Source organism: Grus americana, chromosome 20 (genome assembly GCF_028858705.1).
Source record: "Grus americana isolate bGruAme1 chromosome 20, bGruAme1.mat, whole genome shotgun sequence".
In the NCBI taxonomy this organism is placed as follows: Eukaryota; Metazoa; Chordata; class Aves; order Gruiformes; family Gruidae; genus Grus; species Grus americana.
This window is the reverse complement of record NC_072871.1, coordinates 5,603,460-5,733,463: the sequence shown is the minus strand read 5'-3', so window position 1 is coordinate 5,733,463 and position 130,004 is coordinate 5,603,460. Positions and strand designations below refer to the sequence as shown.

The following is a 130,004-nucleotide window of genomic DNA, read 5'->3' as shown; positions in this document are numbered from 1 at the left end:
GCTTCCTCAGCCATTACAACATCTGGAAGGAGGTATGGGGCCGCGGGGGCCATGGGATCCCTAAGGGCCACCAGAACAGGGCAGGGACCCCAGAGCATCACCAGGTCTCTGGAGGACCTGGGGAGAGGGTTGTCCTGCAGGGTGAGCGGACCCAGTGTGGTCCAGTATGGACCAGCGTGGTGCTGGGATGGGTTTGCACCTCTGCCCCCTCCCAACAGATCGTGTCTCGGGGGCTGGAGCGGTCGGTGGTCTTCGAGGACGATGTGCGCTTTGAGGCTGCCTTCCCAGCACGGCTGCAGCGGCTGATGGAGGAGCTGGAGGGGGTGCAGCAGGACTGGGACCTCATGTAGGTGCTGGGGCTGGGGGGGATGTGGGGTGGGGGTCCCTGGGGCCGGCTCTCATGGCTTGCCAGCTGCCCCACAGCTACCTGGGGAGGAAGCAGGTGAATGCGGAGGATGAGGCACCTGTGGAGGGTGTCCGAAACCTGGTGGTGGCTGGGTACTCGTACTGGACGCTGGCCTACGCCATCTCCCGCCGTGGGGCACAGAAGCTGCTAGCTGCCGAACCCCTCTCCAAAATGCTGCCGGTGGATGAGTTCCTGCCCATCATGTACGACAAGCACCCCAAGTAAGGAGCAGGGGGTGCAGGAGGGGTGTTGATGGAGCAGCATGGCCATGCCGGCAAGACAGCATGTGTTTCTTCTCCACCGTCACCGTCCCACCCCGTTCCCCCCCTCCCTGGGTTACTCATGCTGGAGGAAAACATCTGTAGCATGAGCTCATTCCCCACCAGCCGCTGCCTGGCCGCCGGCCGCTGGAAAATGGCCCTTTGCCAGCGCAGGGAGGGGGGACACGGTGGTGGGGATGGAGCTGGGGCTCGATGCTGGTCCCACACGGGGGTCTTGGCCCCATGGCGAGGGGGGAGCAGCCCCCTGTACCCTGGGGCTGTTTGGACCCCTGCCCCTGGTTGTGGGTCTCAGCCCAATCCTGGGGCACCTCCCTGCCCCTCTCCCCAGGCGGGGTCAGCAGCAAGGCTGTGTCTGGGGAGGGGGAGGCAAGTTAGGGGGTGGGCAAGCACCGGTGGCCAGGTGTCCCCGGGGAGAGTGGGTGGGAAAACCAGCGAGCAGGATGGCGCAAGAGGGATTAGGAGGTAAAAGGGAGGCTGGAGGTGGATGGAGGGGCAGATTAGTGCTCTGGATGTGAACCAGGAGCAGCTGGGTGTCCTGTGCTTGCCAGGACAACAGCACCAGACAGCCCTGGCCTCAGACCAGCCGGGGCCCGGCCAGCAGGATGCTGTACCAGAGACCTCGGCACTAGGACCTGCCCCATGCCACTGAGGCTGGTGGGGAGAGATGGGTCCCGTTCCCTTTGCAGTCCCTCTGCAGTCCCTCCCCAGCTGGGCTCTGCAGGCAGCAGTGGTGTGGGACAGTCCCCCAGCTCGGCTGCCTTCCCCAGACCCCCATCCCTGGTTCCCTGTGTCCCTCCTCATCACCTGCCCCACACGGTGCCTTCCCCGAGTGGTCGGTTACGGCTTTCCCAGCCCTTTTTTCTCCACTGGGCTGTGCTCTGTAAGCCAATTTTTCTTCCTGGGTCTGCTCCGCTTTCCCCAGCGAGGATTACAAGCGGCACTTCACTCCCCGGGACTTGCTGGTGTTTTCGGCTCACCCCCTCCTGGTTTATCCCACCCACTACGCTGGGGACAGCAACTGGCTGAGCGACACTGAGACCTCCACCATCTGGGATGACGATACCAAGAAGACTGACTGGGCTGGCTCACAGAAGACCCTGAGGGACTCACGAGGCGGTGCCAGCCATCTCCGCTCCACTGCCCGTGATGAGCTCTGAGGGTGAGCGAAGCCATGGGACCCACACATGTGGGGACGGGGATAGGGGACGGAGCGGCTGGGAGGCATCTCCCTGCGACCACTGTTTTGGGATGTGTCGGCTGCCCAGTTTCTTTTTGCTGTGCTGCAGCAGCTCTCCCCATCAGAGTCAAAGCATCAGGGAATGGAGATGAGACCTTCTCTTCCAGGGAGGAAAAGGGATGGGGACACAGATGTCCCATGTGGGGCTGCGTGGGGCTGGAAGGGACTGGGTCTTGCTGCTCCCCAGCCCCTCAAACGAGGAAGGGACAATGCTCCTTCACCTCCTGCAGAAGTCACTCTAGCTTGGAGAGAGCTGGGAGCATCTCACAGGAACATTTTACTCTGGGGCTGTCTGCTGACCCCCAAAGCGGGTCTCCCTAGGACTGTGTCTCTGCAGGGCGGCCATGCAGGCAGGCGAGCTCCCGCACTCGCTTGGCCCCAAGGCAGCACCGCCATGGTTAATGCCGGGTCACACTTTCCCTGTCTGAGGTTGCTTGTGCTGGCAGCAGAGCCTCCCCGGGAGCAGCCAGACCGGGGGAGGCTGGAAAACAACCCTGTACTGCAGGCGTGAACGTGTCGGGGCTGCTCCTGCCTTGACTGCTAATGTTTGCATCCTTGCCTCCTAGGGACGAGGGATTGTGACCCAGCTGGGAGCACCGTGGGCCAGTGGCCTGATCCTGCCCGCTCCTGTTTGAGACACAGCCGCCCTGGCTGGATCCCCCCAGGGTCCTTTGAATCTGCACGTTGTGAATCCACCCAAGGCAGGATTTGTCCCCAGGGCTCCTGGAGAGCCCTTTCCCTGCCAGGCAGAGGGACTGGGGAAGCACTGTGCTCCGTCTCTGCTGGGGACGTGTGTCCAGGACTGCCCTTAGCAATGCCAACTCTACCATCTCCCACTGGTTTGGACTTTGGGGAGTGTTTCAGGCCAGGGGCTGGCTCCCGCGGTGGCACACATGGCCTCCTGCCACCAACTGAGTTTGTCCTTTGCCTGTGCCGTGTCTGGACTGGAGCCCAGGGAGGATTAAAGCGGACTGTGTTTGAGCTGACGTGCTGGGTGCTGGCTCTGCCGGGTGGCATTGCCCCATGTAACGTCCCCAGGGCATACCCTGCTGGGATCACCAGCCTTGGAGCTGTGGTGGTGAGGGTCTGGTGGTTCCTCTGGCTTTGGGAATGAAATCTGTAATGGGGGAAGGTGGGGTGGGAGACAGAGCTCTCCCTTGGGGCCCGGGGGTGAAAAGGTGGGTGGCATTTCCATGGAGTTTGGCTCTCCCTGGGAATGCTGATGGAAATTATTTCCTTCACTGGTGCTGGTGTTCTCAGTGGAGGGTTTGGCCTTGGGACTGAAAACCCGACAGCAGCTTGAGCACCGAGATGCACAGCCGAGTCCTGCTGGGCTCCGGCATCTGTCACCTTTGTGGCCAGCTCTGGAGGACACTTTGCTTTCTGAGAGCCTGGGCTTGTTTGGTGCTAAACCTCTGCTCCTCAGCAGGGTGACGTTCAGTTGAAAACTGTTTTCTTTTTTCCTGGGGTGGAGGAACAATTTCCTTAAAAACGCTGCAACTAGCTCTAGTCTGGGTGAGCTAGGGAGATGTGAGCTCCTGCCGGGACCCCAGAGCTGCCGCCTTTCTCCACCCTGCCTGGCAGCTGGCTGCCCCTTTTGGCCCTGGAGCAGCTGCTGGGGTTAGTCCCGGGACAGTGGGTTGCTGCCTTTACCCAGGGCTTGGGGGGCTGTGCCCCCCCTTCTCCCCACAGCTTGATGAAGGTGATGTAGCAGTGGGTGGAAGCCTCAGTAGCCAAGATCCACAGCAGGATGTCTGAGACCATCACAAGCTCCAGGGGCAGGATGAACAGCTACAGCAAGGACCTCCTGAAGGAGAACAACCAGCTCCAGGAGATCACGTGGGACCTGAAGATACAAGTGGATCTACTGGAGAACAGTGGAAAGGAGATGGCCAAGTGCATGGCCTGCAACTACAGGGTCCCAGCCAGTACAGGCATGAGTGACACAGCAGGGTGGAGAGGTGATGGCAGGGTGGGGACACCTTTGCTCCCCTGGCTGCAGGTAGCCTCGATGCTATGGGGGGATCTCAGGAGCTGGGGACGGAGCGGAAGGTCTGGTGCCAGCTGAAGCTGAGGAAGGGAGCAGCAGCAGTGGCACGTGTGACCCAGCAAGGGTCCCAGCACTTGTTCCAGTGCCCGCTGGGATGCAGGCAAGGAGCGGCACGTGTGACCCAGCAAGGGTCCCAGCACTTGTTCCAGTGCCCGCTGGGATGCAGGCAAGGAGCTGCCCGTGCGGGTGCTCTCGGTGCAGCCACGCTTGCAGGGTATGCAGCTGACAGGACATGCTGGCAGAGCTCAGGGCCTTTGGGAAGCTGCGGTGGTGGGGAGACCCCGCTTCTTGGGCTGCCCTGTCTGCTGTGAGACCTAAAATGGGTCTGCAAGGAAGAGCCAGAACTCCTCCAGCTGTTGGAAACTCCAAGGTTCTGGCTTAAAACCACCTAACTCAAAAATATGAGGCCAACCCTGAAACTTGCTGCAGCTCAGTAGGAGCTCAGCCTTGTGTGCTGCTGAGCTACGAGATTCCAAGTGACTCGTGCTTTTTCTCAACAAAATCGGAGTGGTTTTGGAACCTGTGGAAGTTGCTCCCATCACTTCTCACTGGAAGTTTCCTTCCAGCCTGGGCTGGTGGAACAGGGATGGGAACACCGATTTGAGCTGCAGAGAACCAGAGACTGCCCAAATTCAGCCAGTGGCGCAAGGGACAGAGGCAGGAGCAGGGGAGAGCCAGGGGCAAGGGTTTGTTTAATTTCTGTGGCAGCCATACAAAGCCACTGCAGGGCTTTGAGTGGGACACGAGCTGCCCTGATCTGTGTGGGGATGGTCGGGGGCTGCCCCAGCACCCGGCCAGGCTGCCCAGCAGGGCCAGCTCTGCACCACGGTCACCCCGGAGAGTCTGCAGGACCCTGTCCATCGTCCACGGAGGTCCCCCGGCGTTAGCGTCAGCCCCTGTCCCCTGGCTCCCCGGCACGTGCTCTCCTCTGCAGGATGTGCTCCAGCAGACAGGTCGCTGCCTGGGCCAGGACCTGCTCCAGCCTCTCCCGCTCCCCAGCGCTGAATGGAGCCAGGACATAGCTGGACACTGTCACTTTGCCCTCTGGCCGCCCAATGCCGATCCTGAGCCGGGTCATCTCCTGGGGAGGAAGAAGAGCTGGAGGAGCTTTACCTCAAGGACCCAGCTGAGAGAGAGCTGGGGCAAGGGGACAGTGCTGCAAGTGGGGCTGGGGGGGTGAAGGAGCAGCCCTTCATGTTTTCCAGGTGGTTTTCAGTGCTTGCTCCAAGAAACATGATTTTGGAAGAGACTTTTGCTGGGCTGTGCTGAGATCTTGGGCTCCTGCCAGGCCTGGCAGAGCCAGTCAAGCTAATTGTTTCCATGTCCTCCACAGCGGCCAAACTGACATCAGCCCTCGGGGAAGCAGAGGGAAGGAGAAAAGGGAGGAAAGGAAAGAGAGCAGGGGCTTGTCTGAGGGGAGTCAGGAGAAGGGGAGCAGGGGGACAACAAGCCATGCATTGAGGTGGGGGCAGGATTTATCCCCTTCCACGGAGGCCCACTCACGTTGGAGTGCAAAGCACTGATGCAGGATCGGACTCCGTTGTGTCCCCTTGGGAGAGAAGGAGAAAACCCACTGTTAGTCTGTAAGAGACACCCCCCACCATGGTATGGTCTTGGGGTCTCTTGCTGCAGGGACTTGGGGATGTGGTCCCAGCCAGGGGCTGCAGTCCCCATGCCCTGGCTCTGCAGGAACACCCAGCCCCTGGGGCTGAGAGCAGCTGGCTGGGGAGGACAAGGGAAGCAGGGCTGGGACAGCACGTTCTCTGTGTCTCAGCTCTCGCTGCAGCTGGTGCATGTGTGGCCAAGCGCCATGGCCCAGTACCATCCCTGCCCCATCCTGCAGTGGAAGATTTCCTAGGTTAAATGTCTCGAGGCTGACCCAGGAGCTGGCGCTGGGGCAGGCAGAGTGGAGGCAGAGTGCTATAAAAAGTTCCTGTGGTGAAACCAATGGGCTGGATCCAGCCCGCAGCCGCTTCCAGGAGGCTCCCTGCCCTTCCTGCCAGGGCAGGGACTGGGAGGCTGCCCAAACAGCCGGCCATCATCTCTGCAACTGGGATCGGGCCCAGGGCTGGCGTTGGGGCTGAAAACACTGCCAGGCTGGTGGGATGGGGCCACGAACGGCCTGTGTGCCTGTGAGGGAATGGCAAGGCCTCAGCCCAGCTCGCTCAACCAGAGAGCTGGGGTTAAGACGTACCTTGCGCTGCCACCCAGCTTGATCGCCACCTTGCCCAGGGCCTTGTCCAGGTCATCATGAACCAGGTAAATGTCTTCTGGGTGGAGGTTGTAGATCTCAGCTTTGGAAACAGAAACACAACCCAAGTAATGAGGAGGCAGACTCACCCAGCCCTGACCCTGCAGAGCGGGGCTGCAGGGACCCATGCTGCGCAGGGGGACAGCAGGGCTGTCACAGGGCCTGGTGGCACAGCAGGCTTCAGGGGTGACCGAGCTGCTTACCCGCACTGGCGATGCTGAGCCCGTTGATGTTCATGAGCCTCCGCGGCTTGAGCAGCACCAGGTCCAGGCCACGGGCTGTGGCCAGGGCCACATCAGCGCAGCACCGCCTGTCCGTTCTCCAGCCCTCAGCCACTGCCAGCTGCCGGGCCAGCCGGTCCAGCACCGCCATGCCCACGCTGTGCCGTGTCCCCTGCAGCCCGTAGTTGCCCAGGCCGGCCACCTGCCCGCCGGGTGTGAACAGGGCTCTGCCGGGCCGCCATGAGGGCCCTATCCGCCCCCGCCACGGGCCTCATTCCCCCCGCCAGCACCCCTCAGCCCCGCTCCTCACAGCCCCGCGACCCCTCAGCCCCGATCCCCCCGCGGCCCCCCCAGCTGTCTGGGTCCCCCCAGCCCCGGTCTCCCTGGTGCTCCCCCTCACAGCCCCGGTCCCCTCAGCCCCGGTGCCCCCCGCTCCCCCTCACAGCCCCGGTCTTCCCCGCTCCCCCTCAGCCCCGCTCCCCACCTCACACCCGGCCCCGCCTCCCCGGCCCCACCATGACGCACGGCCCCGCCCGGCTGACGAACGGTCGCGCGCGCCCCGCCAGCTCCGCAGCCAGCATCGCTCCGCCTGCTCCTTTCCCCCGTGACGTCACGCCTGCGCGCCGCCAATGACCCGATGCCGTCTCACCCCCGTCGCCATCTTGCTTACGGGCAGCGCTGCCATCTTGCTTACGGGCGGCTGGGCGGGCCCGGGGCGGTGGCGTAGGGCGGGCCGTGCTCCGCCCACGTAGGGGCTGTGCCCGCCGCAGCGTAAAGCGTCGCAGTATGGCTCTGTGTGTGTGTATATGATCCCTCATCTTCCTTCAGCCCCTCTCCAGCTCTGGGTGGTTCTTGGCCCTGTCCGTGGAGCAGAGCTTTCTTCCAAGGCTGTGTGACAGCTCCCCGTCCATCAGCACGTCACTGGGCTTTGCTCACGGCTTTTTTCCTGCCCATAGCTGGCTCAAAGGGCTGGGCTTCTGTGGCCAGTGGGAGGAAGCTATCGCCTGCTATTTGAAAGCCGTCAGCCTGGATCTGCAGAGGGTAAAGGGTCCCTAAAGAGCTAGGGGTGCATCAGTCTGGGAGCTGGAGAAGGCTGGCGGCATCATTAAGGCCTGCGGCATCATTAAGGCTGGCTCTCATGCTGGCATCTGGCTTCAGGATGCTGCTAACCTCTTGCCAGGCTGATCCTGGGCAATTTGAGTAGGGCTGGGCTGTGCTGGCGTAGGCTGAGGGTTGGCTGTGGTGCAGGCAGAGCTGTATGAGCAGCAGGCAGAGGCCTTCCTGCCAGTGATGCTGAACTCCAGGAAGGTGCTCATGGTGGTGTCTGCGTGGGAGCAGCCCTGCCTGGCTCGCATGGCCCTAGCCTGTGGCCTGCAGGTCAGCCACCGCTCCCCTCCCGCTGTCTGCAGCCCCGGCCTGTGGCCACGCTGACAGGGCTTCTCTGCAGGGCTTGTGTCTGCTTGACCAGGAGCTCTACTGCCCTGGAAGCCTTCACACAGGCAGCTGAGCTGCAGCCTCACCGCAGGGTGTTTTGCCAGGGCAGCACGAGGCTGTCTGGCTGGGGTGGCCCTGCCATGGGCTGCCTCCAGCCCTGCCCGCCTCCTCTTGCAGCACTGTGTCTGGCAGCTCTCAACAAGTTCCCAGAGAGCCTCTGGATGCTCAACAGAGATCCGGAGGAGGATGTGAGGAACCCTGAGCTGTACGTGCTCCGTGCCTCCTTCTACAAACGCTTTGGGCAGGTATGGCCACTCCAGTCCCCGAGGGGCCCTGCTGTCCCTCCTGGAGGCGTGGGATGCGCTGGGAAGTGCCAGGCTCTGAGGGTGCCCAGCCTCCCCAGGCAGCTGGCCCTGTGTCACCGGGACATCCAATGGGCCCTGGAGCTGGAGCCGCAGCATGGAGCCACCGAGGCTCAGAGGTGGAGGCTGCTGAGAGGAAGCCAGGTGGCGGTGGCCAAGACCCTGTGTGGGGACCTATGTGGGGCCCCGCTCAAGCTCAGCTTCGCCATCGAGAGTGACCTCTCGGCCACTGAATTCTTCACCCTCAAACAGTGAGAGTGTCACTGCAGCTGGTCAGTCCCATCGGCCTCCGACCTCTCCCATCTCTGTCCTTGTGTCATAGGGGGACCCTCATCCAACACCTCAAGGACTTTAATGCAGCCCACGAGTTCTTAGCCAGGGTGAGGGAGCTGGGTGTCCCGGGGGGCCCAGAGGCCCAGGAGGCTTGGAAGCAGCTGGCATTCCCCTACAACAACTGTGCTGTGCACTGCTACACCCTGGGCTGATTCAGTGAGGCTGTGATGCTCCTTGGCAAGGCTCTGCAGGACGAAAGGAGGGAGAAGGGGCTCTATATCAACAGAGGAGGCAGGCAGGCAGGCTGGGGATCTCAGCTGGGGTGTCAGCAGCATCTGCACTGGGGCGTTGAGTGTGTGCAGGGGAAGGCGGTGACTGAAATGGGCAGTAGGGCCCCTGGGTTCTCCCTTGGTCCTGATCCTGGTTCAGAGTTGTGCCTGCCTGGACCTGTTCAGCAGCAGGGACAGGTACCATGAGCCGGAATTTACCACTGGTGGTTCAGCTCCCTCCCCGCATGGCCTGTCCTGGAGGCACGGCTGGGAATGGCTGCTCTCTTCCATACTGGGCTGCATCTCCTGCCTGGCGGAGCTCAGAGCTTTTGGCTAATGATGCTGAAATCTTTGTGGCTGGGTTGGGCTGGACACATGCCGTGTGTGTTTCCCACTGGCACGGAGTGCTCCAGACAAAGCCTGGGGGTGGCAGCCAGTCCCCAGCCACTCTCATTTAACTGAGACGCCGACACTGCCTTGCTGCAGACTGCTTCCTTCGCCTGGGGGAGCTGGCTTATGTGCTAGCGGATTACCAGCAGGCGCCAGAGCTGAGCACAAGGGGACCATGTTGTGCCGAGACAGGTTGCAGCAGCACTGCATGAGCATGGACGGCAGGATTTGGTGGCAAGGTGAGCAGGTGGGTTGGTGCGGTCTGCCCCAGGGCTGGTGGTGAGCCAGGCTGCTGAGTGTGCTCGCTCTTGTCCCTCACAGGCAGTACTGGCAGGCAGGAGCTCGCTTTTCCATGGCCATTGAGCACGACTCCCAGACCCCACTGTACTACCTGTGCCTGAGGAGGGTGGAGAGCACAAGGGAGGATGCTGCCCTAAGTCTGTGGCTCAACCCCACGGACAGGGTCCCCAGAGCCCTGCACTGCTTCCCAATGCCCCCCTCAGGCCATGGGCAATGTTCTCAGCATGTTGCCTCAACTGCAGTCTCTGTGCTTATCCCTCACGTGTATTTCTGTTCTGCATCAGGGGCCAGCAGCTGATCAAGGATCAGGGGCTGGCGTCAGGGGTCCCTGCCAGGGTGTGGGCCCAAGCCAAGCAGTGAGGGTTATAGCTTCGCTCTTACAAGTGCCAGAGCCGCTGGACAGGTCTCTTTCCTGCTTATTTTAATTTTCCTGTTTTCTTCAACCTTAATTCAGGGCAGAAGCCCTCCTGTATCTGGCTGCAATAAGGGGAACATGTCCACATGGCCATTGCCCAGCCTAGCACCACTTGGGGCAGTGGCATGCCTCAATCAATCTGGGTTTTGTTTGAGGTGAAACCCAGGCTCCTGGGTGGGGCAGGTCCTGGTGGGGCTCATGGAGCCTTTGCTGGTGGCACGAGGCGCGTGCTTGGCTGTGGCAGTGGAAACCCTGTGACTCAGAGCTCACTGTGGGGAAGAGTTTTTCTGTGGAGGAGACCCAGGTCTCACCTTGTCGCCACTGCAGGTCCTTTCCCTTGTGTGCTCTTGCCAAGAAAAACTGTCTGTGCTGTCCTGAAGAGTGAGACTGGATGCCTTGCCCAAGAAACCTTGGAGAAAATGCTTCAGAGCCTCCCAGAACTCACCGGTTTGGCTGATGTCGCCTGGTGTGACAGTAGAAACAGGTACGTGCCGGGGGGTGTGGTGTGTGTGTAGTTTGTCTTGAGTGTTAGCCAGTGGTCTCAAATCCCAAGCGCAAGGGTTTCATTCGCTCTGGAGGGCAGTGGCATGTTTCAGCGCTCACTGCCGAAGTACTCGTGCTGGCAAAGGCGGGTTTTGCCCCTTTTCTGCTCCAAAAAGTTGGCGGTGGCTTACTGGATGTCTACACTTGACCTGGGAACCTTGTTCCAAGCAGGAGTCTCACTCCGCCTCAGCCCTCCCAGATAAAGGATTGCTTTCGGAGGTTGCTGCAGGCCTGTAGCATTGCCTTTGCACTGGCACCTCTCCCCATGCTGTGGATGGCACTAGAGGATGATGGAAGGAAGCGGCACCTGAGGGTGCAGGGCTGCACATGGAGTAGGAGCTGTCTGAGGGACAGCAACTCGGGCGAGCAAGTCCGGGGTGCAGCAGCAGGGGCTGCAGGCTTGGATCTTGCACTCAGCCAGCATGCAAAGCGGCTGCGATAGCTGCTGCAGAAATGGCTGGTCTGCCACTGCACCCGCCTGGCACCTCGCCTCAGCCCTCAGCTCCCACGCAAGGGTCACCAGGCAGGCTTCAGAATGGGACTCACACGGGGAAGGAGACGACGCGGCTCCCACACCCTGCTGTGCTGGCACTAGTCCTGTGAACTTGGCCTTGGGACCCAGAGATGTGCTCTGCAGTGGGGGAAGAGTGCTGCTGGGGCAGAGTCTGTGGCCTTCCTGGACCTACACCAGCTTCTCTGCGGAGGATGTCTGGCCCAGCTACGGCCCAGCTACTGCTGTTTCACCTCCTCCCCAGGGAAAGGCTGCTGTCTTGTTTCCAGTTACCTAACTGGAGAGCATCAGCTCCATGCTGCTAAATCCCCAAAGTCCCATCAGATCAGGCAGCTGTTCCCATGCAATTGCAAATCTTCCAAGTCCTTCTGTGCTAGCTGCAGTCAGGAATCCAAGTAAAAGACTGTTCCCCAACCATTTTTTTTCCATAAATGATTTATTTTAAAATTAGAAATACATAACACTTTTGAAAGAGGCAGAATTTTTGCATCTGTCTGTGGGCCAGCTCCTGGGCAGCATTTGGGTTGTGTAAAACTGCTGTCCCCAAAGCTCCAGCCCTGGAGCTGGAATGGTCCCAAGTGCTGGCAGCTCATTTCAGCATAGGGCCTGAGTGGATCGTCAGGAGCTCTAGGAAGCATCTCCGCACCCATCCCTCAGGCAGTTTGTTCCTAGAAAGTGAAATGATTCTGGTTCCTCTAACCTGTTCTGCCGTAACTGATTGCACAGAGGAGATTAAAACCTGGGCAAAGGCCAGCGGTGCTGTGCACCCCATACATGGCAGTGTGGAGCACTTATCTTCTCCAAGTTGTCCCCAGGTCCCCTGTTGTGACACTTCCCAGAACCTGAACGCACACTGGCCCAGCCAAAGCCTGCCAGGTCTAATCAGCAGAAGAATGTACAAGAGGCTCAACACCTCATAGCACCAACTCTCAGCCTGCTGTAGAAATCATCACTGAATAAAAGGAATTTTCAAAACCATTAGTGGCACCATGGGCTCCCCTGGAGGTAGGACTGAAATTTTTCATAGCTTGTAAAACAAGTGAGAAGCCTTTTTTTGTTATTGTTTTTGTTGTTTTCCTGGTTTGCTGCAGGGAAATCCTTTGGACCTTCAGAGAAAGATGGAAAGGGGGTGGCAGGAAGAACCTGGCTCTTGGCAGATCGGATGTTGCCATCTCCCACATTACTCCCCCCATGCTTGTTGATGGTGAAGCTGGTCCCTACCAGCACCTGTTCACTATGAAAGGAGGCTGGAAAGATGTTGGCTCTAAAACTTCCTTGAAAAGAAAACTTTGCTGCAATGTTAAAGGTGTTCGCAGGCCAGTGCTGTGGGAGTCAGCACCAGCACTGTCACATTGTACCAAGGAGCTGAGGCACAGCCACGCTTAAAAAGGTTTTAAAAAGCAAAAAGTTAAAATGCTGTAGGAAAGAAATATTCTTCTGTGGGCTCAGAATCTTGATGTGTTGGATATCAATAGCTGCCAGGAGAGGGGAGAGCTGCCAGTGGGTGCTGCTGACAGGGTAAGAAACCTCCCTGATGCTGCAGACCCTCTTGGCGTCTTCCCCTTGTTGTCACAGATGCCTTGGGTGGTGTGCTGGGCTGGGCGTATCCACCCTCACCTGGCCGAAGGGTAAATCAGTAAAGTGCTTTAAATCATGTTGCTTGCACTTGGTCCCGCAGCTGCATCCTGCAGTGGCCTCCTTGGGGCTGCAGAGGCAAGTTCAGCAGGAAAGCGCTTGTGCTGCCAAGAGGGAACACGCAGCTCCTACTGCTCATCCTGCCAGCCCTGGGCTCTGCTGCTTTATAGCTCCATATACATCCCCTATGGATCTGAGCAAGGCCCTTGCCAGCGGCTAGAAGAAAAAACTGATCCGAGAGGCCACTGTTTTGCAGCCTGTTGATGAGAATATTTTCTCCTCTTCTGGGAAGTAGGGGATGCTGTCAGCTACCTCCTGGATAACATCCGGACGTACTTCAAGGCATTGCTGGACAAGTTCGCTGATGACGCACTGCTTTACGTGGTGGCGCTTCAATGGGAGGAAGGGCACAACAAAATCAATGAGATGTTCATTAATGATCCCAGATTTCCAGAATCCACCTGCAAAAGCAAAGGAAGAGACAGATTTTACCCTCAAAGAGTCTCTGCAGTCCCTGAAATTCAAAGAGCTGCTTTGTGCAAAGCCAAAATACTCAGCTGAAGACAGATCTGCTCCAGTTTTGTACAAGGAGAGAGATGAACCTATCAGTTGTCACCCTCCTTCCCCCCCAAGAGACTTGTTCTCCAGGAATGGAGGGATTTAGCTTGACTAGTCAGAATTTAAGCTCTGCTCCCTGTGACAAGGGCAAAGCGAGGAGAACCAGGCAGGCAGTGGGGATTGGTACGTCTCGGTGCCTTTCCAGTAAGCACATTGTCCTGCCTCCCATCCCCCAACTGTGAATACTCCTTGTCTCCAAAGAACTTTGCCAAACGTGGCAACAGGTCTGCTGGCTTGGAAGGCCGGGCTATTCCTTCCCTTTGCCAGGAGACCTCGAGGGGATTGTGATTCCCTTCCCTTAAAACCCCCTCATCCTTTGCTGGCCGCCTGGGAGGTGGCAGGCAGTGTGGGTGGCTGCCTGGAATGGGCCTGGCTCCCTCTGCCGGGCTCTGACCCTGCAGGAAGGGCTCTGCTCCACGGACTCACTCTGAGGGTTTTCAAACACGGCTTTGGAGATGGCCGGCTCCAGGTCCTGCAGGCTGATCTCCTCCCGGTCCCTGCGTGCACGCCAGAGATCCAGCGTCATTTCAATGATCTGCTCCCCTCCTGCGTTGCTGCACAAGAATGAGATGTTTATTTGGTGTGTATCTGGGAAAATGGTGTTGCAGAACAGAGGTGGCACCTGACACCCTCCAGTCTGCACAAGTGCATGCCAGGATCTTCCAGCTGCCTGGCCTAAAATGACTCCTGTAAAGACAGCCAAGTAACAGAGACATGAGAGCTTTTTCAGACTCTCCAGGTCTGTCTATTCGCAATGAAATAGTGCCTCTTGGTATCTGTAGAAGCTCAAGGCTCGAAGAAGGAAAAGCAAAAGAAGTGTGTGCTCTGCAGTAGGTATGACCTCTGCCCAGATGAGAAGCGGTGTGCTGGAAGGCCCCGTGATGCTACAGAGGGGCCTCTTACCTTATGAAAATGAAGATTGCTTTGCGGTAGTTGGTCCCGTATACAACCCACGAGGATCCCAGGAATGGTATGATCACGTCAATCAGGCCCGGGTGCATCTTGTCCATCTCGTCAAAGAGAAAGGCTGACCGTCCACAGTTTGTCAAGTTCCCTTGGATCCAGCGCTTCAGGTTTTCCTAGGAAAATACCCACCAAGCTGTAAGGCAGTGAGATACCAAGGTTGGTGAGGGAGGCCTGAGCTGCCCTAGAGCAAAGGCTGAGACCAGAGCTCAGGTGGAGCTGAAGGTGCTGAAAGCAGCATGTCCCTGCACAGCACCACCTACTCAGAGCAGAACAGCCAGAATAACTCCTTTATTCTGGGTTTTGCACAGTGGCTGTTACCGGCTTTATTAGCCCACTGTAGATCTCCTACTACAGATTTAAAGGAGGAGGCAGCAAATTAAAGCTGGGGATTCAGACTCCTACAGTTCCCCACATTCTTCTCTTTCACTGTATATCTACACAGTTCCTAGCTACTGAGTGCTTTTTGCCAGCTCCTGTGCTGGCACAAAAACATGCGCCTGTGCTGACCCACACAGCTCTGGCTCTTCACCATGACTGGAGTTACTTCAGTGTAGATGCCAACCCACGCAAAACCACTCATGTCACCCAGGGGCATGTATAACTCTTAATTGAAGTACTTCACCCAGTATGGGTTTTACCTTCGTAAGAGTATTTCTTCTAAGGACACAATACAACAAATCACTTCTCCAAACACCCAGAAAGCAAACATCCAGATGTGCCGATTCCCTACTCTGCTGAGAGTTTGGCAGCTAACCTTCAATTTTGATTTCTTCCCTTTCTCAGCTTTAAGAGACAGAGTGGCATGGTTAAGAGGCTAGAGCTGCTGTTCAGGAGCTGCTTGCTGTGTGAGGAAGGGATTATAAGTCTAGCGATATGCAGGTTTTCACAGCCTTCAAGCTGTTTGGAAAGCAATGGGAGAATTTTAGTGCCTTTCATCTAAGCAAAACACTCTTGTTTGTGTGATCATGGCAAGGACTGCTGGGGGGAAGACGAAAGTGATAACTGAGTGCCAGAGTATATCACAGTCACTAGTGGATCCTTCAGCCAGTATGTGGAGCCACTCAGCCATGTCTGTCTGACAGGGTAAAACAAAGAGCTTTTATTCCTGCATTACTTCAGGAAACAGCCTGAATGCATATGTACTGAAGATTGAGATAGACATAACCAAAGAAAAACCCAGTCAAGTTTTTGTGGAGAAGCGTCCCTCACCTTGTACTGCTCTATCCGCTCGGCATGGGGGAAGTGCACTATTGGAGAGAACTGGTGAACGTAGGGGCTCTGGAGCCCACCCTGGAAGAGGTAGCGGACAAGCATGGAGCTCACATAGGTTTTGCCTGTTCCCGTTGAGCCGTGGAAGGACATCACGAGGGGTTTCACAGGATTCTGGTTCTCCAGGAACTCCCTCACTCCCTTCATCACCTGCTGTCTCACCAGGGGCTGCCCCACCAGATTCATGGCCAAGTCACACTCCAGACCTGAAGCAAAGTCAAACCGATATTTACCAAATGCAGGCTGAAATAGGTCTTGGTTCACACCGTGGCCACAACAGTGCGCCTGTCCAGTCTCTGAGGGCTGCTTCCTCAGGCCCTGTCAGCCAGCCCAGGCTGGAGAACGGCCCTGCCGCCCGGTCCTACCCCTCCGCGGCGGGGCGGGGGGGAGGCCGAGAGCCGTCTCTGCGCCCCGCTCCGGGTACAGCCCCCCGGGGGGGGTCTCCTGCAGACACCCTGGATGCCGGAACCGCCTTGCCTGCCGCCTCCCCGGCCTCGGGGCTCCCCGGGCCGCCGCACCTCAGGGCCCGCCGCCCCTTGGCACCCCGCGCCTCACGGCCCCTCACCTCAGGGGCGCCCCCTTCCCCCCCCCCCCCCCCAACCCCGCCGCACCTCGCCCCCACCCCGAGCTGCCGCCCCAGCTGACCGCGCAGGTCGGGCTCGAAGCCGCACTCGCAGTCCGCCAAGAAGCCGCAGCGCAGCGCCCACAGGTCCCAGGCGGCGGCGGGGCGGGCGGCGGCCGCCAGCAGCAGCGCCACGGCCAGCGGTGCCGCCGCCGCTCCGGGCCCCATGGCAGCCGCCCGCTCCGGCACCGCCCGCACTACAGCTCCCGGCGTGCCCCGTGGGGGCGGGGCTAGAGAAAAGGGGCGCGGTCAGAACGCGGGGGCGGGTTCAAATGGCTCCGTGCCCGCTGGGGGCCGGTCCCACCGTGGGGCTGGGGCGCGGGTCGTGCTTCGGGGACTCCGGTTCCCCCTCGGGCAACTACCCTGCCCCTCCAGCGAGGGGCTGTCATGGGCCACCGCAGAACTCTGGGCTGGGTTCAGCACGGTGGTCGCCCTCACCAGCCCTTCCCCGGCTCTGCTCACCCCGGGGGAGCCAGGGCCTCGTTTAAATGACACCCACGGGAGAGGGGAATCCCCTTGAGGAACAGCATAAAAGTTTATTGTAGGTAAGAACAAAACCCATGAGATATGTACATGTATTTACAAGACGAAATGAATGAGTGTAATTATGTACAACAAGAACTGTCCTTCACAAGTCTGTACATCGAGAAGTGATTGTGAAAATGTATTTACAAGCAGGATCCAGCGGCTGTGGGCAAGATGGAGATGGAAAAGAAACAAAACCAAAGGGCGAGGTGAGGGGCACCGTGTAGTCACAGACCTTGGTGGGGCAGATGGTGGATGCTGGCGCGAGCCTGCCCAGACACTGTCCCTGTCCCTCGGGGCAGTGGTGCGGATCCCCTGATGCCTCGTGTCCCAGGGAGGTGGGTTGTAGATGGGAGGTGGTTGTTTTTCCTCCTCTTTGTCCCAAAATTGCTGATCTGTGCCCCAGCACCCTTCTGGGCTATCTCTCCTCCTCCTGGTGCCAGGTGCCTGGCCCCATCCCTTGCCCCACAGTCGCTGGGGGGAACAGGCTGGGAGCTGGGAGAGGGCTCCCAGCGCCCAGGGGGGTTACAGCTCACTGAAGCGCATTGCTGGTTCCAGCTTGTGGGACAGGGCAGTGAGGACCTTGTCAAACTTCTCGTAGCGCTCCGCCTGGCTGCTCTCGGCCCCGCGGCTGCCCCAGAGCAGCCGCAGCTGGAACTCAGTGCTGAAGACCTCCAGCAGCTCCGCTCTGCCCTGGAAACCTGCAGGGAGAGAGAGAGTCAGTCCCACGGGGAGGAGACAGGGACCCTGCTCCCATGGGATGCTCTGTCCAGTGCTGGGCTGGAGCTGACCCAGCTGCACACTGGGAATGTGGTGGAGGGAAAGGGGATCTGCCATCCCCACTGCTTACCCTGCAGCTTCACCTCAGCGTTGGTGTGGTAAAGCCCACCGTGGTGGGCCACCATCCGTGCCGCCTCCAGGTGGGCCATGACCACCTCCACGCCATTGTCAGTGGTCTCCCAGGGCTCCAGGCTGTCCGTGAGAGCCTCATCCCGCTCCAGGAGAGTCACAAGGGGCATGACGTGGGGAAAGGTGGTGTTGGTCAGCGGCGGCCCTTCTGCGGAGAGAGGCACTCTGAGGACCCTGCGCAGCCCTCTGTGCCCAAGTCCCCCTCCCCATCTGTCCCGGCCCTGGGGAGCACTCGTGTGGCCACACAGCCCTGCAAAGCTGGGCTGCCATCGTGCTCCTGGGAGAGGCTTTAAGGCTCAGCTGTAGTACAGCAGCTGCTGTGGCTTTGCGATTGCTGTGCCCGGGGCTATCGCCTTGTTCAACACCAGCTCCTCCCAGCCAGGCTTTCTGGTTGTGCTGGGAGGGGAACGCTGCTGTCCCTGCTCAGGCTGCATCCACGTTTCCCGGGGCTGCGATGGGGAGCAGGTTTGCAGACCCCAGAGCGCTGGGTGTTGGAAAGACATAGCTTTTCATCTTTCCCAACTGGCCACCCTGTCCCCTCAGCCTGGCACACACCGCCATGCGAGTGCAAGGGTTTGGCTCAGCTGAGTTGTTTTTGTGCCCAGCCACTGGTTTTATTTAGTTATGAAATGCTTCCTTGGGAAGGAAGGGGCAGCCGAGGCCAAATGGGCCCTGCCGGGTGCTGGGGTGGTTCAGCAGCCAGAGGGGAAGCGTCTGGCACTGGCTGGGAGATGGTCAGAGCTCTCAAATGCGTCCCCCTCCAGCAAGGCTGTGCCCAGACAAAGTGGGAAGGAGCAGGCAGGTGAGAGAAGGGGAGTTGCTCCTGTTACCTTTCCCTTCATTCAGGCTCTTCAGGAACGGCTTGAGCTTCTTCTCATAGAGGATTGCACCCTCTGTGTGCCGCTGCCGCAACACCATCCAGGTCTGCTCCAGCCGGGCGATCTGAAAGTGGATGGGGCGGATGGAGGGTGCTGGGGGCAGCACAGCCTCTGGGCACTGAGCCCCAGTCTCCCGGTGCTCCCAGGGGGGCACAGCCTGGCCCCGGAGCCATGGCCCCCAGCCTTGCACACAGCAGTGCCTGCTGCTCCCCAAAACAGCCGTCTCCACAAGCGCTCATGGCCAGACATAGCCCATCCCTGGCACCGAGGCTGTGTTCAGGATTTCTCCCCCCTCCCTGTGCCCCAGGACAGCAGCTTCCCCACGTTGCAGCGGCCTTGAAGATGAGACGCAGGGAGGGGGCAGCCGTTCCACCTCCTTTGTGCAGGCAGGAAGCAAGACTTCCCAGCTGGGCTTGATTTAAAATTGAATTTTAATCTCCTTTCATCTTCCAAAGGGAGCAGTGTGGCCCGGAGACACTGCTGCCACGGCCTTGAGACTGATTCGTATTGTACCGGAGGGCAGATTCATTTCCTACCAGGAACACAGCCCAGCACAAAACAAAAAGCCCAACCGCCAAAAAACAATGAGATCCCGGCAGGCCTGGGCTGTCTGCTCTGCAGAGGGGATGGCTCTTCCCCTTCTCTGCTTACACCCCGGCGGATATGGCCCCACGCTTCTCCCCAGGCATTTTCCCCCTTCTCCCACCCCAACGGGTGTCGGAGCCTGCAGGACACCAGGAGGGATGTGTTTTGGGTAGGGGGACTGAGCCCAGGTCATGAGGACAAAGGGAGCATCCCCATACCTGTGTCATTTCCAGGGCGTTCATCACAGCCGCAAAACTGAACATGTTCCCCATGGTGCTCTTCAGCTCAGCGGCCAGCTGGATGGTTTTGTGGAGCAGGGCCGCCCGCTCCTCTGTGCTGCCCGTGCAGCCCAGGATGTCCACGGCGATCATGATGGACATGGTGTGAAACCTGCCGTGGGGCAAGATGCAGAGCGGGGTCAGTGTGGGGGGGCTGGGGATGCACCTGGGGCTGGCTGGGGGCTTCTCCACCCCAGGAGGTACAGCGGGAGCCCCTGTGCCAAGCTGGGGACACCCCAGGGGAGCCAGGCTGTGCCGTGCAGGGGAGCCCGGTGGGCTTGCCTCTGCCGTGCCGTACCGTACCGTTCCAGCAGGTCAAGGCGGAGCTGGTGGCCGTGGGGCAGGGTGAGCAGCTCCATGCCAGAGCTCACCCCCATGAGCCGCTGCATCTCCACCGTCACACCCAATATCCGGGCAACCTGGCAAGAAAGGTGAGAGCTGATTAGACCTTTATTACTTGAGGAGAGGCTGAAGTGGCCTTGGGCAGCCTCTCGCCCCAGCCCAGCCTCTGCCTGCCCCGGCTGATACAGCATGACAGAGCCCAGCAGGGACGCCCCAATGCTCGGGGGTGTCCCGATGCTCAGGGATACTCCAATTCCCTGCCAACCTGGATCAATCAGAGGGTGGCAGTGCCCGTCCCTCCCGCCCAGCCCCGGCCGTACCAGGCAGTCCACTTTGGTGATGTGTTTGGCCAGTGTCTTCACATCCACCTCTGCCAGCAGCTCTTTGACCTTCTTGAGCACAGCCATCTCCAGGGGTTTGTTCTCCAGGGGGATAAGCAGGGACTGGAAGGCCGCGGGGTTGAAGGAGGAGGTCGTCTCCATGGTGGGGGGCACAAAGCCCAGGAAGTCCAGCTCCCCTTTCAGCCTCTGCCCTGCCTCTGCTTCCCCAGAGCCGTTCTCCACAGTCCCTCTCTGTCCTTCCTCCACCTTTAGCCTCTCCACATAGCTCTTTGTTGGCAGCTGCTTGGTGTCATGAGCTGGCCGGTCTCTGCTGATGGGTGAGGTGGGGTGGAGCTGGCAGTAATGCCCCGTGTCCGGGTCGCTGTAGCTGTTCACGGAGGGAGAGGGGGAGGCGCGGGCGTACCCATGGCAGGGAGTCGAGTGGGTGCTGTGAGCAGGGTCTGGCAGGGGTTTGCTGTTGTTCCCCGGGCACAGCTGGGGCTCGCTGGACCTTCTTATGACCGGAGAGGCGGGGGCAATCCCAGCCACTTGGCAGGCATGTGGCTTTAGCCGTGTAACTGCAGGGAGCAGGAAAGACCTTGTTATTAGAGCCTGGAGATACGCATATGCAGAGGGACCATGGATGCAGCAGCTTGGGGACGCAGAGCTTGGAGAAAGCTGCCCGAATGGGTTCAGCCAGTCTCAGGACAGCTGCATCATCATGCAGGACTGGCTAGGTCCCATCCTCAGCTCAAGCCCTCCGTCAGGACAGTTTTCTTTGCTGTGCAAAGAGCCGGATAGGGTTTCACTCATAGCGAGTGATGCAGGGGCTGTTAGCCAGCTCCATCCCCCTCCCTGGGTCCCTGCATCACACCCATGCCAAACCCAGCCTGACCCACGTCCCCACTGGGATGGGGGGGTGATGCCTACCCGTGCTGTAGGCGGGTGACGCTGGGTTCTCGGAGATAGGGGACATCGGGGAGTGCAGGTCTTGGATCTGGTCCACGCTGACGGCACAGTTGCGAATGATGTCTCTGTGGTGGGGCAGGGACACGCTGGGGAGGGGGCAGATGGGGCAGGTTAGTCCCTGCAAACAGGGCCCAGGCAAGGGCAGAGGGGCTGGGATGAGAGTTGGCTGCCCCATCCCTTTCCCTCAGGTCATCACCTCCTTCCACAACTACCCATAACGAGCTGAACCCATAATGAGCTCAGCTGGAGCACTGAGCGAGCAGTCCCTGCAGGCAGCTGGGGTCAGTACCTATATAAAGCAGAGATAGCCCTACCTTTGGGGAGCTTGGTCATCTGGAGCAGGGGAGAGGGATGCTCTGATGCCAAGGTAGGGCTGGCTTGGCTCCAGAGTGCTGTGGGGAAGTGGCTCTGGCAAAGAAGTTGGGGGTGGGGTGGGGTACTGTTCTAGGGTTGTACTGCAGGGTGGTATCTGATGCTGGGTGTATTACTCTATTTTCACCTGAGAGCTGTGTCAGGATGGTTAGGTGAGCTGTTGCTCTGACTTGAAGTTTAGGAAAGTGCCTGGAAGTCAGACTTGGAGCCCAGCAGGTGCCTGATGGAGGCAGTGAGGTGTCTGGGTTGGAGAGCTGCAGCGTGTGTGCTCAAAGAGCTGCACAGCAAGCAGGGAGGTCTTGTGCTGGTGGGGCAGCAGTTGTGGCCTGATGCAAATACTGTGTGTCAATGGTGCTGCAAAGGATGCTGCGTGTGGGAGGTGCTGAGTGCAGGGAAGCATGGCAGGTAACTCACTGCTCTCCTTGCCATGGGTGAGGGCTGGGCTGCTGTGATGTGTTCAGTCTTGAGCACTGCACTGGGAGGAGGATGGGAGAGCAGTGGTGATGATAAGGGGTTTGGGGAAAATGTGAGTGGTGAGGAAAGACTGATGGATCTGGACTCTTCTGGAAACACATATGCTCTCCTGGAAGTCTGAGTGTTTTCCTTTTCTCTGCCATAACAGTTGGTTGCCTGTTTTCTACTGGCACGTTCTCGCCCTGCCCTTGGGCTGAGAAGGTTGGGGCAGTGAGAAAACATCTTGGTTCAGTGACAGGCTGTGGGACAGGCTATGTCCTGCTGGGGAGGCAGGACTAGATGGGTCCCCCCTTGGCTGCTGCATGTGAGGATGTATGTGTGACTCTGCCTTCCCTGCCAGGCTCTGGGCAACCTGGGGCTGCTGAAAGCAAGCCATGTGAAGGAGATCTCCTTCTCCACCTCCAGAGAAGCCCAACTGCTCCAAGGTTAACATGAGCAGATCAGCTGTGCAGAGGCTGAGATCTGGGGGCTGTGCAGACCCCTGCCAGCACAGCTCTGTCAGTGTCCTCCTGCCCATCAGGCTTTCAGCTTTGCTTGGTAACTCCTTGCAAATGCTCCAGTTGAACAGAAAGGGCTCTAAAACTAAAAGGGCCCTTCAAAAACAAATCAACAAATGCCCTCTTTGTGGCTGGAACTGGCTCTCCCCTTGCATCTGCCTGGGAAAGCTCAGCTCCCTGGCTCTGACAAGCCCTGACACGCTGGTAATCCTGGACTGAGTGATTGTAAAACACTCTCTGGCTTCTGGCCTGTGATGTAAAGTCATGTCTGCTTGCTGGGTGTCTGTTGCGGTAGCTCAACATGGTTGGCAGCTGGCCTGGCAGAAAACCCCAGTTCCAGCTGGGTACCAGTTCCTCCCCCTGTACCTTTGCTGGTCTTTCTCTGCACCTGAGTGGGGAAAGTTTCCGTCCCCAAGCCCAAACCCCTTCCCTGCACCCGGGGAGCAGGGACCAAGCGTGGCCATACCTCTTTCCCAGGGACTGGTCCTCTGCCCAGCTGAATTGGGATGAGACTGTGTGCTCACCTGGTCGGGCACCCCTCAGCCCTGGTGATCTTGTCTGCTGTCAGGCCGTCCGTCATGGTGATGCTCCTCCTCTTGATGTGCCCCCCTTTTTGGGTGGTGGGGCTGTGGGGTCCCCCATGCTTGCCGTTGGCCAGCCCATAGCTGGCTTCCAAGTAGCGCAGGGGAAAGGTGCGGTTGATGGGGCAGTAGATGATGGCTCCGCTCTGCTCAGAGATGGCCTTGCGGTTGCCCACGTAGAAGCGGACGAGGGCGGGCACGTTGTCAAAACTCTCCTGCTCGAAGAGGTACTGGACGCGGGTATGGCCCTCGCTTGACTTGACCGTCACCTTGTTGATCTTAAAATGGAGGGGCTCGTTGCGCCAGCGGCACGTCAGCACGTAGTCGCCCAGGCTGGTGAGCGAATCGCGGATAAGGAAGTCGCCGTTCCTCTGCACGAGGCTCTCTGACACCTGGCAGGGGACAGGGCAGTGGTTCAGGCATGGTCATGCTGGATGGACTGGGGGAATGGGTGGGTGCCCCACTGGGGCATCGGCTCGTTCCTCTTGCCCCTGGCTCTGAGCCGCAGGAGGGTATTTCCTGTGGCAAAACCAGGCAGCTCAGGGCTAACAAAGCCCTTGCCCGGAGGCTTCCTGGATGGTCAGGCTGGTGGTTCTGTGTGGCCTCGGGTCACTTGCCCTGAGCAGCCCAAGCAAAGGGTACCCAGAGCCACCCACCTTCCCCTCCTCACCTCCCGGGGGATGCGGCCGTGGTACCAAGCATGGCTGCGCAGGTCGGTGCTGCTCAGCTTCAGCTCCTCTTCCAGCTCCTTGTGAAGCTTCTCTGGTGACGAGTCAAGGATATATTTCTCCTTGGAGAACTGTACAGGAGAGGAGAGAGCGTCAGCTGGTGCAGCAGTGCAGAGCCTGGGGAGGGAAGGGCTGACCTTGGGGTGGGCTGGCTGGGTCCCCGTGTGAGGACTGCACTGGTGATGCCACCTGCCAGGAGCAGAGCTGTCTCTAGGGGACAGGTAACTCAGAGCTGCATGTGAGGATCACCGCTTGTGGCAAAGGATGCGGGTGGGGTAATGTGCCTGTTGATGGTCAGGTCCTGCCACCACCTCATCTCCTGGTGGCACATCCCTATCATGCCTGACCACCCTGTCCCCAGCGTGCTGTCCCTCTGCCCCAGCTCAGAGCCGAATGTGGCTGGGCAGGAGAAAACCTGCCTCAGCTCTTTCAAACATCTCCAGGGCTGAACTGCTGTGGGAAGCACTCTTCCAGGAGGAAACCTGCATTATTCCTCCTCAAACCATCTACTGTGGTCCCTCCTCCAAAGGGTTAACTCACTGTGTTTAGCCTGATGATGGCATGAATAGTAATGACAAATGTAAAGGGAACCTTCTGCATTGAAATTAGCTTTTACCGGCACTGGTGCACCTGAGCCTGGAGGATGCAATTTGCCCTCTCCCTTCCTCCGGAGAGATAAGGGATGGCGTCATGTCTCCCATCAGCTGGAGCTGGCCATGCTCCCTGCCCAACACTTCACCAGTGTTCCCAGAGGGCAGCTGAGGATGCTGAGCTGCCAGCACGGTGGAGCCAGCACTTGTTTGGGGAGGCAAGTGCAGGCTTGGGGTTCCTGCACGTTCCTCACGTGAGGGCAGTTCCCCTGGTCAATGGGGCAGCTTTGAGACGAGCCCTGCCATGGTGCCAGCACTAAAGACTTGGCCTCCCCTGCATCCCAGGCACGCATGCTGTCCTGCAAGGGGGATGTGTGTGCCACTGCTGTGGACGGGGGAGCTTGGATGGGGCTGCCTGGGTGTCCCATTCCACCGCTCCTGTGAGCAAAGGTGGCTCGGTGGCCTGGCCTCCAGTGGCAGTGCCCACGTGAGGAGGCACAGCGGGCTGGCCCAGCTCCTTGGTGCCATGGCGCTTGTTAGGGCTGGATGCTGTTGGCATCTCAGAGGACAGGCACAGGCTTGAAACCCTGCTGACACCGCTCTGGCACTGCTGGAGGAGCAGGCTGGTGCTCGTGGCTGGCCTTGTGCGGCAGCTGGTTCCCCAGAGAACTGGGGGCTGCAGCCTCATGCCAAGGCACCGGGGACTTGCCTCAGAGCTGACCCCTTTGCCCAGCACCTCATCCTCTGTGTCCCGTACCGATTCCCTCTGCTTCTCTAGCAGTTGTAAGCAGGGGAAAGTGTAGAGCACTGCACTGCTCTCCTGCCTTGTACCCACCACTCTTGGGGTGTTCCTGGGACCCCACTGAGTCCCTCAGCAAGAGCCTGACCCCAGCATCCCCCCTTTCCCCAGGGAGATGCTCCATCCCCTGTGGTAACTGCATTCATCAGCCACACCAGGCAGCGATTCTGTCCCGGGGACCTTGCTCCAGCCTGGGGAGGTCGAAGAAAGCTGCGAAGAGCCTGTGTGATGGACCATGCTCTCCAGGGCTTGCCCTCACCAGCCTGGACTTGCCCCTGTTCCTCCCTTCCCAACTCCTGTCGAGTCAAAAGGTGCTGGGAAAACAGTACAGAATGAACTCAGATGTGCTCATCCAACCACGTTCACCCTCCCCATGAGAGGGTCCTGCTTGCTGGAGCTGCGGGGACCTGAACCAGGAGATGTGTGGGTTGTCCCCTCCTGACCCGAGGGTCATGGGGAGCTGAGTGCTTGCTGCTGCTCTGGGGCCCTCGTGGAGACAAAGCCACTCAGTGCTGCTGAACCCTATTAAAAATAAATGGTAGCCGGCGGATGCTGCCGAGGTCCGGTTGCCTCCCGGGGGGCCGAGGCCGAGCAGATGCTGTTTCCATGACAACCCATCCGCTGCCACCGAGCAGACCTGGTTTGGCTGAGCAGCAGCGGGGGACCCTTGGCTGTGGCACCCTCCCTGCAGCACTGCTCATCCCAAACCTCGGGGCAGGGAGGGGACCCCCCCGGGAGCCTCTCCTGGCTGTGTGGGAGCAGGGGCTCCTGCCAACCCAGCTCAGTGCCTGGGGCGGCAGGAACTGCTCCCCAGAGAGCTGCAGCCTGCCCTCTGCCATGCAGGTAACCAGCTGGCTAAAGCTATCGGAGCTGAGCCGGGAGTGGTTTGGAGCCGGTGCTCCCCCCGCCACCCCCGGAGCAGGGATTAGCTTCTGTTCTACTCAGTGTTGTACATCTGGGTTTTCCCCCAAATCCTCCCCAGGCAAATGCACAGGATAACAAACACCAACCCAGCTGAGCGGTGCCTGGCATCTCCAAGCCTGGATTTGGGCAGCAGCCGGCTGGCATCCGTGCCAGGAGCCAGGTGCTAAGCTAGCAGGAGAGAACAGGAGGTTTGGGAAAGGCAAGGGAGGTTTTGCATCTTGCAGATGAGGGGAGGAAGGCCAGTTGTGAGTGGAGGGTGCTGTGAGTCACCTTCTCCAGCCATGCGGAGGGCACTGTCCCTTTGGCTCCTTGGCTGGGCAAGGAGATCCCATCTGATTTGCATGGCCACCAAAAAGCCACTGCTTGGAGTGACTGTGTGGCTACGACAGCCAGGGAGGCAGCAGGAGACTGATGATAGGGAGCCCTTTTCCTTGGTGTGATGTGACTGGGCACTGGTCCTCATTGCAAGTCTCTCATGCTCTTCCAACACGCGCTATTTGCTGCTGAAATCACCTGGCTGCTTGCCTCTCTGTGCAGGAGCTGAGCTCACTGCAAACCCTTGGTGCAAAGACCCACGTGCCGTGGAGGGACGTGCTTCTTCCAGTCCCTGAGCCCTTCAGCAGTGATCGACTTTCCTCTGCTCCGCTTGGTAGTGTGTCTCGGAGGAGGCCGGCTCGCAGGCTGCCAGCTGGCCGGGTGCCGAGGTGCGGGCGCTGGCAAGGCACGGCATGGCAAGGCAGTGCAGGCCAGCAGAGCGCTGTCAGGAGCGTGTAAGCGGATGTCTGAGCGCCACACTGAAAAGGGCACCGCTTGGCACTCTTGGCTGCGCCAAGAGGACATCAAAAGATGTACAGCCTGACATGCGGTCTTGCATACTAGTGGGTTGGGTGTGGGGGTAAAAGCTTTGACTTCCATTAGCACCTAGCTCAACTGTGTGGTGCTGGCCTCCTGCATGGAGAGCCCCAAGGCCTCTTCCAGATGAGCAGGAAGAAACGGGGATTAGAGCGGTTCTCCAAACCAGCCGCACCAGACAAACCAGCTCAGGAGCTGCCAGAGACGATGCCAAGCTCTGCTTGAGGAATCCCAACCAGCAGCCAAGCTGGCTTGGCTGGAGAAAGGAGAGCTCCTCCATCACGTTCAGCACCCTGATGGGCTGTTTTGCAGTCCTGGGGAGTCCTCCGGTGCCACTGTGCAATGGGGCAGCCCCCATGAGGAGGCAATTCCCAGGGCTCTCCATCCCTGCCCGCTTCCCCCATTCTCCCTGCTGCTTTCTTGGGGGAAGTAATACCTCTGGTCCCAGCCAAGGGGCAAGGACTGGAACTGACAGCAAAAGGGTGGGAACTGGGGGGGACAGAGGGTGCCAACAGCTGTGGTCCATGTAAAACAGTGGCTGTTGCTCTGCCTGGTGTAAGGAGACTTTCAAAGGCTGGCATTTGGCTTTCCTTGCAAAGGTAATCTTATGAAACAGGAGTGATTTGCAGTCTGCTTTCCTGCTCTCCCCTCCCAGATCTGGAGGAGTCACAGCTGAGGATGAAGTCAGCTTGGAGAGCAAGGTGTACTCACCCTGCTCCTCTGCTGATAACATCTGAGTAACCTCGGGGCACCGAGCGCATCTGCTTTCCCTCCTGCTCTCCTGCTGCCCACCCTGTGCTGGGACCCTCGCTAGGGAAATCCCAGCCTCTTCTGGAGTTTTCCACCCCTGCACTGGCTGCCAGAGCAGATGTGGGGCCTGGGAAGCAGAACTGGGAGGAAATGGAGTAACAAGCTGTTTGGAGCAGGTGTATGGGGAAATCCCCAGAATCGCGTGACGGGTCTTCTCTGCTTCCTCCATACGTGGCAACGGGCTACTTCACTGAAGTAGTTCAGAGCAAGCGTCCTTCCTGAGAGACAGCCAGCATCATGGCAAACTCAAGAACCAGTCCGTGTGTCTGCCCAGTGCAGGACTGCTGCGCTCACCAGTCCAGCTGCCAGGTACCACCCAAGAATGGTTAGTCCACCCTGCATGACCACAATGAGAAAATCCTACCACAAACAACCCTCAAGTTGTTATGGGCTTGCTCTTAGTCTGCATGGCCTGCTGTGAGCCAGCCTGTGCTACTGATCTTGATGTCCATATGGAAAAGAAATCACTTGTTCCTGTCCTGTCTTGCAATGACTCCGGGAATCTACATGGCCTCGGAGAAGGCACCAGCCCATCCATCCACCCCATGGGTGACTGAAAGCATCTCTTGGGTACCCCACATCTCCATTAGTCTCCACTGAAGGCAGACCTTGACTCAAGATCTTTGTCCTGGCTCTCAAAGCCCTTCCTAGAACTGGTCCTGGCTACCCACAGGGTCTCCTCTCCCCTTGTCTGTGCTTCTTTGTGGCAGCTCTGGAGCAATTATGTCTGGCTGGCAGGGGTGGGGTGCAGCTGGGGTTGATGGCTAGGAACATCTGGGCACTCTAAGGTGGGACAAGTGCCCCAGGTTGTGCGGTGGTGGAGTGCACTGCTACCGCTTGCCCTGGGGGAGTGGGTCTCCAGTGCAGTGATGGGGTGTGTGTATATACACATTTCCATCCATCTATATATTACTTATCTCACTCCAAGACGGCAGCAGCGGCTGCTGCTGCATCCCTTTTCGGAGCTGCTATTGGCCAGAAATGATGTCAGTGCTTCCCAGGCTGGGTGCACTGCCATTGGCGGTGAGCAGGGATGCGGCTGTCAGCTGGAAGCGCTCCAGTCATTCATGGGGACTTCAGTGTGTGTTTGCTGGGCACGCTTGGACACAAATAGATGGTGAAAGATCTGGCGGAGCCAGGTGAGTGCTTAAGGCTTCACTTTTAACTCTTTCCGGGGTTGGGATGGAGTGCCCTCCATCCCCTCTCGCATCCCTGTGTGAGAGCCAGACGCCCACCTGTCTTTCCCTTGTTCTGGCAGCAGCTTGCTGAAAGCACCCCATCACCCGCTGCAACGTGCAGCCAAGGGCTGCTGCGCTAGGGCACATCCCCCTGTGTTGCTCAGTGGCCTTTGGACAAACGGGAGAAGCTTTTCTGCTTTTCCCTCTTCGCCCCCACTAGCAATCAAAATCCCTGGCTTTGCACCGAGATCAGCCGCAATCATGACAAGACTTGAAATGCTGCTTCTGGGCTCTGTCTTACCCAGCATAATCTCTAAAGCTCAGCACCTACCTCGCTCAGCAGGAGTATTGAATACGACTCTCTTGGCTGCCGGCTCCCTTCGAACTTGCAGCATGCTACAGCTATTGCTTCAGACCGTGCTTGGCTCTTGCAATCCTAAACACCTTTGCTCTCTAACTTGGTAAATGAGGGAACCAATTCCTAGCACCCTGCCCCTCCTGTGCAAATGCCTGAGTCCAAAAATAGGACACCTAGACTCGTGCCCAGACAGTGGTGGTGCTGGAAGTGCCACAGGACAGGTGACAGATGGATCCTGGCTTTCTCCCACCAGTCAGACCTGAGCAGTGCAGCACACACACACAGAGACCCAGGCCAAGGAGCTGTGTGTTCATCCAGGCTTGGTCTCTTCTCTGTGCTCAGTGATGCTCCCAGCACATGACATCTTTTGGGGGGATGCTAACTGCTTCCCCTTCATGAGGTCTGCTGCAGGTGAGGGCTCCCTTCAGAGACTTGTGCTGCCTGTCAAAGTGCTGGTCTGGGGGAGGGGGAATCTGGGCAGCTTTGGCTCTATGGCCCTGGCTGCGGAGGGGGCTGAGCTGTACCCCGCGACCTGGCGCTCGGCTCATCTCATGCTCGCTGCCTCCTTGACAAACACAGGCAGGTACGCTGCCCGTACCCAGCCCTGCCAGCTCCGTGCCGAGCGGGGCAGTGCAGGGGGGCTGCGGGGCCCCCCGGTGGGACCCCGGGGAGGCCGCCCCCTCGCACCCGCTCTCCAGCGCCGCAGCCCGGGGGCCAGAGCTGCCTCACGGCGGGTGCGGGGCCGGGGGTCGGTCCGTGTCCCCGGCGCTTCCTTCCCTCCCGCTGTCGTCCCCCCCCGCCCCGGCTACCTTCCCCACGCGTATGGAACCGCTGCGCGGCGGCACCCGCGGGGTCTCTGCGCCGAGCGCGGGGTAGCCGCGCCGGCCCCGGATTCCCCCGCCGCCCCCGCTCACCTGGACCTGCATGAAGGAGCCGCGGTAGAAGCAGCAGGCGGCCGCCGACAGGGCGCTCCACAGGCTGCACCGCTCCGTCATGGCGCGGCGCGCCCGGCCGGGGCTGCCCCGGCCCGGGCTGCACCGCCGCTACCGCCGCCGCCGCCGGGCTTCAATTTCAGCCGCTTCCCCGATTACCTCATCCCTTGTCGGCAGCGGGGGGCGGCACCAGCACGGCAGCTCCGCCTCGGCCCGCCCCTCGGGGCCGCCCGCACCGCCACCGCGGAACCCGGAGGAACCGGCACCCCCGGCGCTCCCGTGTCGCGAAGGGAACCGGCTCCTCTGCGGGGATCAGGCACCCCTGAGGGGAACTGGCACCCCGGCTGTCTGCACCCTGAGGGGACCCGACATCCCTGAGGGGACCCAGCACCCCAGTTGCCTGTACCCTGAGAGAAACCGGTTCCTCTGAGGGCACCCAGCTCCTCAAGGGGAACCAGCACCCCTGAGGGGAACCAGCAACCCCGGCTGCCTGTGTCCTGAGAGAAACTGGCTCCTCTGAGGGGAACAGGCACCCCTGAGGGACGCAGCACCCCTTACCTCCCCATCCCAAATCTACCTGCCCTCCCCAGTGTCGCACACAGGTCAGGGACAGCCTCGTCCCCTCTCGCCCACCCCATATTCCTTCACCCCCACCCCGCTGACGCCTTCCTGGGGGAGACACCGGTGCCCGCCTCACGCAGCGCGGAGCCAGCTGCCTGCTTCCCGCGTAGGCCGTCTCTGAGTTGCGTTTAATTAAGGCTCTGCTTCAGTTTAATTAAGGCCATGGTTTCACGTATGGGATGTGTGAGGCAGTGCTGATGACTCAGAGCATTGCTCCAGCCCTGACTCTTGAAAAAACCCTCAGAATTCCTGCCTGAACCCACTGCTGACACCCTGCCCTGCGCACGGGGACGGGCAGGGGCTCCCCCAGCACCCGGCACTGAGCTCTGCACCTGCTTGCTGCACCCAGCTGGTTTCCCTCCAGGTTTGTCCTGCACCAGCACGGCCTGGATTTGGCCATGCTTTGGCAACGGGGGGCTTGACGCTCCCATCCACAAAGCATGTCCTGGCCCAAAGACCCCCATGCCTCCCGGTGCACCCCTGCCCAGGTGGATGCCACGAGCTCAGAGAGGTATTCCTGCTGCCACTGACAACAGAACCCTGCAGCCTCCCTGCTAATTAATTCAAACGAGCCCCTCGCATCCCCAGGCAGGGAGGCAGCAGAGAGGGCTGATGAGATACAGGTCCCCCGAGCCGCGCTCCTCCGCGCAGAACAAAGAGAGCTCGGAGGCGCTTGCTGGGCCCGTGCTCTGCCCTGGGTTTTGCAGGGGAGAATGGAGCTGGGAGAGAAGCGCGGGTTTGTAGCAGGACAGGGCTGAGGCGTGGGAGGAAGGAGGGCGGCACGCAGCCTGCGGGTGGGGAACGCAGGGCGGTAGGTGCCCATGGGTCCCATGGGTGCCTGCAGCCCTGCTGGGATGGGCGGGGAGCACGGGCTCTCCTCCTTTCCTCTTGCATGGGGCTGAGGGACAGACCAGATGGCAGCACACAGGGAGATGCCGCTCTGAAAGAATCCAACGGTGAATCATCCTCCTGCCAAGGCTTCTCCTCCGCGATGACTCCGTGGTTTCCCTCCAAGGCTCTCACTGAGGCAGTGAGCGGAAGCCTTGTTGGGTGCTGCGGGGCAATGCCCCCCAGCTGTGCCTGTGCTGCCCCTCTGCAGGGGGAAGCTGAAAACCTCCAACCAAGCTCTTGTGGGGATGCACGACAGCTTTATCGGCTGCTGCTCTCCCAAAGGTTAATGCTGTTCTGCAGCTCCTTCACCTGCACAACAACCAAACTAGGTTGGCTGGGATGTAAGCAAACAGAGCCCGGCAGCTTGGAAACACCAACCCTTAGGCTATTATTAAAGCATGTTAATTACCAAGTGCTTATTGATCCTGGCTTTCCAACCCTTCCTAGCTCCTGGTTGTACTTCTAATCACAGCAGGCTTGGTGATGGGAGAGTTGGCCCTGGCCAGTTCGTTGCTGAAGCTCAAGGGCTGATGTTTGGTGGTTCTTTGGTGCACATCTGGACACAGACCTGCCCGTGAGCCTTTGCTCACGAGGGCTTTGCAGGGCATCCTCTCCCTCTCCTGACTCTGTCCTTCACCACCTCTTTTCTTCATGCCTTTCCTCCGCTCTCCCCTGCAGCGGTGTTTCCTTCTGCTCAACTCCCTGCCAACCACAAAGCAATGACCGATTCCTGTGGCGGGTCCCAGCCCTGTCCTCTCTTGCTCCCAAGGGATCCCAGGCACAACAGCCAGCAGCCACCTTCCCACCCTGATCCTCGCAGGCCCTGGGGCCGAATGCTGCTGGGTGCTGAGCACCTCTGGTCACATGGGGATGTGGGCTCCCAGCCAGGCACGGTGGCTGCAATCAGCCCGAGTGCCCCCATCATCCTGGTCGCTCACACTCCAGATAATTACTCATTTGACTAAAATAGCTGCTGTCACTGCAGCCGTCATTTGCTTCCGTGACCGAAGGAAAGTGGCGTATAAATCACAGCCCACGGGCTGTGTCTGGACACCATGGGGACGAGTGAGAAATAAAGGCCAGCTAGCTCAGGTCTGGGCTCTGCCTGGAGAGTAGGGAGTTCTCCTGGCTCACCAAAAAGAACTCAATCCCAAAGGCAAAGCCATACCCATTGCTCCACACCTAGGTTGTTTCAGTCTGTTAACTCACGAGCCATAAAATGTGCCTTGTCTCTGGGTGTACCCACTGCTGGAGCAAGGGAAAACACTCCAAAACCGTCCAGCTCGGCCCCTTGGCCTGGGACTTGCCTGCATGAGCAGGAGCTTTCCTTCACATCCCAAGGCTCCCTACACCAGGGCTCTACCCACAAAGCCCAGTCAGAGCCTCATTGCTCCCATCGGAGCCTCATCACTCCAGCACGTTTCCCACCTCCAGCCCCGCGAGCTCCTGCTCTGCCAGCCCCAGGGCTCTGTACCAATTACACCACCCAAGCCAGACTTGAGTGACCTCAAATCACTTCTCAACAACCACATCTGCCCAGCGGCATTACATCCCCATCGGGCAACCGGACTCAGGAGGCTCCAGCCCCTCTCAAACTCCCCAAAGGCCATCGCATGGCAGTGACCACCCGGGCAGATTTTCAGTGCTCCATCCCCAAACCACACAGCATCCCTGCCACTGTTCCTCTGTGCCTGCCCGGCTCCCATCGTGCTAGCAGCCTCCTGCAAAAGGGCCCGCTCTCCTCCGGAGCCAGGCGCCTCACTAATGAATTTCTGGCCAGACATGAAGAGTCCTCAGGAATGTTAATAGTTTGCTGGAGGATAAGCAAGAGATTTGGAGAGATTTACACCGACTTTCATGTGACAGCCACGAAAGTGGCTCAAACCTTTCCGTTTCTTTATGTGGGGGCAGAAGGAGGAGGCTGCCCCTGTGTCTGCAGCATTCGCAAGTGATGAGGAGCACGTAACATAGGCAGCTCCTGTGGGAGCAGCATCGGGGGGACCACGTAGGGTTTGTGTCTCATCTGCCTCCCCCAGCCTCGCCATTTTTGGCCAGGAATTTTTTTACAGGGCCAAAGAGAGAGCCCAGAGGAGGTGGTGGGATGGGGGTTGCAGAGCTGAGCACCCCACTGGTGTAGGACCCAGCCAACCCTGGGGCCACCATCCCCCCTCTACTGCTGGCACACGGCTGGGACACGCGCTCAGCATCTTACCTTCACGTATTCACTGCCGGACTCCAGGCCATCGTGATGGCTAGAAAGAAGGGCAAAAATAAAAATATGTAAGTAAGGGGCAGTAAGTTGTGACAGTCAGGTCAAAGGTGGTGGTGGCACAGCTGGGGCAAGTGGGGATCTGTGCCCCTTGCCTTGTCACGGGGTTAAGAGCATGGGCGTGGTTTTGGGAGAGGCTCCCAGGGTCCCAGCGCTGTTCCTGCCCGTTCTGTGCCCACTCTTGGTGCAGGGCTTAGCCTCCCTAATGCGATCAGGGAAGAATGAGGCCTTTTTAGAGGATCTCTCCCCAAATCGGCTTGGGACCGTGTGAGCTGAGCCAGGGGGACACAGTGGCCAGGCTGGGGTCCCTGCGGGTCACAGTGCCGGGGGGTGCATACCGAGGTGGGGAGCCCTGTGCCCTGTTCCCTGGCAGAGCTGCGTTCCAAGCTGGCAGCTGTTGGGACATGCCACCCAGACAAGTGTTTCTGACTGTTTCTTGACCTCATGCAACCCTGTGGAAATCAAACTGCCACTGAAGCCGGGGTGAACTGCGATGCCCTGGCTGAGACTGCAAGATTTTCCCTCCCAGCATACAGGCAATAGAAACTCCTGTTCTCCTCGGTGATGTTCACTCTCAGCCCTACTGACAACCAACGCAATAACCCTGAGACGCAGCTGATCCAGCAGCTTCTTTGCCATCATTTCATGGGGGATGCAGATGGCTCATGCTCTTTCCTTAGCATGTAGCAATGCTGCTACTGCTTTTTGTGCTCTTGAGGGTCAAGGTAAGTGTCTGTATGGATGAGTCCAAGGGGAGCAACAGAGTTCAAAGGGAGAGAGGCTGTAACAGCCTGAGCTGGGATGTGCTACCCTGAGGTCTTGCCTTTCAGAATAATATACACAAATCCAGACTTCTTTAACCAGAACCCAGTACCTGTCACCTCCCCAGCGCCAAGTTTCATCATGGACATCCCACTGCTTGCTGAGGTCGCCTGCCTGAGCACGGGGCAGCAGTAAGGGCCCTGGGATGGCAGGCAGCCAGGGCAGCTGCAACTAAGAAATAACCAAATCCGAGGGTGTCACAGACCCGGGACATCCCTTCCTTGCCAGGAGCCTGCCTCACTCCACCTAGTGCCTACAGCCACGGCTGGACCCCCACCTCATACTGGGAGCTGCTGGGGGTCCTGCACACAAATCCCTACTGGGAGCCACACCAGTGGCATCCCTGGGGAGCCAAATTCCTCCTCTGTGGGCTCCCTCCAGGTTGGGGATGGTGCCTGGTGGCTCAGAAATCAGTCGCCCAAAAGGAAGCGGGGATGGCAGAGGCAACCGCTGCCAGACATTGTCCCACTGGACATGCCCTGTGGCATTACAGCGGGTCCTGCTGAGGTCAGCATGAGCCCCTCGAGGCATCCATCCCTGCAGTGGGCAACCCCCCCCAACTCCTCTTCTCCAAGTCCACTCTGCTGAAACTGCATCCCCTGCTGTCCAGTTCAGAATGGGAAAAGGGGCTGGAAATCAAGCCCAAACTTTTTTGGGGTGAAAAAAATAGAGGAGGATTTGGGAGGGGGGATAGACACAGACTCCCCGGGGCAGCTGCGGGCTGCCTGCCCTCCCCGGCGCTGCCTCTCCAGCCTGTTTGCCTTTCACACGGCCGCAGAGAGCTGCCTGGTGCTGCGAGAGCCGTGAGAAAAACCGGCAGGAGGACGGGGGGCCTCCGGGCAGGAAATCGGGAGCATGGGAGCAGCTGGGAGACACTGCGAGGGCCTGGGCAGGGGAGGCCCCCGTGCAGGGGATGGGCAGCAGCTGGAGCTGGGGGGGGTGCCGGGGGCCGCAGCCCCCCTGGTTCTGTGCATTCCTGGAGGAAACGGCATTTTTGGGGGCAGCCGAACGCCTGGGAAAAATTCCAGGGCTGCCTTTGGAACACGGCCGTGGCTGAGCTGCTGGGACTCAGTGCTACTGCGGTGGCACTGGGGAGGGGGGGTTTCGGCAGAGCGGCTGCTGCTTTTGGGCTTGGGAAGGTATCGCAGTGATTTGCAAATGTGCCAAGCTCTGGGCTGGCTGCTGGGGATGGTCTGGGGTGAACGTGTGGGTCCAGCCCCTGTCTGGAGCCCAGCTCATCTTCGGACACTGGTACAGGCTGTGCCCTAGGGGAACCATGTTTGAGCACCTCGTGCCTCAGTTTCCCCCTCTGCAGAGCTGCCTCCTTCGAGATTTTGGCTGGCAATGCTGTCAGAGGGGTCTGTCAGCAGCTGCGGGCAGCACCCTGCCAGTGCCCTGCGGGAAACGGTGTTTCCCGTGCCTCACACACGGCCTCATGCGGAGGGAAGTCGAGTCACGTCCGCTCTGTGACCTGCTTGTGGGTCATCTCCCGTTAGTCACCGTGTCCCTGCTGGAGTCACGGCCACCACCTCGCTCCGAGCACCATCATGGGCTGAGTGCTTCTCCCTGTCCCATGGCAGTGCAATTCTGCCCCAGAGGGCCTGATCCTGCAGGGAGCATCCCTGGGAAGGCCCTCCTGTGTGTGGGCATCCTCAGCCTGTCCTGCCTTGGGTCTGTCCTCACCAGGGATGCTCCAGGGAGGGGGGCAAGCAAAAATGTGCCCCAGGGCCATGCTCATTCCCCTCTGTGCCGCTTTTGGTCCCTCTGCATGGGCGTGCCCCATGCTGGGCAGCCAGCCCTGGCTCCTGCCATGGCCTGGCGGGAACGGACTGTCCCCGTCCCCAGAGATGTTCCTGCACAGGAGGAAGGGCTGGGGCGCGGCGCTATCCCGGTCCCGCTTCCGCCCGCCCCACAGCAGGGCCCGGCCATGGGGATGGCTCCGGCAGACGGCTCTTCCCTGAACCAGGGACCATGGCAGGGGCTCCGAGCAGGGCTTGGAGGGGCAGAAATGCCCCAACGCGAAGTTCTGCTCCAGTCACCCTCGTGCCTCAGTTTCCCTGGCAAACAGCCTGGTTACACCTATCGTCAGAGCAGCCCCAAATGATGCAAAAGAACATTTGGCCCTCGATTTTTAGGGACCTGAGTCCCCACTTCCCAGAACCAAGACACCCAGGTGACCTACACACATCCCCCTGCCACTTGGCTCCTGGCCATGCTGGCCTGGGACCTAAGCAGTTTCTGGGGGACAGAGGGTTTGGGCGAGTCCCGCACACCCTCCGTGGAGATCCTCCACCACTGCCAGGGCTCTCTGCTTGCCGGAGGACGTGGCAGTGCCACCGGCCCCCAAGACCTCAGCCCCTCAAGCCCCCTCAGCCGCAGCCCCCGAGCCGCTCTCCCCTGGTGCCAGGTTGCAGCTGACTGTGGTTTCGGCAGCTGCGGCCGATGCGCTTGCTCTTTCCATGAGCAAATGCCGTCACGGGCCAGGGGCCTCGGCAGCCGAGCAGTGGCTCCGGCATCGTCCGCGTTGAGGCTTTGTGCCCGCCCCAAGCAAAGCCCCTTCCCAGCCTCTCCTTCCCCGTCCCTTCCGCCATGCCGGGGTATGAGGGGTGGCCAGGGGGCCAGGACCCCTTACCTGCCCTGTCCCAGTGTGGGAAATCTCCTGCCCACCGCTGTCATCGGTCCCGTGCGATTCAGTGAGCGCCTCTGCTGCGGGACAGGGAGAAGCTCTCCCAGGCGTTCTCCCGCCTTGCTCTGCTCTGAGTGCTGGGACTTCGGGGCGCGTAAGGCGGTGGCAGACCCTCCTCCTTCCCGTCCCAGCCCTCCTCCGGCCCTCCCTTTGCAGCCGGCAGGAATGTGTGGCCGGCATGGATTCCTCCTCCTCACCCTGTTCCCGGGGCTACCCGGACCTCCCAAACACTCAGCGCTGGGGCCAGGAGCCACTGGCCCCAGGGTGGTGCAGGGGGAACAGCGGGGTTGGGGGCTGCCTGGGTGTGGAGAGAGGAGAGTCGGGCCAGCGAAGGGGTGGTATGGTGGGACCTCATTTTGGGGAGAAATTTAGGGTTGGTGCCTCTGCCTGTGCCCCCAGTCCCATGCACGCTGCTGGGCTGGGGATGCATTTGGACACTCATGCCCAGATGCCCAGGTGATGGGCAGAGGGGGTTAAAAATCTCTCTTGTTGATTCTGAGGTCAAAACCCTCCAAAAAATCTGACCTTCACCTGAGAGGGCTGAGCCCCCAAATTTCCCCAGAGGGTGGGTTTTGTGCCTGGAGGGGGGAGTTTGTGCCCGGGGGGGGGGGGGGGAGGGCAGCGTGTGTTTACTGGCTGGTGATGGAAATGGGGCGGGGGTGGCTGGTTTTGGGCATTGCCCCGTGCTTTGAGCAAGGCAGAGCTGCTTAAAGAGGGGGAGAGGGATGGAGGGGGTGGAAAAGAGGAGAGTGAGAAGCAGAGGGGGCCCGGACGGTGCAGGTCTCAGGTCTCCGCAGCACGTCCTGGCACTGGAACAGAGCTGCCAGCAGGACAAAGAGACACCGGGGCTGAGCAGGGCTGCGAGATGTTTCCACCCCATCCGGAAACAGGAGGGAGCAGATATCCCACAGGAAACCTCGCTCCCATGGAGCCACTGACCTGGCCGCAGTGCGGAGCGCTTGGGCCGTACTGTCCTGCTGGCCAGGTGCATCCCGCCAGCACCACGGGTGAGAGGGGAGCACCGCAGGGACCCCGCTGTGTCCCAGCCCCCTCCCCTTGCCCTGGAGGGGCAGAAAGGAGGTGCTGGTGGAGGGCTGAGCAAACCCAATGTGGCCATACCTGTCTGGGGAGCTCTTGCCGGGATGCTCTTGCCCCTTTTCTAGCAGATCCCCGTTGGTGGTCTCCACTCCCACTGCTGCATCAGGGCTTGGGGTTTGGCTGGAGCTCAGGGCTGGGCTGGAGCTTGGTGCCTCCATCAAAGGAGAAGAGACAGTCCCCATCGGCTCCTGGTCTGTCCTGGCTGTTGCTGCCCCCAGGGTGTCCTGGGGAGCCTCTTCCTCCTCCTGCTCTGCTTCCCCAGCAGCTGAGGATGAGTCCGTGCCTGGGTCAGGGGTGCTGGAGTTCTCGGGAGACTTGGGGTTGGGGAGCGGGGCTGTCTGGAGGGTTTTGTTGCTGGGGGTCCCTTTCTCCTGGCTACTCTTGGCTTTGCCCAGGCTCCTCCTTGCCTTGCCCAGGTTCAGCCTAGGCATGGTGCCCATGTGGCTGTACATGTCCGACGACCGGGCGTAGGGGCTGGGGCTCTTGGGCATAGTGATGAGATCATCCTGGGTGCTGTCGAAGGGATCCTCCAGGAAGCCATGGGGAGTATGGAGACCCGGCCCCAGGCTCTCAGGAGAGCTGGGGGCCATGGACGCGCGCCGGAGGGTGAAGGAGCGGGGGATGCTGCTCAGACTCCCAAAGCCTTTGAACTTGAAAAACTCTGGTAAGGAGAGAGGAGGGATGAGTGTGGGGTTACTGCCGGCACGGTGTGATGGTGGGGGGGTCCCGGGGCCCCTGGTCTCGTGTTGGGGTGGGCACGGGGCACTGTGCCGCAGTGCAGTCTGGTGTCAGCCCCGTTACACCCCGCATCTCCAGTCCCAGCCTGGCTTGATGTTTATGTGACTGGGGTATGTGATGCTGCTCGGGGCGTCTCTGCCAGGACCCCAGGAGGTCTGTCCTGGTACCTCAGGGAGAAAATGTCCCCTGTGCCCTGGCAAATCTAGCAGCTGCATTTCCCCACTGCAGTTGTAGGGGCGGAAGATGAAACATCCAGCTCTGGTGAGCAGGCAATGACAGAAATTATTTCAAATCTCTTCCTCCCACCATCCGCCTCCCTGCTTCCCCCAAGGGAATCCAGGCAGGGCTGGTGGCTGTGCCCATCCCCGTAGCCTTGGGGCAGCCCCGTGGGCCGTACCCCCTGCCCTCTCCAGGATGAAAGCATGGGACACACTGCATCTCCCCAGGGGATGGGGGGCCTGGCCATGTGCCCATGTGTGCACATCCGTTGCCAGCACAGCGGAGCAGGAACCGAACATCGGTGTGGGGCTCGGTGGCACTCGCGTGGCAGCACCGGCTGTGGGCAGGAGATGACTTCCCCACTTCCTTAGCTGAGCGCTCAGCCCCTTGTAGCATCCCTGCAGCTCCCAGCTGCCACCTGCAAACACTGAGTGCAAAGCGTTTGCCGGAGAAGTATTTATAACCCCAGCAGGCGGCTTTGCATTTCACACCTCGGTCCCAGCTCAGCTCTGCACACTGCTGCAGTGCAACCCCAGGCAGGCGCTGGTGCCGGCATGAGGACAGTGGCACGTGGGGTGAAGCAGGCTGTGGCCGCAGCTCTGCAGGGCAGCGTTTCCCCACCGGAGCTCTGGTGCTCTAGGTGCCTCCAAGGGTTTTGCAATGTTTATGCTACCGCAGGGCTCTGCAAAACCTCTTCCCCTCTGGGCACAGCGAGTCTGCCAAGGCAGGAAGTGGCACGCTGCGGCGGTGCTGTGCGAGGAACTGGGTAGCCAGGGGCTGCTCGGCTGTTGGACCCCCACCTCCTGCCACCATCCATGGGTTCTACAGGGCATCCGCACAGCCGGATGGGGCAAAGGGCTCTGCAAGGGGCTGCAGCTGCCCAAAAACCCTTCTGCATGGCAGAAACCTCGTGGCCTGGGTGCAGTTAAAGGCAAAACTGCTTTGGGTAAAACATCCCCTCAGAGTCCAAGCATCCTCTGTTGCTGGCTGCTCCCAGGGCTGCTGCAGGGTGGGAAAGGCAACGCTGGGGACTTTCCCCATCTCTCTGCTCCCTGCCGCAAAGGAAAATCCCAGCTGGGACAGGGCCGTGGGCTTTGCCAGTGGAAGGGCCCCAGGGGAGTGGAGGGACAGGCCCCCCTCCGGCGCCAGCATCGCGGCAGGAATGCAGAGAGCAGCAGCAAAGGCCGGCTCCTGCACTGGGAAGCGGGGTGAAGGCCGCTGCAGCCGCCTCCTGGGGCTCTGGGGAAACCCGAGGTCTGTGAGAAAGAGCAGAGCTCGGTCCTGGTGGGTATCGAGCGCTTCCTCTGAGAGCAGCCGGTGGGAATCCACTCCCAGGCTTTCATCCCGGTTCCCCCATGTCACCCCTGTCCCTGTGCTGTGGGATCACCCTGGGGTGGGGGGCCTGGCCACCCCCCCGCCCCCCAGCACCGGCTCGTACCCCCAGCTGTGCACCCCGAAGCATGTGATTTGGGGAGTGAAGACCCCCAAGCCCCCCTGTGCATCCTCCTGGGTGCATCCTAGCACCCAGTGCAGGGCGGGGCTGCAGCAGACTGGTCCCAGTCCCAGCGCCCAGCTCCTGAGCCAACAGCACCCGGGCTCACCCCGAGCCGTGGGGATGGAAACCCTCAAAGCCCCTCACCCCAAGGAGCTTCCTAACGAGACCAGAGCCCATCTTGGCTCCAAGTTTCCCTGGGCAGTAGTGACCCAGGGAGCGTGTGCTCACACGCTCATACTCACACACTCATGTTCACATTCACACTCCCTCTCATGCATCCCCCCTCCCGGCCAGGCTGTCCAGGTGAGCACCCCCTCACCCACCCGCCCCGTCCCACGGACACTTACTGAACTTCTTGAAGCTCCCTCGTTTCTGGCCCTCGGCCATGGCTGTGCCGGTTGGAGGCCACGGGAACCGGGAGGGACAAGTTTATAACTGTGAAGCCCGCTCCTCCCTTCCTGCCCGCACGCCCGCCCTGCTGTCACTCATCACTTGCTCGTGTTTCCTCCCCAGTGCTGTCATCTGCTCCCAGCCCTGCTCCTGCCCCTGCCCGCCCACCCGCTACCCCCACAGTCCTCGCGGTCCCCATGTCTCCTCGTACCCGCCTGGCTGCTCAGGGGCCACTTCTGGGGCCCTGTTTTGGGGATGCCTGGCAGATATGGACACCCAAAAACCCCTGGGTGCCAGTCCTGGAGGAGGGTCCCATCCCTGGGACGAGGGTGCCAGCTCTATGGAGGAGGGTGCCAGCCCTGCAGATGAGGGTCTGCCATGCACATCTGGGGCTCATCCCCTGCCCTTATCGGCCCCCGCAGGGTGACAGCCGGATGGCATCACTGCCAGCGGGAGCCGCCTGCCACCAGCTGTTCTCTCTTGCTGGGGAACCTCGGGGTGCCCTGTGGGAGTGTCTCCATGCAGGACAAGGTGGCCTGGGACCAGCAAGGATCTGGTGTCCATGTCGTCCCTCATTCCCAGGCAGCACCTGGCAGTTCCTGTGGCCAGGATGCCAGCAGCCATCTCTGCCACTGCTCTGGCCTTGGCTCCCTGTGCTCCCTGCCTCGGGGACCATTTTCAAACAACCCCAAACAAAGCTGTTCGGTCTGCACCCAAACGTGGGCAGTGCCAGGGGGATGGTGTCCCCAGCTGGGCACACCTCTGCCAGCAGAGCAGGGACGTGGGGTCCCGCTGGGACCAGGACCTGGTGTCCTCCTGCCCTGGCCATGGGGTCCCCTCGCCACAGCCCCCGGGTGCAGGTGCAGCGCAGAGCCAGGGAGCAGAAATGCTTTTAAATCCCTCATGGGTTTAGGCATGCAGGGGACATGGTGACATGCTTTAGGGCCACCAGCACCAGTGCCCTGGGCTCTGTGGAGGGATGCGGGTGACAGCAGGGGGCACGGGGCTGCTTCCTTGAGGGTGCTTGGGCATGGGCACGGACACGGGCACACTCTGGGGTGGCACACGGCGGGGCGAGGGGCCAGCCACGGCAGCAGAGGGGTGCTGGCGGCAGCGGCAGGCACAGCCCAGCCGAGCATCCCGGAGAGTGACAGGCGGTGACAACATGGCCGCCGCCGGCGGACTACAAGTCCCAGGAGGCCTCGCGGGGCGGTGCGCGAGAGCGGAAAGGGTGGGGCACGTAGCGGAAGGGACGTGAGCGTCCCTGTAGCAACGGCTGCGGGCGGCATGGCGAAGCAGTACGACATGGTGGAGTGTCCCTTCTGTGACGAGGTCTCCAAGTACGAGAAGCTCGCCAAGATCGGGCAGGGCACCTTCGGGTAAGTGTCTCGCCGGCCCCGGCTCACCCCGCGCCCGGCCCCGGCCCTCCCCGGCCCTCCCCGGCCTACCTCGCCCTCGGGCCTGCAGCCCGGGCCTGTCCCACTCAGCCCCGCGGCCCGCCCGCCCCAGGCCCGGGTGCCCCTTGCTTGGGTGGCCGTTCCCCAGTCACCCCTCTGGCCGCTGGGAACCAGCCTGGCTCCCGAGTCCTGTTTTTCTCACCCCGAGGCCCTGCTCTGGCTCAGACTCTGGCCGAGGCAAGTTACCCTGGAGACAGTCAGGGTGGGGACCTGCAACTTTGCCCAAAACGTGCAACTGGCTGTGGGAGCTGTGGGCTCTGGGCTGGCTCAGCCAGTCCTGAGGGTCTTTGGCCCAAAGAGGATGTAGCTGGGCTGGTTAGTGGCTCAGCACAGAGCTGGCTGTGTGGCACACTAGTGTGTCTAGTTTGGTTGTGTCCCTGGTCAGCAGTATCTGGCTCCTTCCCTTCTTCCTTGTGCTGCTCATGGATTTCTTTCTGTTTTTACAGGGAAGTTTTCAAAGCCAAACATCGTCAGACAGGCAAGAAAGTAGCACTGAAGAAAGTGTTGATGGAAAATGAGAAAGAGGGGGTAAGTGTAGGAGCATGGCTAGGCTGTGTTTGGGAAGGCCTGGATTGCGGTTTTCATAGGTGAAAGCTAATCTTTGGGATGGCAGAGATGCGTTTTCACTCAGTCCTTTAACAGTATTTACTGCTATAATGTGCCTGAACCTGTAAGAGTGCGGCTTTTTTCCTCTCTGCTGATACTGTGATAATGTTGGGTCTTGTGGTTGCCCAGCTGAGGTGTACGGCCTGTTATCACCTTCTCAGCTGCAAAGGCACATGGCAGCTGTGTGGTGCTGTAGCTGTGTGGTGACTTGGCTGTGCAGGACGGCTGCTGGGAGGTGATGCTGCCCTCACGTTCCTCCTCCTGTGTAAAACCTCATCACCCCCAGTGCAGGGCTCCATGCTGGCTGTTGTTCATGGAGGATCTGGGTAATGTGTGAAAGGCACGTGCTCAGGGGTGTGCAGAGACGCGCTGAGGAGAGAGTAACAGTGTAAGCAGTGCAGGCAGCAGCCGGGGAGGCTACTCTGCAGCTCAAGCCGGGCTGTACCATGTTCTGTTACAAACATGCAAGGTGAGGATAGGAGGGAGGGGTGTATGTGTGCCCATCTTGGCACCACCCAAATACCTCTGTCTCATGACAGAATCTCTCTCAGCAATGGTGGCCTGATGGTGAATACATTTTGGCAATCCCAGTGTTGGTGTTCTCTTTAAAGCTCTGATTGTCCTTCAGTGACTTGTCATGGTGCTGCTCAAGCAGGTCCCCTGCCAAGCTGCTCTGGCAGCCGACCAGGTGGCCTGGTCTCCTGTGCTCCTAAACCCCATTCTCTCTTTCTCCTTTCCAGTTCCCCATCACAGCCTTGCGAGAGATTAAAATCCTCCAGCTCCTCAAACATGAGAATGTGGTGAACCTCATTGAAATCTGCAGGACCAAAGGTAGCTTGCGGGGGTCTCTCTTGCATTGCCTGTCACTTTTCTTTCTGCCTTCCTTTGCTACTGAGCTGGCTGGTGTTTTGTGCTGGGAGTGGGGTCCTCTAGCTGAGCACGGGCCTTTGTTCCTGCCAGTGATGTGGGATGATGGTACACTTATCTTGGGAAGCAGTTTCTAAATGAGTTAGGACGTTACTGCAGCCTGGCTAGAAAAAGCTGTTGTCGGTCCTGCTAGGATATGCCTGTGCCAAGTTGGTGAATCCTGCCTGTGTTGGAAAACTCCTGTCTGAGAGGCTTTGAATAAACCACTGCCAGAGAGACTTTGAAGCAGAGGGTTCTCAGCCTGGAGCTGATCTCATGGCTGTGTACAGCCGGTTCCCTGTCAGGAGCCGTCCCTCTCAGTTGGCTTATGACAATTCACAGCAGCTCCAAGCTGATGACACAGCTACAGCTGGAGACTCGCTCGACGTCCCTTTCTGAGGGTGACAGTAACCGCTCGTGCTGTGAGGGCTGGGACTTCACACGGGGCAGTTCTGAGCCGCGCTTCCACCTCATGCAGCGTGCCTCTGCTGTGTGATTCGCATGCTCTGTGCACCTGGCCTGGCTCCATTTCCACTGAAACTGCTTAAAAACATTCGCTAGTTTTTATATATAATTCTCTTATATACATTTGTACTGGAAGAACAGTTCTGAAAATGACAGCTGATGTTAAAGCCTGCCATCCTCTAGTCAGTCATTTCAGTTAAATAAAAACAAAAGTAGCATGTATCTGGTGACGGTGTTTTTAAAAAAGTCCGGTCACTGAACTAATAGAAATCCCTGGCCTAGGATTGGGAACTTGAAGTTACTCCAGTACTCCACTGTGTGTAAATCGTTGTCTGAACAGGTATGAGTAGAAACACTGACAAGAAGTTAATTTTTAATTCATCATGTGATTAAACAAGTTGTGATGATTGCGTGTCTGGCATATCTAAGGTAAATATTTTTGTAGACATGTCAATTGTTTGGGGTTTGTTTGAATTCCGGTTTTCATCTGAATCCACCTTGATCTCAGTTTCCAGTAAAGCAAAAATGTTCCATTTACTGTTGTCAAATTTGAAACTTTTCTTCTTTTATGTTGGAAAGGTGCAGTCAGGGCCATATCGGTGTAAGGAACTGCAAACCTAGTCTAGCAGGCATCCTCCTGGCTGGCAGAGTGGTGTGTTTCCGTGGAGGCTGAGCTTAGCTGTCATTTTCCAGTTGGAGCTGTTGATCAGCAGGTTTTGCTGATTACAGCTGATAAAAATCTGCCTTTCTTTTTAATAATGTTTTGCATGTGTGCTCTAGGAACAAGATTGAAATCAATTGCTTCATTTGAGGTTTACTGTTGTTGATTTTAAATTGCAATTTAGAGTTGGAGTTTTAAACAATTTTGATCCAGATCAGTCCGTTTTCGTAGATACTGTTTGAGGTTGCAGTAAACCTCACTTTCTAGTGTTATATTAGAGAGATTTTCTCTGTTTCTGCATTTTTCCTGCGGCTGTCTTTGCGGGTGCCTCCTCTGTTACTGATGCAATCAGTGATAGCGCTCAGCTGGCAGCTAGCGGTATGTGTGCCTACTGGCAACAGCTTGCGGGGAGGAAACCCCACAGCCGTTAGGTGCACAGAATAACACAAAACGAATCTTTCAAAGATTTTCATGCCCTTTTCTCATCTGTCTGATGACATTCGCTACTCTGATCCTCATCCCTTGTTCTTCTGTTGCTAGTTGAGCTGTCTTAGTACCTGTTTATGAAGGATCTTGAGGCCTTGCAGGGTGTCTCTGGTTCTTTGTGTTCCTGTGCCGTAAGGTTTTGTCTAGCAAGCACTGTGTGAGCAGCAGGGTGGCTGGAGGTCAGGAGGAGCTGTGACAGGGTTAGGAGTCCCTCGCTGACAGTCCCTCCTTGCCTCTCCTGTAGCATCTCCATACAACCGCTGCAAGGGCAGTATCTACCTTGTGTTTGACTTCTGCGAGCATGACCTGGCTGGCCTTCTCAGCAATGCCCATGTCAAGTTCACACTCTCGGAGATCAAGAAAGTTATGCAGATGCTATTGAATGGACTTTACTACATCCACAGGAACAAGGTAATGGGCGGGATCCATGCTGTGCTCTGAGGTCACCCTGCTCTCCGTGGCCTTGCAAGGAGCGGGTGTCTTAGCACAGGCTGGAGGGAAATCCCTCTTTGTCCTCCACCTCCAGAGTCTGAGTGCCCTGCTGGCACCAGGCGCCCAAGGAGGGTCACCTTAATGGCTTAACCTTTCGATGTCTGTCCTTGTACAGATCTTGCATCGAGACATGAAGGCTGCGAATGTCTTGATAACGCGGGATGGAGTCCTGAAGCTTGCGGACTTTGGGCTGGCTCGAGCTTTCAGCCTGGCTAAGAACAGCCAGCCGAACCGCTACACCAACCGGGTGGTGACTCTGTGGTATCGGCCTCCAGAGCTGCTCCTAGGTAGGAGGGGATGGGCTCTCCCAGCTTCTCTGCCCTTCTCATTCCCCCAGGTGACTAACACGGCATCTCCCTTTAGGGGAGCGGGACTACGGTCCCCCCATTGACCTCTGGGGTGGAGGCTGCATCATGGCAGAGATGTGGACCCGCAGCCCCATCATGCAGGGGAACACAGAGCAGCACCAGCTCACCCTCATCAGCCAGCTCTGCGGATCCATCACGCCAGAGGTGAGGGCGAGAGCACGGGCAAGCTGTGGAGGGCTGTGAAGTGGTGGCGTGGGAAGGTGCTCCTGGGCCTCTTCCCTGCCCTGTGTGCTGGCTGCTGCATGCTCCTGTCACTGGAGTGTGCTTCCTGCAGTAGGGAGGCTGAGGAAGCTCCTGCAAATGCTATTTGTATCCTGGGAGCTGAGTGCACAGCAGGATGCTGTGCTTTCCTTGCTGCTCTGTGTATACTACAGCTGTCATGTTACTTGTGTTCAACCTCCTAAATATAAGAGGGAGGTCTAGCCTCCTAGACCTCCCTTTCGGAGGGGTGAGTCGTGTCTTTGTTTTTGAGCATGGAGAGGATGCTAGCTGCTCTGAGTGTGAAAGAACAGAACATTATGTGTAGGAATCTGTTCTAGGCTGTGTTTGGGGGTTGTCTCTCAGAGAAACACCCTCTGAATTTCTGCTTAACAAAGGGATTTTTGTTTTGTCTTGAGGGGTTTGTCTCAGGTGCTGTGCACTGATCATCTTGAAAAGCCTCTTTAATTCTGGCTGGTGATTTGTGGCATTAGCTTGGCCCTTTCTCAGCATCTTATCTAATGGCAGCTTGTCCTGCCCTCTTGTGGGGGATCGAGCTGAGGGATCTCTTGGCCTGGGCTGTAATCTAGTGGGGTGTGTTGTGCAGGCAGCTGCAGAGGCCTGATGCCTGTTACATACATTATCTGCCTACGCTGAAGGCGCTTTGTCTCTCCCAGATCAGGGTTGAGGTAAGCGCTGGTGATTGCAGTAGGCTTTGCTTTCTAAGGATAAAAGGTACCACATAACATCCAGGATGTTATTTAGCAATAAGTTTTATCATTTTACCTTTCTGGATGTTGTAGCTGGCCTGAGCCATGCTCTCTAGTATCTCTTTTGTGGGAGAACCAGAAATCTTGGACCATTCTGCGTGCCATTCCACACCAGGAGGGCTCTGTCCTGACTTGTCTGTGTGTCTCCCAGACTTTAGTGCACTCTTTAGTGCCTCCTTCATGCTGTGGGAACAAGGTCTGCCGGCTTGGAGCTTATAAAATAGTATTGTTCTCTCAGCAGACCTCGCCCTGGTTTGCCTGAGGGTGTTAGCATCAAAAATGGCTTGTCCTCTCCTGTCCATAACTATTTCTTCCCAACCCTCCCTTCCTGCCCCTTCCCAGGTTTGGCCGAACGTGGATAAATACGAGCTATACCAAAAGCTGGATCTCCCCAAGGGCCAGAAGCGCAAGGTGAAGGATCGCCTGAAAGCCTACGTTAAGGACCCCTACGCGCTAGACCTCATCGACAAGCTGCTGGTGCTGGATCCCGCTCAGCGGATCGACAGCGATGATGCACTGAACCACGACTTCTTCTGGTCAGACCCCATGCCCTCGGACCTCAAAAACATGCTGTCCACCCACAACCAGTCCATGTTCGAGTACCTGGCCCCACCACGCAGGAGGGGTGGGCACATGCCCCAGCAGCCGGCTAACCAGGGCAGGAACCCAGCCGCCACCAACCAGACTGAATTTGACAGGGTGTTTTGAGCGAGGGCTTCCCCAGCGGGGTCCTGGCTGGGCTACTCCACAGGTCGCATTGAGTGGGGCTGTCCCGGTGAGGTCTTTCTGTCTGGGAAAGGACTTTCTTCAAGGCGAAGTGCCTGCTGGCTTTAACCAAGCTCTGCTGCCTCCTCTCCTCGTGCAGCAGCTCGGCCACTGTGGAGCTGCGTGACTGGGGAGGTGATGCCTGCGAGCCCAGGGATGTTTCGCTGCAGCTTTGGCACAGAGCCTGTGTCCCCCCTGCAACACTCTGTATTGGTTACATTAATCTTGTGGATCGATCGTTATGGACCTGGTGATGGAGGAAGTGGCTCTGTCCGTGCTGGGGCTCTTGGCAAATGGTGCTGTGACTGGCAGGATTGGGAGTAGCTGCCCTGGACCAAACTGGGCCCTGCTGGGAGGTGTGTCGGTTCTCTCAATTGGTTGTAGCTCCTGCATGATGTATCCTTTGAACACTGAAGCGTTGATGTAGGACGAGGCAGGCGCTTCTGAGTAATGCGGAGGTGTCCTGGGGAAGGCAGAGTCACTCTAGGCAGCATGACTAACTCTCACTGGAGTTTGGGCTCTAGCCTGGAAAGGAGCTTACTGGGCAGACCAGAGGGGTGGCTGGCAGAGTTGCCTGCTTCATACAGCCGGGATTTACAGTGGGAATCACTGGTCTCTAACAGCACACAGCACCCATGCTTTCTTCATTGCAAACTGCAATTAGGAGTCCTGTTGGACGCACCCAGCCTGCTGCGTGCTTCCCCGTAGCGCCAGCTGTGGCAGGGGTTTGGATGGGGAAGGGAGTTGTGAGTGCTGGCCCCAGCCTGGGGTGAGACCTACTGCCCCGCTGCTGGCAGGGCTTTCATGTTGGGAATGCTGCGCTGGGACCAGGGTGACTAAACACTCACGTGTCCACTCCTCTGTCCTGGAGCTTTTTGCATGAGTCTAGAGCAAGACCGCTGCTTTCCCCAGATACAGCGACCAGCCCGATGCACTGTGATGGTGCGTGCACACCTTCTGCCAGAGTTTGGGACCGACTCGTACAGAGCAAGTGTTCCCTCACAGCCGGCTGCAGCGGAGCTGCTTGCTGAACACTTTGTCTTCCATGGCTGTCAGCTGCAGCTGGCCATCTTCTCAGTGAGCCCCGTGGATCCCAAGACTTTCAAACAAATAATGTGTACAACACGCACAGCTGATAACCTTTGGCATTTGATAGGTTGTCCGTTAACTAGACTAATGGCAAAAGCCACGTCGGTAGCATAAGGTCTCAGGGCAGGAAGCGGTGCTGAGCAGGGCCGTTCTCAGGACATAAAGTGAGGATGATAAAGGACGTGTACAAGGTAAATCTCTCTTGGTGCAGGGCTCTGAAATAGTGTCTGGTTGGGGGGGGGCTTGGTTTCTTTGGAAAAAATGAAGTTGGTTGTAAGCAATAAGCCAGTTGACTTCTGCCGGTGGTGAATAAACATGATCCTGTCCCAAAGGGCTGGTTTTAATCTTGTGTTGCTTTTTTTCCTGAACAGAGACAGCCCCTGTAGTGCTGTAAAACAGCCCCCCTGCCATCCCTCAGGACAGGTGCCCAGTTGTGGGTTCGGACATGGCACCTGCCCAGCCGGTGCTGCCCTCCTGGGGGGCTCTGCCCCTCCTGGGGGGCTCTGACCCCCCTGCGCTGTTAATGGGAGGGAGGGTCGCTGCAATTAGCGCTGCAGTGGATTAGTGCAGCAGCACCGGTAGCGTGAGCAGAGGAGGCTATTGGGGGCAGCCCGGCTGCTCTGCTGGCACCGGGTGAAAGGGGGGTTCCGAGGGGGGGCAGGGGGTCCTCGTGCCCCGATGTCGGGCTGCGGGGGCCGGGCCCACAGAGCTGGCGTGCTCAGGAGCCTCCAGCTGGGGTGGGCTCGGTGCTATGCCCGACCCCTCCTCCCCCTGGGTGGCGGCCGGGGGCTCCCCCTGCGCCTCGCCCGGAGGTGGTGGCTCCGCGGGGGGAGGAGGGTCCATGCCCGGCCGCCCCCCTCCCTCGCTGCCTCTCGCAAAGATGGCGCCCCCCTGCGACGTGGAGGAGCACTGTCCGTTTCAAAGATGGCGGCGCGGGGGGGGGGCGGGTCGGGGCAGCTCCGCCCCAGGCGGCGGCGCGGGCTTGCGGCGGCAGGCGCGTGGCGCGGCGGGATGGTGGCGCGGGGGCTGCGCGCTCTGCGCGGGGCGCTACGGGCTCCCGCCGCCGGGCGCCGGTTCAGCACGCGGCCAGCGCGCGCCCCCGCCATGGACTACCAGGTACCGGCGGGGGCGGCGCCGCGGGGAGCGGGACCTTGCACCGAGCGCTGCGGCGGGGGCCTGGGCCGTGCGGCGGGGCACCGGGAGGCTGCACGCAGCCGGGCTGCGTGCTGGGGCCCGGAGCACCCCACCGAGCCGGGCGCTGGAGGGCAGCGGCGGCCGGCGGTCCCTTGCCAAGCCGTAGGCCTGCGAGCCCCGGGGTGGGCGGGGGTCACATGGCCGGGACGGCCAGGCGGCTCCGGTACCGTGCACCTCCCCCCGCCTGCGGGGCTGCCCCTCTCCCGCAGCCCCGGGCCGCGCCAGCCGCTGCTCGCCGTCTCGCCTTTCTTCCCGCTGGGGACAGCCGGTGCCCGACCGTCACCCCGCAAACCTCCGTCCCTCGTGGCAGCACCGAGGTGACCACGGCCTGCAGCGGGAGCCGGTCCAGCAGCCACGGCGCATCACGGCCGGAGGCTGGGGCGTCCCGGGCCCGTGCGGCTGCGTGGCGTCATGGGGACGATGGCAGTCCCCGGGCTGAGGGACCCCTCCCCGGGGGACGGGCGCAGTCCTGCCCCTGCCCCACACTCACCGGAGCCAGAAGCACCACCGGTGCCCACGCCGCTGTCTGCTGGGACAGGGTCTGGCTGCTCAGGTGGGGTGTCCCCGCGGTGGGGACGTGGGCTTGTCCCGGGCCAGGTCCCCGTTGCAGCACACAGCAGTGCCAGGGCCAGGCCTGCATCCCCCCCGGCACGGGTTGGGGGGCTCGGCAGCACCGGTGATTTCTGGCAGCAGCCGTGGCCACGCAGCCAGGTTGTCCCCCGTGCGCTATGCAGGTGCAGCTCTTGCTTCGTTTGCACCTCTAATTAAACAGCAGCGGGGCGGGCATGCTGGTACTGGAGCGTGCGTGCTCGTGCCTGCGGCGGCCTTGTCCCGCTGGGGCAGGGGTGGGTGCCGGGTGCTGGGCTGCTCTGTGCCCGCCCCCCCCGTGAGGCCAAGGGGCACCCGGGGAGGGGCGGGCTCCCCCCGCTGATAAGTAGCCCATCCCTGCGACGGGCTCTGGCGCTGCCGGCACAACCCTGCAGTGCCATGGCAGAGATGCTGCCGGCGTGGGCGGCCGTGGGCACCGCTGAGGGAACCAAGTCCGATGGGGTGGATTGGGGTGCAGTGGGCACAGGGCAGGCTGGCCCCTGGGGCCGTGGCAGTGTGGGCAGCCCTGAGGCGACAGTGATGGGCACCATCCTGACCACCCCCTGGGGGTCTTTCCAGGATGCCATCCGGACCCTCAACACCCTGCAGACCAACGCCAGCTACCTGGAGCAGGTGAAGCGTGAGCGCGGCGACCCCCGGGCCCAGCTGGAAGCCATGCACGGCTTTTTGGAGAGGAGCGGACTGAAGGTGAGGGGGGGGTTCCCCATCCCCGCCTCCCCATCCCGGCAGCGGTGCCGCCATGCTCGGCACTGGCTGCCGCGGGGGTCTCACGGGGTGGTTGACCTCCGTCAGGTCGAGGACCTGGATCGACTGAACATCATCCACGTCACGGGGACGAAGGGCAAGGTGAGGCAGGCGGGCAGCGCCGCGGGGGCTTGGGGTGGCAAGGGGGGGCTGCTGGCGTCTCTGGCTCCGTTCGCCCCTGCCCTGGCATGGGGGGGTTTAATGCTGCTGTCTCCCCAGGGCTCGGCGTGCGCCTTCACCGAGTGCATACTCCGCAGCTATGGGCTGAAGACGGGCTTTTACAGGTGGGCAGGGGGCTGGCAGGGCTTAGGGGGGCCAGTGGCGCCATGCCTGACTGTGTCCCCCCTGCTCTGCCCCCCCAGCTCCCCTCACCTGGTGCAGGTGCGTGAGCGGATCCGCATCAATGGACAGCCCATCAGCAAGGAGCTCTTCAGCAAGTACTTCTGGCTGGTCTACAACCGCCTGGAGGAGACCAAGGTAGGGGCGGTGGGGCTTGTGGGGGGTGCTCCCTCCCTCGGGGACCCCCCCGGGGCTGTGTGCCCCCTTGCTGTCCCCTTACGCCCACTCTGCCCAGCAGGACCCAGCACGCACCAGCATGCCAGCATACTTCCGCTTCCTCACCATCATGGCCTTCCATGTCTTCCTGCAGGAGAAGGTAGGTGGTGGTGGCCTCCAGCTCGTGATGGGGATGTCAGGTTGGTGGGGACCTTGGGAGTGGACAGATGTGGAGTCCTGCCCCCACTTGGGGCAGAACTTACATCAGTCAGGCTGTCATGGCTGTAACCAGGGGATGCTGTGCCAGATGGATGGTCCCCCCACGGGTGGAGCATGTGCTCAGGCACAGGTTTGTTGGGGTGGTGGCATGGACCCAAGCCTGCCCTATCCATGGGAACACATGCTGCTGGTGGCCCAGTGATGGCTCCAATGTCCCCCTGTCCCCAGGTGGACCTTGCAGTGGTGGAGGTTGGCATCGGTGGCGCCTACGACTGCACTAACATCATCAGGTAGGAGCTGACAGGACTGAGCCTGTCCCCTCAGGACTGCTGGGACCAGGTGTCCCTGTGGCAGGGTGACAGCAGGGACACTGCCACGCTGCGTCCCCAGGGCGCCGGTGGTGTGTGGGGTCTCCTCCTTGGGCATTGACCACACCAGCATCCTGGGGGACACCATGGAGAAGATTGCCTGGCAGAAGGGGGGCATTTTTAAGGTAGGGAGACCTGCTTTTCCCACTGCTTGCAGTTTTGGGGTGTGCTCCTGAGCACCCCCGTGGCCCTGAGCACCCTTGTCCTTCGCAGCCTGGCGTGCCAGCTTTCACCGTGGTGCAGCCGGAGCGGCCACTGGAGGTGCTGAGGGACCGAGCCCAGGAGCGGGAGGTGAGTTGGGTCGTGGTGGGGGTGGATGGGGGGTACCTCATGGCGGGGGGCTCAGCCTCCTCTTCCCACAGTGTCCCCTGTACCTCTGCCCGGAGCTGGACGCCTTCGAGGGGGGCCACCGGGTGCTGGAGCTGGGGCTGGCAGGTGCCCACCAGCGCTCCAACGCCGCCCTGGCCTTGCAGCTGGCACGGACCTGGCTGCAGCGCCGTGGCTGCCGGGGTAAGGCGGGGGGATGGGGATGGGGGGGGTCAGACCCCGCCATGGCCCCCGTGTCTCAGCAGGGTGCCTGTCCCCCCAGGTCTCGGGGAGCTGAAGGACATGTCACCGGGCACTGAGCTGGTGGGGAGGTCGGTGCCACTGGCGCCCACCTTTCGACCCACCGATGCCATGATCCAAGGTGCAGTATGGTCGTTCCGGGACCCCCCCGCCATGTCTCAGGGCTCAGGGGTCTTGTGCTGGGACCCCCGCTGGAGGGCCCAGCTGCCCACCCCGTGTTTGATCCCCGCGGGGATCCCTGTGCCGGGGATGTGGGGGTCCCAGCCATGCCCTGTGCCCTCCCCCCCAGGCCTGCGAGACACAGAGTGGCTGGGCCGGACCCAGGTGCTGCCTCACGGCCCCGTGACGTGGTACCTGGACGGGGCCCACACCACCAGCAGCGTCCAGGCCTGTGTCCGCTGGTTCCGCCAGGCCGCCCTCAACCAGGACAAGCCCCACGAGTAAGGAGGGGACATGACGGGGGGGGGGAACACCCCCGGGGGTCGCGGTGGTGGTGCTGGGAGTCCCCACAGGGCATGGGCCACCCGCCCTTTCTCCCCACAGTGGCTCCGAGGTGCGTGTGCTGCTCTTCAATGCCACGGGGGACCGGGACACGGCGGCGCTGCTCAAGCTGCTGCTGGTGAGGTTTTGGGGGGAGCGTGGGGGGGGTTGCTGTGCCTGGACGCCTGGGTTCTCTGCTTGTGCTGGGACCTGCTTTGCTGTGGGTGCAGGGAGCCGCGAGGTGGAGCTGATGCCCTGTGCTGTCTGTCTGTCCACCCTGCTGTCCCTGCTTGTATCCCACCTCGGTGCACTTCCCCAAGTGTCTCGCAGCCCTGGGTGGAAGGGGGGACTCAGATCACCCCCTCCCTGGACCAAACCCCTGTAACCCCCCTGGTGTGGGACTGGTCGCTGTGGAAATCCCATGGGTGGGTCCCGAGGGCTCTCACAGTGCTGACAACCCCCCCCATCTCCCCACAGCCCTGCCACTTTGACTACGCTGTCTTCTGCCCCAACTTCACCGAGGTGTCGGTGGCCAACAATGCGGGTGAGTGCCGGGGAGCCGGGGTCTCCCCCGGCCCCCCTATTCCCAACCCCTCCCTGGCCCCCCCCCAATCCCTGACCCCCATTCCCATGCCTCCCAGACCAGCAAAACTTTAACGTGACGCTGGAGAATGCCCTGACCCGCTGCCTGGAGAACCAGCAGACGTGGACCCGGTTGCTGGAGGAGAAAGGGGGGCAGGACCCCTGGCTCCCGGCCCCCCTGCGGGCGGGGGGACTGCTGCAGCCGGCCCCCGCCCGAGGGACCCTGCTTCTGGTTCCCCCAGCCCCGCGACCCCTCAATTCCCCCGCCCTCGTCTTCCCCTGCCTGGCCCAGGCGCTGCGGTGGGTGGCACAGGGCCGGGACCCCCAGCTGGCAGCGCCCGCCGCCACGGGGGCTCATTTGCACCCCGCTGCCAGCAGCGGGGCTGTGCTGCTGCGGGAGGCCACTGCCATCCGCGTCCTCGTCACCGGCAGCCTGCACTTGGTTGGGGGTGTCCTCCGACTGCTCGACCCTGCGCTCTCCCAGTAACGGGGGGGGGATGACACAAGATGGGGCTTTGCACCTCATTTTACTTGAAGCGCCGGTTCTGCCCCCGATAATGCTCAGCGGTGGCCAAGGGTGGGACGCGGGACCCCAACCCCATCCCGGCTCGGCCCTTTTCACCCCAGTGCCTTTCGCCTGTGCCCCCCGGGACACTGGCCATGGGGGGATGCTCCCAGCCCCCAGCCTGCCTTGGTGAGACCGACTAGGGGGGCCCGTGAGCTCTGGGGGGGCTGCCCCAGGCTGTGTCGGGCTCCCAGCGCCCAGGGAGGGTGGGCGGTTTTGGGGGTGCAGTAGATGGGAGCCTCAAGCCGCGGTGAGGCTCGGCATCAGGGTGTGACTAATTTAACATAGAGAAGATTTTTATTATTATTAATAAGAGTTTGTAACTTGGACAGGGAGCTGGGGGGGGGCTGCCCATCGCCCTGTGGGAGGGCAGTAGCGCCTCGCACCCCCCCTTTTCCCCCCTCAATAAACCTCTTGCTGCTCCTAGTGGTGCCTGCTGTCTTCTTGGGGGGATGCGGGAAGGTGTGGGGGTCACCCCAAGTGCTGGGGCACAACCTGGGGGCACCCACTTTTGCCCCCCCCCCCCATTTGATGGGGAGCCTTGGGGGAGGGCTTTGGCAATAGCTGTTCTGTCCACCTCCCGGTGCACCCAGCAGCAGTGGACCCCAGGGGGGGTTGCAGGGTGCCCCCCCCCCCCGGCATGGGCTGCCCTCCGAGGGCCAAAGCATTCACTGAATGAGTAACGGAGGCCCCCTCCGGGCTCAGCCTAAGATTTGGGGCAAAAAAAACAGCTTAATGGAGCCAGGGTGGGTCCCCAAGTCTGGCAGCCGGGGGCTGGGTGTGCTGGGGGGGGGGTCAGGCCATGCTGCTGGTGGAGCAGGGGGTGCTCTGGGTGCTGCCAATACTGTGGTTGGTGCTGCTGCTCTCCGAGGCTGGTGCTGTGCTGGAAACCGGCTGCAGTTTGGAGATGGGACCTGGCTCACGCCACCCGCCGCGGGGCCGGGGGGAGAAACACCAAGGGGAAACCAGACTCAGGATGGCTGGCAGTGGCCATGGCGCGTCCCCACGGGACACCCCACCCCCCACCCCCATGCACAAACCCTCTGGGATTGCTCCCCGGCCGGCCCCTGAGCCCCCGGGATGGAGATGGGCACGGACCATGGTGGCACCAGGAGCAGGAGGGAGGGCAGGTGGCAGGGGGGACCCCAGGGCAGTAGGGGGGGATGGGACCATGGGGATCTGTGGCCCCCCTGAGCGAGGTAATTCCCCTGTAGCATTGCCAGGAGGGCCGTATGGAGGACAGTGACGCAGCAGCCTGGTCCCAGGCTCACCAGGGGACCTCAGCCCAGGGGGCTTTGGGCCAGGGGGGCACTTGGGCAACCCAGCAAGGGACATGTGTGTGGCCTCCCCCATCCCACTGTGGGGGTCCCCAGGGGCGGGGGATACTCACGGGTGTGCGAGTAGATGTACCAGAGCCCAGCGGTGAGGAGCGCCCCGATGAGGAAGGCGCCGAAGGTGATGCCCAGGACGGCAGCCAGCCCCAGCCCACGGTCTGTGGGAGGATGAGGCCATCAGCACTGCCATGCTGGGGGGCGTCCCTGTCCCACCCCAGCCCCCTCCCCTGCCCCACACTCACTGTTGGGCAGCCGCCAGCTGTCCTTCACCGTCACCTCCAGGACCTTCTCAAAGATGGTGTTGTTCTGCAGAGGCGGAGGTTGGAGTGAGAGGCGGGGGGAGACCCTGCACCCCGTCAGGGGGACAGGCTGGGAGCCCACAGGCTCTCTGGGGACTGGGGATGCTGCTCCCAGCCAGGCTCCGCCAGCCAGTGGTGTGGGACAACCCCCCAGGCTGCCACCACTGAAGGTGGGGACCAGCATGGTGGCATCACGGGGTGCGGGGGGGTTACTCACGCTGACCTGCAAGCCGGCCTTGCACTTGAGGGTGGCGGAGAGGGGGACGTGCCTGCCCTCGGGAACGGTGTAGGTGAAGCGGAAGCGCCAGACCTTCCTCCCGTGGCTGCTGGGGGGGCCCTCCAGCACAGCCACCCCCGCGCCGTGTGCCTCCCCGCCCTGCACCAGCAGCATCGGCTCCCGCCCCGGTACCGCCAGCCAGCACTCCTTCAGCTGCAGGTCGGACGGGTGGTCCTCCCACCGCATGGACGCCTGCCACGGGGGAAGAAGGGGACACCGTCAGGGCTGGTGGCCTAGGGCTGGCTGGACACACACCCCCACTCCCCCCCACTCCCCCCCCGCCAGCCCGGGCACCGAGCCGGTGGCGGTACCTGCACAAAGGCCTCCTTGTTGACCTCCAGCTCTGTCTGTGGCGCCTCAAAGGCAGCAGTGGGGAAGAGGCGCAGGAAGAGCTCCCGTGGGATCATGCACTGGAAGGCCACCTGCAAGCAGGGACGGTGCTGAGGCCACCTTTCCCCCTCACCGTGCCCAGCACCCAGCTGGCAGTGGCACCAGCACCCTTCTCCCATGCTCCCACCCCCGGGCCTGCTGGGAAACCTGGCTCTTACCCGCACACTCCGGAGTGCTGTGCCCTTGGCCAGGCTGAGGATGAGCTGCAAGAAGGTGGGGGAAAGGTTGGGTCTGTCAAGTGGTCCCCACTGCTGGGGTCTATTGTCCCCAGTGGGATGTTGGGGGGGGGGGGGGGTGATGGGATGGGATGGGGATGGGGATTGGGGGGGGGGGGGGGGGTGGTGTCACCATGGAATGGGATAACATGGGATGGGAGGGGATGGGGGTCCCATCCACACCACACACACCCCCCCCACACACACACACACACCCCCCCCCCATCTCCACCAGCACCCAGGTGCAGCAGCAGGGCTCAGCCCTGGGCTGCAGTGGGATGTTTCCCACCATGCAAAAGCAAGGAAGTCCCAGTGGAGAAGTCCCACCAGGCATCATTGAAGACCCCACGGGGCACCAGCAGGGCTGGGGACAGCACCCCGGCCACCCCTCCCTCACCTCATTGTTGGCGTGGCCCCTGCCCTCCAGTGAGGTGCCACAGTGGCTGAGGGGGGTTTTCAGCATGAAGTGCGTGGCATTTTTCTCTGCCTGGCAGCTGATGTCCCGCAGGGTGATGTTCACCACCTCCTTGATGGGCTGGGAGAAAAACACCCGGCGGTCACCCACCAACTGGGGACAGCCCCATGTCACCCACCCCGAGTGCCTGGAGCAGGATGTGACCCCTCTGGGTGATGCTGGTGGGCATTGGGACCCCCAGCCACCCCCACCTCCCTCACCTCCAGGTGGGACCTGGCAATGACGATCTCCATGGTTTCATCCGTGCACTTCCAGGGCTGAAGCATCAACAGCAGCGCACGGGACAGTAAGTCGGTGGTGGGGGCGGAGGGAGCGGGTGTCACAGGTGCTCTCCTGACCACTTCTGCGGGACAGGGAGATGGGGAGCTGAGCAGGGTTGGCGGGACCCCTCATCCCACCCAGCCCCAAGGTGCCGGGGCCTCACCATGCTCCTGGATCTCCAGGCTGATATGGGTGCTGGCTGGGATGACCGAGTAGGAGGCAATGACACTGCAGTTCTTCTCAAAGGCTTTGGCAATGAGGCCCTGCTCTGTGTCAGGCAGGAGCTCCCCGGGGATCAGCTGGGAGAACAGGGTCGTGATCTTGTAGTTCCCGGAGACCTATTGGGTGGAGGAGCGCGAGGGGGGCTGAGTGGGAACGGGGACAGCTGGGGGTGTTCAAGGCAGGGATGGCTTCTGGGTTCATCCCTGCGAGGAGGGCTCGCAGCAATGGAGCTGCCACCTCTCCGTGCCCGATGTTCCCAGGTGCCCTCCTGCCACCCCCACGCCACCAGCATCTCTTGGGCGTCTTGGCAGGGGACGGTGGGAGGACACACATCCTACTCAGCCCTACCAGGAACTGGATGTGGCAGTTGTCGACGGAGAGGGACCAGGTGAGATTGGCCCGGCTCTGCAGGATGAGGATCTGGTTGCTCCCGGCTCTCTTGGGACAGCTCAGGGACAGGTTCACCTCCGTGATGGGGGAGCTGTGAAACCATGGGATGCCACTTCAGCATCAGCCTCCTGCGTCAGTGGATCCCATAGCCCCCACTTTGGGATGGGGAGGACTCTGCCTATGAGACACCCCAACCCCTTTCCAAGCTTCTCCAAGTGTGACCCACCACCTGTCCCACCCCCTGTGTCACTGCCTGTCCCACCCCTCTGCCCCCCCCCCCCCGGGGTCCCACGGGCGGCACTGCCTGGTACCTGGGCTCAGGCTCCATGCGGATGATGTGGGCGGCCCTGGTGCTCTGGGTGTCCTCGCGTGAGCAGCCCTTCACCCCGTGGAAGATGACTCTGGTCTCAAGGTGCAGTGTGGCATTGAAGTGCTCCTGGGGGATGCAGTCCTGGGGGCTGCCGGTGTCTGTGGAGGAGGGGTGTGTGTGTGTGTGTGTGTGGGTGTCACCAAAGCCAAACCAGGCTCAGCAGGTGGGGAGATGTTCGAGGCCAGGGGCATTGCTCCCCATAGCATCTCCCCTGGGACCGTGCTTCTCCCCGGTGGATTGTCACTCTTTGGGAGCAGGGAGAGCATTGCTGCCCCCCCCGCCCCCCCCCCCCCCCCCCAGCACCAGCCCCCAGCCCCACACACCTTCTCCGAGGTGGAGCTGGACCCAGTGGGGGTCCCGCAGCTTGCTGTAGGATGTGATGCCCTGGTAGGTGCTCTGAGCCCAGGCCAGCAGCTGCTCCTCACTGGTGGCCGCAGGTGGCTCGGGGCCTGGTGCCAAAGTGGTCTCTGGGCTGAGGCGGGCATCCTGTGGGGCGAGCGGCAGCCTGAGCTGGGGTGGGGGGGCAAGGCACATCCCTCCCCGGCGTGGGCTGGTGTGGAGAAAATGCGGAAAGCCTTTCCCCCGGCATGGAGGATGCGGGTGTAAAGCTGAGCCAGGAGGGCATCCCTGGAGCCTTGCCTCCATCGTGGCTGGGAGTCACCCCTGATGAACGGGGTGTTTTGGGGCCACAGGCTGGGACCGGCATGGGCGGCCAGCGGCACGCGGAGAGCTCAGCCCACTTTATTATTAGCCACAAACAAAGCAGGAGGTTTATTTTGCTAACAAAGCACCCGGCCCCGGCTCAGCTCACTGGAGCCAAACCCCATCTCTGACCTTCCTCCCGCTGGCCGGAGGAAACGGGAGCTTTTTCCAGCCCTGTGCGTCATTCCCTGCCTGGCCAGCCCCACGCTCAGCACCGCCAGCAGCAGCCAGGCGCATCCCCTCCTCCCTGGGGCACCATCAGCATTGTCTCCAGGCATGGGGGTACTGGTCTCCCCCAGGAACCCCCCCCCAAATGTCTCCAGGGGTGGCCCCAGCCCTGCTGCCCCCCGGAGTTGCTTCTGGCATGGGGCTGCGGCACTCACAGTGCGGATGAGCAGGTCCGGGCACAGGGAGGTGATGGTGACTGAGCAGCGGGCGCACAGGAGGACGAGCACCGCTGACCGGGAGCAGCCACTGGCTCGCGGCGTGACGGACACCATCAGCGGGAAGGCAGAGTCCTGGTGGGGAGAAAGGGAGAGTGTCACCACCATGGCCACCGAGTCCCAATTGCTGTTACCTCCCTGGCTGCCCCCCCCAGCCACCCCACCTGCCTGCGGAGCCAGAGGCAGCAGGGAGAGCCCTCAGGCTGGCCCCAAACACGAGCCGTGCAGGACGCAGCCGTGGCTGGGTTTAGGGGGAGGCTGGGGGATCCAGAGACGCCATGTAGATGTGTACCCACACCAGGGGAGCAAACACCCCCCCCCCGGCTCCCCCGAGCAAGGGACCAGGGCATCACCACCTCAGGGACAGTGGCATCCCCACACTGGGTGCCAGGGCACCCCCATACTGGGGTCTAGGAACCCCCCCTTGGGGACTGGGGCATCTTTGCATCAGGGACTGGGTAATCTCTGCACTGGGCACCAGGGTGTCACCCCACTGCAGACTGGGGTGTCCCCACACCAGAGGCTGGCATGTCCCTGCACTGAGGACTGGAGCATCCCCACACTGGGGCCAGGACATCCCCACCCTGGGCACTGGAGCATCCCCTCTGTAGGTACCGGGGTGTCCCCAAAGGAAGACCAGAGCATCCCCACCCCGGGCATCAGGACATCCCCTCGTGGGTTTGCCAGCCTCATCCCAGCACCGTGCAGCCACTCCAGGCTCAGGACTGGCCACACTGGTGTGCAGGGATGCCAGGGGCACAGCGGTGGCATGCACCACTCCCTCTGACCGGCACTGCCTGGCGGCCTCCAGCTGGAAATCCGGATGGGGAAGCCGAAACACCAGGCGCTAAGTTTGGCAACTGCCGTCTGAATCACCGCTCGCAAAGTGCTGAGCCAGGTGGCGGGCAGGGAAAACCAGCCAGGGACCAGGGGGGTGGAGGCAGCCGCCAGCGCTGGGCACGGGGCCGGCAGGACGGGGTCGTGGGCATCCCGGCCTGGCGGTGGCCCCGTGGCGAGCGTGGGTGGCCGGGGACCCCGGGTGGCCCCGGACGTCGGGGAGGTGCTGGCGACTGTTTTTCCTGCCTCGTGTTTTGCAGTGCTCCATTGTTCAGCTGCGCGAGCGGCAGGAGCCTTGCCGCAGCCCTGCCGCCGCCTTTCAGGTTATTTTTTTTCTTTTTCTTTTTTTTTTTTTTTTTTTGCATCGTGGGGATCTGCTTATAGAAAGCGGCTTCCAGTAATTCTTCTATAAGTGGAGCCGCGTCTCTGCCCGGCTCCCCCTGCGCGCCACAGGGCTCGGTGCTGCAGCCGTGACATCAGTGCATGTCCCCCGCCGCCGCCAGTGACAACCCCAGGGCACCCCTGGCGCTTATTCACACGCTGGGATGCCAGGGCCAGGTCACACCAGGCTGGGGAAGAGGGGCCCTTGCAAAACCCACTTTCCCCAGCGGCTCCCAGCTTGGCTTCCGCCTCCCCCTGAAAAGCAGAACTGGGAGCACTGGGAGGCAGCGGGGGTGGGGAGAGCGTGGCGCCGGGTGGTGAGTTTGTCAGTGCTGGGTTCGCCGGCGCCCAGCTAGTGCAAGGGGAGCCAGGCCGTGCTGCAGAGCAACTGTGCAAACCCATGTGCTGGTGCAAACCCACCCACCCACCAGTGCCAACCAGTACCAGCACCAGCCAGGGATGCAGCCCCAGCCCTGCCGCTGCTCTGTGCCTGTCCTTGCCCAAAAGACACCCAGGGCACCCACAATACGGTTATCACCCCTCAGCAGGCCATGCCAACGCTGGTGGCCAAGTTTCCGCTCGCTTGGCTGCCTTCAAGCGACGTGCCTCCCTCTGTCCCTCCCCCTGTCCCTCCCTCCTTCCATCCCTCCCTCCCCGGTGTGGTCCCCATCGCGTGCCCGCGGCTCTGCCCTGCTCCTGAGCTGGGACCAGAACATCTCCCCGGGGACACCCTGCACAGGGCCAGCCCTGGAGGCATGGGCTGTTTGAGAAGGTGCATCTAAAGACTTTAAATCCTCGTTGTGGGAGGGGAAGCTTGGCGAAGGCACCATGGAAGGGGTTAATCCGGATCCTCTCGCTGCGCCTTAGAGGAAATGGCTTTGACAGCTTGACAGCGGGGACACCCTGCCCGGCAGGGACAGTGCTGGGGTGACGATGCTGGGGTGACATGCCAGGACCCCACTCACTCACCTTGGACCACTCGACGCTGAGGATGTGGACTTCATGGCTGTTGCCCACAGAGCCACTGCTGACGCAGCCCCGCGGCACCGTGCTGGTGGCGTAGGACAGGGTAATGGGTGGCTCCGCTGTCACCGGCTGCAGGTTGCAGCCCTCGGCTCTCCCGGGGTCTGGGTGGAAAACGAGAGACCATCAGTCCCCGCCATGCGGACGTGGGGTAACGCAGCACAGGGGAGGACATGATGTGGGAGGGGGCTGCATTTTAACACCAGCCCTGGTGCTGCCCCCGCACCCCTGGCGCAGCGTCACCACGGCCCCATCGCCGGCACAGCGCCCACAGGACTATCTGCTACGTGTTTGCTCGGGGCTCGTCTGCTGCTGCTGGCCCCCGCCGCAGTCACGTTAATGACCCTCAGATCCGTGCTGGAAAAATCCTCTGGCCCCGCTCGGCACTGCTGCGTGCCAAAACTCGCACCCAGCTGCCCTGAACGCTCGGGTGGTGGCGGAAGCCCCCCCACATCCCCCGTGCCGCAGGAAAAAGGGAAGCTCAGGTATGGAAATGGCTGTAAAGCTCATCCTCCACGGGTGCTGAGGCGTGAGCTTTGCCCCATCCCGAACTCCCCGTGTCGCGCACGAGCAAGTGGGGCTGGCGGGCGGCTGCCAAGGGAAATCCTGAGTGCAAACAGCCGTTTGAAGGCCTGATCCTGTAAATCCCCATTTGCCTCAGCCATTTCCTCCACCACAGGCAGCCCTGCTGCAGCCAGGCTGTTCTCGAGCTGGCCCCTGTGCTGGGAGGTGTCCTGGGGCCCTACCTGCACCCATGGGTGCCCCCTTGCAAGGGGCTGGGCAGGATGGAGACATGGTGTCCGGGGTGCTGTGTTTGCTTCAGAGGTGGCCATTGAGCTCTATCCCTTCTTGTTCGGTCCTTTCTCTGGTGGCTCCAGCACCGGGAGGTGCCTGGACCCCGCAGCAGGACCATCCAGCTGCCCCCATGGGGACCTGGGGCTGGGGAGCGCAACGCTCCGGGTGTCAGGGCTTTGGGATGCGGCAGCCAGCAAATGGCCACCCGTGCCATGTTGTGCTCATCACGGCGTCTGCAGCCTGCGTCTTGCCATCAGGGTGACATGGCCGTGGCGGCGGGGTCACAGAGCAGACCCCCCCCCAGGTGACGCGGCTGCGGGCCCACCTATTGTCCGGTGCTTCCTCCCCCCGGCGCGGTGGCCGCGCGGCCGGCAGCATCGGGAGGAAGATAAACAGCTGCTTATCTGGGCGCCGCAGGCTGCGTCCCTCTTCCCCTCCATTCGTGTCCCGACGGCACCGGGCAAGGCCACGCGGTCCTTGGCATCGCCGGGCAGAGGACGGGCAGCTCATCACACCTCTGGCAGCATCCCGTGGGAAGGTCAGGCAGGGTCAGGGGGCCGTGGCCAGGCTCAGCCGCCGGGCAGGGATGCCGGCAGAGGGGATGTGGGGCAGCGGTGCCAGGCGGGCACCGTCATTCCCTGGGGAAGCCAGCGGGCTCCAGCATTATGTCAGGATCAGATAAGGGGGCTCAGCTGGGCCGCCGGGGCGATCAGATAAGGCACTGTTATTTTTGTACTCCAGGAAAGGGAAAAAAAAGTAAAAAGGAAGAAAGAAAGAAAATCCACTTTATGTTTTTCCAGCCGCCCGCCCTCTCCCTCACTCCGGCGCAGCCAAGACCAGGGAGCAGGGACAGTCCCACTGCGACTCCCCGTCGGGTCAAGGACCAGGGGGACAATGCCTGGGGTTTGGGAGCAGATCAAAGGCCCTGGGCAGACAGCAACGCCCAGGGGTGCCAGGCCGGGGGTGCGGGGCTGGGGTGGCTCCGGCGGCGCAGGATGCCCCATGGGACGGGCAGCGCCACTCTGGCATCCCAGCATCCGGCTGCACCGCCTTGGCACTTGTGTAACGAGCTGGCCAGTCTTAGCCTGGGTCAGGAATGGGGATGGACCCAGTGCTGCAAACTCAGCGGAGACGTTGTCACCTCTCCCCTGAGCCACTGCTGGCTGTTGAGCCACGCAGAGGTGGCATTGAGGATCAGACGACGGGGCAGATGGGACCAGGCTTTGGGGCTCACACAGGCCACGTCACTCCTGCCCCTCTCTAAGTCAGCCAGGAGCCGAGCAGCCTCTCCGCAGGGACGGGAAGGGATGACCCACCGCTGTGCTCGCTCCATGGGGAGCAGCACCGGTCCCTGCTGGGGGGGAGCACAAAGTCCCCCTGTTCTGTAAGCCTGCTGTGCCTCATGGCACTGTACCCACCACAGGCACCCCCAGCCCCATGGGTCCCTGTGCGGGAGAGGCAGCAGCTGGACAGGACATGGCCTGTGTGGCACAGCTAGGCAGGACGGGGACCACATAACACAGCTACTCAGGATGGGGAGCATGTGGCATGGCTACATAGGATAGGGACGGTATGGCGCAGTCACATAGGATGAGGACCATATAGCACAGCTGCATAGGTTAGGAATGGTATGGCATAGATGATTAGGACATAGTCTGTATGGAAGAGGTACACAGGACAGGTACCATACGGGCACAGTCATATACGACAGGGACTGTATAGCTCAGTTACATAGGACAGGGACTGCATTGCAGTTACATAGGACAGGGACTGTATGGTTAAGCTACATAAGCTATGGACTGTACAGCACAGTTAGGACAAGGACTGTGTTAGCTACACAGGACAGGGACAGTATGGCATAGCTATGTAGGATGGGGACTGTATAGTGCAGCTAAATAGGACAGGGAACATATGGCACAGCTACTCAGGATGAGGACCATATGGCATAGCGACATAGGACTCAACCCATATAGCACAGCCATATTAGTGCAGAGACCGTATGGCATAGCCATATAGGATGGAGACTGTATGGGACAAATAAAAAAGACATGGACTGTACGGCACGGCTACATAGGACAGAGACAGCTTGGCACAGCTGTGTAGGATGGGGACCAGAAGGCACAGCTGCATGGTGTAGGGACTATACATCACAGATAAGGAGGACATGGCCTCTATGGCACATCTACGTAGGATGGGGACCACATGGCACAGCTATAGGATGGGGACTGCATTGCACAGCTACATAGGACACAGACCTTACTGTACATCTACGGAGGATGGGGACCACACGGCACAGCCATAGGACAGGGACTGTATGGCACAGCTACGGTAGACAAGGACTTTTTTGCACAGCTGCGTAGGATGGGGACTGTACGGCACAGCTATGGGGGACACGGCCCATATGGCACAGATACAGGGGACATGGACCTTATGGCACAGCTGTAGGATGGGGACCGTACTGCACAGCTACAGAGGACACAGAACTTACTGTACATCTATGTAGGACGGGGACCACGCAGCACAGCCATAGGACGGGGACCGTACAGCACAGCTATGGGGGACATGGCTCATACGGCACAGCCTCACCGGACAGGGACCGCCTGGCACAGCTACTGGGCAGCGACCAGGGGGTGACAGCAGGCAGGCAGCGGGCGCAGAGCCTGCCAGCGGGGACACCCCAGCAGCACCCACTGACGCTGGCCCCTGCGGTGGCCAGGACGGACTGACCCAGCTGGGACAGGCTGTGCTGCCGGGCTGTCACTGCCTTCCCAGTTCCCTTTCCCTCCGCCAGCGGGTTGTGTTCCTGGGTACCCCAGCTCCCTGCCCTCCGTCCTGCACGGGTGTCCCCACGCCCGTCCCCCCCTTAAAATGCCCCCTGTGGCTTCGCAGGGACCTTGGGGTGGGTTTAGTGCTTCCCTGCCCGACTGCTCCGGAGCCGGACAAGCCCCCAGCTCCGTCCCTATGACCGACATGGGGCTTTACGGGGCTTTTCCCATTCCCCCCCGAGGTCCCTGTCGACCCCACACCTCCCACGGTGCCGGGAGGCCACCGAAGCTGCCCCAGACCCCCCGGGTGCCGCTGCCTCGGCTGGGGCACAGCAACGGCGCCTTCGACACCTCCCGAGCCCCAGTGACGCAGCCTGGATTTCGGGGGTCCTGGGGAGCGGCGGGGCTGTGCTGCGTCTGTCCCCCCGGGGCTGGGGGAGTTTGTCCCTCCCCACCCCCGGGGCTGCCCCCCAAAAACCGTCTCTCCCGGGGGGTTCCCGGGGGTGACACTGCACAGCCGGGACCCCTTCGGCCGCTGCCCCGCTGTCCCCAGGCTGCTCCGGGATGGAGTCACCGGGGGGTCCCGCAACCGGTCCCGTCCCGGGGGTTCCGTCCAGGGGTCTCATCCCGGGGGTCCCCCCCCTCGGTGCCCCCCCTCGCCCCACTCACCCGGGTGGCCGAGCAGAGCCAGCAGCAGCGGCAGGAGCGGGGCGGCGCGGGGGCCCATGTCCGCCTGCGGCCGCTCCCCGGGAGCCAGCGCCGAGTGCCGGGCGGCGGCGGCGGCAGGAAACCGACTCCCTTCGGAGGAGGGTCCGCGGGCGGCGCGGCTCCGCGACGGGAGGAAATGCCGCTGGCGGCGCTGGGGCCGTGCCGGCGGCGGAGGGGGGGGGGAGCGGCGGGAGCTGCCCGCAACGGGGAGGGAAGAAGAGGGACACCCCCCCCACCCCGGCAGAAGGCGTGCCTCAGTTTCCCCACAGCGCGGGGCGGAGCATCACCTCCAGAAGGGTGCGCTGGAAGCGCCCTGAGCACCGAGGGGATCCAGCACCCGCGGTGGGTGTCCCTAGGGACCCTACTGGGCTGACACTGGTGAGTGGAGGGGTGGGACACGGGACTTTGAAAGTGGCCGGGTGGGGTGTGCCCCCCGAAAATCCACCCGGGTGCACTGCTGCAGCACAGCCTGACCCACACAGTGAGGAGGGGCTGTGCACAGCAATGGGGACGGGGGCTGCCCCACAGCACCCCGACACTCAGCCCACATTGCCCCCAGCCAGCACCCCAGTAGGGTCACCATGTCCCAGGCCCATGACTACCCCATGGCCCTGGATGCTCACTCTGGCACCATGGGGCAGATGGAGGGTCCCACGGCACAGCTGCCTGCCCTGCCTGTACCCTTGGCCAGGCCACAGCCAGGGACTGCCTGGATCTCCCCACCTGGCCGGTGGGTTTGGGGTTGGCAGGTCCCCCGGGACACGCCTGCCTGGGCGAGGGGATGACAGCAAAGCACCGCTGAGGTGGGAGCCATGGGGTGGCTCGGGACACCCAGGGGACCACTCCTGCACCCCTGCCCCATTCCTCCCGCAAGTGCCAGCGGCTGCTGCCCAAGGTGAGAGCCCCCGCACAGCTGACGGGGGGGCTGGGAGCCCCATGCTGGGGATGGGCGCAGGCCCCCGGGGGTGGTCTCCATGCTGAGCCATGGCCACGGGCAGGGGGACGGCATGGGGACCTGCCAGGGAAGCCAGCAAGGCCTGGCCCCACCAGCCAGGATGTCGCTGGAGATGTCCCTGACCCTGGGGTGAGCAGCAGACATCTCCCATGACAGAGCACTGCCATCTCCTGGGGAGCGCGGGGACGGGTGCTCGCCTGGGCATGGGGACGGGGACCAGGACCAAGCACAGGCACCCCTGCCCTCCCACACCCCTCTCCCCACGGTGTCATCGCAGGGCGATGAGCAAGAGGCCCTCAGCGCTGGGCCCTGGGATGGCAGTGGCTGCAGGGTGACAGATGAGAGGGTGGCTGTGACTGGGGGGTGGCTGCGTGTGTAGCCCCCTGCTCCCCGTTCAGCCCCAGCACAGAATCTTCTCCCCACCCCATCGTAGCTTACAGGGTGGCCTTGGGCTTTCCAGCTGGAGGAAAAGCATCTAAAAATCCATCACCAAGCACCCAGGGGCCATGCTGGGGAGGAGGGCAGGGCGTCCAGTCCCACTAGGCACGCCGGTGTTCCTCCTTCCCAGCCTCACCCCCCTGCTCAGCACCTGGGGAAACTGAGGCACGCTCACAGCACACCCAAAGAGGGCTGGAGGCACAGGGGAGACGGGTCCCCTTGCTCCCTGTTGCACAGCTTTAAGCTGTAGCATCCCAAACCACCTGTCCCTCCTGTCCTCACCGGCACGAGGCGGGCAGGCGCCCGCCGGCCCCAGCCCTGATTCAGCTGTGCTGGCAGCGCCCCAGCCCCGGCCGGATGGCCGCATCCTTCCCGCCCGGCCGCCTGGCTGCCTCCCCACTGCGCCCCGGGCTCTGCTGGTGGCTCCTTTGCCCCCCAGGCACAGGGCTGACGTCGGAGCCTGGCAGGTTTGGGTTTTCTTCTTGGGGATTTTTGTTTTTTCCCCGCTCGCTTCCTTCCTCTGCTCTGGCCCCATGGCCTCGGCTGCCCCTGGCGCTGCCGCCCTCCCCGGCCCCCCCAGCCCTTTGGCTCTGTGCCCGGCTCCCAGCAGCCCAAAAGCGAGTGGTTGGGGGCCCTGCGGGGGGTCACAGTTCTGCTGCCTCCCACCCTCCCTGTGGCTGGGTAAACCCCGGCCCCAAGCCCTGCCGCAGCCCCTCTGCTGCGGCGTTGTGCCTGGGCAGCTCAGTGGGTGCTGGGGAGCCCCCAAATCCCTGTCCCCAGTACCAACATCCCCAACTGCCTGTCTGCTGGGGCCTGCAGCTCACCCCCCATGAGGATCCTGACCCTGTCCCCCCTCCACGAGGGCTCCCAGCGTGGTGGCTGGGCTGAGCTGGGTGTCCTCAGCACGTCCCCTGGCCCCCCCAGGAACACGGCTCCATCCTGGGCTGAGAGGTGGCACCAACGGCACCCCAAAAAACCCTGACAGCCAAAAGAAACAAGGAAAGGCCGAGATATGAAAGTGGTGGAAATCCCCATCCCGGCATTGCTGGGCCCATGCCGGGATCTGAATCCGGCCACCCCCAGCCCCTGGCAGGCTGAGGGAGAGCCGGGAGGAAGGGATGCGAGTGCAGGATAGGGCTCAGATGCTGCCTGCATCTCCAGGGACACACACACACACAGAGCACAGGGGGGTGCAGCAAGCGGGACGGGATCGGGGCGAGGGGGACAGGCTGCAGGATGCGGCTGCAGGCTCCCCGCAGGCTGTGGATTGGGAAGCTGGGGCGAGCGGCCGGGATGCTCCCTCCCTTCCTCCGAGCACAGCATCATCCCGCTGCCCCGGTGGGATAAACACCCGCTTCCTGCCCTTAATCAGCTCCAGAGGGGCTGGGGGGGGGGAGACAGGGGGGAGAAAAAAAAAAATCTCTGGAAAGAAAAACTCATTTCCTGCGACAGAAGAAAAAGATAAAGTCTGGGCTCATTAAAGTGAACTTTACTGGGGAGAGACGGGAAAGAGCCAAACACAATGTCCTTGAAATTTCCTTCGCGTGGCTCCGTCCACGAAAACAGGATAAAGCCGCTTCCGCTGTCTCTGCCGGAGCGCGCCGGCGGGGGGAGCGGGGCCAGGGGGTCGGCTACAGGGTGTCGAGGTGGGAGCAGACCTGCTGGAAAACCTCCTCCACGGAGCCCTCGGCGTTGAGCTGGGTGCAGAGGGGGGGTCACCTGAGGGGACGGTGCGACCGGAGCTCTTCCAGGGATGGATTTTGGCCATGGGGGGCAGAGAGATTGGGGCAAATTTAGGGCAAAGGGGTTCAGGGCCATCCTTGGAGGGGGTCTCTGTGTTGGGAAGCAGAGGATCTGGCCGGCTTCGAGGGGTCAAGCCCACCCCAAATGAGCTAGGATCGAGTTTTTTCCCCTTCCCTCATCAGCCCCACCCATCACTTCCCCTCCCCTGGGACCACAGGCACCCCGAGCCGTGGGGCTGGAGGGTGCTGACATCAGCCACGTCCCCGCTTACCTGGCGGACGATACCTCTGCTCTTGTAGAAGGCAATGACAGGCTCGGTGGCCTTGTAGTAGGTCTCCAAACGCTTCTTGATGGTCTCCTCATTGTCGTCCACCCGCCCACTGGTCTCGCCTCGCTTCAGCAAGCGTTTCACCATCGTCTCCTTCCCCGCGTCCACGTAGAGCAGCAGCGTGGGGGGGGCGATCTGTGGGCAGGGGGGACATGGCTGTCACTATGCCAAACCAGCATGGGTCTGGTTTGGGAAGATGGTGGTAGTGAGCATGGGGGTCACAGATGTCCCCACGCCATCCTCTGCCTTCCTCCACATGGGTCTGGGGGCCACCATTCTGGTGTCCCAGTGGCCCCCAGACCCGTGCAGAGGAAGGCACAGGGACAGTGTGGCCAAGCCCTGGCTCTCTGCCATCACCATCTCGCCGGCACTGTGGTCATCCTCCGTCAGCCTGAGGACACCCTGGAAAGATGTTCCCCCCACTGCGCCCTGGGTGTGGGCTGTCCCCAAGGCAGGGGACCTGCTGGCTGGGACGGTGCCCAGTTTAGACCTTGTTGGGACAGGATCTTCACGGGGATGGGGAGGCTGGGCTGCTGTTGGATGAAGCCCCTCTGCCTGGATGCATGGCACAGCATGGCACCAGCCCTCACCTTCTTCTCAAACTCCTCTCCCTGCTTCACCTCGCGGGGGTAGCCGTCGATGAGGAAGCCCTTGGACACATCTGCTTTGGCCACCATGGCGTCCCGCAGCATGTCCAGCACCGTGTCCTGGGGAGGGGGGACAGAGCTGCCAGGGCTGACGCGCAACAACATGGTCCCCCCCTCTGCACCCAGCTGTCCCCCCATCCCTGCTGCAAACCTCCCCTGGGGTGGCAGGGATGGAGATGTCCCCGGTCCACATGCTGACCATCACCATGGTGTCTGGTGCCCCCACAGCGCCACAGCCGGTGACCCGCGTGGACTCACCAGGGGTACCAGCTCGCCCTTCTCCATGATGGCCTGCAGCTTCTTGCCCCGCTCTGAGCCTGAGCTGACCTCTGCCCGCAGCAGGTCCCCCGTGGAGAGGTGGGTGTAGCCATATTTCTGTACGATCTTCTCACACTGGGTCCCCTTCCCTGAGCCGGGGCCACCTGCAAGTCACACAAGGGCCACAGGTGCCCCAAACCACAGGTAAGGAGCTGGACAGGTACTCGGAAGCAGCAGCACAGACCCACGGGAGTCCCCAGAGCCCAGTGAGATGATGGATGGTGTCCCCAAGCCCAGTGCCAGAAGGATGGGAAGAGCTGCTCCTGGGGTGGGCTGGGGAATGCCAGGTCCTTGGGGGTGGCATGGGCTGCTGGCAATTGGCATGTGGGCACCACCACTCTGATGGCATCCAGGACACCACCACCACCCCATCAGCACCTGGATGTCACTGTCTCAACAGCATCCGGGGTATCATGAACCCCATCAGCAGCCAGGTCATCACTGCCCAATAGCACTCAGGACATCACCACCCCATTGGCACCCAGGACCTAGATGTTTACTGTCACATCACCCCAGATGCTGCCACCCCATGCCTGACCAGTGGCACCCTCCTGGTCCCAGCACACCCCACCATGGCCTTGAGGAGCTGGGCCAGAGCCATGGCCACCCCACAGTGCCTGGGGACAGCCAAGGTCCCACAGCCCCAGGCTCCAGTCCCAGCTCCCCAGCCCTGGAGGCTCCCTGCAGCCCCCCCAACCCTGGAGGCGCAGGGGGGACAGGGCTGCGCTGTGGCCTTGACCCCGCCAGCAGCAGGACCCAGACATCAACTTACCCACCACGAAGATGATTTTGTGGTGCTTGAGTTTTTCTGGGGGAGAGAAGGAAAATAAGTAATTATCAAAAGCCAGAAAGCATGTTGAGGACCAAGGTCTTCCCAGGGGAGCAAGATCCAGGGCAGGCATCCCCAGGGATGCAGGGGAACCACCCCAGCCCCGCAGAGGATAAAGCAAAGTGGGAAGCAGCCATGTGCTGTCCTCATCACCTGAGCAGGTTGGGGCGGCCGGGCTGGATGTGGCTGAGCACAAAGACCACATGGCACCTTGGCCAGGAGGCTGGAATCCCACTGATGTGGGGTGTCCTGGAGATGGTCACTGTCCATGGCTCCAGCACGGGCAAGGACCGACCACATCCATCCCCGTGACTGGCTTGTTGCCCCAGCGGGCTAATGGGGGCTGTGGCAGGATCGGCTTGGCATGGCCACCTCGAGCACCTGGTGCAACCCCCAGCAGTCCCTGAACCCCAGCGTCGGTCCCTGGACCTGGTGGCCAAGGTGCAGGTGGCACTAACCGCCCTGTCCCCTGCTGAGCACCCAGGCACACGGTTCCTCGGCACCTGTAGGATGTGGCCCAGCCGTGGTGCGGGGCAATGCCAGGGTGCAATGCCGCGGGGGGAGGCAGAGCTAAAAATAAAGCCGAGCCACTCTGGGGCCACTTTCCCATCTCCTGATTACAGCCAGCTGAAATTTCAACTCCTTCGGCACCCAGCGATCCCTGGGGCTGGGGACAGTGCCAAGTGGCTGGCGGGGACTGAGGAGACGTGGGGTACGTGGGGGGCTGGAGGGACACGGGGGACGGACAGACAGGAGGGAGGCAAGGGGAGGACATAGGGAAGGGGCGGAAGGGGGATGGAGGGGAGCGATGGAAAGGGGATGGAGGGGATGAGTGCGAGGGACAAATGGGAGGGCTACAAGGAGGAAGGAGGGGATGCGTGTAAGGGGGACGGGATGCAGGGGGACCGAAGGGACAGACGGATGCAGGGGGGATGGATGCAAGGTGGACAGAGCACTCACCTGTCGACATGCTGCCGCGGTCCAGGCACAGGAGCACTTCAGGCTGCGAGGGAAGAACAACAGGATGAAAAACTCAGTACCTCAGGGACATACAGGTCCCCTGGGCCAGGGTGCAGGGAGACAACAGCTCTGCCCTCCCTGCCATGCTGGTGCCCAGCTCCATGGCTTGGCCCTAAAACAGGGAGCTCGGGCCCTCTGCTATCACGGCCATCGCCTACCTGGCTCCCGGCAGCCACCCGCCCCATCCGGCTGCGGTGAGGGCGGTGAGGGCTTCCCCATGCCGGGTGACGCGTGGTGACGTTACCGGCTTCCTCCCCTGCCCTGACCACATCCCTGTGCCCGGGGTGCCTCCTGGCAGCCGGAAAGCAGCTTGAGTTGACCGGTGTCACCAGGGCACTGAGTGATGGAGGCAGCTTCCCCCCAGCTCCCCGTGGGCTGTTTTTTTGGGGGGTGCCCCAAGGTGGGGCTTGCAGCACCCCGTTGCACCACCATCACCTGGGGGGGGAAGGTTGGCCATCCTGCCTGCCTGCACCCCACCCCGCAGCACCTGACCTGCTTGGCCACAGCGCGTCACCCCAAACCGGCTGGACGGGGTGCTGGGATGGGGCATCCCGTGGCCAAACGAGCCCACGGCCTGATGAGGTCGTGTTACAGCCGGGAAAGGGCAGAGGCTAAGTATGGCCGGGCTGAAACCGGCACTGGGTCACGTCCCACCTGTGCTGCGGGGCTGAAGCCCTGGGATGGCCCCCATGTGGTCTGGGTGGTGCTGGGAGGGTGCAGGACCCCCAGCCAGGGTCCCTAATTGTGAGGGGTGCCGAGCCCCAGGACTGCTGGCACTGACCTTGGTGGGAGCACAGGGGGTGGGGGCAGCCCCGGCCCTTGGTGCGGGCTCAAGGCCTGATCCAGCGCAGCGCTGGGCCCATGGGTGCAGGGTGAGGGTGATGTGGAGGTGCCCAGTCCTGAGGAGATGGGGAGCGGGTGCTGACCAGGGAGCCCAGCAGGATGGGGCTGGGGAGGGGGGTGCAGTGTGTCCTGGGACTCCCCAGCAAAGGCCATCGCAGGATGCGCCCCAGGGTGCTCCCACCAATCTCACCCCACCGCCAGCTCCAACCCACCCCTCCCCCATCCCCAGCCCCCATCGCACCCCACCGGCATCAAGCTCACCCCCCGGGACCCCAGCCCCAGGACTGGGCTGCTCCAGCACCCCTGCAACCCCTCCAGCACCCCCTGCAAACCCCCAGCACCCATGCAACGGCTCCAGCATCCCTGCAAGCCCCTCCAGCACCGCACGCAAGCCCCCCACTATCCCCTGCAACGGTTCCTGCACCCACGCAAGTGCCTCAGCACCGGTGCCCCCAGCACCCCACGCAAACCCCTCGCCATGCCCTGCAACGCCCCCCCGCATCCCCTGCAGCGCGGCCCCGTCCCCAGCCGGTGCTGGCAGCCCCCCCCCGGGGACAGGGGCCGGTCGGGCAGCATCGGCGGGCACAGCCCCCCCCCCCCCCCCGCCGTGAGCCCCTCCAGACGCCGGTGCCGCAGTGACCCCCCCCGAGGCCCGGGGCACCGGGAGCCCCCGGGGCGGGGGGCACTGACCTCTGGGCGCGGGGCCGGGGCCGGGCAGCGCGGGCAGCTGCCTGCTGTCCTGCCCGGCTATTTTTACCGCTATATATAGATCGCTGGAGCCGCGGTGCATGCCGGGAGCGGGGCCGCTGCCGCCCAGCGGGCAGGGGACGGGCAGGGGACGGGCAGCCGGGGGGGCCCCCCCGCCCCCCGTAGCATCGGTCCTTGTGTCGGCCCGGCGGGGGGTCCCAGCCCCGGCGGGGGGCTGCGCTGCGGTTAACTCCTGCACGGCCGAGGGGTGCGGAGCCCCCAGGCCGGGGTTTGCGCTGCACCGGCCCCCCACGACCCCCCCGTGCCTCAGTTTCCCCATCTGCAGGGGGAGCCTCCACCCTGCTGGGTTTGGGGTCCCTGAGACATCTCTGGGGCTCCCCACGCCTCTATCCCGCGCCTCCTCCCCCAGCCTCGGGGGGGGGGGGCCCACTGTCCCCATGCCCGTCCCCATGTCCCCATCCCTGTCCCCACCCCCCGCAGCACCCCACCTGGCACTCCCACCCTGCCAACCCCGGGGGGTGGGTAAAGCCCCAGGGGTGCACTGGCCTTACCTGCCTCTCCTCCTCCTCTTCAGTGGCTGCAGAGACCCGTCCCAAGGCCCAGCGACCCCCGGGCAGCTGGGTGGGGGTGACACAAGTTGGGGAGGTTTCAGCTGCCACCTGCTCCGGGCAGGCACGGGGGGACGGCTCACAGCTGGGGTCAGCCAGGGTCCCACCTGGACACACCAGTTCCCTTCCCGTATCCTCCTGAGCTCCCAGGGCCAGCACTGCTGCGGGCTGGGGGTCCCGAGATCCCCTCCGATGGCACCACCAGCACCCACTGCCCAGCCCCAAAAACCCAGCCTGGAGCCAGGGCCCAAGGCGACAGACTTCAGCAATATTTATTCCTGTACAAACCATTACAAAATGCGGATGTCCTGTGGCTTCCCCCTGCACTGAGCTCCCCACTGCCCCAGCCACAATGGGGACAGCCCACAGCCAGAGGGAAACTGAGGCACGGAGCCTTACCAGGGCTCAGCACCCAAACACACCGTATTTACCTATTTCCCCCAAACCCACCTCTCCGCTTCTGAGAAACTAATAACAAAATCCTCCCTCAGCCACAGGGTACCAAGGGGCACTGCTGCCCCCCCTCCGCCGCTATGTGCCCACTTCTAAATAGTTCATTAGCGGTTAATAAATTATGAGGACCGAGCCGCAGACTGCTGCTGTCCCCTTCGTTACCGCTGATGAGCATCTGGCAGCCCCTGCTCGCTCCTTCGGCCGGTTGTGCTTGGAGAGAAAGTCAAATACAAACCCTGGGACCAGAAGCAGGGAGAGAAAAAAAAGCAAAAGGCCCCAAAATCCCATCGCTCGGTTAGAAAAGGTTTTGGCAGTGTGGGCATGGGGCGCAGTGGTGTCAGAAGGAGATGGGTGTTTTTGGGGTGCTGGGGCACCGCGGGTGGCAGTGTCACCCCCATGGGGTGAAAACTACGGGGTTCTGCTGAGGGAAGGATGCCCGTGGACCGGGATCGGGGTGCTGGGGGTGGCTGAGCCCCAAGAGGAGGTCCACTCACCCGGAGAGTGGGGAGAAACAGTCTCCATGGTGGCCCCAAAAGTGACGCAACCCCAAACTGAGTTGAGGGGACCTGGCACCCCCTTGTGTGCTTGCAGGGGCAGCAACACTCTCCTGGACCAGGACTGGGCAGGATCTCACCCCCACACCTCCTGCCCGTGGAACAGGGGGACCTCAAACCCTGCACTCACCACCTGGCCCCCCCCAGAAAAACAGCTCAAACCCCAACGCATCCCAGGTGCGAGGAGCCACCATGCACAATGGCGGTGGTCCTGTGGGAGGTACCTGGTGGCACTCCCATGCCTGCCTCCTGCCGCTCCCTGCTCCCGGGGGATGCAGGGGAACCCCCATCCATCCCAGCTCCAGGGGTCTGCCCAGCTGGGGGTGAGGGCAGCCCCTAGGGCCAGGCAGGGTGGGAGAAGGTGATGTTGTAGAGACCGGCCCAGCTGGCGAAGACCCGCTTCTCGGTGATGAAGCGGTGGTGGTTGCCCTTGCGGCTCCGCTCGTTGTGGATGTAGGTTGTGCACTCGTCAGGGCCCTTTGGCTCGTAGTAGTGGTAGGGCAGGCGGCGGGGCGGGGGCCGGCGGCTGCAGGGGTGGGAAAGCATGGGGTGAGCCCCACAGTGGGGCCAGGGGGCTGGGGTGGGGGGTCGGGGGTCTCCTTACCCGCAGTAGTTGGGTGGCACCATGCCATAGACGTGGACGGCATCGCACAGCTCCACTGCGATCACCATGGTGAACCAGCCGGTGCTGAGCCATGAGCGTGACTTCTCCCTGGGGAGGAGAAATGGAGGGAGACAGGAGTGAGGTGATACAGGTGATGGACCCCCACCCGGGTCCCCAACGTGCCTCAGGGACCCCCATCCCGATGCCACAGCCAGGGAGCAGCCCCAAGAGCCAGCTCCGCCTCAGGGACCTGGAAAAGGAGGGGACACAGTGCAGGTGGTGGCTCCAAGGTACCTGTCCTTCCCTGTCTCCCCCCGAAACAGGTCATCAAACTGCTTCATGCGTCCGGGGGAGACGACATAGGCTGTCATGTTGGGGAAGGAGGCACTGACGCGTTGGATGATTTTCAGGAGGCTCTTCTGCATCTTGGCAGGCGGCCCCCAGAAGATGAAGATGGTCTCTGGGGTCTTGTTGACAAACTCCTGGGGCCGCTTGAGGACGCGGTAGAGGCTGGAGTGGGCCACCACACGGAAGCTGGTTTTGTTGCCCACGTCAACCTCATAGCCAGTGGTGGGAGCATCGTTCATGCGGATGGTGCACTCGGCCCTGTCGATGGCCGTGCCCAGGCGGGTGCCCAGGAGGTGGCTGGAGCTCGTGACGACAACGCACTGGTGGCAGCGGGCAGTCAGGGTCTGGGGACCACAAGTGCCGTGAGCAGGTGACTTTTGGTGTCACTGCAACCCAGCGGAGAGGGATGCAGCTGGGACAGGGGACAAGGCACCGCCATCCCCTGTGGAGCCACTGTCCCACCAGAGGGGATGATTTGGCTGGATGTCAGCGGAGGGCGGGATCCTGCGCCCACTGCTGAGGCTGGACCCCAGCACCCAGCTCATACCTTGTTCCCGCAGACGGGCAGGTACCCGCTTTTCACCCCCCACTTCTTGAGGTCGGGGGGCCGGCGGGCTCTGCCCCGCAGGCGGCTGTAGGGGAAGACCTCGCTCCCGCTGCCGGAGCTGTAGATGATCAGCAACATGATCAGGGCAAAGAGGACCCCCAGGGCGGCGGCGCGCTGGCTCTGCGGGCAGGGGGAGAGCGTCAGCCACTGCCCCCACCCTGTGAGCATCGGCATCCGGCCCTACTCCCCGCAGCATCTCCAGCGGGATGCCTGGCGTCCCCAAGGAGATGCCTGCTGTCCCCGGGGTGATGCCCTGGCACTCACCGTGCTGCCACTCATGTCTCTGCGCTGGCCTCAGTGTGCAGCGATCGCCGGCGTCCTGCGAGCACCTGCAAGGCATGCAGTCACCCCAGGGCTGGCCCCCCGCCACTGCACTCAGGCTCCTGTCCCCCCACTGCTCGGGGAGAGGCTTCCCTGGGTGCTGGTGGGGATACGGGATGAGCTGCTGGGCAGCCCTGCTCGGCTGTGCCGGAGGGGAGGACAAATCCCGGCACCAGTGTGGGGAAGAGAAACGCTGTGGGCAGAGGCCAGGCGGGCTCTGCGGTGCTGAAAAACCAAACCCAGCCACAGCTCGTGCCGGGGAAATCCCCATGGCGGGCTGGGCTCCAGGGAGGGATTATCCCCCGCCGGCGGGGCTGAAGCTGCTCAAATCCACAGGGGTCAGTGAGGGTAAACCTGCCGCTCCTGAGGCAAAATCCCATTAAAACAACCACTGCAAAGGCTGGGACTAGGGGAAGAGGAACTGAGACCTGTCCAACTCAGCTCATACATGGGCTCAAGTTCAGCTGGAGCCTGCAGGGACCTCCCCAGCCCCGGGACCTGAGGTGTGTGGGGTGCACTCCAGATGCTCACCCCCAGGGGGACCTGCTCTAACCTCCATTTGCCCAGGCTCAGAAAGGTGGACTGACCCAATTTATTTTTCAAAGTCCTCGTTAGTGAGTCCCTCACTGCCCTGGAGTAGTCAGAGCAATTGGAAATTTAAAAAAAAAATGGAAGCCTGTTTACTAATTGCCCTGGGAGTAGCAGGGATGGAAAATTATGCAGCAGCCTGGGTTCAAGCCCTGGGGAGACTGGGGACCCCAAAGGGCTCTCGGGGCCCGTGTCGATGCCCGGGAAGGTGCCAACCTGCCCGGGGAGCCCAGGCAATGGCTTCGCCATGCACAGGCTGGGGAGCGGCGCCAGGACCCCGCTGGGGAGCAGAGCCGGGACCCTCGCTCCTGCCGCTGCACCCAGCTTTGCTCCCTCCCTAGTGCTCAGACCACGGGTGACCCCACAGCGGGGACCCCGCGGGCCTTACCTGGGCGGGGGCTCTCATCTGCAGCGGGCGGCGAGCGGCGCGGGGGGGTCCATCGTCTCCTCCTCCGCCCGGTGCGCCCCGCGGGCGGCGGGGGGCTGCCAGGGCCCTCCGGCGAGCACGGCCATGGCTCTGCCGGGGAAGGGCTGCTCCAGACCCGGAAGGGCTGCTCCAGACCCGCTCCCCCCTCCCTGCACCCCCGGGGTGCAAATCTCGCTGCACACCCATGTGCCGGTGTTCCCCCAGCCCCGGATGCAAACCCTCCTGCATCCCGGGAAGTGAAAACCCTCTCCTGGCCCCCCCCGGGGTGCAAACCTTCCTCCACGCCTACGTGCAAATCCTCCCCCGCCCTAGCATGCAACCCCCCTGTTCCCGGGGTGCAGCCCTCACCCCCCCAGCCCCCCCGGGATGCGACCTCCCGCTCCCCTAGAACCGCCAGCCCTCCCCCGGCAGCCCCGCTTTGCAGGAACCGGGCAGGCCGGAGCCCGGCCGCGTCCAGGCGGGGAGGAGCCGGCCCCTTCCCCGCGCACCACCACGGTGCGCGCCCATCCACCGTGCACCGAAGCCGCGGGGGCGAGGGCCGCTCCTCCGGCCGGCCACGGCGCCGTTCCGCCCCCCGCACCGGCTAAACGGGCCCGGAGGGGACGCGCCCGGTCCACCGACCGCTCGGCTCCGCAGTGCGCCGCGATGCTGCTGCCGGTGCCGCTGCTGCCGCCGCCCGGACCGGGACCACCGCCGCCGCCGCGCGCACGGAGCCCCGGGAGCCGCGCGCCGCCCCGGGGTCGGGGAGCGCCGCAGGGGTCCTAGCGCCGCCCGGACCGGGGAGTGCCGAGGGGGTCCTAGCGCCGCCCGCCCGGGCTGGGCCACGACAGAGAGTGCCGGGGCTGCCCCCGCCCCTGCGGTCTGGCCCGTCCTCCCCCTCGGGGACACCGGTGCAGGCAGCGGGATGGCGGGGGTGGCGCTGCCCGCGAGTGCCAGGAGCGGCACGTGGTGCCTGACCCGCTGCCGGGCGCAGGGCCACATTGTTGGGATGCCGCGGCCTCCCCCGCGCTGGCCGGGCAGCCCAGGGCCCCTCTCGGGGGGATTTCATGGGGCAAAGAGTGGGCTCCACTGCTGATGGGGGCCTGCATCCCCACTGCGGTGGCCGATGCCTCCCCAGAAGGGTTTTGGCTGTGCTGCACCAGCGATGCCCTTTGCTGTGTGGGGTTGTGGCTGCTGAAGCACCCAGCAAAGATCTCCACAGGCTCCTCCGTTGGCACTTGCCCGCAGGAAGCCATCCTGGCAGCATCCCCAGGGTCAGCCCTGCCCCACGTCCCAGCCGACTCTCTCCTCACTTCACCCCAGCACTTGGCCTCAGTTGAAAAAGGAGCTAACACAGATCCCTCTGCCCCTCCTGCTCACCCCCACCCCCCCAGACACCACTGGGCCCACACAAACACGTGGCATCTGTTACGGGTTCAAAGACCCATAACATGGCCATGGCGTGCTCCATCTCTCCAGGGACGCAGGACCTGGCAGCTGTCCTGCCTGCAGCCCGGCAGCACTGAGCCCTGTGGGGCTGAGGATCCCAGACCCAGCACGAAATCCACGCCGGGCCAGCGCCCATCTTGCAGAGATGCAGCCGTTCATTCCCAAACAATCTCAACTGCAGGCTTTTGGCACCCTCCCCCATGCTCAGGCTCAGCTCTACCCCCTCATCACCTCCCCCTCTTATTTATAGCCTGGCAGGAGAGCAGGACACGGCAGCCCTGTGACCAGCTGCCGTCCCCTGTCCCCACGTACCACAGCTGTGAGGGGCACAGAGCAGGGCACCACCAAGTTAAAAACAGTTTTAATGGCCACATTTGCTTTGGTCTGAATCCAAGGGCACTTGTGACAAGGCAACTCAGAGCCCCTGGGGTGCGTGTGGCCCCTGGGCTTCCCAGCTGGGGGCATGCAGGGGACCGCAGGGACCTGCCTGGGTGCAGAGCAGCAGAAGGCAGCAGGATGGGGGAGCCCGGACCCAGCTCCCTGCACCCCCCACCCAGCACTGGGTCTTGGGCATGAGTGGGGCAAGGACCGCGGTGGAGCTTCATCCCTGGGAGAGGCACCAGCTCATGGCCCTGGTGGGACCGAGCTCTCATCCCCCGTCATGCTGGAGCCCAGCAGCATAAATACTTAATCCTGCATTAAATATTCATCTCAGTAGAGCGGGCGGAAAACCTTTGTGGTCGCCCTGGGTCCATCTGGGCAGGCACAGCTCATGTCCCCTGTGCACTGATATGAGGGGTCCCAGCCCACCCACTGGCTGGGGGAGCCAGCTCTGCCACTGCGGAGACAGAGACTCCCCACTCTGGGGCTTGGCAAAAGGCTTTCAACTGTGGCAACAGCCGAGCTGAGACACGTTGTTGCAGGATGAGAGGGTCCCTGCTGCCTCACCCCATGGCTGGCAGCCTAACCACCTGCCCAGGATGGGTGGGTGAAGATGATGTTCCTCCTCTTGGCCCAGCGGGAGAAGATGGCTTTCTCGGTGATGAAGCGGTGCCCAGCGCGGTGGGCTCGCTCATGCACCAGGTACATCCTGCACTCGTCCAGCCGGCCCTTCTCGAAGTAGTGGTAGGGCACGCTCGAGTGGTTCTTCTCCCTGGTGGGAGGGGACGGGGTGGGTGTGGGACTCGGGGGGGACACCGGACCACCCTGTGCCTGCCCCTGCCGCCCCCCGCGCACCTGCAGTAGCTGTCGCTGACCATGCCGAAGACACAGATCTGCTCGCACAGCTCCATGGCCAGGATCATGGTGAACCAGCCTGTGCTCAGGAAGGAGCCGGACTTCAGCCTGCAAAGCACCGCGGCCATGCTGGAGTGGGTGGCACCGTACTGCCATCCCAGCTGGGCTATGGGTGCCCGACAAGGGGGATGGGTGCTATGGCAGGGGGACCCAATGGGTGCTCCTTGGAAACCAGCGGTACCTGTTCTTCCCCGTCTCGTTCTGGAAGACGTCATCGCAATATGTCATCTTCTCCTCGGTCAGGGTATAGATCTGCAGGTGGGGGTACGTCTCCATCACCTTCAGCAGCGCCCGGTAGGTTGGGCCCACTTTCTCCCGGTTCATCTTCTTTGCTGGCCCCCAGATGATGTAGAGGGTCTCCTGGGACTGCTGGAAGAAGTAGGGCTGGTTCCTCAGCAGCAGCGGGACGCTGGTGTGTGACACCACCCGGATGGTGCTCCGTGCCCCCACATCCTCCTCGTAGCCGGCAGTAGGGGCATGGTTCATCCGCAGGACGCACTCCTGCCCATCGATGGCCTTTCCCAGGTGTGAGCCCAGCATCTGCCCCGAGCTGGAGACAATGGCGCAGCGGCGGCACAGTGCTCGCTCCAGCGGCTGTGGGAAAATGCACCATTGGCTCCCCCTTCCCTCCCACAGCGGCCAGACACACCACAGCCCAGCCGGCCCTTCCCTAAGGAAGGGGAAGCTGAGACACGGGTGAGTCAAGCTGCCCCACCAGCTCCAGAACCGCCCCATCCCCACACACCTTGCCATCGGGGACACGGCTGTACCCCTGGAAGCTGAGGATGGTGGGTGCCGTGGGGCTACCCTGCTGCCCCGGGGGCCAGCAGCAGAACTGCAGGCAGACGTGGGAGCACAGCAGGATGTACAGCACCGTGACCACCGCCACACACACCAGCATTAGGAAGAGCCGGACCTGGAAACAAAGTGGGGAGGTTTCTCCAAGCGTGGCCACGTGTACCGACCCCACGTCGGATGCCGGCAGCCCCGTGAGAGGAGGGTGTTGAGGCACAGGTGCGCTGGCTGGGTGGGCTGGGGCGCAGCGAGGAGCCGAGCAGGGAGCGTGGGGTGCCGGTGCCTTGCTCACTTCCTGCAGGCAGCACTGGCCCACGTGCCCTATGGCCGCGCTCGCGGGCCCGGGGCTCTGCGCTGCCTGCGGGCACCGGCAGCTGCCAGGCTGCACTCGTCCCCCGCACCGCTTTCGGGGTCAGCGGCCCCCCGATTGCCGGCAGGGTCCCCCCGGCCCCTCGCACCCCCGTGCCCGCCGGAGCCCCGCGCCCTCTGTCCCGGGAGGTACTCACCAGCGTCTTCATCCTCGGGGAGCTGGCGGGTCACCCGGCGGGATCCGGGGGTCACCCGGAGGGTGGGGGCTTGCACCCTGCACGCAGAGCGGGCTCAGCGGCGGCACCGGTGAGTGGGGCGCAGGTCCCCAGCGGGATATCCCCCCCGTCTCCAGCACCCCAATGCCCAGGGTTCCCCCCCGCCCCGTGCCGGGACCCCCCCGAGTCTGGGACGGCCCCACGCACCCTCATGGTCCGGACGCCCCGTGCCCAGTTCCCCCCGTGTCCCACGTCGTACTGCGGCCCCGCCCCCCACCCCCCGCAGGGATCGGGCCCGGAGCTCGGGAAGGGGCGGCCCCGCGGAGCGGCGCTCCCGGTGCCCGGTACCGGCCCCACTCACCGCGCCGGGAGCCCCCGAGGCGGCGCCGCTCCCCGGCCCCCAGGGCCGCCGCCGCCGGTCCCCGCATCCCGGCCGGGCGGCACCGGGCTGGGGCTGGCGGGGCCGCGGCGGGGCGGGGCGGAGCGGAGCCGAGCGGGCACTGCCGGGACCGCCCCCGCCCGCTCCGCTCCGCCCGGCCCCGGCACGGAGGTCCGGCTCATGCAGGGACGCTCCCGCAGCCCAGCACCGCCCCTGCCTGAGGCTCCGGGACCGGCGCACAGCACCGACCCCGGCACCCATCCCACCCGTCCTGGGACTACCCATCCTGCTACTGACCCCAGCACCCAGCCGGTGTGCCCCGGGACCGGGCCCCAGCACCCATGTCTCTCTACACCTCCTGCTCTGCCCTCTCAGGCTCCCCTCCAGCCTGGGGGTCCCCTGCAGCCAGCCCCTCTGCCCCAAAACCCCCTGCTCACCTCTGTGCACCACTAGCTCCCATCCATGGCAGATACTGGTGAGCTCAGGCTGGTCCCTGGGAACAGCCCAGGGACCAAAATGATCCAAAATGGCTCAGGAACAGGACCGGGACACGCAGGCCTCTTGGTACCCCAGTCCCCGTCCGATGTCCCCGGGGGCCACTTGTCACCTGCAGCCCCTCCTGCCAGGGCCGAGCTGCAGAGCACTTGTGAGAAACTGCTGCAGAGCGAACTGCCTGCTGCCCGCCTGCCCAGGGAGGGCTGCTGGACTTTGTTTTCTCCCGCTGTTGACAAAGAAATATGAGAAGTAACCTTGAAACTGGTCCCAACCCTGTCCCTTATGGGCTTTGATCCAGAGGAAAGAGGAGGTGACAGGGACACCGCCAGGCTCCCATGCAGGGAGCAGGGCACACCTCGAGATGCTCAGACATGACCTGACCTAGTTTTCCCCCCTTTTGCCTCCCCCTGCCCCAGCTTCACCTTCACGGGGTGGGCTGAGCCACATCCAGTGGGCGAGGGGCTGGGGAGTGAGGGATTCCTCACCAGGAGGAGGGGCAGCAGCAAGGCACAAGGAAAAACAGGGATGGGGGACTCTGCCTCAGGGAGGGCACAGCGACAGGCAAACGGGGCAGGTGTGCAGCCCCCACAGCCAGGCAGCCTCTGCCAGAGCTGGGGACAAATCCCCAGCCAGACCCTCGCCTCCAGACCACCCACCAGCTCCAGGCACACGGCAGGTTAAACTGCAGCCAGGTTCAGCCCAAGCCACCAGCATCACCTCCCAGCAGGATGGGAGGCAGCGGGACACACTGCTGTCTGGTAGGGGAAGCTCACAGAACACGCGAGAAGGGTCAGATCAAATCTGCCCTCCTTTTGCTGGAGCTACCCCAGATGGGATAAAGCAGCCCCCAGCACGGCAGGACCACCACAGCGCTGGGCATGCCCAGCCCAGCCAGATTCTCTCTGGTGCTTCCCTGCCTGTCCCCACCAGCAGGACATGGCTCACAGAGAGCCCAGGGCAGGACCTTCCCCAGCACTCCAGGGCCACGCAGCAGAAACCATCCTGGCAGGCCTGCGGCACCCCCTTGACTTGGGTGGAGGACAGTGACCGAGACCTTGAGGACCTTTATTGAGGGTGATCCTGCTCATCGTGGTCTGCGGGAGCTGCTGGGGAACCGCATCTCAGGGCAGAAGCCGCTGCCAGGAGAGGAAACCCCACAGGGGAAGGACAGGGTGCCACCAGGGGAAGGACAGGGTGCCACCAGGCCTGCCTGTGCAGCCCCAGCCCAGCTGGCACATGGAGCCTTGTCCAGGGGCAGGAACCCAGCCAGCAGCTGACAGCTGTGACGGGAACTGTGCCCATCAGTGGCAGAGCCAAATGCGTCCTTGCAACCCAGGGCATCTCGTCACCACCCCGGGTGACTGCAGGAGGGGACACAGAGGGCAGCAGCAGCACCATCCCTGCATCCTCTGCACGCCTGACCTCACGGGGGTCCCTCTTTAGAAACCTGAAAGCCCACCAGCACCATGATTAGCCCTTCCAGCAGGCGGATGGAGAACACAAGCCTGCCTTTTCCAAGCCCAAAGTCTCATTTCTTTTCTCTCTATCTTGAATCCAGTTTAAAAAAATCCCACAAACCATATGTAAACATAAAAAACCCCCAAACAAACAAACAAACAAAAAGCCCCAACAGAAGGAACAGACTACTGGACACAGCAAGAGCAGAGGGGAAGGATTACCCAGAGGCTGAGCAGCGGGCAGGGGTCAGGGCTGGACTCGCACTCTGGCGGTTACAGCTGCTGGACCCCAACAGCTCCTCTAGCCAGCACGGGGAGCGGGTCCCTCACAGCCGGGGCTCTGGTCCCTCTTGATGAGCCCTGGAGGTCAGTTTTACTTCCCTTCAGTCAGTAAGTTGTAAACTACAGAAGGCTTCGTCTCTGCAGAAAGGAACGCGGGAGAGCGCAGCCAGCTCAGCACCACGCACCCTGGAGGAGGCGTCTGTCAGTGCTGCAGGCAAAGTCTTTTCCTGGCTACAATGCTGCAGGGTAGGTGCCTTCTCCTCATCTCTCTCAGCTGGGCCTTCAGTCAGATTTCTTGGCAGGTTTCCTGCTCTTCCACATTACAACCATTATAAAAATGCCTATGAGAGAGAACAGAGTCAGCCAGAAAACTTCTAATTACGGGCACACATCATAGTGAGAAACAGAACCTCAGCAGAGCGAGTGAGAAACAATTCTGCTGTCCAGAGGCTCAAGCAGCCAGTTACTCACAAACACACGCCTCGACAGCCTGTGCCAGGCTGCGCTGCGGCAGAAGCCACAGAGAGTGTGTCACGAGTGTCACACATTAGCTAATCCCCCAGCTACCCTCTTCTCTCTTCCTAATTTAGAAGCTTCTAATTAGAACAACAGAAATAACACTCACCTATAAATAGCACCAGCAGCAGACCAGCCACTACGGGGATGATAACTGCGTATTCCCTAGGCAAGAAGTACCGGTGGATCCCGTGGTCGCTGTCGATGAAGGGCTGCAGGAGACAGGGAGGGGTGTCAGTAAGTGGGCACAACACCTGGGCAAGCCCCTGACACCTGCAACCTTGTGGTTTCAAAAGCAGGATGAAAATACCAGCTGTGAGCAGAGAGCTAAAAAAAAAAAAAAGTGCCCAGACCTGCAGGTGGCTCAGCCCACAGCTGCAGGGACATGACAGCGGGTGGGCTGCAAAGGCTTCAGCGTTCAATGGATGACAAGGGGCAGCTACATGAGGCTGGCACAGGGGTCCCACAGCCCTGGGCTGTCAGGGTGAGCCTGGCCGCCAGCCCGCTTGGTGCTGAAAACAGCAAATCCCCAGACTGTGCCCTGCAGAAGAGAGCAGCTGATGCTGGCTCAGTTTCATGGCGATCCCACCAGGATCCCTCTGTGGAGGCCAGTGGAAGGCTTTGGACACTAGAGAGCAGTGTAAGGATTCCTACACAGCAGCGAGCGCACCTACACGCTCCATGGACTCTGGACCATATAAACACATTATCAGGCAGCAGAGTAAGCAGACACAAGAGGGGAATTCAAAACTCTGAGGTTAGAGGGGAAGCTGCCAGGAGTTCAGACATCAGCCCAGGGCTGAGCCAGGACTCTTGTACCTGGAAAGCTCATGAGGAGACATTTCTTTCTGGGAGAAATCCACTAATGACCTCTGCTGATGTGTCCCTAGAAGTGGGCAAACTGCCAGGCTCACAATCACTTTTCCAGAACGCTGCATTCCCTAAACTCTTCTCCTCCCTACCAGGCTCCAGATTTGGTAAAAGTCATCTCTTTTTATGTTTCCCTCTGTGATCTCCCACCAGAACCAGGAATCTGGAGAACTGCAAATGTAAACACCAATGACAACACCTCCAGAAGGACCAGGCTTCAGCACTCGCTGACAGCTTGAGTGAGCCTTGGATCTTACACCGGCTGTCAGCTTGCCTGAGAGCAGCAGGACAGGCGGAGATCGGAGCTCGGTCTCACCCAGGCAAGGACAGGCACGCCCAGAAAGGGCAAAGGCTGAGCCAGCAGAGGAAGCTCTGCCCTGAAATTTTTAACCAGGAAGTTGGCAAGACAGAGTCCTTCAGGCACACAGACACATCAGCACCTAAACAAACCCTAGGGAACACTCGAGCGTGAAGTGACTGTGACTGTAACGGCCAGAGGAGCCTCGTACCAGTACGATGATCCAGAGCGTGTAGTAAACAAAGAGAACGAGGCTGAAGGCAACCAAGCCGAATCCAACCACCTGGTCTGTTGCTGTGGCCTGCAAAGGGAGAGAGGGTCAGAGCAGGGGTGGTTAACGGGCACCCGCTGTTTGTTCAGCCCCGGGTTATGTGAATGCACTGCTGCGGGTCCGAAACACCGAGGGGAGGGGAGGGGAGGGGAGCGGAGGGGAGGCTCTCTGCAGCAGGAATAACCCACCGCGAGGGCTGCAGGGAGAACGGCCGGGCCCTGCTGCTGGGAGCGCTCCCGGAGCTGCTGCCGGCCGCGCCAGTTCACACCCCCACAGCTCTGGCCCAGTCCTCCCAAGTACCGATCGCCGCCGGCACCGACGCTACCCCGGAAAGGCCCCAGGAGGCGGCCTGGGCCCAGCCTCCCCCCGCCGGGGGCGGGCAGCCAGGAGGCCCCGCGCTGGTCCCGGCCCCGATTCGGTCCAAGCCCGCTCGGACCCCCCAGGTTAACGGGCCGAGCAGGGAGACGCCGCAGGCCACCGCCGCCTCCGGAGGAGCCCAGGGCCCGCCAGCCCCTCACGGCGCCCCGGGGCGGGGGGCGCGCCCGACCTCACTCACCATGGCGACCGGCAGCCACGGCCTCCCTCCCCGCCAGGACCGCCCTTCCGGGAGCGGCCCACCAATGAACGCGCTGCGCGCCAGCCCCGCCCTCCCCTCGGCCGGAGACGGCCAATCAGCCGGGGCAGCTTGGGGTTTGCGTCATTGTGGGAAGCGTGGGCACGGCTCACCCAGAGCATGACGGGAGGTGTAGTCCCGGGGCGGGGCCCGGCCTTCTCCGGGAGCGGGGGCTGCACCAACCCCCCGGGGCAGGGACAGGGCGGCCGCTGCAGCCCCCGGGCCCCACGTCAGTTGCCACTGGGGTGCATGAACCGGGGATTGCCGTGGGTGGGGTCCTGACCGGAGCAGGAAAGCGGGTTGTGAAATCAATGACATTCCCCGTGTGCCGTCACTGCTCAGGGGTTTGTTCAGCGTTAGGCGCCGTGTTGGGGAGCCCTTCCCTCCCTGCGCCTGACAGCGGGATGCAGGCCGGCAGCCCTCCCTGCTCTAGAGCCTCGCCCGCCGCCCTGACATCCTTCTTTAACGGCATGAAGCGTGCTGCGCTGAACGAGGATGGAGAGAAAGGCCGGGAGAGAAGCTCCTGCAGCTTCGGTGCTGTCCCTGGGTGAGGTGAGGTGAGGAGAGAGAGGAGAGGTTTCCTTCGGCAGCAGGGTGCTCCAGTTTTGTCAGCCCCCGTCTGTGAGGTCTGATGGACATGGCTCACCGTGACACCCACCAGCTCAAACCCAACACCAGAGATACTCGCATCCGGTGCCCCAGCCGTGCCTCCATGCGCCGCAGCCGGAGAAAAGGGAAAGGCGAGACCCAACAGCCGAGGGACACAAAGGTGCAGGCAATGGGTGTGCGCGGCTGAGGCAAAGCCGCTTCCTCCTAGGGGCCCTGGTCCCCCCCAGCCTCTGCATGCACTGACACCAAGTACCCAGACACCGAATTCGGCTCAAACCTCCGTTAATGGCATTGCCAGCCTGTGGAGGGGCTGCCCGGCACAAACCACCAGACGTTCCCTGGAGCCCAGAGGCCAGCCGCGGCTGGGACGTGAGGCGTTGCCAGCGACTCGCAGCAGTTCACCTTCCCCCTGGATGGCAGGCTGTTGCTTCCACTGGACTTGTGCTGTACTGCCAGCTCCCCCCTCCAGCTCTGCTCCCGTCTGCAGGAACGGGCTGGCAGGGATCTCAACTCCAGCCGCCAAGGAAATCCTGGAGGGCAAAGTTAAATCCTATTCCAGCACCCCGCATGCCATCAGGCACTGTCTGATCCTTCTGCTTCCATACCAGATATTTCTGAACCAAAGATATATTTAAAACAACAAACAAAGCGAGAAGAATCAGTGTGAAGTACCAAAAACCTTTATTTTCCCCCAAACCATAACAACATTTGACGTTATATTGATTTCCTCATATATTTGTTATTTCTCTACGTTAGGAACCAGATACAGAAAATACAAACACGATCTGTTGAATCAAAGACGGCACAGCATTCCGTTAGAAAAAGAAACAAAAAAACTAGAGGAGCAAGATAAAAATGGTGAAAAATAGTCATTCCCTCCAGCCCAAACTTTCCAAGAATCATCATCAAAATAGAGCAGTGGAAGTAGCTTCTCTTTCTAAACGCACTTCTGCTTTAAGAAAAAAAGTTAGATTTATCTTTAGATTTCAAAGTAAAAAAATGTTAAACTATCTTTCAAGCAATTTTGGAAGTTTGCATAGACCCATTCCCTTTCCAAAAATATCAGCGATCTCTCTATAGAATCTGATATAAATCAAGTGCGCGCCTCGTCTGAAGATCACCAAGCTCAATTAACTTTCAAGAAAATAAAACATGATCTCCCCTTCCCCTCCCTCCCCCCACAAAAATATGGGCTCTACCATTATTCCTTGTGTTTGAGGCAAGTTATGAGGCTCAGCCACACCTCTCGCTCGAGAGCTTCATCCAAATTCCTTTTTTATTTCCCACGTTTCCATGTCCGCTCCCTCCCGATGGGGCAAGGGCAATGCAACACAGAGCTGCGGAGGGCATCAGGTTGGGATGGTGTGGGTGGGCTGACGGATGACGACGCAGCTCTCAGGAGGGAAGCGGGAGGGGGGGGACTTTGCGCTCGTCACACCCCCCCAGCGAGGAAGTGGCTTTTCAAGGACAAACACCTGCGACCAGGCAGTGTTTGTAGGAACTTGTCCCTGGGGACCAGCCTTGTCCACAGGGCTCAGTCACCAGAGCAAGAACTTGTTCAGCTAGAGACTAGGTGGGGTGGCAGGTGATGGGGCAGGAGGGGCGGAGGGTGAGTTCGCAGCTCCTGGGTAAGGCAGCGAGGAGGGGAGCGGGGGGACCCCTCTCCAGGAGGGGTGTTTAACCTAGGTGCTCTAGCGTACCTGGAGTGAGGTTTTTCCCAGAGGTTCACAACAGTGCGTGCAGAGTCCAGCTGCACAGCTACCAGTTAAAAAGAAACAGCAATGACAAAAATAAATAAAAAGTCAACCCCTCCTATTAAGATGCAAATGAAATACGTATTTCTTCAGGTCTCGGCCCGGTTTGGAACCCTCTAAAAACTGAAGCAAACATTAAAAAGGGCTTATTAGCTTTCTGCGGGGGGCAAAGTGATGTGGCAATGAGGGGGGGAGAGATCACACGCCTGCTGCCCATCACACCAAGGGTCAGGACAGCATGAAGGCCCCCATTTAAAGTGCCGACCATACAAAAGAAGATGGAGGAGCAACATCCTTCTCCCCCTTTTTCCATCACAATTTCTAATTGAAACCCATCTCCTTCACCAAGTCACAACTAAGCCTATTCTTTTGGACATTCACTCAGTTTATACTGTTTTTTTTTAAAAAAAAAGTTAGTAAAAAAGTTACATTGAATTTCCCAACTCTTTGCAATTGGCTTCCACCAACTAAAGGTCCAGAGACTGGGAAAGCAGAGCCCTCACGTTTTGTCTGGTCCCTAGACTGGAGCAGAGAGCCAGCTCTGCTCTCCAGGGTCAGCCAGGCATGAGCAGCCCTGCTTGCCAGCATCTGAAACCCAGGGGATGCAGAGTCTTGCCAATAAGGTCCTTTTACTTGTTTAAGCCACCTCTGAATCCCCTGAGAAGGGGAACAATGTGGGGAAGAACATCCCCCCTCAGCCCCCCAGAAATAAAATATCAATGAAACAATAATGCAGTCAAAAAAAACACCAGCCTGCTGGGTTTATAAAAAAAAAAAATTCAATAAACTTCATGACAAAAAAAAACCCAAAGGAAACTAGCCAGCGGTTTGGGTCTGGAAACTGATTCACTTAAATGTTCAAGGTCCAACAAGGAACAGATGGCAGCGATGCCACAAGGAAAAAGTGCTCGCGAGACGCAGCTTCCCAAGAGACGGCAGCGAGTCTGCAGGACAAGCAACTGCTTCCATCACCACCGCCTCATATGCCCACCGCCGGCCAGGGACCGCTGGGCATCGCTCGCGATGGACGCGCAGCAGGAGCTCTGCGTGGGATCTAGAAATAGGAACAGACTGCTCCTTCTGCCCTCCGGGTCTGCTCTGGGTGCTCCAGCCCTGGCTGTGCTGCACCAGGCTGAATGACTAGGGCTGCTTTCTTACTCAAAACGAGGGGTAGGAGAGCTGAAAAGATACATAAAGACCAAGATCTGTGGAGTCAATAATAACGTGAAGACAAGGAAGAGATACCCTATGAGATACAGTTATCAAAAACGCAAGCAGTGATGTGCCAAGCCGGCGGAAGAGAAGCCAGAGACATGCCCAGGTTGGCCACAGCTGTGCGATGGAGCAGGTTACGCCTCTGCCAGCCTGGGAAGATGAGACCAGCTTTCTGAAAAGTTCAACTGCTTCTCCTCTTCCTTCAATGGGAAGATATTCCTCCCTCTATCCCATGGGGATTTCGTGACATGCCGAGCTGCCAGCACCTCGGAACAGCCACCTCTTGCCAACGGGAGCCCAGAAGAAAGCCCTGGGTTCCCAACTGCTCTGACAGTGACTGCCATTGTTTTCCATGGGAACAGAAGCAAAGCAGCAGAAGCGAGCTGGGTTTTGGCCTCTTTCCTGGCTTATGTTTGCTCCTTTCAAGTCCTGGTTGGACCTGATTTCTCGAGGGGTTTCGCTGGCCCCTGGGGAGCGGTCTGACCCTCAGCTCCGCACAGCCATCCGCAGACAGGGCAGGAACGCCCATTGCTGCCTGAGCCTGCCTCTGCCCTCACCCTGACCTGGGCAGAGGGTCGGGCCAAGCCCGGCTTTCTGGCAGAGCCCCAGGGAGAGAGAAAAGCGAGCAGCTCTCCCCTTCCTGCAGACACACAGCATCCCAGGAACAGGGCAGGATGCTCACCAGCCTGCCAGTGAGTGCCAAACCTGCCCAGACTGAATGAAGACGAGATCACCATTAAAAAACACCAGCAAGTGTGAAAGAGCTTTTGTTCTAGACAGACTTGAAAGATCCAATACTTTTTTCCCCCCCTACATTAAACCAAACCAAGGTGTTGTCTGTACCCCCTTCTTACCCTAATCCAAATTTAATTCCCTTTAAAGGGAAAGGGTGAAAAAGATCCATATACTATATGTGGTCTGTCCAAACACAGAAAGAAACCTTTTGACTTGAAGAGAGAAACTGTCGAAACAGAGTAAGCAGCTGTATAGCTTTGCCACACTGCCTAGCACCCTCCCTATGCAGCCATCCTTAGCTAGCAGAGTGAAAAAAAAATATAAATCAAGGCCCTTTCATTCCTTGTTTCTCATTCTGCCAAATTCCCTTTTCCAGTAGCTCATCTGCATGCATTCTGGCCACAGACACCACAATTAATCCTTTTTTTTTCTCCTTTAAAAAAAAAGGCTTTACAATAACTACGAATTTGAACAACGATGTGATCAGTTATGAGTCTTTCCTTGCTGAATGGGACAAGTGTGTGCAGGCACGCGTGTGTCAGAGGAAGGCACGTTCCCAGCCACGCCCGGGAGTGTGCCATTGCTCCGAGTGCACGGCCACCAAGTGCTACTACAGTACACCGGCAAAAGAGGAAAGGGCACTACACAGAAATAGCTTATCAGCTGAGAGTCTCTGTACAGGAAGGGCTGCAAGCACAGCCTGCTGCCGGCCCACGGCTGGGGTCTGCATAGATCCTCATTTGCAATTCAGCTGCCAGGAGAATCTATAAGTGGGAGCTGAAAGGGACCGACATCTCTGCCACACACTGCAAGGAAAAGAGGCAGCTAAAGTGTCAAACAACTGCAGAAACCAAATCCAAAGAAGAGCAATTGAAAGATCAACCAGAAAACAGTTTGAAGCCTTGTCAGAAGAATTCACTTGCCACAGAGCAGGTAAGAACAGCTGCTGTGGCTAATGCAGCAGAAAACACCCATTCTACCTTTGAAGGCAGAGACAGTGGCTTCTCCCCAGCCCCAAAAGGAACCAGCTCAGGCATAGATCCCTGCTGACAGGGCAAGAAAGGCCAACCAACACCAATTCTCTTACTGGCCCAGGCCAAGAGAGGCAACTGTTAATCACCACCACAACAGAGAGACCACTGCAGTCAACTGCATCCTGCTCTGGCCCAGGGGAGGGCTATCAGATAACCAGATTCTTTTCACAGTTCAAGAAGGGCAGTTCCCTTCCTGAGCCAAAAAAAAAGAGGCTTTTTATTCCAAGCTCCAACAGTGACTATTTGCTGAATCAGTCCAGCGAACAGGGATTACGCTCCTGGAACAGCAAGTAGAAGCCTCCTCCAGGTAAAATCTGGAACCTCTAAAGTGCTCCTGCTAATGCTAATAGATGAACACTGCCCTTCCATGCCCAGCAGTGGAAGGGCATAATGCAGTTAGTGGTATAACAAGCACTAGCATTTAACTGTTTATCAACTCCCATCTGGATTGTGGTAGTTTTCTGAAATGCACTTTTGGGAGATCTTTCCTATGAGAAGACGATGTTTGGGGATTTGAGGGTAGGAAGGTGAAGTGCACACCATAGCATACCTTGTTCAGTAAAACCATTGCCTTGGAAGGTGGTGTTCCCTTGCAGAGTCAATGGAATAAAGCATCTTGCAAGTGGCCATTTCACCGTGTCACCAACAAGCAGCTCTTGGTTTGGTTAGAATGGTTTCCCCCTTCCCCAGTGGTTTGAAGAGTTCACAGTGGTATAACCCAACGTTTTGGGGAGAACAAAGCTGAGAAGTCCCCTGTTGCAAGTGAATGGGTGGAGTGAAGGATGCAGGTGAGCAACATCCTCTAGCACTAAGGATAAGCTCAACAGACACCTTGCGTCTGATCAGAAACAGGGGGAAGGCAGGCACTGGAAGAACCAGGAAGCGGAGAAGGGTAATGCCAACGCAGGGAAAGTGCATGATCTGGAGTGGTCTCGGAGTAGTTCTGCAGTGCAAATGTATGGGGAGGGGTGTGGAGAAATCCCTTCTGGAATGCTGCATGAAGAGAGGTAAAGGTTGGCATCCACGTGGCAGCGGACTGGGTAGGGGGCCTGTTTCCAGCAGCTCTACCCTGTTCTTCACATTTAGTGGGTTTCAATCACCACTGGCTCGTAAACTCCAGATGAGACCCTGGGGATGCAGAGGTGAAGAAGATGAGAAAGCCAGGTTATTTGACTTAGTCACATGGACCAAGCAAGTTCTTATTCAGAGCTCTGCACTCACAAACATCGCCCTCTAACCCCACACAAAATACTGAAAATAACGAGTCAGTCTGGCGAGAAGTCAACCCTCATAACACAAACCAGACAGCTACGTGGCAAGTGAACACTAGAGCACTTAAAAGAGCTGGGTGTAACACATGAATCCTTCTAAAGGACAGAGGAAAGGGGGGAGTATCCTGCGCAAACAGCCAGTGTTCCTGGCTTTGCTTTGCTCCCAATTTTGTCACCAACCAGACACATCTTTGCATTACCATTATTGCCTTTTTTTTTTAACCTCAGAAGCTGCTATAGAGGCACAAACACAACTAGCCAAGACACTGTACTAAGAGCTATTGTGGCAAGAAAAAGCTTTATTTGTTCAGAAATCTTTATGAGAGAACAAGCCCTCGACAAAGACACAGGAAGCAGGGAAAAGGGACAATAAACCAGGCTGCTGCAATTTTGCTGCAGGCCAGCAGGAGGCAAAGCTTCCTGGCCTTCAGTGGCGCGCAGGAGCAAACAGGAACCAACCTCTACCATTTTGTCCTTTTGCTCCTTACTTCTGTTCTTGGATCTAACAACTACGATCACATTATCCCTCTGAGCTCCTGCTGAGAACTACATTCATACTCCAGTGCAGCTGTAGCCTGTCACCAGAGGGATCCCAGGGGTGTTAATGTGGGAATAAAGCCACCACATAGCACAAGACGTTGAGAAATCTCTCCCGTAGCGAAAGGTGAAAGTTTCCTGGGTACAAAGACCTAACTAATCTCTCTGGAGCGCCTGTGTTTGCCAGCCTTTCAGAAAGCCTACCTGTTTCCCAGCTGAATACCACTCAAGGTAGTTGTTCCGTCTCTGCTCACAAACAACCTCAGGTTACTGTCTGCAGATGGAAAAGGAAGTAAGACATCAAAATCCAGAACTACCGACGGCTGCCAGGTGCTCCCCTCCCAGACGCATTACACAATGGTCAGCACGGGAATGAATGTGTTTCTGTGAATGCATGTGCATGCTTCCTGGTGTTCTCACAGTAACAGAGCCGCTGGGAACTCCTCCTCTTGCTCTGAAAAAGAGCCTCATCTACAAATCAACCACAGCATTAAGCTCTGGAAGAGTAAATGCAGGGAAATTAATTTGGTGATACTCCTCCAGCTGTTTCTTTTAAGGTAATTCCATTGATGCGAGTTCTTGGTCAGCTCAAACACATCTGAATAGATGAGATGTGGGGCCTCACGCTGCTTTTGTAGGCTCACTGGAGGAGAAACTCAGCCTGTTCTGCTGGTGAGAGGTGGTTACATTCAGTCTAGTTTTAACCCATGCTGAGCGAGGTGTAAATCCCCATATAATGTTGCCATATGCGATGATTTAAGGTGACTGACTATACAAGTTTTTTCCTCCTCTTATCCTGTACATTTGAGCTACTGTTCAACCGCTGCTGTAGTGTGTAGAACAGCAGCAAGTGCTTTTTGCTAATGGATGTGCAGCTCTCAAATCCACATGGTTTGTTTTCCTAGCATAGAAACACCTAGCAAGCACTGAAAGCAAATTCCTGTCAAAAGGGGAAGGAGCCCATGGCAGATCAGATTTGACTGTAAAAGCTTGGCAGCCTTGATAAAGGAACAGCCAAGACCTCCCCTTTGAGACTCTTCCTCTCACCTTCAGTATTGCTGACATCTGTGAAGTCCTGACTCTGCATTATTTTCTCCACTATATCATCAGCATCGATCCTGGTGTCATCCACTCGGGTTGGGTGACTCTCCACTGAATCCTTTTTCCTCCTGGGATGAGAAAATAAAGGGAAAACTTACTCAGCTTTTCAAGATGCAGATTTTCAGATACTCTCCTGCTTGACTTGGCAATAGCCTCCTCCTCAGCGGCTACAATCCAATCTACCGCTGCATGAAGACAAAGGAGTAGATTCTGTCTCTCCTTCCCAGAGAAGGCACTTTGCTCCTGAGTTACCTACCGGGAGGGTCTATCCAGCAGAAGGGCTGGTCTGGGGGGGCGAGGTGGCTTCTCTAGCTTGTGGTCCCGCTCTCCCTCAGGACATTCCACCGTCATACTCAGCCCTCCGGATGCACTGCTGCTGGTGGAGGTATTCCGGCGATGGGTCAAGTCGGACATACTAGAAGAACGGGAGTGCTCCGTGCTGTAACCTGCAAAACCAGAGTGATTACAAACCAGATCTTCTCCCCTTCCTGGCAGCACAGTTAACAGGCAGGGCAGCTTCAGACCAGCATTTCTGCTCCCAAATACAGAGGTTTAGACATACATCTATGAGCTCATCTGCAGAGACTAAACAGGAGACTGATATTAAAGAGCAGGGTGAGAGAGACAGCTGCAAATTACTCTCACAAGAGCTTGTTGCAGGAAAGAAAAAGGGATGGGGCCAGTGCTGGCAGAGCTGTGTGGATCAACAGTTACCGGAGATCTTGGACTGCTGGCTGGCGTAGCTGGAGTTCCGCGAGTGCCCCGAGTGGAAGACTTCCTCTGGGCTGGACAGGTTCTGATCTGGTTCTTCTGGGACACCTGCCAAGGAACAACAGGGCACTCCACTAACACCGTACCCAAGCCAGCATGTTGCCTGCTGATCACCTGGGAGGACTGGAGGCTGATCTTGAGACGTTAGATCAAGGAAAGAGCAAGGCTGTTGGCAGAGCCCTGCTGTTCAGGCTAGCACAGAGCTTAGAAAGCAGCTGGGGAGTAGGGGAGACAACAATGAGCTTCTCTGTCAAGCTTATCACTAATTCTAGCATTCAGTGCCTGCATTTACAAACATCTCTGGGGGCCTGAAGGATCTAAAGGGACCGGTAGTATCTGAAGCTATCCATAGTTAAAAGCATTAAGCTAAACCCAAGAAAGCATCAAATGCCCACTGGCAGTAAAGTATTACAACCTCCATTTGGATGCTTCTCCTATTACTTGTGAGAGAGCTCACACCATTTAAATCACATCTGAATTCAATACATAAACTTCAGCATAACCTCTGCTCCTTTGCTATCCCCCCTGCTTGTCTGTCTTGCAGCAAGCTTATCCAAAAGTGCACAAGTGTAACATGTTAGCCAGCTTTTTAAGAAGAGCACTTGCACACTGTGCTAAGTCACTGAGGCGATGAGACTGGAGTGTTATTTTGGTGCAGTGTATCTGCCTGCACATTTGGAGTGTGCTGGGAAGAAAAAAAGGCTACGGGAAAATGCAGCGCCCTTGAAAATGGGCTCATAGAGAAGCCAAAGAACTCTGCATCAGCAGCTGGAACAAGGCCATTAGACTTCAAACCAACCTCTAAAACCTTCAGGGGAACTTTTCTAGAAGATAAGTCTGAGCAACAGAATAGCTGAGTGGAGAACAATATTAAGTGTCATTGAACACAATGGAAAGCAGGGATGAGTGCAATACATGAATTATTAAATCCCCAGCAAAAAGAACAAATTGCTTTATCTCCACTAACAGAAACATGTGGAAAAGATTCATGCTTCTCCTCAGTTGCACTTAATAGATGGTTTTGTTTTTCTCAATTTTCTTAATGAGCAGAGGGGTGAGGATGGGTGCGGGAAAACATGAAAAATTAAAGAGTCTCTGTGCTTGCAACTGCTGGGAAGAACAAAAGAGTGTCCAGGCACAGCCAAGAGTTGCATGGCTCCAGGACGGGCATTCATACCCGAGCTGAGAATGGCAGTTCTTGGCTTGGTCTGACGCAGAGAGCCAATCGTGGCTGAACTGCTGCTGCTGCTGCTTGTGGTTCCCTCGCCCTTACAGGTCAGCTGCAGGGTTGAGTCCTGTCCCGGTATGGTGATGGATTTGGCGGTGGAAGGAGGCCTGTAATCAGAAGTGAAGAAGGTTACAAACCACCAGGCAGGGACCAGGCATCACCCCACCGCACCGGCTGTTCCCACTCTGCCCTGTCAAGAGAGTCCCTCTGCCTGCACCCACCCTTCGTGGGGACGGGGGAAGGTGGCAGTCCTCTATGACTAGTGACACAGCATGACATTGGATTTTGCTTTCCTACATGCAAGACTCGGGTCTTCCCTACCTTGTACTGCATCTGGACTCATTATAAGGAAAAGCAAGTTTCTGCAGTAAATTAAGGCAAAAAGGGGCCAATCAATCATTTCTACAGGACAACAGGCTCAGAGCCTGTGCTATCCTCCAGAAGACCATCCAGAGCTGCCCCTTTTCCCCCAACACGTGCCCAGCAACCAGTTGGCCTCACAAACAGGAGCCAATTTGTTGTTGTCCAGCTCTAAGTTCCAGCACCCTTTCGTTACACCTCTCTGGCTCAGGTCAAAAAGAAACCTTTTATCCCAGCAACCTCATCCCCCTATGAGAGTACTTTTACAACGATCAAATAACCTTTCCATTTTTTAACTGATGATTAAACTTTTTTCAGTGAGACGAAAGTGTTTTTCCAGCTGTCAAAATTATTTTTCTGGTTATTCTGCGTGCTCCCAACATCCCTTTGTAAATGCTGACTGCGGAGCTGAGTGGCGAGTGCCTGGAGCCCCCTCCCTTCCTCCAGAAGTGTTTTTGGGAGGAAGTCACGGCATGTGCAGCGTGGCAAAATGAATATTCCTGTTGGAGCCCTAACTTCCCTGTAGCCCGAAGTCTGAACTGGAACTGATGGATCATATTATGCTTTTTAAGTGAGGAGTGAGAAAGAAAAACTTTTATTTGTCTCACTTGGGAGCTCCAGGGAAGATGCTACCTTTGCAGTATTTTGGGAGGAAAAAATAAAGTGCCGAGAATATTTTATATAGGCAGCCAAAGAGCCATAAATGTTTCAGGAAATCCACAGCATGCCTTCCCCAGGAAAAAAAACAAACAAACAAACCACAACCCTCCCTAATCACGTTATCAGTGATTTACACGCAACCGGGTACTTTGGGGACTTTGCTTTGCAGGTTAATAAGGCCTTTACAGCCTTAATCAAGCAAACTGTTCCTGCAGCAGCTGTTGGAGCAGCCCGTGGGTCTGTCAGCTCAGGCAGACAGCCTGCTCTGCCCTCCTGCACGACACCCAGAAGGTTCATCTGAGTGCTGCAGAAAGTCAGTGCTCGGAAGTCATTTCCCAGCACAGTTTAATTCCTGCCTAATCCCCTAATGAGTGCCATTTCTCAAAAGCTTTACTGATCAAGGACTATTCTACATGCAAAGCTTCCATTTTTAGACATTTGCACATCGTCAGCATATAAGGAAAAAATGGGAATGACTTTCCTTTAAGAAAATTAGGAGGTTTGACTTTCAGACCGACCCTACTTATATTAAATGGATATATATATATCCAATTCTGCACAATTTTCAGGCATTCTAACAGTGGGACTGGCTTTCACAGTGAAGGAGCAACAGGTATTTTTGTCAGACATATTATTGCCAGACATCCTAGTACTCTAGATTTAAAACATCTGTTACTATTACAAAGTTATGGTTTAAGATATCCAAAACTTCTTTTATTACACTTCCTTCTGAAGCAGAAATTTTTCAGAATCAGATGACACTGCATTTAGGGTTTGAAAGAAAATGCTGCAGCACTATGAAAAACCATTCACAAAATAAACCAACCAAAAATTACGCAGCATTTTATAACAAGAATGCAACCTAATTCATACACTTTACACTAGCTCTTAAAATTAGACCTTTTAGCCCAGAACACCGCTACTACAAGAGATGGCCTCAAGGTAAAGCTTTCTTCTCTCATACTGTTGGGAGTCAACACAAAATATTTATGTCAGCACACGGCAGTACAGTCACACACCTTGCAGCACGCTAAGGCAGGGTGGCTTCGACTGCAGAGTTTTGCAATGCTATACTGCAGTATGAAGGTATACGTTGCTGGTATATTTATTAGTCGATCTCCCAACAACTCTTTAGGCAACAAAACTGCTTTATAGCTTAACTGTACTTATGCTTTCCTATCACGATGCATTAAAAAAAAGTACAATTGCTCTTTCTCTGCTAATTAATACAAATTGTGAACCTTGGTGCCTGCAGAAGAAAAGGAGAACTAAAATATTTCAGCCTTGCAGTATTCTTGTTGCTGTTTCAATTCAAGATCTTTATCCTGTGTGATATGTGCTGAAGTGTGTCCCTTTCCAAGACTGTTTTCTTCATTGACCTTTCCTTTCTCAGAGGTCAGTGAAACCAACCCCAGAGATATGCGAAATTCTATTCTTCACGCAAAACATGAAGTTTGTTATCAACGTCCATTAGTTTCCAAAACCTAACTGACACTAGCAGCGAAAATACTGGCACAACTGATAACCAAGCTGGGAAAACCACAGCAGAGAACAAACCAGTCAACAGCACAGGCTGGCTTAGCTATTGTGGCCGATTCAACAATCCAGACCACCAGTTTCAAGCTCTTCCCTTGTACCTTCCAATATCAAGGGCATCTTTTCCCCTCCCCATCAATTTTAGTCTCCAGCAGAGAACGGCAAGAGAACCAGGTTTCCTGGTCTGCCCAGAAAGGGGTGAGCACCCAGAAACTCACGTTTTGAAGCAGGGGTCCCCCGAGAGCAGGGACATTCCGATTGTGACCTGGAGAGGGGGGACAAGGCACATAGTTAGCCATGCTGCGGCAATTTCCTCACTTCACAACAGCCAGGAGGTCAAGGGTTAGGTGTAAAGATTAGCAAGACCTAGTTCCTTTCCAAAGGAAATCAGCTTCAGGGATTTAGCAAGGTGTTTCCCTCCCTGCCCCAAATCACTGGCACGAGTAACTCCAAGTTGCAGTGGCCCAGCAGGACACCAGCCTGGCCACCCTGATCATGCCCTTAGAACTTTTTTCCCCCCTCCTGTTCACGCTTTCTTTGATGAAAAGAATGCTATCGAGAGTCATCACTTGGCCAAATGGATGCCAAGATATCAAAGGGCAACTCTGATAACGGGAAACTTCCCAAGTCAGACTAGCAGCATAAAAGCAAAGTCCTGTGTTCATACATAACAGGACCTTCTCTCAGGCCTAGCACTGCGCTCTGGCTGCGATCTTTCCAAAGTCAATAGTAGGATTTCCACTGTAGCAGCACCAGCTGCTGTACCTTTAGGATGGAGTTGTCCTGTCGGGTGTTCTTAGTATCATATCCTTCCAGCAAGCAGCAACGGACAGTAGATCCAGAGCCTGCAAATTCTGCCAGATTTAGATCAGCAAAGCCCAGCTGTAGCCAAGGAAACAATAGAGGGGAAGGGGAGAGAACAAAAATCACTCAATAAAGGGATATGCAATGTCACACAGACAAAAGGAAGAGAGTGAGGGCAGAAACAGGAGCTGGTACACGCACAGTCATGTCTATGAAGATGCCCTACTCTTGAGCATGGGCAAGGTTACATTCCTAATCCCAAGCCAGGTGGACACGCGGAGGCCTTCAGGAAGCCAGCCCCATGCGGAGGAAGGATGTACAGTAGTGGTGCTGGCCAGGACAGCGTTAACCAGCCCACAGCCGTTGCATAACCAAGGACATGGAAGGCACTAGGTCAACGATGTGGAAAAAACAGAATCACACATACACAAACATAATAAGGCACTCTTTGTATCGGGCCATCCCAGAATGCAGTGGAGCATGTGAACCAGGAGATGAAAGGATATTGTTACAGAGGAAAGTGACACTGTCCTGAAAAACAGCACTGAGACTTTCAGCAGAGCAAGCTGGAAGTCCAGAGCCATGCAGCAGTGCATGCGCCTCACCCCCACAGATGCAGCTTCTGGGCTGGGGAACTCCTAGAGCAAAGTGTCCTTAACACTGCGAAGATTTAACTAGCAAGTGGTATGTTTGACAGGCAGAAGGGAAGAGAATATTTGAGGGATTTAGTTGTGAGCTCTCTAAACCTTCTCTAACAAAGGGGAAGCAAATAGGGAAGGTGATAGAAAGTTGAAGATCACAGGCAAATTCAAACAGGGTACTGATGCCTCTAAAGTAAAGACAAACACAATGAAGAGGACTTTTGTTTTTCTGCTGTAATTCCTGGTGTACAAATACAGTTTTCCTCAAAGAAAAAGTTACAGCTTCTTTTACGCAGATCTTCAGCAATAAAAGTTAGTCGTGTCTCATCTAATCTGATCAGGAAGAGATGCTGTGCCCCATATTTGGCCAAACCGTCCAAGCATGGAAAATTTGCGTCACTTCCACAAGAACACGGAGAGAAGGTGGAAAAGTAGCAGCTCAGACCTAGCTGTTATTCTGTGCATTGCAGTACATTTCTCCTGCCCTGGTGCTGACAGCCAGATGATACAGCTGAACTGGGAACCTCACACAGAAGCACCATCCTAAGGAAATGTGGTGCTCTCAACTGTGGAAGCTGATAGGGAGTTACAGCACAAACCACAGGCACTGCTGTACGAACCCTGGCTCCCACTGTTCCAAATCAAAAGTCTGAACCACAGCCTGCACAAGATATATGATTCAGGGGAAGACAGCAGCAAGATTAGCATAGCTACTTCCTCCATCCCATTCTCAACAGGGAACAAGAGCTGATGGCAAAGGAAAAAAAGCATGGGATAGAGCAGGAACCTTTCTTCAGCAAAAAAGGAAGGAAAAAAATAACCTAACTTTTCTCCCTCTTTTCTCCCTTCTTAAGAATTCCCTTAAGTGTTCCTCCAGCCCTTGCTGTAGATGTTCTTCTGTCTCTTCTAGCCAAGGGCTATGCTGCTTGCTGAATATTCACTGATAAGGAAAAAAACAGTGAATTTTTATCTCTCAGAGATAAACAGGGCAGGAGAAAGCCACAGCGGGAGCTCCAATCCACCAGTGTGACAAAACTGTAGGACAGAGGAGACATGGCACAACCACACCAGCAGAACAACGTGGCACAGGAGTGGCCCAGACCCAGATGCCTCTTCCTCCACCACAGCACTGACTTCTCTGAGAAGACTGACATGGGAGGACAGAGTGTGGGAGAACCCTCCAGCGACCCATACGGTGTACTGAGGTCAGAAGCTCTTCTCAGGAAGCAGACTCCCAGTATATAGAGGAAGGATCCCTTAACAAAAGGGTGTTTTCAGATGTAACCTTTCAGAATAGTTTCCTCAGTTTTCCAGCCAACTGATGGTGTTTCTTCCGGCTTGGGGAAAGAGTTTCCGCTTTATCAGTCCTTCCTGTTGGCTTCCGCTTTATAACCCCTGACATCGAAGTGACATTAACGTCAAACCAATAGGTATACGAGTCAATGGAAACTCTGTCTTGAGCACAAACAGCTCCATCGCTCTCAGTCACTGCCAAAGGGAGACCAGGTAACGAGGGTATTCACAAATTGCGTTTTCTTCTGCACAACTGGAGGAGTTTTCAGCTGAATGAATGTGCTTTAAAAAGGTGAGGACTCTTGTTTAGAATGGGAATGGGAAAATAGTTGCATGAACATAGACTGCACACTTCTGCTAGAAATGTTATGAAACCCAAGTCAGGTAGCTCTGCCACAAGGACCTGCCTGGAACATGCCTGGTCCATAAGGCAAGACTGCAAGGCTTAATCATCCTGTCTGGTGTGACATCCCTCACCTCTGTGCTGCTGAAGTGCTCAGGTCACGTTCTGTTGAATTCTAGGAGAACGCAGGAGAAGCAAGATACCAGCCCAAGAGATGACAAGTACTTGAGATTTGGTCTCCAATTCTGAGCTGGAGCAACTAGGTCTCTTTCAAAATGTCACTAAACATAGCTGGAGACTGAGTAAAAGGGAAGTAGGTTAGAACATGGCCTGAATAAGAGTCCAGGTTAACTTCACCACGGAGACATGCCTTCAGGCTTTCTTTAATTCTGCATTTTGAAATACTGCGGGAAACTTCAGAATGGACACTGCGGGAGGAACAGGCTGATGCATTTACTTTGTCGCAGCTCTGCAGAATGGAGGAATAACCTCCCCCCAGTGTGAATTTAGTGAAAGAGAAACTGATGGCCCTAGAGACCGTGTCCTAATTAGCAACAAAAAAAGGAACGGTGTGGGCAGCAACATTGCCCTCTATCACACAGCACAGCAGTACATAGCAGTGAGTGCAGTTCACCCTTCAAAGCCAGTTGCCTCTATGGTCTCAGGAAGGATATTGATTAGAATTCTTACAAGGTCATGCGTGACCTGAACATCTGTTTATTAGAAACTAGCAGCAGTGACTCATTTTCAAACAAACATGGTTTTGGGCTCTGTGTGAGCTGAACTTCTAAGCCAACATTGTCTCTTGATCCAGCACACAGAGAAGGGGGTGGCCCATTGTCTCTCCCATAGCACAGGCAAGAAAACAGGGCAGAACAAACTAAAACATCCCTGATGATCAGTTTGGTTTTTGCCTCAATGCCTCTTGTGCTTTGGAAGGTGATGATTTCTGCTGTAGGTTTCTGTGTGCACTCATGAGGCAGCGAGGTGCCTACCCCAGCCACAGCTGGTTGCTGTGCTCTGGAGAACAGAACTGGAATCTGTGTTTCTTTATTAGCAAGACGTTGCCAGAAGCCAGAGAGTTCACATCTGACTCAGAACTTCCCCAAAGTTTGAGGACATGCAGATCATCTTCCCAACCCCCTTCTCAAATCCACATCCAGTGTAATCTGGATCCTGTCCCAGCAAGTTGATTTTTTTGGGAAATCACTTAACTCAGGCTTAAACTAAGAACTAATGACCGTCTCTCCAGATTGCTTCACACAGCAGCCACTGGTTTCTAATGGGTGTAAGGCACTAACAGAAGACAAGACCATCATTACTCTGCCACATTTGCCCTTTACTCTTACCTTTGAGTAGGTTTTTCCGCCCTTCAGCTCCTATAACGGGACACAAAACAAACAGGAAAAGCAGCTATTATATGTGCTAGGGAAACAGGGAGAAAATCATTACTCAATCCTGGAATTTGCTCTCAGGATTTCACAAACCTCTGTCTCTCAAGGGTTACCAGTACCCTGGTCGCTCCCACCCTCCGTCAAGCACCCATGCTGGAGAGAGAGACACTCCATCCTGACCTAAACAATCTTTCCTTCCCACCAGTGTCCATGCAATTCTTCTTGCTGCCAAAAAAGCAGCTGGTAACCACCATCAGTACACTGGTGCCACTACCTGCCAGAAGCAGAAGCTAGATGCTCACCTTACGGACAGATACTCGGCAGATGCAGGGGTCCAGGAGTCCTGTGGCTGGGTTGGCACTCATTTTACACACAAAGGTGAATTTCTTTTTCCAGCGGACACAGTTTTCCTGAACTTCCTCTCTATGAGAATGCAAAAAACAAAACAAAACAAAAACCAGTCTTCAAATAAAGGTACAAAGCCGTATCAAACCTGACTATTAAGTATCTTTTTTAATGACTGATGATCTGGCCTGCAAAGATCCTCTACAATACCACCTGAAACTATACCACACAAAGGTGTTACGTTAGCATCAAGTTTTTCACTAGTCAATACAGGTAAAATCCACCTGGGTTACAGGGAAGACTAATCGTCCCATCAACAGAGTTTGCCTTCAAAACTCTCACTAGCTCTCCGACATTTCCTGCTGAGCCGGTTTAGCTCATTCACCGTCTGGCTTGGACAGATCCAACATCCGTAACCGAACTGGGCTGAAGGTTCGCAAGCTTATCTTCCTACAATGTGCCTTTTTTCTACAGCCTCTGTACAGCAAATGTGCTACGTGTACTGGACGGCTTGTCCTTCCCAGGCAGCTGTCCTTCTTCTTATGCTGGGACTAAGCCAGTGAGGACGGCCAGCTCGAAGGAGGACAAAAATGCACGTGGAAATGCTCCTGGGTGCACACAGACAGGAGCATGCCAAGCAAACACTGTGCTTCAAATCATGGGGGGGGTGGGGGTTCAAACCGTAGAGCAGTCTCAGCCTGGGAGGAGGTGGCTTTGCTTGCACAGCTTCTGAGCAGCCTACCCTGATCTCCAGGGTGAGAGGAGAAGCACACGGCTCCGGTGTAGCCTGAGCCCGCAGGAAGAAAAGAGAAGAAACCTTCCTGAGCACAGGAGTCATTTCAGGTACAGCTTTAGCTTCTGCAGAGCCCTCAGGGGAAGCTGGATTTCACCCTTCAAAGGAGGCATGTTCAAAGGAGCCTGGAAACAAGGTGTGTGGGTCCTTTCACGGGGCTCCGGTTCCCCACGGATCCTCTGCAGGACCTGATCTGTTTATAGCTCGGAGCCTGGCCCTCAGCCAACGAAGGTCTCAAAGTAAGGAGGCTGGGGGGAGGGAATATGCTTTTGACAGCTATGAGCTAGCAAGTTTGCCTCTCGCTGCTATCTCTCCTCTTAGCACAGGACAAAGGGGTAAGGGCACCTGATAAACTGTTGGCATTAGCAGGGAAAGGGAGGCTTCCCACCATCTGACGAGGGCATGGCACGAGCCAAAGAGATCGGTGGCAAAGGGGAGAATGATCAGTCTTGGTACTGCCTCAACTCTCCTGGGACGGAAGGGGCAGAAGCCCAACAAGCCCTTCTCTAACCTCGAGGTGAGCCCAACAGGACAGGCACAAGGACTGGATCCTGACCCAGGAGATCCTTGCTAGTCCTCCAAGCTGTTTTGTTGGACCTGAATGTGCTGGCCAAGGCAAAGACAGAGAACAGAAAAGGAGTAACTGACAAAGAACTGAAACCTGTAATCCTCTGTAATGCAGATAAAGGCTGATCATCTCTGTTTAAAACGTGGGAAAACAGAAGGCAGCAATTCCTTCAAGGCAGTGAACTTAAACTCCTTCCAGACAGAACTAAGGCTAGCTATTGAAGTCATTGAAAAGTGAGACATCTAAGTGCCGAAAATACCTTTGAATCTGGGATTAATTCAAGATGAGATCTGGTTCTCATTGCTCCACTCAGCTCACTCCAGCTCCTTCAGACAGGAGAAGAAACACTTCCAGAGGGATTAAAAAGGCTTTGCCTATAATAAAATATTCACTGAGCCGGCCAAATTAGGCAAGTTACATTTCAGATGTGAGGTGCCTTAAACCTGACTTAACAATAGATATCCTGAATGACCTAAAGGAAGGAAAATTCAGGTACAGATGCAAACAGGAATTCAACAGAACAGAAAACGCTTGTGAACACATATGCTTCAGAAACACAAGGAAGGTACAAGGGATGCAGAAAACACTGAATATTTTAGCAGCATTAATCATCTTTAAAAAGGAACCACTATTTTCTAGAGAGCAAGGCTAGTGCTAATTCTGTAACGACAGCAGAGCTTCAAGATGAATCCTGGAAGGCAGCTACAAGCGAACGGTCTTCAGATGAGACAGGTACGACAGCCCATTGCTGCAAACCTCGCTCACAGATGCAGCTCAGAGCTCTAACTCCTGTCACGAGCTAATATTTAAGTGACTAAGCTCCAGCTCCCGAACACCCATCGCATGTGCCTGGCTCCCCACAGCTGCTTTGTCAGTAGGATCGGCAAGAACTGCTCTAGCGTGCGAGTTTCCTTACTCATGAGTTCTCGCTTGTATTACAATGCAGCTATGATTAAGCATCTGCTGGATGCTGCTAAGTCCAATGAAGGCTAATTACTTCAAACCATGGCAAAAAGTACTGATTAGTAATAGAGCTCCTTCATAGCTAATTTGCTGTTAGCATAAGCTCTGCTAACAGGCATTCTGCTTCTTATTAAGGATGTATGTTGGCTTTCCAAAACTGCTGTAGATACCACACGGTGCAAGGGATTAGGAAAAGGATTTGGGGGGGGTTATGTTACCCACAGCACTGTGAACCCAAACCTGAGCTGCAGGTGCATGTGTAGCTTGGGGCTTTTTATGTCTTCAGAATAATCTGCACAGGGCGGAAAGGAGTTTACAAGATAAAATTCAAAGCTGCTTTCCAGTCACAAGTTTCACAATCATTCAACTATGACTTTCAACTTTCTTTTTTACTGTAAAGGGTGGCTTTTAAGCATGAGGGCTGGGTCTGTATCATTAGACAAGCAAGTGACAGCACTATTGTTTCAAGTCAAACTCTAAAAAATTAGTTCCACATTTCCAAAAGATGGCATGTGGGGAAGCAATGGGCTTTGTCTATTCACCTCCCACCAAGCTATCGTTAGGCTGGTAATTAGAGAAGACTAAAATAGGGAAAAAAAGTGGACTTAGATGAGGAGCAGTTTTGTATTTAGCCCTAGAATATTCTCTGATGTACAATTAGGAGCCATCACACAGAAACCAAAAACACACAAGAAGCGTGGTGAGGGCTGCACCAAGAGAGGCGTTTCCTTCCATCCTAATCACAAGGCACCTACAAGAAAAGCAGAAACTAATAGCTTAAAACCAGAAGTGTCTAATTTTAAGTTTTACTCTGTATTTGCAGAGCCAGAAATAGATCAGACCAATGCCTGGTACTAGGTGCCAATTCAACGGGTCTTCAGAAGTTTTATTTTAAAAAAGCCGTCTGTACCATTTTGCAGAAAGACTCCCAGAAGGTTGAATCCCTGCCAAGCTAAGCTTTGCCCTCTTCCAACTCAAGACTTATTCAAAGCTGTGTAATTACTCTTCCAGACCTAAATATACGTCCTCAGAATAAACTGATGCAACCCTGCAGCAGCTTTTGCAAAGAGCGGAGTTCCAGAAAGAGCTTCTCGGGGTCTTCCAAGCCCAGAGCTGCTCACCTACCTCCAGCTCCTTCACCAGCCAGAACAGATGGTTTACAGCATCCCCCTGCCACCATCCTACCCCTTGAGTGAAGATTTACCAGAAAAAAGATCAGTTGGAAGAGGTTTCACCATAGCATGGTATGAATCCAAGTAACGGGAATGATGCACAGGAGTGGCCCACTGTTTCACCTGCTTTTACAGAAGCAGCCGTGCGCTCGGTGAAGCCACCAAGGCCTCTTTGGGTTTGGATCTCACGCACAGCCATATTGCAGCAGGCGGAGGAACATGCAATGAACAGATTTTGGAGAAGAGATGTTTACCAACTGTGATTTTAGTGCCACGGACAGAGTTGCACTGTTACAGAAAGCCACAAAGCTCACTATGAATGCCAGTTAGCTAAAGCAAACACTTCTAGAAAAAGGCCACGTATACGACCCATGCTATCTTGGGCTACCATGGGCCTCTCTCCCACATGAAAACCTAGCTAATGAAACGCCAGGACAGAGATTAAAACTTCTATTTACAGACTCAAAGCTGAGTTGTGCCCAACTGGATATCACGCTTCAAACACACAACCTGCTGAAACAGTTTTGCCTTGCTTAAACATTTAGAAAAGCAGATGTTTCAATCTTACTTTATGGCAGTAGTCACATGTAAGCAAGTTAAAAGTACAAAACATTATAAAAAGGCCACAGGCTTATTGGGAAGTCAACGACAACAAAAAATAGCTTTCTAATGCCCAACATTTCAGTAGAGCAATGTGTCTCCGTCTGATGTTCCATGCATAGCAGCAGATGTGGGAAAACCTCAGGCTAAATGAGACAGTATATAGATAAGCACACACAAAGAGCTGCTTATTCAGATTTCCTCCTCCTCATCTACACAAAAGGGGAGGGTGAGCTTTCCTATTTCTGATGCCCAATCCACATGCTCACTGTCCCCCCTCTTGGAGATGAGGATCTGTGTCAGACCCTTCAAGCAGAACTAATCCTTCTGCCTGCTTGCAGCAGACATATTCTGCATCCTCCTCACTGCTTCACCACTGCACACAGGAGCACAACATCACTGAAGCAGCATCTTGACCTGATAAGATACAAGAAAGATAACACCATTTTAAAGAGGGCAAGGAGCCAAGTTCCAGCTCAGATTCATTTAAGTGCGATGGATTGAAAAGCAGCCCTTGAAAGGGCCCCGAGACACTCCAATGGTGGGTCTTTTTGGGAGGAAGGTAACACAACCTCAGCGATGCAGGTACAATCCCCTCAATCAGAGGGAGGAAAAGAAAAAAACCCTGTTATTTCATCAGATTGCGTTTCTTTACACAGCTCTGCTTTCAGCTGCAGAGACCCACCATTAGGACAGCTTCATCTATTCCCCAGCACTTCCGAAGGCTGAATTAAAGCAGGATCACTGACACTCCCTTAGCTTGGCGAAGTCTGGAATAATCCTGCGTTATGCTCCAGAGAAGACAGTTACTATTTTAACCAGGTTACCTAGTGCAAAGCTGTAGGAGAGACCTTTGGTAAGCACAAGGAAAATCCCTGAAAAACCTATTTCAAGATGCCCAGGTCAGTAACCAGTATTCACACCACCATGCTCACAGCACGCCAAAATTTATACCATCCTACAGACACAGCAGGTCCTGCTACAAACAGAAGGCCTAATCACTGCCTATAAAGCATAGAAAATACAAAGGTGGGTGAACATATATATATAATATAAAGTAAGCCTTCATTTAGCCATTAGCTGGTTCAGATATGTGATCCAGAACCTGTAGGTACCCCCAAATAACTGGCTTAGGACAGGGCACTTCACTGCAGCACATGTATTATTAAAGAAAACTGTAGCTCTGAGGCTTTGCCATCCAGCTGCCTGGCAAGGAAAAGGAGAGAAATCAACAGCGAACAAGATTCACCATTGGCAGACAGCACACCAAACAGCAGCGTGGGAACCCATCGCATTAGTAAAGGCTTAGGGCTGCTATCTTTTTTATCTTGTTGTCAAGCTCATGCAGGCCAAATGCAGGTAGAAAGCAGAGGCCAACGTGATGCAGCAATAGGTGCCGGGTGCTGGGAAGCTCAGCGGAAACGTATCCCAAGAATGAGAGGTGACACACTATATTCCTTGGGGAACATCATACAGGATCACAGAAAAACAGCTGGATACACAATGCATGGAAGTCCAAGGCAGTTTAACCTGGAGGCGTACAAGGGCTTTATGGCAAGTTGCTCACATGGAGGGGTTTTGCCTTCCCTGAGCAGAACAGAAAGGGCTACAAGTAGCTCTCAACAATAAAGTTACTCTGTTTTGACTGGGCTGACATCACGGACCAGAACAACTGCCAACCCAAAGAGCTGGACGTCTCCCCCACCGCAAACAACCCCGTATTCTCCAGCTGACAAGTGCTAGTTGTTGTGTAGTAGACATGAGCAGTTATGATGGAAAAATGGCTCAGACACAGATGATGCAGAATGTGTTACTAAGAGAACTAAGCAAGCCTTTGTCATTTGAAACGAGCTTCATTTGGATGTTTCACTGCAAGTGTTTTAAACAAGGGTTTAACAGTAAGGTCATCACATCTACCACCTACTCGCAAAATTAACTTCTGAATTCCCAGCAATCCATTTCATTGACCCATGGTGGAGAAGGACACCTACCCCCATCCCTGTCTGGGCATCAGCTTACACCTATCGATTTAGGTCTTCATTCACACCAGAGGGGAGATGCGTATGGGCTCTCTAAATGCCAAATTTGAAAACCAATGCTTTTAGAATGAAGCATTCACATGACCCAGCACTTTTGGGGGGGGAACAAGGCAAGCTCCAACACTTCTGGAGGGCTTCACCATGCTTGCTCAGCTCTGCTTCACGCCAGGAGATGGGCAGACATCCACTCCTGCTGTTTGCTGGCACCTGGGGAGGTGGGGGAAGAGTGAACAGGGAAGGAAGAGTAGGGGAAAGTCAGCTCAGGAAACTAGATTCCACTTACGCAGTTAACAGCACAGCCTGCATAACCCCTATTTGATTGGAGAAGAGACAAATACAGGAAAAAGGATTAACAGCAACTGTGCAGGAAAGAAATAAGCTAATGGAAGAAACTTCGGGCACAGCTGAGAAGTCAAGGTAAAGAACAGTCAAGACTGTTCACTGGGGGAGAGGGGATGACGACGACAGCACCAAGTATGTGAAAGGCAGGCAAGGAAAGAGCTGGAGCACAAACAACAAGGTGAGCATGAAATAAAAACAGGATACAAAGAATCATTTAGAAATCCTCCTTAGGAATAAGCTTGTATCTAGCAGGCAAGTGATTGTGTTTTTACGTCTTTAACCTTATTTCCAGAAGAAGCCTATTTCCGTAGAAGCACAGCTTTTGAACTGCATATTACAGTTCCCTCCAAGGCAGTGATCAATCTTGATAAAGGTCCACCAGTACAAGCCAGGGAGTGATAATACCTACTGAAGATGGGGGTGGCAGTCAATCACCAGTAAATGCCCCCCCCCCCCGGCATCAGCATTCCCAGTTGTTTATTAACAGCTTCTTTGAAAGGCAGTAATTCAGTTATATCTGGACTCCAGTCACACGCACCCAGACATGTGTCTTTTATAAGTGACAGACATGAAATCCTGCACCTCACGCAGAATGTCCCACAGGCAAGAGCTTTCTGGTGGAGTCCATCTCATGTACTCCAGGTCACTGCACTGGGTAGCTACACTCTCTAGTACATCCACGGCTTCTAAAACCTAGCACTGGGGGTTATTTTAGGAAATTTATTTCCAACCATTCCTTGTATCTAAATCTTTAAACCTTCAAGCTCCTCCTAACATGAACTATGTTAAAAAATACCATGAGAAACAATGGAAGTTATTAAAAAATAGCATGCAGCTGGTGATCAAGTGCTACAGCAGAAGTTGCATAATGAAATAAAAATTGTGCCAAGTGGAGAAAGAAAGTCACGGAATAATGACCCTTTAAAACTTACGCTATAGAACAAGTCAGATGAGTTTTGGAAGGGTAAGTAAGGGTGGAGCAGGGAGAAGGCAAGGGGAAATAATTCTAACAGACTTGGCCACAGAGCAGCAAGGGACGTGTACATGGCACTTTACAGACAGGACATGCCCAGCAGAGCCAGTCTGCTTCGAGGTGTTTATAATTTACATTCTGTCATCTCGCAGCAGAGAAGAAAAGCCGGACACCAGGAAAACAAGGAAAAGAAGGGACTGTAACAGTAAATGCTGTGCAATACATCTACTGTTACACGCCACTGAAGACAGACCAACCCGAAGCAGCACTTATCCAAGGACTTCTTGCCACATCTACAGAGCACACGCTCTTTTCGGTCAGAGGCCAGGGACGTGTGCCAGGAGCAAAAACATCACAAGCAAAGAACCAAACCCTTAAGTGTAAAGAAAGGAGTAACTGGATAGATGACTCAGTTACTGAAACACAAGTCTGTAATAACGTGTGTATTGAACACTGAAAGACGCATTTGCTTTTTTTGAACTCTGATCATGCACTGAGTCACCACACCAACTCCTACTTCTATTGTTCTGATGGACTATGTTGGAGCTGTATTAGCCAAGAACAAACCACGTGCCAGGCTGCCAAGCCCACCACCAATGCTTTCCTCTCACAAGCAAATTCACAAGGATATCAGTTACGGAAGAAGCAAGAACAGGTCTGCACTGCAGATTTCCCTTGGGTCTGCCTGGGTCAGCCACCAGCTATGACACTCAGGTTGCTGTACGTTGGTGCTGCTTTCTCCAGCCTGTCTCAGCTGTATTGTTCCTCTTGCTCCCATGGTTGCTCTGTGCTGCAGTAGACCAGGCTACCTTGCAGATCACACCCAGCATGCTCTGAAGAACTTGTCTAACTCTGGGCATAAATACCTTTCAGATCTGACTTTCCACAACTATGACCCCTGAACAACCAAACGTGCTCTATGTGTAAAATGGGCATGGGGAAAACTTAACTCAGAAGGGCTCCCAAATTCTTCCCTACGTCTCCGGCCAAGTCAGCTGGGGTTACAGGGGATGAGCAAACCTGAGCTGAGAGACCTCCATGTGACTGGGGATGGAAGGCACAGAGGGAGGGGGTGCTCAAGCTCATTACCAAGTCGACTGCACAGTAAAACCCACAAAAGTTAAGAGGGGGAAAAAAAAAAAAAAATGTCCTGACTCCCCAGGGCCTGTTTGCCCTTTGGACAAATCACAATTCAAATCTCTCCTGTGGTTCTAACAGATAGAGGAACTAAAGCTTCAGAAGGTCCCAAACACTTCAGAAAAACTCTAAGGTTTGTTCTGTACAGACGTCTACAAGATGAAGGTAGATTAACCCACCACATTTGAGATGCAATATGTGTTTCGGTAACGCACTGTGGCTTGGAAAGCCTTTTCACTTCTGGCAGACCGTAGATGTAAAATGAAGATTCACTGATTATCCGTTGCTGATATATTTATAAACTTTCTTCATCCCCTAAGTGTTAGCTGTCATTCTGAGAGATTCCAGATTTGCCTTTTACTGACTAAATTTAAACTCCTAGTGAAGAAAGACAGCAATGTAAACTCCAGCAAGGAGAACTCTGATAATATCCCTACCACACAGAATACAAGAGATGGCTACAACTCCGTGATGCAAGAAAGCTGTGTTTGTAAACAAGATGCTCTTATAAAGAAAAAAAGAAAGATAACTTCAACACAAAAAAATCCATACATGCCCCCCTGAGATGAAAAAAAATCATGACATGGGTAAACTCAATATTCCAGGGCTTTGCTGGGGTAGTAAATCTGGAAAATGAAAACCTTGAAGGGAATCAACACAAGACTAGAAAGAAATCCCTGATGCAAGTGATGTACGCAGAGACAAATCTTTTTGCCTCTAAGGCAGATTTACGGCACGTGAAGACATACTGATGCCAGAATATTAAGTGACATTTTTTTGCCAATATCAACCCTGTTTCAGTTAGGAGAGTTTGCCAATATAGCTGTACCAGAGAAGTCTTTATAGTGCAAATTAATCTGCACATGAGGCCAAGTTAATTTCTGGAATAATTTCATTAATATCGTGTGATGTACATTATTGCAATTTGGCTCGAGTACGCTGAAGAACCCTTCAGTAAATAAGCTGCCTGAAGTCAACCCTGGTGATAAAAGTAGGTTCAGTTACCCAAGAGGTAACAACACCCTACCATGTCCAGACGTGTTCCCCTATGAGTCACTTACATTTAGTCAAAACCAATACAGTAGTCCAGGAGAAAGCCCTTTATACATTAGCAGCAGCTTTTCCATTCCACAATGAATACAGGTGTTTTATTATGGTTCCTTTATAAAGGCATTGTTCAGCACCACAAACCAGGTCACTAGTTTTAAGGACAAGGAACAAACATGTTCTCCCTGAACCTCCGTCCCCTCCATCAATATGTATCACTGTTAGAGTTTATCAAGAAAAAGCTACTTGGCAGAAGAGGTTTGCAAATTAGAAAAGGCTGCTGAGTAAAGCCTTCTGCCCCCCAACTTACCACCATACTGGTGGTGATGGGCTGGGATTTCTAGACCCTGTCCCAACTCTCCCTTCTGCCCCGACTCCAGAGTGTGTCAGATGCAGCATTATCCCCGAGTGCCAGAGCCAGCAAGAGGAGGGGTCTGAGACAGAGCAGTCAGAGCTGCTTTTGCTGCTCTGGAGCCAGAGCTCCAGACAAACACAATTCTCTAAGAAAGACCAATATCTCATGATGCAACTTGTCCTAATCAGAGGAAGGTAATTTCATTAATTACATCTTGGTTAAACACAGAATATGGGAGAGCTCTGCATTTTGCAACAGCAGTCGGGGCTGGTTAAGCCCCTGGGAGATGTTAGCATAGACTCCCACTGCTCGGCTGCCAGGAGCAGGTTTCTGAGGATCAGAGAATTTTTACCTCCTCTGCGGCTGTCACTACCAGCTGTATTCAGACATATTCCCTTGATTCTCCCCTACTGAGAGCAAACAACATTGGAGATGTGTATGCATCACTTCTGGAGGGAAGACAACACGCAGATTTGTTTTGAAAGAACAGACATACTCGCATGGAAAGCAGGAAATGCCATTGCTATAAACCTGTATCAGAAATGGACCTTAAAGAGAACAGTGGCCAAACAGAGTATGGTCAGCTACTCCTTGTACAGCAGAAAAAGGGTATTCAACAAAGCAGAAAGGCAACAAATGTAAAAACAGTTAGAGGAAATACACTCCTCCACAACATAGAATTTCCCTTGCAGCAAGGAGCACTGCAGGCTACTGAAGGCGTAAGATGAGCACCACTGCACTTGAAAGGAATTCAACATTTATGCAGATGCAATTGCCTTGTGCTACCGAAGTATGAGATAAAACATAGCAGGCTGCTGACAGAAGCCAGGAAAAGAGCTTTCCTACAGAGGAGTTACTGCATAATTAATCTGTAACAGAGGCAAGCAGACTACCTCTGAACAGCCCTTATTGCTTAGTTGGGAAACAGGACGCTGCACTAGCTGGGGCTCATCTGGTACAGCAAGTCTATGTCAAAGTGTGAACGCTAAAACTATTGCTCCATTCCAGGGCAATGGCGCATTAAGAGATCTGGAAAGATTGCTGAATTATAAATATCCTTGATTCTTCCCTCATACTCTGTGACACGCAGGCACAGCCTAGGCGGTGATGGGAAGAACAGGAACTAACAAGAGAAACAGAAAAAGCACCATGAAAACACAACCAAGCTGGCAACCCTCTCCCCAACCTATACACACGTGAACAAAAATCCACTGAAAACCATGATACCACACCTAACCTCACCTTTGCTGTTTCAAGCATGGATAAAGCCTGAAAGTGTTTGATACAAGGCCGAGGAAAAAACTAATTCTCTAAGCCTGAGTTTTTCCAGACAAGCCTTTCCTTCCCTCTCTCCTGACCATTTGCATTTTTATTTTGATGAGAAATATTATCCCTTAAGGACTGGAAACAGAAGTGACTGGACAGAGTACGAAGCAATTGGAAACCTTCGGCCTCCCCGTTTTGTACTCCTCATGCTCACCACTTGCATTTCAGGAGGAATGAAAACTCCCTGGCAGCGCAGGAGCACAGGTCGGCATGTGCTGACCGGTCTTTCATGTGGCAGCTGGCTGAGGGAGTCTCTGTTGATCATTAACCCAATACACATTAATGGAACATCTTGCCACAGTCATTTCATATAAAGTTTTATTCTGGAAGCAAAAATGGAGGTATGTGACTACCCCAAACTGAAACCCTGAGGCCACATCCCTTTCATGGTGTTTACCGTTATGAGTTCCTTCATCTGCTTTTCCGTTGCAAAGCCAGACTGGAGCATAATGCTTGGTAATTTCTGAAGGGCACTAAACAAGACCTTAAATTTCCTTTTCTGCATTAAGTACACTGAATGGCAAGAGAAGGGACTTGCCTCATTGAGGCAAACACGCAGCTCTAAGAAGCAGCAATCCCAAAAGAAAGTTTTCCAGCTTTAGTTGTTTATTTCAGAGCACGTTTCAGGCTAGTTACCAACCACATGCAGGGGTGATGGTGTCTGTAGGTCTCTGAAGCTGCATCACTAATTAGTGCTGCAGCTTCCAAGCCCTTCCAGGACAGTAAAACCATACACTCTCTTCCTTCATCCCATGTAAGCACCCTCAGTGCTCTCAGGCTGAACGGACAGGGTTCATTTCTTATTTAGAATACAGCATATGGGAGTAAAAGTATTTTTAGCTTCAGTCCCATCTCCTACTATAACATGGGACCTCCTTCAAGGCCTCCTTTCACCAATGAAGTATGATAAATTCAGCCAAAATACTGCTCTCTTGCCAGCTCAGCTACTTTCTATCCGCAAGGAAAGCATCCATTATACAGACTGTCTATGCTACTGCTTATCTAGAACATCCTGTCTCTTCCACACTTGCCTCCTCCCAACCCTCTCATCTCCATGTGCTTCCTCTTCGTTTTCTTCCTCATCCCCATAACCCCATCCCATTTCCTCCATTTTTTTCTCATCTCGGCCTTCAATTGAGCTACATGAGCGACTCATGAGAAGCATGTGAAAATGACCTCCATGAAGATCAGCAATTTTGAATCCTGCAGAACAATTCCCTTTCTTGCTCATCAGAGTAAAAATACACCAAACAAGAAGGCTGTTCATCCAGTGAACACAGGCACAACTGTTTGTCTAGTGGGAAGTGCCTTTCAAACCCAGGCACTGAAATGAGATGCTGAGTCCCACTGTATGGTACCAGAGGAATCACGATGCCAAGTCCAGAGTTACGATAGTGATGTGTGTCGTGTCTCCCAGCAAGTGCACTTGGCATAATATGATTAAACCACAAGTAAAAAAGCCTCTCATCCTGCAGGATAAGCAGCTGGTAGTAGGGTGGGGTAACACATCCAGCCACCTGAAAAAATCACCTTTACAGCATGAATTACTGATATGAGGTCATAGGCCGTTACAGAAGAAACAAGCAGATCCAAAAATTTGTCCAGGGCATCCTAAAGGCTTCTGGTTTATTTTATGACGAGCCAAAACTACAAAATAATTCCCAACCCACTGTCAGCCCAGTGCAGAGCCGGCAGCCCACAGAGGATGCAGAACATATCCTGTTTGAAAAAGGCAGGCCGCACACAGAGCCACATCCGTCTGTCCTTGCATGGATGAGACCTTGCAGAGCCAAGCGCAGGTGGATGCTGCGAGAGCTCACCAACCTACTCCGTCAGGCTTGCGAGCATAGAGACTTGCCCTGAAGTGAGGGAGGTTGCTGATCTGAGGGAGACACTAGGTTCTTTCCTGAAACACTACCAGATGTAGCTTCCTGCAATAAAATAATAATAAGAAATAAATCTGTACCTACCTCATTTATCTAGAAACTGGTACCAGAACAACTTGCCATTGGCAGCTTATGGCCTATTAAAATACCAACCACTGTGCAGCGAGACCACAGGCTCCCGAAGGCATGCACAAATTCCTCAGAAATACAGCTACAAAGCTAGAGTCAACACTAATGGCAGCTCAAGAGCACAAAGAATAAACAGACTGCAAGCCATTTAGGTTTTCCCCTGTATTTGAGAAATAAATACATGTCTTAAAAGGGGGGGGGGGCACCCTCTCCTACTTCCCCTTGTCCTCTGCCAGAGCTGAGAGCATGGCCACCCTGCAAATCAAACGAGCCACAGGGCCCCAGTCTCAAAGTAGAACATTAATTTCCAATGAGTAATTTTTTGAGCCAAGGCTTGCTTAAGTCACACAGATAAGGCTGTCGCTAAGAGTTAGCTGTCAAAGCAATGCCAGTTCAGAATCAGTGATGAGGGGGAAGTTTGAAAGCCAGCTGTATCCGAACATATTTACTGATGCTGTACACACAGCGTATCAGTTACAGGGCTTTAAATTACAGCTTCTGGTCCACAAAGCAGCCCCTGCCTGAGCAACAGCAGGCAGAACAGGAGTCAGAGCATTAACAGAGACCGTTCTTTACTCAACAGGATGCAGCCCCCATGCCAGGAAAGTTTTAACGTCATTCTGCTTGTCTTGCAACAGGCTCCAACGCAGTGACCGGTGACAGGAAGAGGCAAGTCTGGCATGAAGCAAATCAACCCACCCCAAAGCCTCTGCAGTTGGACCCTCCAGGTGTAGCAGCCAAAGCCCAGAAAAGGTGAAAGAAATGCTCTGCAAATTCAAAGTGCAGCTTAAGATCATTTGTGCCAGGGACCTTGCAGTGCTGTATCACTTCGGCACTTCTTCCAACACCCTTGATGCCAGAGGTTAAACCTCATCCACTGCTTCTGCTCTCACAACTTTCACCTATATTCAGTTACACTGCTGGAATGAAAACCCTTTTTTCTCATCTTTGCTGTCTAGTTTCTCTATATTTGTTTCAGAATGCTAACAGTGCTGGTACTATGCCTTAATATTATCTTAAACTAGGTTGCTTTAATGCAAATAATTTCTAGAGGCTGTATTCAAATGCCTCCTCCATTAACAGCCCCACAGCCCACTCCTGAGACTGCAGCCAGGAAAGAAGGATGTTAGCATGTGAAGCCGCTCTGGAGCATTAAAACTCACACTCTCAATCTGTATATTAGGAATATATTTATATATAGGGAAGGTCTTCATTTTCAGACATGTTTGCAACAAAAGCACTTCTAAAATATGTTTTTATGCTACATGCTCTAGCAGAGGATAGAGCCAAGCACATCGTCCTAAAATATGGAACTGGGAGAACAGTTTAGAGCCACAACCAGACTCCTTCCTCTGCTACACCCTGGCAATCCTGCTCAAATCAAGAGGCAGAACTCAGCCTGCGATCCTCTCCTTTCACTAGAGCTAGTTTTCTTCCCCTCTTGGGGATGCTGACTCTAGAAGAAACTATTTAGTTACCTAAACTTTGTTTTGAGACAGACAGTGGTTAAGGTTTAGATCTCAACTGGGCTGTCTTTTAGTCTCTGATTAACCAAACAGTTCACAATTTTCCAGTATGGAAGAGCCAAATGCGGTGAACCCAATTACCTGAAGGAACCTGTAACATCAGGCACGGTGACTTTTTACGTGAAGACAGTGAATTAGTTGTTTTCCAAGTCCCACCACTGAGACACAGCTGCATTTCAGAGGGGGTACAACTCATACCTCCCTTTACAAAGGTTTCTGAATCACTAGCCATGTGTTAGCAGGGCAATGCTTCTCCCCCTTTATGTCCTACAGAAATGAAAAAGTTTTGTATACCACTAAGACCTAATGATGCTTTGCATCCTGCCAGCTGAGGAAAGCAAGCAGCTTTAGGTCTGCACCTACAGAAAGATGACAAAGCCACACTTACACAAAAGCTGACCTCACTCCACCAGGAGCTATCAGTATGAGGTGCCTTCCCAAATATCAGTATTTCCTTTGGCTTTCTGGATGCAGCTTTACACGCGCGCACACACACACACACACAAAAAAAGCATGCAGCGCAGGAAGTGGCCTTTCATTCTTACTCAATTAAAAACTGCAAGGCTAAGAACATTCTTGGTTCAGGCTTACAGCACCAAAATACTTTGAGGCCGGACCACCCTAACAGGGTCAGCTCTTCCCAGATCAAGCCTGCACGCAAACAGCTGCTGGGCTGCAGAAGACTATGTTCTTTGGTTCAAACTGGTGCAGGAGTGCCAGGATCAGAAAACCAAGCTGAAATGCTGCATGTGCTTGGAAAAGCATGGTCCCAAAGGAAACACAAGCTGAGGTGCCTTCAGAAGACAATAAGGAAGGTGGGAAATGCCCTCAAAGTTGCTCAACTCATGCAAAACAGTCCTTCCTCTAGTCAGCCAGGGGCTTTCAGAGTACAATCCCTTCCTTCAAATTCAGAAATACCAGAGCGAAACTATTGGCACGCTAACAGAACAATGTAGGATGAAGTGTCAGGAGTCTGTGGATAACACCTGGCTTTCCACTTCCTTCACATCATGCACCAGCAATGCTCGCTGCCAACACACAGCCAGAAATCAATCAGCACCGAGGTAAAGAGCATCTGGCTGTCACTCAACATTAACTGACACTGTAAGCAGAGAGGGGGAAATTTCATCAAGTCTTCCTCTTTTATGATACCCAAAGATGTACATGTATGTACTACATCAGCCTGTACCTTTAGGCACTCATTTGGACATCCAGGCTCCTGCCTGCGCCAATCCATGGATCCGAAGCTTCCCAATGAGCTTATCGTATCATCTCTCCAGGAACAAAGACGCGCACCCCCCCAAAAAGCTTCAAACTGGTACAAAACACAGCAGCCCATCTGCTTCACAAAAACGGTTGCCATGAATACATCCCTACTACTCTGTGCCTGCTATTTTTAAAAATACTTGGGAGGCAACTGAATCCACTGGCGGTTGTGCTATTTAAGTATCTGGATTAATACTATTCAAGGAATATACCAGTACTTCTCCGTGGAGAAATACAGCACCTGCCTGGCCTACACCTGGCTCAGATGCGTTCTCAGAAGACAAACTTCTGTAATCCAACGGGAGGGCGATAAACCCACAGACAATAGATGCTTTTCACACAGAGCACTGTAAACTGAAACAGGAGAATCTTATCCTCAGAAGCCCTGCCAGAGCATAAGGAGACTTTTCAAAGGGAGGGGAAAGGACGAGCGAAAGGAAATTTACAGCTGCAACTTTAGTCACTAAAATACCCATGGTTTAATGCAAGGCCTGAGCACAGCAAGTGTGGAAAAAGGGTACCTGCCTGCAAGAAAAAAACAAACCAGAAAGCGCAAGAGAGGCAGATCCCCAAAGCCGAATGTGCTGACAGGATCCGGACCTTTTCTAGAGTGCCTTGAATTCCTAAGAGCATTAAGTCTTAATGCATTTCAGACAGGTTCCCCTCCAGCCAGCTGCTTTGCCCCTGCCCAGGCAGAGGGGGCGTGAGCAGCTCCAAGCTGGGAGGGGGGTCCCGGCCCCACCAGACCCACAGCGCCGGGCCGTCCCAGGTCGCTGCAACCCAGGCTGAAGTGGACTTGGGACCAGGACGGGCTGACGGGAGCTGGCAGTACAGCCTCCTGCTTCTGCTCCGCTCACAGGTCAATTTAACCGAGTGCCACCTAGCCACTCATGGGATATATCATATCCCCTTGGCACACGCTGCCAAGTAAGTCTATTGTAAATAACCTGAAAAATCTGTCTCTTGAGATTCTTGCCTTCTCAGACAACATTCTTCTTTTCACATCATAGGTCACTTAATCGAGAAAAAAGAAAACTGATTTAATGTGTCCTATGAAGGGTTCCTATACGTACTTCTCCCCCCCATTTACAGACTCCAAATGACATGGGACACCTTGTTCAGATCAGTTCCCTAAAAACTCACGGGCAGAAAGAGCTACTGGTCTGCTCAATCACAGCTGCATACCTCCTATTGCCACAGATCGCAGAAGAAGCCCAAATCGATTGCAGAGCAAACGCCAGACTTTTTTACATAAGCAGCTCACATAAGATGACCTGACAGACATTGCAACCTCAAACGCAATTGGTTTTGGAAGTGGTTGATTTCAGAGAAGCAATCACAGCTCCTAAATAATGTTAGACTTCTAACACAACATGGACATAGCATCTTCTTCCCTTTAATCTTTCCCCAGATGCAAGGAGTATCAAAAAGGTCATGGAAATGACTACAGGAGCATAGAGCGGAGCCAAGGCATGATCTGGGAGCCTCTCCACATGGTAACTCTTCTCCTCACTGTTCCTGGAAATTCACCCCTCCTGAAGTTTCTCTAACTGCAACAGGGGAAAATATTTGGAAATGACTCAATACCACTGAGACCTGTAACTTTTCAAGCAGGAACAGGTTTCCATGTGCTTTCAGTTAGAGTACAGACAGGTTAGAGGAAAGGCGGCAAACCCAACAGCCTACTTCTCCTTTGCACGTTTATAAGCAATCAAGCCGGCTGAGAGTAATGTATGTGTTTGGTTTAAATTACAGACGATTTTGCTGCTGGAACACATCTGCAACGCACCATGCTGAGCGAACTGCTGAACCCCAGCCAGCTCAAAAAACAACCCAATGCAACCCGAGCGGCTGGCAGCATCAGCAAACCCCAGCAACGTCTCCTAGAAGCTGCTTTCAGGGACGACAAGCAGAGGGAGATTGACATTTTTCAGCATAGGCTTTTCCTGATACACCCTCCAGTTCAACTCATTTTATTATGACTCCAGGAAGCAGAGGGGTTAATTTCTTTCCAAGTTCACATACTGTTTGAATTCCTTAGATAAGCTGCTTCCACCAAACCCAGGGATCTAGCCTCAGGGGAGAACACTGTAAGGAAAAGCTCTTTTGATAGATTTTCTTCAAAAGAGAAAGTAATTCAAAGTCCATTTTTGCAGGTATTCCATGCCCACAGCTTCTACAGACTTCAGATGAGGTTGCACTGTGCCTCTGGAAGAAAAACCAAGCTTTGAGCAATGCCCTACCACTTCTATTTGCAAGACAGAAATGTTTTACGCTTGCCCAATAAAATCTTCTGTCCTGAAATGAGAAAGCTCAGTGTGCAGCACCACAAAGAGGAAAACCAGACCAAACCAGGCTTTAGCTCTGGGATAAAGCAGTTAACAGCTCGCACAAACTAATCCTGTACCTTTAAAACTGAGCAGTCACTCAGGAAAGCAAAAAAAAAAAAGTTTTGAAAGCCACTGAAGGCTTCCTTCACATCTTGAGGCAGAAAGAAAGCAAGTCTGGGCTGTTACGGAATTCGTGTTTGCATACTGCTGGTGATAATCTATGTGCATAGTTGGAAACAAAGCAAGGTTTTATTAGCAATTAGTAGCAGGAGTGGGGACACACCTGTGTGAAGGAGACAGAGAAATGCCAATACATGATGGCAGAACAACCTTCTAAGATGTGCAGCAGAACTATCCAAATATGAGAGATCACATAAAGAAGAAAACACTGCAGTTAGAAACTTGGAGATGCAATGGCATCAGTTCAAGGAGATAAACTGTATCTTTAACACTGACAACTTTGACTCCAGGCAGCAGATTTCCCTTGCACAGCAATTTGCAATGCAAAGCAAGCTACTTCCACTCTCACCAAGAACAGTAATTCGGAAGCAAACAGGGAGAGCAAAGTTGGGAAGGGTTGATTTGCTTACATACAGTTTTCTACAGAGTTGAGTTTCAAGTCAGATATGAAAGCAATATAGCATAGGGTCTGAAATAGCATGTGAGAACTTGGGCAAGGAGGAAAAAAAAAGAAAAAAAAAAAAAAAGAGGATTTCATACACAAACCCCAGTCCGTTTCAGGGGAGCGACCTCCTGCTCCCTTCCCACATCTCTGAAAAACTCAATCCAGCTCCGATCAGCCAACACCACCTGGGTTCAGAGCTCTCCAACTATGTTCTTCCCCCGCTCCGAAGAATGATGCGGCATGTGGGGCCCTACAACAGTACTATTAAAATCCCATCACGGGGTAGGCAAGTGGTAGCCATATGCTAAACCGCTCAAGTGAAGAATAACCAGGGAAAGAAGTGCAGCAAGGAATCAAGTCTGCAAGTAGCCTCTTACCTGGTAGATAAGCTAGCAAAGTCTCCTCCATCTAGCAGCCTGATTTTGCAGAACAGAACCCCATTCACAAAGGGGACAGCAGTCAGCTCTTCTAGAGTGAAACTTGTCTGAAACTTGAATTTCTTCTTCTTCATCAGGAAAGCCATGGGCAAATTCAGCGTGGAAAGCCCAGGAATTCCAAACAAGATCAGGGAGGAGTGGCTCAAAACACACACAGGCAAGCAGAGGAACGGCACTCGTTCCAGGAGAACAAGCAGGGAGTAGATTCCAGTTCAGTTACAATGACGGCCCGGCTTCAAATGCACAATTCTCTTCTCTTTGGTGGTCGGATCTGGCTGTGGGATCATCGCCACGGCAGGCTTCAGGTGAGGAGGAAGAGGTCAGATTAAATCTCTGCAACATTTCCAAGGGAAAAGGGATGGAGAGAAGTTGGACTCAGCTCCAGACCAGCAGGAGCTGTCCCAGTTAGAGGCTGATGTGCTCTGTCTTCAGCACAACCCCTCTAGAAAGCATCTCTTGTGGGAAGTCATCTTGAGTCTCCGAAGAAGCCTTAAGTCTGCAGGCAGCACGTTCAGAGAGCTTCCAGCTTCTATCTCCTCCTCTTGTGCAACTCCTTGATACAGGTCTTCGGGTCAGCCTTTGGGAGGGAAATAAGTAAATTAGTCTCAGCCAGTCTTGGGCTCCTCCTCCTCCTCTAAAACCAGTTTGGATGGGTAATATTCAGTCCAGACTCATACCAGTCTTAAGAAGTATGGCCCCAATTAGCCTGGCCCAAACATCCTCTTTCCCCTTTTTGCCTAGAGCAAGCTTCAGTGTTGTCATCCCTCTCATAATTTCTGTTTTGCAAAGCAGCTAATAAAAATCTGCTCTATTTTCACCCATCATCTTTAGAAGCAGTTTACAGACCAAGATCAGTCTAGCAAGAGTAAACAAAAGCCATCTCAAGAAATGCATAAATCTGTTTCTTTTCTGGTTTTCCAACCAGCCCTAAGTGTTAGCACCTGTATCTTGTAAACGGAGAAAGCCGCACAGAGGAAAAAAAAAAAAAAAAGCAGTCTGCTCCAGATTACACAGGGTAACAACCGAATCAGGTCATCTGGCTGTCCAATAGCCAGGCCCACCGAGTATGCTGCCTTCCCCCAGCACCAGGTCCAGACTAAGCCATGCCTCGCACAGTTCAGTTTTGGGGCTGGAGATGGTAATTTCATTACGCATTTACGCAACGCCTAAGCTAGGGAGGCAAGAGTTGATTAGCATCTAAAAGGGACGAGGTTATGAACACCAGGCAGTAAACAATCCTCACTGATATTAAGAATTAATGACTGCAAACCAAAGCAGACGGCGCTCCTGCTGCCTGCACGGGTGTGCAGTTAAAGCCCCTCTCCCGCTTGGGCAGGAGCGGGTGAATCCAGCCGGTGCTGCCTGCTGCGCTGGGGCCCGGGCACCTCCACAGAGGCACTGCTCTCCTGCAGCCACCTCTGAGCAGAGTGAGGGGGCAGACTGTCAACTGCTCCGCACCACCAGCCCCCTCCATGAGCCATGCCTGCCCCCTCCGCCCCTGCACCGAGCTGCAGCTAGGTCTCAGCCTGCCATCCAGCCCCCTGGGCCGTGCACAGAGATGCGGACAGGTCTCAGCCCACCTCTGGGCCCTGTGTGGTGAGGTCGCAGCCTGTTCCCTGGTACTCCCGGGCCATCCACTAAGCTGTGGTCAGGTCTCAGCTCACTTTCCGAGCCATGTACTGAACGGTAGCCAGGTCTCAGCCTGCCTCCTAGCCCTGTGAACCAGACTGAACTGCAGCCAGGTCTCAGCCCCTCTCCCAGCCCCAGAAGCCATGCACTGGGCCGTGGCCGGGCCACAGCCCACCTCTGGCCCCATCAATCATGCGCCGAGCTGCAGCCAGGTCTCAGCCCCCCTCCCAGTCCATGCACCGAGCTGCAGCCAGGTCTCAGCGTCCCTCCCAGCCCCAAAATAACCAGCCGATGTGCGGGAGGTCCCAGCCCGCTTCCCGACTCTCTCCACCAACCTGCGGCCCGGTCCCGGCGCGGTCCCTGCCCGGCCCTGCTCGCACCTCCTGCCCTCTCCTCGCACGGCCGCCACAGCCACCGCTGCTCCCTGCCACAGCCGCCTCTGCTAGCGCTACGCCAACTGCGGCCGCTACGCCAACGCCGCAGGCAGCCACGAGGCAGAACAACACCACTACAGCGCTTCGTGAATACCAACCCGACACTACGTAACCCCCCCCCCGCCTCCCTCCTCCCTGGAGAGGGGGGAGGGGAGCGCGAGAGCGGCGCCGCTCGATTGGGCAAGCAGCAAGAAGGCGGGCCGAGCACAGAAAGACCTTGATTGGTTGCTGTGGCACGGGGCGGGGAAAAAAGTGCTGGGATTGGAGGTGGAGGTTGTCGGTTTGGTTAAGGCCCTGGTTGAGGGGGTGGGCGGGAAATGGGGGGTTTCACGGCGGTCTCGGTGTCGCCTCAGTGGGGAAGGTGGTGGGAGCGCGGCTGGCCCGCCTGGCTGGTTGTGTGACTGCCGGGCAGGGGGGTTCCTCGGGCCTTCCCGCGTCCCCGCCCCCCCCCGCGATGCCCCGTAGCCCCTCCGCAGGCCGAGCAGCCCGAGCTGCTACTGGAGTGGGCTGGCTGAGGGGATGGCAGGCCTTGGCCCCTGGAGCCTGAAGATGAGGTGTCCCTGCCTGGGCTGAGGTGATGGGAGAGGCAGCTCTGACAGACATGGCCTCTGCATCCTCTTTGGGGCTGCCCCTTGACAACCAGGCACTTGTCCCAGTGCCTTCCCTGCGCAAGCAGCTCCCGGTGACATCCCTTCCAATGGGCACGTCCCATGTGCTGCAGGCACCCTGCTATTCAGGCCACACAATCGCAGTGGTGTGGCCACTCCATCCTCGCTTTGCACCTCCGGGTACCACACAGCGGGCCGTGGGTCAGGCTGACCAGCAGTGTCTGGGCTGGCTGTCCCGGAGCGGGAGGGAGGCCCTGGCATCACACAGCCCTGCGGTCAGCACGAGGCAGGGCCAGGAGCAGCAGTCTCACCCTCGTGTGTGAGATGTGGCAACCAGTTAAACACATCTCTTCATCAAAATGGCTCCCTGCTGTTATTATGTGCTGCTGCTGTGTCCTGTGCCATGGCTGGGATCCCTGGTTAGGCAGGATTCCATCGTTTAAGGGCAAGTAGAACAAAATGTCTCTCCTTGTCCTGAAGTCTGCAATCATCAACATGATTTGCCTATTTTTTAAAGTTAGGGATGTGCCTAAGTATTGCAGAGAAGTTGAGGCTCATCTGGGAGGGACTTTTCCCAAGGCTGATTTGCATGTCTGGCAAAGCTTGGATGAAAGCCCGGGAGTCCTTGCTCTCTTTGCCAGGCTTTGATGCCCAGGCTCCTTGCCTTTAATCTTTGCCCTCTATGCAGACAATGTCAGAGCTATCAAATAATTCTACCACAACGTGTGTCTTTAAAAAAAGAAACTGCTAGTAACAGTACATGGCAACGTACTTGGATAAAAGTTAAAAGCTGGATTAAGCCAAATGTGTTGTTATGATTCTTGCTTACCAGGTTAAGCAGACACATAGACTTTGGGCTGAGAAAACATTTCATGTTGGTACAGTGAAACCGTTGCAGGAGATGTCAGTCTTCCCATAAAGCAGGGTTTGTGGAGGCTGCTTCTAAAGGTAGGGCTTGAGTCGTTCCATCGATGAGTATTTGGTGTTTTCAAGGCCTCAAGACATTGCTAGAGATGGGCTGGTTTTTTTTGCTTTCTGTTTCTCAGTTTATTGGGAAAGAGTTCAGCCTGCTAAATATTTAATATTTGCCAAGCTGGGATGCTTGAACGCTGGAAGCATCTGAAGAATCCAGTCCGGTCCCTCACACTTCTCATTCCCTGAGCGTACTGCTGACAGACGTGTCGATCTTTTGCTTCCATCACTAGGTAAAGGACAAATGAACTCTGTTTGTGGTGTGGGAGGAGGCTGTGTGTTATCTGGTATGATTCACGCTGATAAATAACCTCCTCAGAGGAATTCTCTTGTTATAGCAACAGCCCCAAATGCTAAGGTTTATAGAGATTATAATCCTTGCTGTTCTCACGCATATTTACTCTGCAGTTTTATCAGAAACATCTCTTGAAAACTTCAGTGTTTTTATAATTAATTGAATAATGTGACTGATGTTAAAAATAAACGAATTTGGAAAA

The 130,004-nt window shown here is 57.2% G+C and overlaps 12 protein-coding genes across 26 annotated transcripts in view; 3 read left to right on the top strand and 9 right to left on the bottom strand.

Moving 5' to 3' along the window:
- Nucleotides 1–2,907, top strand: part of CERCAM (cerebral endothelial cell adhesion molecule) — a 6,540-nt gene extending 3,633 nt beyond the window's left edge. For both annotated transcript variants that reach the window (XM_054849207.1, XM_054849208.1), the window contains 5 exons: nt 1–32; nt 219–346; nt 424–627; nt 1,610–1,846; nt 2,491–2,907. The exon at nt 1–32 is cut by the window's left edge and continues 101 nt beyond it. In XM_054849207.1, the coding sequence (XP_054705182.1) occupies nt 1–32; nt 219–346; nt 424–627; nt 1,610–1,844 (599 nt within the window). In that variant the 3' untranslated portion in view covers nt 1,845–1,846; nt 2,491–2,907. The remainder of the gene's footprint in view (nt 33–218; nt 347–423; nt 628–1,609; nt 1,847–2,490) is intronic.
- A 1,718-nt stretch (nt 2,908–4,625) lies between these two features.
- Nucleotides 4,626–7,028, bottom strand: PTRH1 (peptidyl-tRNA hydrolase 1 homolog). 3 transcript variants are annotated; one of them, XM_054848725.1, is made up of 5 exons: nt 6,972–7,028; nt 6,429–6,673; nt 6,169–6,268; nt 5,478–5,523; nt 4,626–5,055 (listed from the first exon to the last, which is right to left on the bottom strand). In XM_054848725.1, the coding sequence occupies exons 1-5, from the start codon at nt 7,025–7,027 to the stop codon at nt 4,864–4,866; spliced, it is 639 nt and encodes a 212-aa protein (XP_054704700.1). In that variant the 5' UTR covers nt 7,028; the 3' UTR covers nt 4,626–4,863. The 3 variants fall into 3 exon arrangements, with proteins under 3 accessions (XP_054704700.1, XP_054704701.1, XP_054704702.1); XM_054848726.1 differs by having other exon boundaries at nt 6,429–6,648; nt 6,962–7,027; XM_054848727.1 differs by having other exon boundaries at nt 6,429–6,648; nt 6,972–7,008.
- A 4,332-nt stretch (nt 7,029–11,360) lies between these two features.
- TOR2A (torsin family 2 member A) lies at nt 11,361–16,256 on the bottom strand. The gene is made up of 5 exons (XM_054849123.1): nt 16,077–16,256; nt 15,372–15,637; nt 14,100–14,275; nt 13,623–13,750; nt 11,361–13,039 (listed from the first exon to the last, which is right to left on the bottom strand). Exons 1-5 carry the CDS (start codon nt 16,219–16,221, stop codon nt 12,795–12,797), a joined length of 960 nt encoding a protein of 319 aa, XP_054705098.1. The 5' UTR covers nt 16,222–16,256; the 3' UTR covers nt 11,361–12,794.
- Nucleotides 16,257–16,564: 308 nt separating this feature from the next.
- Nucleotides 16,565–51,239, bottom strand: SH2D3C (SH2 domain containing 3C). 4 transcript variants are annotated; one of them, XM_054848269.1, is made up of 12 exons: nt 51,131–51,239; nt 38,363–39,002; nt 33,679–33,718; nt 23,454–23,582; nt 22,727–23,175; nt 20,821–20,945; nt 19,891–20,468; nt 19,532–19,647; nt 19,169–19,340; nt 18,318–18,429; nt 17,429–17,635; nt 16,565–17,279 (listed from the first exon to the last, which is right to left on the bottom strand). In XM_054848269.1, the coding sequence occupies exons 2-12, from the start codon at nt 38,929–38,931 to the stop codon at nt 17,104–17,106; spliced, it is 2,673 nt and encodes an 890-aa protein (XP_054704244.1). In that variant the 5' UTR covers nt 38,932–39,002; nt 51,131–51,239; the 3' UTR covers nt 16,565–17,103. The 4 variants fall into 4 exon arrangements, with proteins under 4 accessions (XP_054704244.1, XP_054704243.1, XP_054704245.1 ...); XM_054848268.1 differs by lacking the exon at nt 51,131–51,239 and adding an exon at nt 41,141–41,433; XM_054848270.1 differs by lacking the exons at nt 38,363–39,002; nt 51,131–51,239 and adding an exon at nt 37,190–37,375.
- Nucleotides 42,324–49,777, top strand: CDK9 (cyclin dependent kinase 9). Its single transcript, XM_054848277.1, has 7 exons — nt 42,324–42,562; nt 43,087–43,168; nt 43,987–44,077; nt 46,009–46,175; nt 46,372–46,543; nt 46,620–46,768; nt 47,935–49,777. The coding sequence occupies exons 1-7, from the start codon at nt 42,471–42,473 to the stop codon at nt 48,298–48,300; spliced, it is 1,119 nt and encodes a 372-aa protein (XP_054704252.1). The 5' UTR covers nt 42,324–42,470; the 3' UTR covers nt 48,301–49,777.
- On the top strand, nt 49,516–55,695 carry FPGS (folylpolyglutamate synthase). Of its 3 annotated transcripts, none has more exons than XM_054848276.1 (15): nt 49,516–49,637; nt 51,808–51,936; nt 52,042–52,095; nt 52,213–52,277; nt 52,356–52,470; nt 52,571–52,648; nt 52,936–52,997; nt 53,098–53,200; nt 53,289–53,366; nt 53,438–53,585; nt 53,665–53,763; nt 53,932–54,082; nt 54,186–54,261; nt 54,600–54,666; nt 54,764–55,695. In XM_054848276.1, exons 1-15 carry the CDS (start codon nt 49,617–49,619, stop codon nt 55,189–55,191), a joined length of 1,674 nt encoding a protein of 557 aa, XP_054704251.1. In that variant the 5' UTR covers nt 49,516–49,616; the 3' UTR covers nt 55,192–55,695. The 3 variants fall into 3 exon arrangements, with proteins under 3 accessions (XP_054704251.1, XP_054704250.1, XP_054704249.1); XM_054848275.1 differs by lacking the exon at nt 49,516–49,637 and adding an exon at nt 50,421–50,562; XM_054848274.1 differs by lacking the exon at nt 49,516–49,637 and having other exon boundaries at nt 51,390–51,936.
- ENG (endoglin) lies at nt 55,548–67,498 on the bottom strand. The gene is made up of 15 exons (XM_054848273.1): nt 67,118–67,498; nt 62,835–62,992; nt 60,588–60,722; nt 59,826–59,988; nt 59,444–59,600; nt 59,091–59,223; nt 58,684–58,858; nt 58,460–58,602; nt 58,182–58,319; nt 57,728–57,772; nt 57,491–57,601; nt 57,126–57,371; nt 56,846–56,909; nt 56,660–56,761; nt 55,548–56,183 (listed from the first exon to the last, which is right to left on the bottom strand). Exons 1-15 carry the CDS (start codon nt 67,173–67,175, stop codon nt 56,065–56,067), a joined length of 1,947 nt encoding a protein of 648 aa, XP_054704248.1. The 5' UTR covers nt 67,176–67,498; the 3' UTR covers nt 55,548–56,064.
- Nucleotides 67,499–70,023: 2,525 nt separating this feature from the next.
- On the bottom strand, nt 70,024–75,045 carry AK1 (adenylate kinase 1). 2 transcript variants are annotated; one of them, XM_054849045.1, is made up of 8 exons: nt 74,968–75,008; nt 74,216–74,333; nt 73,375–73,417; nt 72,358–72,393; nt 71,526–71,689; nt 71,211–71,327; nt 70,564–70,755; nt 70,024–70,246 (listed from the first exon to the last, which is right to left on the bottom strand). In XM_054849045.1, exons 3-8 carry the CDS (start codon nt 73,382–73,384, stop codon nt 70,181–70,183), a joined length of 585 nt encoding a protein of 194 aa, XP_054705020.1. In that variant the 5' UTR covers nt 73,385–73,417; nt 74,216–74,333; nt 74,968–75,008; the 3' UTR covers nt 70,024–70,180. The 2 variants fall into 2 exon arrangements, with proteins under 2 accessions (XP_054705020.1, XP_054705019.1); XM_054849044.1 differs by lacking the exon at nt 74,216–74,333 and having other exon boundaries at nt 74,968–75,045.
- Nucleotides 75,046–75,840: 795 nt separating this feature from the next.
- ST6GALNAC6 (ST6 N-acetylgalactosaminide alpha-2,6-sialyltransferase 6) lies at nt 75,841–80,353 on the bottom strand. Of its 3 annotated transcripts, none has more exons than XM_054849042.1 (7): nt 80,076–80,353; nt 79,457–79,585; nt 78,424–78,488; nt 78,100–78,279; nt 77,499–77,896; nt 77,205–77,312; nt 75,841–77,126 (listed from the first exon to the last, which is right to left on the bottom strand). In XM_054849042.1, exons 3-7 carry the CDS (start codon nt 78,436–78,438, stop codon nt 76,937–76,939), a joined length of 891 nt encoding a protein of 296 aa, XP_054705017.1. In that variant the 5' UTR covers nt 78,439–78,488; nt 79,457–79,585; nt 80,076–80,353; the 3' UTR covers nt 75,841–76,936. The 3 variants fall into 3 exon arrangements, with proteins under 3 accessions (XP_054705017.1, XP_054705015.1, XP_054705018.1); XM_054849040.1 differs by having other exon boundaries at nt 80,117–80,353; XM_054849043.1 differs by having other exon boundaries at nt 78,424–78,478; nt 80,117–80,353.
- A 915-nt stretch (nt 80,354–81,268) lies between these two features.
- On the bottom strand, nt 81,269–84,633 carry ST6GALNAC4 (ST6 N-acetylgalactosaminide alpha-2,6-sialyltransferase 4). 3 transcript variants are annotated; one of them, XM_054849090.1, is made up of 6 exons: nt 84,355–84,633; nt 83,521–83,597; nt 82,965–83,135; nt 82,401–82,813; nt 82,160–82,267; nt 81,269–82,076 (listed from the first exon to the last, which is right to left on the bottom strand). In XM_054849090.1, the coding sequence occupies exons 2-6, from the start codon at nt 83,530–83,532 to the stop codon at nt 81,887–81,889; spliced, it is 894 nt and encodes a 297-aa protein (XP_054705065.1). In that variant the 5' UTR covers nt 83,533–83,597; nt 84,355–84,633; the 3' UTR covers nt 81,269–81,886. The 3 variants fall into 3 exon arrangements, with proteins under 3 accessions (XP_054705065.1, XP_054705066.1, XP_054705067.1); XM_054849091.1 differs by lacking the exon at nt 84,355–84,633 and adding an exon at nt 83,900–84,080; XM_054849092.1 differs by lacking the exon at nt 83,521–83,597 and having other exon boundaries at nt 84,355–84,542.
- Nucleotides 84,634–84,778: 145 nt separating this feature from the next.
- DPM2 (dolichyl-phosphate mannosyltransferase subunit 2, regulatory) lies at nt 84,779–88,777 on the bottom strand. Its single transcript, XM_054849093.1, has 4 exons — nt 88,663–88,777; nt 88,047–88,136; nt 86,777–86,879; nt 84,779–86,492 (listed from the first exon to the last, which is right to left on the bottom strand). The coding sequence occupies exons 1-4, from the start codon at nt 88,663–88,665 to the stop codon at nt 86,434–86,436; spliced, it is 255 nt and encodes an 84-aa protein (XP_054705068.1). The 5' UTR covers nt 88,666–88,777; the 3' UTR covers nt 84,779–86,433.
- A 1,215-nt stretch (nt 88,778–89,992) lies between these two features.
- EEIG1 (estrogen-induced osteoclastogenesis regulator 1) lies at nt 89,993–127,998 on the bottom strand. 2 transcript variants are annotated; one of them, XM_054848626.1, is made up of 12 exons: nt 127,829–127,998; nt 125,805–126,441; nt 106,308–106,428; nt 105,961–105,990; nt 102,296–102,412; nt 101,749–101,795; nt 98,924–99,081; nt 97,690–97,794; nt 97,232–97,421; nt 96,922–97,043; nt 96,079–96,148; nt 89,993–95,194 (listed from the first exon to the last, which is right to left on the bottom strand). In XM_054848626.1, the coding sequence occupies exons 2-12, from the start codon at nt 125,948–125,950 to the stop codon at nt 95,149–95,151; spliced, it is 1,152 nt and encodes a 383-aa protein (XP_054704601.1). In that variant the 5' UTR covers nt 125,951–126,441; nt 127,829–127,998; the 3' UTR covers nt 89,993–95,148. The 2 variants fall into 2 exon arrangements, with proteins under 2 accessions (XP_054704601.1, XP_054704602.1); XM_054848627.1 differs by lacking the exon at nt 127,829–127,998 and adding an exon at nt 126,806–126,937.
- Nucleotides 127,999–130,004: the final 2,006 nt, after the last annotated feature.

Excerpts from the sequence above, each read along its gene's own strand:
- PTRH1 (XM_054848725.1), bottom strand. The coding sequence starts at position 7,027 with ATGCTGGCTGCGGAGCTGGCGGGGCGCGCGCGACCGTTCGTCAGCCGG. Across the intron at positions 6,674-6,971 it reads TTCGTCAGCCGGGCGGGGCC|AGCCCTGTTCACACCCGGCG; the intron begins GTGCGTCATGGT and ends GCGGCCCGGCAG. Across the intron at positions 6,269-6,428 it reads GCTCAGCATCGCCAGTGCGG|CTGAGATCTACAACCTCCAC; the intron begins GTAAGCAGCTCG and ends CTGTTTCCAAAG.
- TOR2A (XM_054849123.1), bottom strand. The coding sequence starts at position 16,221 with ATGGGGCCCGGAGCGGCGGCGGCACCGCTGGCCGTGGCGCTGCTGCTG. Across the intron at positions 14,276-15,371 it reads AGCGGATAGAGCAGTACAAG|GAAAACCTGAAGCGCTGGAT; the intron begins GTGAGGGACGCT and ends GTATTTTCCTAG. Across the intron at positions 13,040-13,622 it reads CGTGTTTGAAAACCCTCAGA|GTGGATTCTGGAAATCTGGG; the intron begins GTGAGTCCGTGG and ends TTGCTTTTGCAG.
- SH2D3C (XM_054848268.1), bottom strand. The coding sequence starts at position 41,180 with ATGGCCGAGGGCCAGAAACGAGGGAGCTTCAAGAAGTTCA. Across the intron at positions 23,583-33,678 it reads CCGGCAGTGAATACGTGAAG|TTCTCCAAGGAGAAATATAT; the intron begins GTAAGATGCTGA and ends TCTCCTGTACAG. Across the intron at positions 17,280-17,428 it reads CGCTGAGGTGAAGCTGCAGG|GTTTCCAGGGCAGAGCGGAG; the intron begins GTAAGCAGTGGG and ends CTCTCCCTGCAG.
- CDK9 (XM_054848277.1), top strand. The coding sequence starts at position 42,471 with ATGGCGAAGCAGTACGACATGGTGGAGTGTCCCTTCTGTGACGAGGTC. Across the intron at positions 44,078-46,008 it reads TGAAATCTGCAGGACCAAAG|CATCTCCATACAACCGCTGC; the intron begins GTAGCTTGCGGG and ends CCTCTCCTGTAG. Across the intron at positions 46,769-47,934 it reads GCGGATCCATCACGCCAGAG|GTTTGGCCGAACGTGGATAA; the intron begins GTGAGGGCGAGA and ends GCCCCTTCCCAG.
- FPGS (XM_054848274.1), top strand. The coding sequence starts at position 51,628 with ATGGCAGAGATGCTGCCGGCGTGGGCGGCCGTGGGCACCGCTGAGGGA. Across the intron at positions 53,201-53,288 it reads AGAAGGGGGGCATTTTTAAG|CCTGGCGTGCCAGCTTTCAC; the intron begins GTAGGGAGACCT and ends TGTCCTTCGCAG. Across the intron at positions 53,586-53,664 it reads GCAGCGCCGTGGCTGCCGGG|GTCTCGGGGAGCTGAAGGAC; the intron begins GTAAGGCGGGGG and ends CTGTCCCCCCAG.
- ENG (XM_054848273.1), bottom strand. The coding sequence starts at position 67,175 with ATGGGCCCCCGCGCCGCCCCGCTCCTGCCGCTGCTGCTGGCTCTGCTC. Across the intron at positions 60,723-62,834 it reads TCAGCGTCGAGTGGTCCAAG|GACTCTGCCTTCCCGCTGAT; the intron begins GTGAGTGAGTGG and ends TCTCCCCACCAG. Across the intron at positions 59,601-59,825 it reads CCAGCTCCACCTCGGAGAAG|ACACCGGCAGCCCCCAGGAC; the intron begins GTGTGTGGGGCT and ends CCTCCTCCACAG.
- AK1 (XM_054849044.1), bottom strand. Across the intron at positions 70,756-71,210 it reads GAGAGGAGTTTGAGAAGAAG|ATCGCCCCCCCCACGCTGCT; the intron begins GTGAGGGCTGGT and ends CCCTGCCCACAG. Across the intron at positions 70,247-70,563 it reads GCAGAGGTATCGTCCGCCAG|CTCAACGCCGAGGGCTCCGT; the intron begins GTAAGCGGGGAC and ends CTCTGCACCCAG.
- ST6GALNAC6 (XM_054849042.1), bottom strand. Across the intron at positions 77,313-77,498 it reads GGGGAGACAGGGAAGGACAG|GGAGAAGTCACGCTCATGGC; the intron begins GTACCTTGGAGC and ends TCTCCTCCCCAG. Across the intron at positions 77,127-77,204 it reads GTGCCACCCAACTACTGCGG|CCGCCGGCCCCCGCCCCGCC; the intron begins GTAAGGAGACCC and ends CCACCCCTGCAG.
- ST6GALNAC4 (XM_054849090.1), bottom strand. Across the intron at positions 82,814-82,964 it reads GCCGTGTCCCCGATGGCAAG|CCGCTGGAGCGAGCACTGTG; the intron begins GTGTGTGGGGAT and ends ATTTTCCCACAG. Across the intron at positions 82,077-82,159 it reads GTCAGCGACAGCTACTGCAG|GGAGAAGAACCACTCGAGCG; the intron begins GTGCGCGGGGGG and ends CCCTCCCACCAG.
- DPM2 (XM_054849093.1), bottom strand. Across the intron at positions 86,880-88,046 it reads CGCTCTGGATCATCGTACTG|CCCTTCATCGACAGCGACCA; the intron begins GTACGAGGCTCC and ends TGTCTCCTGCAG. Across the intron at positions 86,493-86,776 it reads GCTGCTGGTGCTATTTATAG|GCATTTTTATAATGGTTGTA; the intron begins GTGAGTGTTATT and ends TCTCTCTCATAG.
- EEIG1 (XM_054848626.1), bottom strand. The coding sequence starts at position 125,950 with ATGGCTTTCCTGATGAAGAAGAAGAAATTCAAGTTTCAGACAAGTTTC. Across the intron at positions 102,413-105,960 it reads GCGGAAAAACCTACTCAAAG|CTGGGCTTTGCTGATCTAAA; the intron begins GTAAGAGTAAAG and ends CCTTGGCTACAG. Across the intron at positions 99,082-101,748 it reads GGGGACCCCTGCTTCAAAAC|GCCTCCTTCCACCGCCAAAT; the intron begins GTGAGTTTCTGG and ends TTCTGATTACAG.